The 135527-nt window shown below is 50.4% G+C and overlaps 2 protein-coding genes and 5 long non-coding RNA genes across 11 annotated transcripts; 2 read left to right on the forward strand and 5 right to left on the reverse strand.

Moving 5' to 3' along the window:
• Nucleotides 1-6276: 6276 nt before the first annotated feature.
• Nucleotides 6277-32317, reverse strand: LOC136019785 (uncharacterized). Of its 4 annotated transcripts, none has more exons than XR_010615051.1 (12): nt 31990-32317; nt 31700-31798; nt 29260-29434; nt 25625-25776; nt 23579-23759; nt 20086-20301; nt 16779-16976; nt 12721-12831; nt 10562-10658; nt 7982-10454; nt 6519-6698; nt 6277-6356 (listed from the first exon to the last, which is right to left on the reverse strand). It is a non-coding gene; the product is annotated as an uncharacterized LOC136019785 (long non-coding RNA). The 4 variants fall into 4 exon arrangements; XR_010615049.1 differs by having other exon boundaries at nt 31631-31798; XR_010615050.1 differs by lacking the exon at nt 31700-31798.
• Nucleotides 32318-37466: 5149 nt separating this feature from the next.
• Nucleotides 37467-74253, reverse strand: LOC136019786 (uncharacterized). Of its 2 annotated transcripts, XR_010615054.1 has the most exons (5): nt 74154-74253; nt 43561-43699; nt 42249-42343; nt 41520-41615; nt 37467-37780 (listed from the first exon to the last, which is right to left on the reverse strand). It is a non-coding gene; the product is annotated as an uncharacterized LOC136019786 (long non-coding RNA). The 2 variants fall into 2 exon arrangements; XR_010615053.1 differs by lacking the exons at nt 42249-42343; nt 43561-43699.
• On the forward strand, nt 63600-71770 carry LOC136019787 (uncharacterized). Its single transcript, XR_010615055.1, has 3 exons — nt 63600-63688; nt 71151-71232; nt 71458-71770. It is a non-coding gene; the product is annotated as an uncharacterized LOC136019787 (long non-coding RNA).
• An 18102-nt stretch (nt 74254-92355) lies between the features above and the next one.
• GRXCR2 (glutaredoxin and cysteine rich domain containing 2) lies at nt 92356-96682 on the reverse strand. Its single transcript, XM_065690796.1, has 3 exons — nt 96347-96682; nt 94228-94443; nt 92356-92535 (listed from the first exon to the last, which is right to left on the reverse strand). Exons 1-3 carry the CDS (start codon nt 96680-96682, stop codon nt 92356-92358), a joined length of 732 nt encoding a protein of 243 aa, XP_065546868.1.
• Nucleotides 96683-107579: 10897 nt separating this feature from the next.
• SH3RF2 (SH3 domain containing ring finger 2) lies at nt 107580-133791 on the forward strand. Its single transcript, XM_065690374.1, has 8 exons — nt 107580-107951; nt 119602-119871; nt 123378-123698; nt 127853-127947; nt 129914-130084; nt 131709-131929; nt 132470-132822; nt 133507-133791. The coding sequence occupies exons 1-8, from the start codon at nt 107580-107582 to the stop codon at nt 133789-133791; spliced, it is 2088 nt and encodes a 695-aa protein (XP_065546446.1).
• LOC136020113 (uncharacterized) lies at nt 115862-120948 on the reverse strand. The gene is made up of 4 exons (XR_010615194.1): nt 120620-120948; nt 118257-119712; nt 117906-118056; nt 115862-116157 (listed from the first exon to the last, which is right to left on the reverse strand). It is a non-coding gene; the product is annotated as an uncharacterized LOC136020113 (long non-coding RNA).
• LOC136020114 (uncharacterized) lies at nt 121092-125132 on the reverse strand. The gene is made up of 4 exons (XR_010615195.1): nt 125015-125132; nt 124665-124881; nt 124248-124329; nt 121092-121189 (listed from the first exon to the last, which is right to left on the reverse strand). It is a non-coding gene; the product is annotated as an uncharacterized LOC136020114 (long non-coding RNA).
• Nucleotides 133792-135527: the final 1736 nt, after the last annotated feature.

Below are 135527 nucleotides of genomic sequence, written 5' to 3' on the forward strand. Positions count from 1 at the left end.
GTCTGGGTACAAGGGGTCCAAACCAGCATAACAGAGAATCCTGCTCGTGCTGCCTGTAGCTGCAGAAATCCACCTGGATAGAAATTTTCCTGCATGTATCCACGGATAAATCTTTATCCCTTTGTCACAGAAAAAGCCATGTCTCGAGCTCCGATCATATCTACCATCAAGAAGGGAAAGAAGGGGTTGAAATAAGGCTGCTGGCACCTGGCCAGCATAGGCCCACTTTGCAGAGATATAAATCTTTCAAGATAACAGTTTTGATTTGGCACAGCATCATAGGACTAAAACACCTCCTTTGAAGCCCACAGCAATCATCGTGACTCACCCGCTGCCTTGGTTTTACACTGACATTTGTGACTCAAGCCCTCCCTGTGAAAAGCAGGGGTTTGCACATACTACGAGAGGTGTTGTACAGCACTTCTGTACAACAGTTTCATCTGGCAGCGTAGGGAAGAAGAGGCGGATTTTACACACAACCTTGGGAAAAAAGAAAGAAGGAGGAGGTTGGAGTCAGCTAAAATGTTAACATGACAGCTCTCCTTCTGTTCCCTGTTTGGAGAAAGCCTGAGCCATGGACTGCCAGAGGATAATGTCACATTCCAAAGTGTTTTGTTACTATGACCATACTGCATGAAGCGGAGTGACAGGGCAGAGCAGGCACCGGGGGACCTGAGGAGGGGATGGATGCTCAGTGCCCAGGACAGCAGCACAGCATCTCCAACTGAGAGCAGGTCCAGCCTGCCCCGGCACACACCAGCAGCTTCCGTAGAAGAAACTGGGGTCTTGCAGCAGTTTTGAGTCCCCCCTTGCTGTCACCCCCATGGGGCTGTACAGAATCACCAGCAAACGCCATAATCATGGCCTCTGTAGGAGCACCCAAACCCAAGTGAAGCCAAGGTCTGCTCTCCAAGCTAGGTGAAGAAACAAATATAATGGCTACTTCCCTATCGGCTACTAAAGCTGGATGTTACACAGATGTTTTCTTGTCCCAGGGATGGTATTTTTCTCTCTCCAGCGTGTGCTGTGTGGGGCTCTAATGCCCTGATAAAATGTTTCCTGGTTGGAAAGCTGCATGAGCATTGCCAAGGAAATAGCAAGGCATTCCAGATAATTATGCTTTAGTAGAGTTTAATCAAAGAAGCTGTGGACTGTGCTAGCACCAGAGGCACCCTGCAGATGTATTGATTTCCACTATGAAAGCCACATCTGTGTGCTGTAGCATGTAGAGAAACAAAAAGAGGATTGTGAATCCTGCCTGGAAGATTGTTGGAATAAGCTTGATAAATCAATGTACAAATGGGCTGTTAAAGACTGAGGGTCCTCTGCCTCAACCTTTAATAGCAAGACCAGTTGTTCTTGGGATACCCAGCCCCTGAGATGGAAGACAGGGTCAGGGAGCAGGATGAAGCCCCCATAATCCAATGGCAATGGTCAGTGACCTGCTGCAGCTCTGAGACCCACACGAGTCTCTGGGGCTGGAAATCAGGAAGCTCCTGCAAACTGCTCTGGCTTTATGTTCCTATTCTCTTTTTCAGACAAAAGGAAGGAATCTCTTTCCCTCTCCTCCCACCCAAGCGCTTTCCCTTCAGAACACAGTTTCCTTTGAAGCGTGTGTCTCTGGTTGGTAACTGGAGATACCCTCTGTGGGCCTGGGGAGGTTCAGCCGGTCTCTCCTCTGAAGTTCAAGTCTTTCAGCGACCCAATAATGTTCTTCCCAGCGGTAGCTCGGGGGGTAACCGGGACTGCTGAGGTGAATCAGTGCGTTTCCACATGTCACATTTCACACAAGCTGTAATTCAGGGGTAAGATTGTCCAGACCCTACGACAAATCCCTCTTCTTCTGACAAATCGCATTTACTCCAGGACATAGAAAATTGTCTGCATTTACAGTGCATTCGATGGGGTGTTTATGTGCACTTAGCATACCCTTAACACACTAATCCTGAAACCAGCTCTGCGTGTGGGAAAAGGGTTGATCAGAGTGCTGCATCTGAAGTCTAATGTATTTTATTAGTGCCACGTGTGGCCCCTCTAAGAGGCTGCTATGATATGTGGTGTGCATGCACAGTTTGCTGCATAAATTCATAGCAGCAGCTCCCATATGGAGCTGTACTTTGTGTAGAGCTATGCTAGGAACCAGTGAAGCTTCGGCACACTCCACTCCTCTTTCTGCTGTCTCCAAACGTGCACTCAAAGCTGCGATGGAACAAAAGCTCCCCTGAATGGAGAGCCCTGATTATCCAGGCACATTTTCACTTCATTAAAATACTGTGGTTGGTAGGCAGAAATAGTGCTTGAAAGACTGTGAGTAGGACATCACTGGCTACAAAAGGCAGGAAACTCCTCAGAAGGAGGAGCAGGGAGCCTTCCCGCAGCAGGATGCTTTCCAGCTGATCCCAGCACTTCTGGCTCAGAGACCCCTGGAAAAGGACAGCAATAACAGGTATCTGGTTTTTTGCCATGGGCTTTCCTACTTCACACATTGAGCACATTTCCAGTTTTATTGATGGTTCTGGATCCATGCAAGTAGATACAACTGCCGTATGACAGCTGACCTGTCGGGTTATCCCAGCAGCCTTCGCAGGACCTCAAGAGCCTGGCCCCACAGCACCACGCTTGTCTAATGCTGCTTCTCCATTCCAACACTGGGATGCTTGCATTTCCAGTGGGCTGAAAAACCTGTTTCTCTCACCAGATGTAATTCAGGAGCAACCAGCTCCCCTTGCATGGGAGACAGGACAAAATGCTCGGAACCTGGGCATTTTGAGGGCATTTTTTCTTATTTCCATTGCACTTAAACCCCACTAACTCCCAATGGGAATGCTATTCATCACCTGCACTGCGTGTAGCTGGCTGGAGCTTACGAGGTCATGGTTATTTAAAAAATAATAGGAAAAGTACAGATCCATCCCATTTAAATACCTTCTCTACTGGTTTATTACTGTGCCCAGCAGCAGCTCCAGGCAGAAACCTCTGCAGTGGCTGCAGGACCAGAGCCCATCTCCATCTGCGCTGTATCTGTGCTAAGGAGCCACTGCTCTGAGGAACTTACAGTAGCGCCAGCAAAGACATTGCAATATAATTTATTCCTCCCTCAAAAGGCTGATTTATTATAGTGGAAACACTTATGAGAACAAAGCTGTTTCAACTACATGTTCAGCTGGAATGTTTTCCTCAGCCACAAGATGAAAGTATCGATCAAAAGCAGGGAGACTTCCAGGGGAACTGAGCGAACCGGTCTGCTGTGCCCAGCTCACACAAGGGATGAGAGCCAGGCTGCCCAGCACAGACCTGGACGTCCTCCCTGCCAGGCAGCAAACCCTTCTGAGGCTGTCTCTCCTCCTCCCCTCTTCCCAAATATTCAAAAAGTCTTTGGTTTCGTATTGTAGAGCAGGGAAACAAATAGAGCTAAAACTCTTCTGCAGGCAGCTGAGCAGTTTCCCACCTGTCCAAGGTTAATCTGAACGGCCAACACACGCTCAGGTTTCCAGAACCTGAATTTTCAGATAGAACATTTTCATTGGATCCCTTTCTCCAGCTCCCGCGCACTACAGCATCGCACGCGTGTGCCCAGATGTGCTCTTCATGGGCACACCCTTGAAAACAGCTGGCAGCCTCTGGTGGCTGCCTGGAAAACAGGCTGAACAATCGTCTTCCCATAAGGCAAGCCAGACCAGAAACGGTGTTTTATTAAAAGGAGTGATTGGTATTTAGGTATTTGGCATATCCATTAAGCAGCCTGAAAGGTCACCTTGTCAAACATTTGTGACCAAAATGCAGGAAAGAAATCTCGCTGCGCTCTCCCCCACATACCAATAAGAAGAAATTTAAACAAGAGTAGTCTTTCAGTTGAAAAGAACAAACAGAAAGACTTGCGCTTCTCTTATCTCCAAGCCTTACCTCTCTCCCCAGAGATTTGCTCCAGTTAGTTATTTCATATTAATAGTGGCTTGTCCTGCTCATTTCTTCCTATAGCAGCTTTCCACAGCCTGTGTGTGTGCCCAAGGCACTGAACCACACGTATCACTAACTCCGAACTCCAGGCAGGAGACAATTCCCCACAGTTTGCTGCTCGACCCCTGCATGGCTGTTTCAAGACAGGCAGATAAAGCTGAGCTGAAGGTGTTCAGTGCCCTTCCCCGCTCTGACAATCCGTTTCTTTATCAAAAAGCTTTGACACATCTACACATCTGTCAGGTGGAGACGCGCAGGTAAGGAGCTCTGCTCCAGAAAGATCTCGTAATTACTGTTCTTCTCCTATCCCGAAAGTGTCACACAAACACCACTTTTCAGTATATTGGTTTCTTCCATCTAGGGATGGGATCACCTCTGTTCTTCAAGGCGAGTACAATAATGTTGCATACCCTCTCTGTTGAGATTGTACTGGTGGCACTGAGTAAGAACATCTGTAAAGAAATCAGTGTTGAGTCTTTTGTCTCGCCTAGATCACATTTTCAATACATTTGAGTTCTCTGGAGATGAATTGATAGGCATATCCCCTGAGAGGGCTGTACTGTCTTACATCTCCATTATGTCCTTCAGAAAGCACGCTTGATGAAGGCATCCTGTTCTTGCTGGGTACCACAACCACGGTGCCACCTGATCTCCTATTGATCGCAGTGTTTAGAGAATGCTGTATCCTGTCATTGTGCAGTACATGGTTAAAATACGAAGTGAGACAGTGCTCCCTGTCAAACCACACTTGGTTATATCGACTTTGTCTTACAAGAGAACAACAGACCTAATTTGAGGAGACTCGAAAAGACACCACTGTACTCTGAAAAAGCCATAATCTGTCCAGCATTCAGCTTTTCTAACAAACTCATTAAATACATGGATCAACAGCCAGTTCCTTGCTGCCAGGTATGTTTGAGGTACTCGTTGCAGTGGTGTTATGAAGGTAAAGCCTTTTCAAAGAACCCAGAAATCTGACCTGAGCCTGCATCCCCACCATTCGGTACTTCACAGTTACTTGACATTTATCTTTTCTCCGGTACTTAAAGTGATATTTCAATTCTTTCCACTGAGAGGTTGTCATGAGGATCAAATAAAAGCCATCTTCACGAGAAGTCTTTATACGTGCTGCTCTATGGTTTGTTTACAAGCCTGCAGCTACTTCAGGCAACAAGCAAAGGTGAAGTACAATTTACAGCATCTCCCGGAAGTCTGAATTATTATCCCACCTTTTAAAATGAGAGGTTAAAGGACAAATCCAGACTCCACAGCCAGTCTGAGCATGACCAAGAAAAGACTAGGGACCAAGGACGTTTCTTCTTAGCATAGAATCATCTTTCCTCTGTAGCACAGCAACACTTCACAGAGTTGAAGGCTTAACTATGAACAATATATGAGGCAGAGTAAAAGTCTACAATGGCATCATATGCCAAGGGATGCAATTCCAAGTAACTCCTGCCCTTACGATTTCTGCCTGATGGAGCAGTTTGGGAATGCAAACATGGGAGCTGTGCCCTCTCAGCATGAAGACAACATGTTTTACTACTTTTGGAGATATTCAGACCACAGCAGGGTCGTCACATTGCTCCTAGCTCCCAGCAATGGGCACGCTTCCATGCTACAAGGACAGAGCCCTCCCTGGGACAGTGGAGCAGCGCTCACCCCAGAGCAATTCAGGGAGCTTCAAAGGAGTTGAAGCCAGGTCACTAACAGGAGGTTTATTTGCTTTTCCAGAAACTGATGGCCTCATTTTTAACCATATGTAAAGGAAGAGCCCATTTGCTCCATAATCAGCTCCAAGGGGATTTTTATGTGAAGCAAATCTAGTGTGGGAGAGCACAGTGTGAAAAACAATATGTAGTCACCAGTTTAGAAGCAGGCATTGATCAGAGTAAATGCTGAGATGATTCTAGTAACAAGTGGGGTTTGTTTTTTCCTGATTTGAAGTTGCAAATACTTGTTTTAAATACCTTTAGTAGAGCCTGGGCATCCAGACAAACTGGTAACAGAAGGCACAGGGACCTTTGCTGGGTATCCAACTGAAGTGGGTAAAAATAAACCACGGCTGCTGGATTCGATTTCCATATGGAAATGCCTCACAAGTCAGCCCACGGCGAGGAGTGGCACTTAACATTCCAGCTAAGAGCTTTGTTGGCCACGTGCACAAAGATCTCCACCTCATGGAACGCTGCTCATCACTGGGAAATGAGGTGTCAAAAAGACAAAACTGCCAGGGCTGGAATTCCCACCCCTCCGTGCCGGGGGCTGTCTCCCACCCTTCTCCCTCTCCCCCGCCGTCTTAGACCTTCTCCACACTCACCCACATCAACCGCCTGAACTCAGTGTCTGAATGATTACTTGAGCTCCAGGTTCTGAATCCCGCAATGCACGTCAAACCTCTGTGAAGAGAGAGAAATGTGCTTTGTATTACAATGCGATGAACCTTCAAGTGTCTCACCAATCAGTACCTGCAACATGCTCATGAGTTCAATCCCAAAAGTAGCCAACATGCCCCAGATCATCCCATTTCACCTTTCCCGATGTGTTATTCTCATAATTACCTTCATTAAATAACTGTACTTGAGCTCCATGGCTGCAACAAAGTAAAATGAAGAACGCAGCAAGGCATGTCTGAGTGCGGAGTCCTGCGGCGCAGGAGCCTTCCCCGGAACGCATGGACCAGATCTCCATCCCATCCTCGGCCTGTTGCCTTGGCAACATGGACACCTTCGAGAAACCTCCTGCGCAGTAAAGCTGGCTTAAATTTTTCAGTAGAAACATCACAAACGGCCTTTTCAGTAAACCCAGAGATGTTCTGCTTGTGGCTGAACTGTCGGGGAAAAGTAATCAAACAACTGGAACCTGTTTCCCTGTTTTGATCTTCGTTGACCCTAAAAGGTTGACAGGTTCAGCACTTTGCCAGTCTGGGACAGATTAGGCTGCTGTGCTTCACCCAGCCTGCCCGGAGAGGCAGCACTGCAGGAGAGCAGCTCACGGCTGAGTGACGTGTTTCTGCAAACACCTTGCCTGCAGCCCTCTGCAGTGCATGCCCGTGCCGTGACAAGCCCTTCTCCCGGGAAACGGTCCCGTGTTCATTTTACTCCTCCAAGTGAAAATGTAAACGTCTTTTTCCCCTACATTCTCTGCCTTTGCTTCTCTGTATTTTGCAGAGCATCTCGTCCCCGTGCTGTGGCATCGGGGCAGCACTAACCTGCAAGTGTAACCCTGCTGCACACAGGGTGCCAGCCTCCGAAACCACCGGATAACTTGGGAGAGAAGCAGGCATCAGAGCGAGTGCTCTGGAAGAACTGAGCTCCCACATGGCAGAGTAAGAAGGGTTCTGGTTTGGAAAGCAAGCGCCTGGGCACTGCCAGTCCCTCCTCCTCCTCCTCGGCAGCAATTTCAGCTGCAAATGCAGGACTGGAAGCCCAGAGAGGGGTGATGTGGGGAGAAGCTGGGCTGGTTGGAAACTCATGACAAACACCAACCACCCACTTTTTGTCGTCACTCCTCCTTTTCTGCATTCCCTTTGCCCTGCTTCTGAAGAAAAGTGCCTTTCCCTTAAAACTCGCAGTCAGTTTACAGGCTTTACTGATAGGAGAATACATCACTGCAGCTCATCTCCTCTGCTGCCACCCCTGGGCTTATCTCCAGCCCTTCTTTGGACCAGACCCCTTCCTGGAAATGCAGGGAGCAGCGGGCTCGTGGTGACACCAGCCCCTGAGCACCCACCATTCCTGCAGCTCAGAAATAAGGGCTCTTTGAAGTGATTTATTTCCACGGATTTAGTGCCAGCTCTGAAAAGATACAGTTTAAATTACTGCAGGTCCCCAAAGCATCACCCTGACTGAGCACCTCGGAGACCTGCTTAGATAAACCTTCCTGCTCAAGCAGAGGCTGGATGGAGACTTGCTACTCCACATCCCCTGGGAACAAGAAGAATATCACATGTGCATCCCAAACCAGTGCAACGGGGAGCTGGAAACACCGTGCGTGGGGAGTGACAACGCTGTTCTACACTTACCCAAACTCTGCTCTGAGTGCCTGCTCCTTGTTTCACCTCTCTGGAGGAAGAAGCACCGTCCTGAAGCTCATGCAAGAGAGCAGAGAGGGAAGCCAGACTGGGCTTGACCGGCAGCCATCCAGCTAGCTGGGAAATAACAAACTCATTAACTGGAAAACGTGTCCAAAACTGTCATGTGTAAGGGTCACAAGTGCTTTCAATCACAATCACTTTCCCTCTAAGCAGGAGAAGTGCACAAAGAGCCCTGCTTATCACCGAGGACAGCAGGAATAAATCAATAAGCGTCTTTATTATCTCTGGGCTGGAGCCCTTTGGCATCACCCGTGCAGCCACCAGCTGCAGACCACAGCGAGCCAAAGCATCCTGTGCGCTCCGTGAGCTGAGTCCCCGCAGCCAATTCTGCCTGCCTCCAGCACACAGCGGGAAGATTAAAGTGCCAGATCCAGACCAGACCTCCCGCATTTGGTCCCCAGTGTCATGCAAGGCCTCAGATCCAGGCGGGCTGCTGCTAAACCAGAAAGAATCAATTTACAGAGGCGTGTTTTCATGACCTCACATCGAGTGTCTCTGGCTCTACACCGAACACCTTTTCTGGCTCGTTTTTCCAAGAAACTCCTCCGAAGCTCATGCTTTCAGTCCAGTCCGAGCAAGACGACTTTCTGAAACCTCAAGGCTGTGTGAGGAATGGGAAAACTACAACCCACGGCTCTTAAGCCAGTGCCGCTTTTCACTTCCTTGAGGCGCGACAAGAAACAGCTTCTAGTTTATGGGGCTGAGGAAAAAAAGGATGTTCAACTTTGCGGCTTTCTGTGTGCCTGAGCTGAAGAACTCCTGACACAACCCTGTGCAGCTACTGTGTGAAAATGATGGACGGGAGCCTAACGGAAGGAGCATCGGAAGTTATTTTAGTTATTTTCCCATGGCCATGAAAAGCAATGGGAGCTGAACTGAAAACTGCACGAGACAGATCTCAGACCATGCCACAAACCTCGCCCCGGTCTGCACAGGCCAAAAGAAGGCTCCCAGTGTTAACGGCTGGACTGGATGATCCCACCTGAGTGATTCTACAACTCTATGCTCTTTTCTTTAAAGTTAAAAGCCGTGCATAAAGTGGGTGCTTTTTTAAAGAGGATGAGGCTGCTTTTAAACCGCAGGCATGTGTTAAATGAGAAGGAAGTTAACTCCAGGAATCTTAGAGCAGGATGAAACAGTTGCCAGCAAGAGGGAATGATTTATTCATGCTCAGCACCGAGCTTACACAAGGAGGAAAGTTGCTCTTCTCTCTCTGCACTGCGCAATCTGCCTTGACACTTGACCAGTCCAAAGTCCATTAAGAGGTGCTTCATTATTGATATTGTAAATTGATTTAAGATTAAATTAATTATGCATGCTCAGCCAAAAACTATCACAGCATCCCATAAGCATCTCTCCTGGACGGTCTTCCTGCAGCTGCCTCCTCTGCACAACCAACCACAGTCAACAAGTACATACGTGTAAATAAGCAGTTGCTACTTACTGCAAATACCCGATTTTAACGCTCTGGTGTGTTGTGTTATTTCTAATACAGAGACGTAAGCGCACACAGAGCTTTGCCTGGCAGTACTGTGGGCCGTCAGACACAAACCCTCCAGTAACAGCTGCCATTATTCTGCCTTTATGCTCAAGACGTTTTTACAGCTGGTTGGGGTTTATTTGTATGGACTTTTTTTCCCACTCCGGAGCCATGATTTGCCCCCAGCTGAGGTTACTCACAGCAGTTTATCACACCACACGCAGTCACCAGCCTGGGGGAACACTCCCTGATTTGTTGTTTTTTCTCTCTGCTCCCATAAAATGCTTCATCAGTTCTGTTGATGGAAAGAGTATAGCAGAAGCTGAAACTGCAGTTAACGCATTATCACACTTCCTATTCTCCAAGATGAAGCCTAACTATTGATTCCAGCTATTTTTGTGATGGAAGATTTGCTTCAACTCCTGTGCAAGTCAAATGCAGGACCCCAGAGGATTCAGCTGGCCCAGGACTTAGTGAACAACTTCCAGCAAACTTCTTAACAGGACTAATTAAATTTTTAAGGTTTTTCAATGACAAATGGGCTGTCACCAGTTTTCCACAGAGTTTCTCAGGAAAAGGCTTTCTTCTCTATTGGAGGGTGAAAACTGAACTGTTCAGACCAGAAACGCTGCTGAAACACTGTGCGGCTGCAGCGCCTGGAGCTCAGCCGCATCCCCAGGAGGGAGGCTCCTGTCCCACCGCAGGCAGAGTCACAGCTCGGGCCGCAGGAGCAGTTCCAGCTCGCAGCCCTTTTGTTCCACATGCAGATTTTCCTTAGATGTGTCTCTGCTTTCTGGGTCAGCCCCTTGCCTCCAGCTGCAGGGAATGGCCGCGGGCTGGGCACAGGAACACACTCGGGGCTGAAGCATCTTCTTGCAGGTAGGTCAAAGTGGGCATGATCAGGGCACATCTGGCAAGTACCTGTGCAAATGGCAATCCATTTTGAGATATAACCATGCATTTATGAGGGTGCTGTTCATTAGATGCTGTGCTTCTACAAGAGGAGCACGTGCAGTTCCTTTGCATACCTTTTCCTTTCCTGCACGAAAGCACATTCACCAGTTCCAGTCAAATCTTCCACATGGGTCCGACTGAATTTGTTACTGCCTTGTAACACCAGTAATCCTGAAACCGGTAAGAAGGGGAAACAGAAAGAGTGAGGCAATAACTGGGAGCAAACCAGCCCTCAGTAGTGATACACCGCATGGGCTGTGGGCAAAGCCACCAGCCGGCTGGAAAGTGAGTTTGGTAAAACCCAGGCACAGTAAGCAGTCCATATGATGTATAATTTATGAAGTGTAGCAGCACTCTTGAAAAGGCTTTTAATTTTAGAAAACCCACTCGAGAAGGAAAAAGCACACTATTTAGAGGATAGAGTGGCTCCATAGGCAGAAAAGCCCTTAGATAGGAGGAATGGCTGTCTGGGACATTTGCATTTTGTAACTGCATGCACACGGGGCTAATAAGAGCAGTGCAGGCAGAAAACAGCAGGAGAATCTATATTCCATATGGTAAAGGATAAGCTGTGCAAGAGAAAAGAACTAGGAAGAAGTTAACATAAAAAGGACAAGCGCAGGAGCCTGCCTGAGCCCGTGGCGAAAGCTGCAGTTAACCTTGGCCACCGGACCTGCCTCGCCTCCGCATCCCCTTTATTGAAAATCTGGCTCTGTTCTAGCTCATTACTTTGTTAGAGAGGGACTTTTCTGGGAAATAACGGTAGCAATGACCTGTACATAAACCGGCTCGGTTGGTATTTCTAGCAGAATTACTGTAATGATTACTTGTGACAACCAGGTTGCTGAACAACTCTACCCGGCACATTTCCATATCAATCTGTGGCAGGAGCAATGTTTTCCCTCAGCAGCGAGTGACCCTTGTGTCCACACGAGGTTCTGCCAGCGTGTGTCTGTATGGTTTGTACTCCCAGGCCTGGCTTGGGTCACTGTTATACACAACCCACTACATCCTTGCTTGCAAAAGCAGATTTCTTCAGTGCTCCCTCCTGTAGATCATTAATCAAGAACTTCAATTTCAGCAGACACTCCAGTAAAATGAATGGACAAATAAATTCCTTCTATCAATGAAAAGTGATTCATATCCACTTTTTGTACGTATCCACAGTAATGGAAGAAGATTAAATGCAGTTTTCTCCAGGTATTTTTTTGCTAACATTATGAGGCAAGTGTATTGATGGCTGCTTTCTACATTGAGAGTACAAATACAGAACAACAGCAACAAAAAAGTCTGTTTCCAGAGTTCTTATTGGGATTCTAGTAAATGTTTTAAATCCCTGTCTTTGAACTGATAAAATCACGTTTCCTGGTTTTCAATTTGGGATGTTTCCAAGGCATCAGTTTCATCTTGCTGTCTTTTCCACAGTCCATGAAAGAAATGTCACAGAGCAAAGTTTTGTTCAGGATTTCAGAGGCTGACTTTTAATCTCCATCTGAGATCATCACTGATCTATACCTCAGCAATTCCATTCATTTCCTTGTGTTTTCAGTCCTTTGTCTACCTTGATGACTTAGTATTAAAGTTTTCCAGAGCAGGGAATATCACTGATCAAATTTCCGCATCCCCCAAGACATCAGGCCCCTGATCTACACGTTAAGACAGTGGCGGTGGCTTCCTCCCAAATATTTCTTTTGTACATTACAATGAAAACAAGTTTTCAATAATGTAAAGACAACAGAGCTGATTAAAGACTAACTCCTGGAGAAGGACAAACACTGCTTATACCTTAAGGGACGCATTTAGAAATTACAGTTCCCTTTGGCAGCTGGGAAGATGCTGGAATCTATTATTCATCAATCGAGTTGTCATCACCTAGAAGATTAGCTGGTGGCCCAAGAGACATCGCCAGTATACCTTTATAAATTTCCCAAGAAGAAATAATCAACATAAAATCAAAGTTAAGGAGGATTTGGTGAGGGAAGAGCAGAGGGGGCATGTGGGGAGGAAAGGCACAGGAGGGGCAAACGAGAACGTCCCTGAGGCAGGATGAGATGAGGCCTGGAAGTAAACCCCCGGTGTGTTGTCTCCCAGATGGGGTACCCTCATGACAGGAAATGCTGTGTCAGTGCCCAGTGCTGACTGTGCGCAAAACCACGTCTCCCCTGCTCAATGCTGTTTTACAAGAGAGGGGCTGAGGAACCAGCAGTGTGGGATTGCTTGAACCAAACCGTACCCTGGGAACTAGAGGCTCCCATGCACCCTCCTCGTGGCTGTCCCTTGGGTGAGCCAAAGTGGCTGTCCTTGTGATGCCTCCTTGTCATAGAGCAACCCCAGGTGCCCTCATCTAACAGCGAAAAAGATGAAAAAAAACAGGAAAAAAAGGCCATTAAAAAGGTGTCTCTTCAGCAAATACATAACAAAAGCGTTTCACACACTGTGAGTGTCCCATTATCAAAATATGTATAGCCATCTCTCAACACTTTGTATGGTTGAAATTATCTCACCTGTCTTCTCCATTATTCTCGGTGACACGTGAGCAGTATAAATACCCCACAGCTCTAGGATAAATGTTCTTCCCGTACAGATTAGGTATCATGATATAGTGCTAACAAACATATCCACAGTAGGCAAACAGACATGCTAATCTATAAAGACATAGATGAAGGAAGAAGCCGTCAATCTGTCACGAGTTATCAGTTTGTTTCTCTCCCTGCGTAACTACAGAGATCTCTTTTTACACTATCTCCCATGCTGCTCAGGAGATTAAGCATGAATTGCAGCTGGAACACCATTTTCCTGGAGTTTAACCAAAAAGGCCTCCGTCTCCCAAGTGTGGGAGAATGCCCCAGCAAGGAAACAGTCTTCTCTGAAACTTCTAGTTCTGTAAATAGGAATGCTCTTACTGTGTATTTGGCAGTAGGAACAAACAGGAGAAACGGATGAAAACAGCATTCCAGCACTGATATCAAAACAAATAGAAGCGTGGCTTCAGAGAAGCTGTGCCATAGGTATTTACAACACTCCTGTGTGGGTTTTGTTGCTGTTTGAGTGCTTCATCGCTTTCTTTCCTCTTTATCTTACAAGACATTTGTGGCTTCCCCAACCCACTCAACATTAATTCAGCTGGTGCCAGCACCAAGTATTGCTCCTTACGGGCTGGGCAACCCATTGCACCGGAGGAAATGAGAAACCCAAAACACCCTCTCAGCTCTTCCTCATCTCACCTCAGCTCCAAAACCATCAGCCACTCAGTCAGGGTCACTGTCCCCAGGCTCAGCCCTCCTCACATACCTGTGGTCCCAGGACAATGAGGGAAGTGCTTTCCCTGTCACTTCACTGTGTTGGACCAGTGGGAATTCCAGGCAGCCAAATCAGCAGAAAACTATAAAAATTATTTAAAGCTATACAAAAAACTCCCAAATTTTAGATTCAACCTGAGTTTAGAAGTTAAATGAGAGAAAAACATGGGAAATATTCACTGAGAATTTCACGTTGCCACCAGTGGGAAAAGATTCATTCTTTTCATTGCATTATGCTGCTTTAGAATCTGCTTTTTTCTGCATATATTAAAGGATAATTCACATCATGTTTTCTTTAATGAATGGGACAGAAATGCCTTCCATTCTACATAAATTAGAAGCATTTATACCCTAAACAACTGAATCATAATGATGCAGCTCTGGTCCAACTGATGTCAATAGGATTATTCATGTGAGTGATTACTTGTCGATGTGATTAAGAGGTCACTTGCTAATGGCAATGAGACACCATTTGCAGAACACTGCTGTCAGAGTCCCACAGTGCTTTGGAAATGATGGTCAGCTTCCCATAATTGTGTTCTACCTCAGTGCAGGACGTCTCCAGGTGCAGAAGGTGCTCCCCCAACACCTGCATGCACACACCTGGGTCTGTCTCCTGGGCAGCTCATGGATCCAGCCCTGAGGTGCATCATGTTCCTCTTGGGGAGGAAGGAATCTGTGGGACGTGCTCTGTACAAAACAGCCATTTAGAGGTTTCTAAATGGCCAAGCATCTCTGTGGTTGTCTGTTTGGTACCTGCACACTACACCACATGCACACAAGTCACTGTCAGCATCTCACAACTATCTCTGCCCACAGACACTATCTCCTCCTACATCCTTCTCTGAGATGCTGCAGCCATGCAAAGAAAATCTTCAGGAACAGGTTAAGAGAGCGTGCAAAGGAATAATACATTCTCTGCAAGGTGTGAATGCAGGATTAAATACATACATCTGATTTTGGCAAGGACATCCATTCTCCACATCATCAGATTGTACGGCCACCTTTTACACATCCCCTGCAGATGGGGCTTGTGGTGTTCCAGCACCCTGGTTCCGTGCTGGGGTGTTTGTTCAGCATTAACTCATAGCAGAAAGTGCCATCTTCAGTCACAAACAATTCCTTACAGCACCATGAAATTCCTATGAAATCTCACATCCAAGTACTGGCCAACCTCCAACCCGCTTAGTTTGCAAGATCTGATAGGATCAAAGGCTGAAGTGGAATAGCCCCAGGCAACAAAAAGTACAAAAATATATGTACGTCAATGCAGTGAATGCTAATTCTGCCCAAAATAAGTTTGAAAAATAGGAACGTAACACCTGCCTCTCTCTGCGAATACTCTGAGGTAACCCATAAGCGATACAGCTACCCCAGAACACACACGGGCATTAATCTATAGGGTTTTTCCATGCAAACCCAATAAAAAGTACTACCAAGTCCGTAAGAGGCAGTGAGTGAAGCTGTGAGGAGGTCACTCCATGAACCAACACACGGGCAAGGCTGAGGAGCGCTGCTCTCAGGACACAGGCAGAGGCAGTTCTTCATCCACAGCCAGTGCCAAGCGGTGGGCTCTTGGGTGAGCTCTTTCCTCTCTATGTGACAATGTAAATGGCACCGTGAGAGCTTCAAGGATAAGTCTGGACCTGCAGCAAGCCCTGGATGACGTGGGGCAGCCGGGGAGCCAGGACACAAACCTTTACCTGGCTCCACCTGAATCCGTTGCTTATTAGAAGAGCTGTTACAAACAGCACAAATTACTTCGCACCATTTAAAGTACTACTGGGATTAGATACTCCACTGATGATAACCTGTTGATAATTGGGCCCTAAAATCTTTCTATTACCGCACTGCACAGAAAACTTGGCCAACAGCAGCATTTGTTGGGGTCCCACTTGGGAAACACACAGTCCTGGGCTGGTAAACAGGCAAAAAGGGCTATTCACCTGCAGAAGAGCAGGATTCGTTCATTACTATCACTGGACACTATTGACGTTAGCACAAGTGACCAGACTGATGGCTTAGAGGCTCCATTTGGCTATTGGACTTAAATTCACTTTATAACACAACCTAATTCCTGCTGCGGCTACTGGCGTGGCTAGCACAGTTCCCAGCTCAGCTGCTCCTGAACATAAATGGTGTTTCACTTGGTTCTTTACTCTTTATTTGCTAAGAAAAAATAAATATTGCTTTTAACTTGAAGTAACTTCATAAAGGGCAGAGAATGGACAAATCTTCCCACGTGTATGGACCCATTTGACAAAACAAAGACCCATTAGATCTGCCGATTCCCTCTGCAACTCTGTCTTTGGGGAGCCAGCAGTGAGGGAACTTGATGAAATGGCTTCCCTGCTGAAGACAAGCTCTTGTGGGAGCGATGCACAGCTGATGCAGAGAGGGACTTTCAAAGAGGACAAAGGGAGTTACTGCAAAAATACAGAGAAAGGTGGCAAATTCTTACTCAGGGAAACCCGAAGTGTATTGTGTCATGCTGAGGGAGCTCGTCTGAGAAGAAAACTATAGAGGAGCAGGGAAAGCAATAGTTAATTTCTGACACATTTCAGCAGTGACACCTGTGACTCTAGAAACGCTCTTCCACCCTTATGGCACTTACAGACAGTCCCAGTCACCTCCAGAATTCTGTTTACCGAAGTTATTAGGATGTTTGTGTATCATTAAGGACCACTTGACTGCGGATCCATCCTATCAGAGGGTAGGCTGGATGGAGCAGCAAGCAGGCCACTCAAAAGTTCGTGGCAAGGTGGATCAATAAGGAGCATAATGCAGCAATGGGTGATTCCCCCATGGTTCTAGAGAGCCATGAATACCCCACATTAGTGAGCAGATGGACCCGCTGCTCCAGCACATCCCTTTCATCCCCTCATTCAGCAGGTCCCTTGCAGCGGGGATGGTTTGATGCGCTCCACCTCCCACCTATGGAGGCAGTGGATGTGTTTCTCCACTTTGCTTTCAACTCCTGCTCTGTGCTCACCTCCAGATGAAAAGGCTGTCCCTGGGAACCTTGCATCAGTGGTAAAGTCATTCCAACTCTTTGCTGGAGCAGCTCTGACTTCAGGACAGCAGTACATGCATTTGAAGTCTACCACAGCCTTTTTGTCAACAGCATTCTCATCACCACCAAGTCAACTTAATAAGCACAGTTCATCAGTCCTGTCCCTTTGCTTCTTTCCTGAAGGGAGATATAATGCATTTAACATGTCAGATACTTAAAGGGTTCTTTCATGCACAGCCTCAGTTCATTGCTAATAAAATACATTTCACTCTGCTGTTTTGTTCCCCATGAGCTGCATGCTGAGCACACAGGTACTGAGCTCAAGACACAGCGTCTCAACACATTTTTTTTAGCAGGAGATAGTTATCTGAAGACTCATTAAAGCCTTCCCGACCTCCAGTTGCCCTGTGTCAGATGCTATTAAACAAGTGCTGTAACAAAGAACAGCAGCAAGTGCAGGCAGGCGACACTGACGAGGCCCCGGCGATGATGCTCCTCTGCCCCTCTGCCCTCTTCAAACCCATCCACAGAAGGAGCTCTTCTGACTGCCTCCATCCTGCAAGGCAGAGAGCGAGTGATTCAACCTCCATGGGGAAGATGTCTCTGCAGTGCTGAGCTGCTGGCTTCAGAGACCAAGCCAGGATCCCAAATATCCTGCTTTTCCAAGAGGAATTACTTCCTGAGATGAAGGCATTGCTCACAGGCTCTGAATCTTTGCCTCAAACAATTTTATTTAGAAAGACACAACTTTGGGCTGTTTGTCCTGAGCAGGGTGGACGTCATTCATCTCCTTTCACCCGTCACTAGAGCTTAATGCCTCCCAAAGCTTCTTGACTGCAAATTCCTTCCTAATACAAAGTTAAAAACAACCTCTGAAATGCAAATAGCCCAGCAACCTACACAAGATGATTTATGCCATGCCACCTTTTTCATGCAAATAAATTAGAAGAAGAAAATGTAATTTAGGGTGAGCTGCATTGTATAATAAAATAAAAGAGTGGCATTATGTCTGCAGAGCTCCGGGTGCAGTGTGCTGCTGCCACTGCTGCTGCAGGTTTCACCTTCCCAAACAGAGTAACAGAAAAAGATGCGGATTTGTTCAGTTTGATTTTGTATACAAATCACTTCATGGCTTCAGGCACGTCCAGAAAAGACACTTGTCTGAATTTCTCTGTACTGGTGTCACTTCAAGGGAAGGCAGAAAGTTTGATTCTCAGTTAATGTTTGCAATAGCAAAGGAGAACTAAGAGCCTTGTGTAACAGCAAACCAAGACCAGCCCCAAACCCCGCAGTGGTCCAAGGATATGCTCCTCATGCTGGCTGGTTCAGAGAGTGCTGAGGATATCAGCAGGGTGAGATGGTCCCGTATCAGAAACCATTAGAAAAGCAGCCTCAGAACAGGAACCCTGTTTTGAACAAACAAGAACTGTGAGATGCAGCAAAAGGTGAATGCTGAAGAGGTCAACAGCAGCAAAACTGATGTGTATTCAGGTCAGCATTTTGTGACTCTGTTCCAGGAGTACAACAGAGAAAACAGCTTCTGTAGGGCCTGCTGGAGACCAGACACTGTAACTGGGGGGACTGGGAGTTGGGTGCTAGTGCAGACCCCCCCTCGCTGCTCTGGGGTGCATCTGGTGAGCTCCCCAGGGCTGAGGTACCTGCAGCTCCCTTTGTTCCACCTCATGGTTGATGTTAACGTTTGGATTTTTGTTCTGCTCTATTAAACTTTATCAAATGGAGGGGAAAAATCCATCCTGGTAAACTGAGTGGATATGATGAAGCCAGATGTAACTGTGCTCTGTTCAACAACCCCCCGCAGGAGCCGGCCCTTAGCTCTGCTGGCTGCTGTGCTCTACAGCACACTTTGAACAGGGAGCTAAATGGAAAAGGACTTATGGATTGGTTTCCTATGGCTCTGCGGTGAGTCAGGCGGGTGTAAAAGCGCCCAAGGAGGAACACTGACGCGTTCTCAAAGGGATGACTTGCACAGTGCATAAATCTGAGCCAAGCGATGCTGCTCTGAGCCCCATTAATAGCTCAGAGCTTGTCCTAAGCCGCCGGCTGTCACCAGACACTTCCAGCTCAAGGATGCCCTGCTCAGGCACCCAGCCACACTCCAGTCAGAAGAGAAGAGGCTGCCAGAAGCTAAGACATGACAGACAGCTCAAGCACAGAGCCTGGGAGGATTCAGTGGTCCCACAGCCACATAAATTGCAGCTAGCAGCTTATAAAATCCAAGGATTGATCTATGAGGCTCTCCAAGTTCCAGTTTAAATCACAAATTTCATCTAAGTAAAGACATGGCCCTTAGTTTTATTTTTATTAGTATTAAGAGCAGTGAGAAAAAACGGCACTATTAAAAAGCAACAGCTACTTGTAAATGAACAGATTCTTTTCTATAGCAGGGTCATTTCTCCTGGTAACGAGAAGATCCTGTCAGGTAATCATAATCCTTACAGAAAAATGCTTTGCCTTCGCTGCTGTCCTCCAAGATAGTAAATCTGAGACAATCTGTCTAGTTCTTAAAACGTAATTCCTCTTTACTAGAACTGATCTTCTAAACAGGCTGGTGGACGTCTTCTCGGGCCTTCCTTTTCTCTGCCTTTTCATTGACAAAGCCTCAAATCTGCTTAGGATTGTTTTGTTCATCTCCCAGTATATGTGGTTTTGCAGGAAGGCCAAATCTTCAAACAGAAAAATATCGTAAGCACCAGCCAGGGACTGCAAAATCCCAAGCTCCAACTTGAATTCTGCCAAAGAGACAATGTGTGGCCTTGGGAAAAACCAGCTTTCCTCCCTGCAGGCTCTCCATCTGCTTCTCACTAATAAAATGGGATTATAAAACTGCCCCATCCCAAAGGGCAAGTAAAACTTTGAAGGTGAAAATTGTGTTACAAGCATGATGCATTATTATAACACAGCAAAACCCCTTTCAGGCCTCTTCTCCCTCCTATTCAGTGAAAAGCAGCCACATTTCAAAATGAAAGCTGTGGACCTGCTTTTCCATTTGCACAGACTTCTTTCAGCAGGCGGCAGATTAAAGCTGAGAGAATAATCCATTGCAATTAATTTATTCAATGAATTTAGCCTCATTTTCTGCTCACAAAATGTCTGCAAGCCATTTACTGTTTTTCTCCCCCTGGTTTACTCATTATTCACAATTATAGCAATGTAACTCTTGGTCTGTAAATTACTCTTTAACAATTAGCTGAGTGTATTTCAGAAGCTATTTGGGTTAGTTTCAATTTAATACACAGGGCATATTGTCTCTTCTTTCTCTACTCACCATCAAGAATAAGAAGAAAGGGACCAGATGTGGCTGGGATTCAAACAACCGCGTCCTCCACTGCACCCAAACCCATCCTGGTCGCTCTCGAAGGCTGGTTGGCCTCTGCAATAGAGAAAACAGAGCCCACCGGAGAGTTCGCCCCTGCACTTTTCCCCACACAGGGCGACTGCTGCCCCTTGATGGGTCCAGACTTGCTCTTTCAAAACATTCCTCCTGAAAAAAAAGAGAAATAGAGCATTAGTTGTGCCTCTGGGTATTTTCTGACGCTGTTTTAGGTGTGCTTTCACAATCGTCTCCATCAGCAGGAAGAGTTACTGCAACATTAACAAATTTCCTTCAGTGTTAACCAAAAAAGGTGGAATCCTTCAATGCACATTGAAGGCAGAACGCTGAGAAGTGGCATTTCCATAGAAAATGGATGGGGTTCCTGGTGGGTAGCGGGGATGCTGCCAAAGTCCGTGCAAGTTACCACCAGAGCAGCTTCGCTTTGGTTCAGAGACATTTGAGCGTTTTTATGCGCTCTTGGCTTCACAAATAAATAAATCGCAAAATGCAAAAAGAGCTTCTGGAAAATGCATTAAGGCAATTTGCAAATAATTGCAGTGAGCTGGGCTATTATGACTTTGACTTCTGAAGTATAAAATCTCCCGGAGATAATGATTATAATCATATTGAAAATAGTTGCCACCCTTTAATCTTCTAAGACAAAACAGAGATCTTGGGGAATTTGGGACCCCGTCACTCTAATTGAGCATCTGACAGGAAAGTAATTAGAGTGGAAAGCAAAGGGGTCGCCTGACTGCCCGTGCAGAATCCATCAGCTTCCACTTGCCATCACACGGGGCGGCCAGTTCAGCTCCTGCACAGGTTTCTCATTTAAATAGCTTCCTTGCCAATAAAGGGGCTGTCAGACAGCCTATTTCCAGAACAGATTTGGATCTCAGCAACTCGCACTGGGCATGTAAAGATTCACCATTCATTTTGAAGACAGCTCGGGAAAAATGGCACCAAAACACTGGAACAAAAGTCATTGCCTGACGGCTCTGTTAAGATGCAAGATCGCTGCCTGGAGCTTCATTTTTCTAAAGCCAACTGAAACACATCAAAAATGGGCTGTGCAGAGGAAAAAACACCATTTCCAGCAGAAACATTGTCCTGGTTCGCCCCAGCCCCATTTCCAATGCACAGCCTGCTGTTATCGGCCGTGTTTCCTGGGGTCAGGTGGGCAGGATGCTGCATCCTCAGTGCCTGTGCCATGTCCTTCAGGACACCAGGCACTGCTGGAGGGACAGCATCACACAGAGAATGGCCTCTGACCACCAACAGCCTGGAGGTATGGGAAGGGTCCATGGCAAACTGCAGCCAGGCTCCTCCGCAGACAGAAAAGAGATTTAGGAAGAGGAGGGAAAACTGCAAACTGCTGCTCTTGCGTTAAGGGAGACTCAAAGTAGATTTAATACAAGAGCCTTGGAATTCAATGCAAAAATCCCACTGGCTTCAAAACGGGAAAAAATTCAGCTTAAATCCACTGCAAGCTTCTGAGCTCGATGGGTGTCTGTCAGTGTAATGCATGACATGGATGTGCAAAGAAATCAAAAGATCATCCATTCAGTTGATTCAGCAGCTGCTCTCAGATGGTTGAAGAGAAAAGTAAATACCAACTGACAGTCGCAGCATATTTCACAGACTTTAATTAAGGTGAAGTATGGAGGCAATTCCATCAGTGATGCCTGTCTTTGGGAAATAATTTGATTTTTCTTTTTAGTTGAAATGCCTGTATCCCATTATGTGTTCTTAGCACATAATTTTAACCTCAACGCATATTTTAACCTGGCTGTTTCGTAAGGATATTTCCTCTGCTTTCCACACATCCCGGCTGTGTCCATCCTGCTGCAACTCGCCCTCACAGCCCTCAGAAAGCACTTGTTTTCCAGCCAACTCATAGACATTCAGCTGATGCTGTTTAACTCAGGGTCACTGCTCAGGGCTAACTATAAACAAGCCTCCCTGCATTTTCAGAGCTCTGGATGAGGTATAAAATCAAATTACCCAGAAAAAGCAGCACTTTGAGAAAGTGAACTAAGGTAATTGAAAAATAAGTTTGGTGCTCAGCCAGTATAACATTTGGATTTTGAAATACAAATAGTTCCTAAGATGAGAGTTAAGCTCATATCAAGGAGCTGTTTTCCTCCTTCAAATAATCTTAAAGGAGTGAAAAAAAAACAAAACCCAAGCCACAGAGTGTGGGGAAACGCAATGCAATGCGGATTATCATCTCCCAAGTCTGTTTTCCGGAATTGATTTAATGCTATACTTGGATACAGGTCTCAATTAACAAAACAAGAAGGTTTTCTATCTTTACTCATGATGAGAATTTTTGCAGTCAAGTACTCTAAACACCTCTCCAAGATGCAACCACTGTGTAGGACTACACTTTCCTTAGTGCAGGCAATAAAACTCCTGTGATTATAGTATGAAATACATAAATATGAAGGCAGTGACAACAACATCCACTTGAACACACAGGTACTTCCATGGATACCCCCTAGAGCCTTCCACTCTGCCCTCCTACAGTATGGCTGCAGTTAATTCCTAGTGTTAATTCCTTTTATTTCTGCCCTGGTTAATCTGGCAAATCCATCAACCTCACCTTGTCCCCAGCCCAGAGACCTGCCGCAGTCTGTGACTCGGATCCAAGCACAGCCCGGTTCTTCCATCCTGCCCATCTTCCACCCAGTGACTACAGCTTCCACGTGCAGTGAAAATGCCCACTTTCCACCCTAGGAATAGATCCTTAACAGTGTCTCAAGACCAGTGAGGAACACGGTACCCCACAAGTTATTCTCTCGATGAGGCACCGGGACTATGAGAGGCACAAAGTTCAGCCTTGTCACCTTTTGCTAAAGCTCTTGAGGAAGTGGCTCTGACATGGACATCCCTTGCTGGCAGGGAGGTGCAGGGACTCGATGGCAAGACTCTGAGAACCATAAAACTGAAGAGGTCTGCACAGATCTAAGTCATACCCATCACCTCCATGCAGTCAGACTTTGTTTTTCTCTTGTACTCAAACCTGATCAGATGGTGCTGCCAGCATCTGAAAATTTACTTTTTCTTAGTATCATCTCATTACTCTTGGCAGTCCTGCTGGTGACTTGCTAAATGGTTCCTCCAGTCCTTGATATTTGTATCCTTGAAACGCTCATGAAGAGTTACACTTCCCCTTAAGTCATCGTTTAGCCAGGCTATACATATTTAATTCTTCAATCTTTCCTCATAAATCCTATCCCGGCTTTAACCATTTTAGCTGCTCTTTGAATCATTTCCATCTTCTCAGAACTGGCACAATGAGCAGAGCCACCAGTAGAGGCTGACAGGAGATGTACATTGAGAGACAAGTGCAATTGCTCTGCTCGGCAACTTATTACCTGTAATCAGTAATTATGTTGTACTTTCATTCAACGATCAGTCTTAAAAGTAGAATTTAACCTACCATTAAAGTCTCTTTTGAAGTGTATGTTTCCCATGTGATGCTCCTCCAGTACAAGGATTTGATTTACGTCCTCAATACTTCAGGTCTAGGAAACAACAGTGAGGCAGCTCTCCCCCTCTTTGCATCTTCCAGGACAAATAGCAGATCGGAAAGCTTGTCCATAGGGATGGAAAACGCTTCCCTGCAAAAGTCAGGTCAAGATGATTAATTTGAATTCACTTTTATTAAATACCTTCAGGTTATATCCCCCAAAAGTGGGCTGACATACTTCATCTTCTCCTGTTCTTTGGCAGTAAAGTCACGGTATCAAAGTTGTTGTCCCTTTCTTAACACCCACCAGCTTATGATTGCAAGGGACCAGCCAAGGGTTTTGAAATGTTGGCGTGGAAAGCACTCATGAGCCTCATGCTGTTCTAGAGGAAGGGAAGGATGCAGGCTTTGACAGACAGATAGATAGATGGGGAGAGACGGATGCAGCCATAAATATGTTTAATTATGCAATGTCACATTTCTGAGTTATTCATTTCTTCTCCTCCCTTTCTGGAATAACAAAGACAAATGTGAAAACTTGAGTTAAATTACAATACAGGACCAAACCTATTCATTTGGACTATGCAGATGGATGATTCATTCTTCAGCAGATGTGGCCTCAACGATGCAGTACACAGTGTGTTGAAAATTAGCCAGCAGAGAGCCGATAGCTGCACTGTATTATTACTTAATGTATATGATTAATACAGCAGCTCAATTTTAGCTGTGATCAAGCACAATACCTAATACAAGTATTTAGGAGTTTGCTTTTAAGCTCTATTGCTACGAGGACTTTTCCACTGAACAAGTCAGACGTTACGCTGGGTCATCAGGAAAGCCATTACACTTTGCATCCGAAACTAAAATAGAACTGATGAATGTTCCTCTCAAAGCCAGCTTATCTTACAAGACCCAAGGCACAAACCTTGAAAACGCGAAGAGCTGATAAGCCACAAGAAACACTAAGTCGAGGAATGGCTTTTGCCTGAAAGAACACATGATCAGAACAGAAAGGTTTTAATCATTTACTACTATTTGTTTTTATAATCAAGAAATTAGGCAGGATAGTTTTTCTCAGTCAAGGACCCAAGGACCCACAGTCAGTGCGTTAGACTCACCAAACATACGTTGGGACTTACAATACTTACAACTATACTCGTGCTAAGGTAACCGTACCCATGACAGCCACTGCTGGTTTCACAGCATAAGCAAAACTCTGCAGATTAATAACCCTGCCAAGAAGGGCACCAGGCTGAGCGGGTGGGAAGCTGGTCCTGCCTGGAGGCAGCACGCACAAGGAACTGCTGTGGGACGCAGATGCATTTCAGAAGAGTGTGGAGAACTTTCCACAAGGCAGTGAGCAGGTCAAAGCGATGCTGAAGCTGTGTGCAGTGATCTGTTTGCCATTATTAGACTTGTGAACGACTCACTGTTGCTATTTACAACATATTAATATTCATTAAGATGCTTTTCTTTTAATCTTATATTTGCCAGGATGGTTTTGCCTATAGCCATAAACTACACCAGAACATTTGTAAGGTGAGGAAGGGTGATCTACCACCCATTGCTCAAACCAGACAAGTAGTTACTACTGCAGCAGAATCAGAAGGAGCAAAAGGCTCCATCTAAATAATTCAACACAGTTAAAAATCACTGGTACCTCTAAGGGAGTTTTAAAAGCATTCGCACTCCCTGTCCTGCTGCAGGTCAGGGGCTCTGAGGGCAGCAGACAATTGTTAAGTGTTTTTAAACCTTCACAGGATTGTTGCATGCATCTGCCAACGTCTGAGCACCCCATCCGCCGCCCCACGTAGTGCCCTGCACACAGAGTCACCCCTGCTAACCCAGGTCCTGCTCTTACCCTGGCATTCAGCAGCACTGGGTTCATCCCACCGCTGGCAGATGCTCCTTGGACCCACGAGTTCAACCCCACCACCCGTCGTCTGCCTCAGGAGATGAGGAGCACCGAGGGGTCAGTGAGGGCTGCGCCGAAGGGTCCAGGCCGGGTCCACTCACCTGTGACCTGCTCAAAAGTGCAGTGGGACTGAGCTCTCTGCCAGCCGTGCCGGGAACTGACGGGCCTTTGCTGGGCTTAACCACCAGGAGCAAGAGGAACAAGAGCCGGCACCCTCACCTTGCACTGGGATTTCTTTTCCCTTTTACTTCACCTTAAAAAAACCAACAAAGATGTTATTAGGCAGAGTTAAAGACTCACCTCGTGTTTCTCCACGTATCTCATCAATCTTTGGTACCAAGGCTGCTGTAAAATGAACAAGGGTTTTTAATAGGAAGGTGGCAAGATCTTGGAAAGCAAGAGCTCTTACGAATTGCTGCTGTTGTCTCTAGCACAGAACTTTGACACCAGCAAGGCAGAGCACCACACACAGTGAAGAACATTGATTTTACAAACATGCAATTTATCAAATGACACAAATCAGCTAAATGACATGAAAATATATCTGGAGACTTCATAATGTCACCCTACATTCCTGATAGGATTTGACAGACACCAGCTGAAGAGAGCTGCTTTAAGCTGCTCAGAATACCATTACAGGGTAAGATTAATCTATCACTTTGATACCAGCTATTTTCTCATCTCTTAGGGGTTTTCTTTCCTTCTAATTTTACAAGTGTTAAACTATTGACATGCTTCCTAGTATTCTAGTTAAAATAGCTTCTTATTTTCAAATCAAAGTACCTCTTTATACCTCAGTTATATGCTGAGCAAGCAGATGGAAGAATTCCTTTTCAATCACACTCGGTGGAAGGATGGGAAGGAAAACCAGGTGAAGCAACCCTTCAGTCATTGGCTGCCTTTGACTAGGAGATAGTGAGCATGAAGCTTGCCTTCATCGGTTTCTGTTGCAAGAATGTTCTGATGCTGCAGCTGAAAACCACTCTAAGTGAGGCTCCAAGCAGTAACATTCAAGAATGTTCTTGGGGGATTCCACGTTTTCCTGGTTTTCTTTTTCCTCTCCTTTGCATTATCTATTTATTACTATTTTGCTAGCCAGCAGCAGCTTCGCCATGATTCTTGGTGTTATAACATCCACAAGCTACATTCCCACACTTCAGCCCAATGCAGTAATTGCATCTAATTTACTAATTTGGATACTGCAACTGCTATTAGGCAGATACATAAGTACTGCAGAATCAGAATAGTTAATTGCACCTGCTTTTTCACCTACCTTGTCTCTATCACATTACAAGGCACAATCCAGGTCGTATGTCCTTCTATAATACACATAAACCATGCACTTGAAAGGGGCTGAGACTGGCTGTACCCCAGCAGAAGTGGTATCATACGAGAACACAGACTAAATGAGCATCCTGCAACACAATGTCATCTGAGCTCAGCCTGAAGCAGTGGAATACAAACAGTTAGGGACAAATACTCCCAGATATTATCAGTTACGTTGGACTGAGCTCAGCCGCTTGTTTTCCCACTCTCCTGAAGCAGCAGAGGAGGAAGCTCTGCCTGTCGTGGGCTAAAATCCCAGTTTTTCTCTTGCTGCTTTTGTTCAGTTTCTCCACACAGAAAGACCTCGATGTTTTTAAGAGGTGACCTATTTTTTATCATTAATACCAAACTTGACCTGTAGCAGATGAAGCCAAGTGAGAGAAATGAACACTAATCTCTGATCTGCTCTGGAGCACATTCGGCTCGCCCCAAACACAGCAGCGCCAGTTTCCTGATGCTGCTTTTTTCTGCAATCACTTTAAAATAATGAGGAGCAGAAATAAAATCTTTCCTATGAAGAGAAAAACCGGTGTAAATAGAGATGTAATTGTGTGAATGGCTTGTAGCAGAGCCCTTCATGGAAATACCTGTTAGTTACTGCAATCTGAAATTGTGGAAAGGGAGTCAGCAAAACCAAATGTCCTGCAAAGCTCAAGGAACGTTATAAAGCTGATTCTCATCACTCCAAACAAAGCTAAACCAGACTAAAGGGGGAAAAGCTGGGGCTGGAGTTGCCTGTGTTCCACTGCAGTTCTCCTCACTTAAGTTGCTTTGGGAGAAAGTGAAACTTAATTTAATACAGTTCTAAACGGTAACTGCTGAGATGATTAAATGAAGTCTCCAAAAAGCTGCTGTAGCCTGGAACAGCTCAAGAACATCAGAGAAGCTGTGCTTCTTACACACCTGATACCCAGCACCCAAAGAGCCCCCTTTCAAAGGGCTAGCTGTACGAGCTGCACACCTGAGGGCTTCAAATCACATCACAATAAATCACAGAATCATAGAACTGTTTGGGTTTGAAGGGGCCTTAAAGATCATGTAGCTGAATATATAGGAAGGACAAGGGGTGGATGGCACTGTGCCTCTGGCTATCGCTACTCCTGATACAGCGCTGGTCATAATCTCTGGGGTAGGTTTTCATCCTCCAGCCTCAGTGCCCACAGGGTTCAAAGGAAGATGTTGATGAGCAGTGAATAACGTGTCCCTGTCCATAGAGACAGCATTGGCCGTGCTAAGCACACACAGGTCCCTGGGGGCTGCTGGCCAGGCAGCAACCCCAGCCCAGCCACAGCTTGGTTTTCTGTCTGCAAGGTTCTGTCCACGTCTTCGGTGGCCCTTTGCTGTGCTTGCTACCCCAGCTATGAGCACACTGGATGACAAATGCTGCTTGAGACTTGACAAATAGCTTGCCTTCCAGCTACTCCCTTATACCACCTACTATGTGGTGCAGAAGAGATGGCTTTGGCATGTTTTGAAGCACATGAAAAACTAACATGGATTGTATTTGTATCTTCTAAGTTTAATACAACTTGATGTAAGGCTGAACTGGGTTAACACAAAACTAAAAATAGCTGCTCCTGTTATCAGGATTGTTCACTAATTTTGACACAAGCCAACATCTGTTTTTATAAGGAACTCACAGGAGTAATTTATCTAAATGAAATTGTAACACAGAATTAGCATTATGCACCTGGGCCTGCTGGTTTTGCTGCTTTGAATTTTTACACAGCTTTCAAGGCCAAGACAAGACATCCCAAATGCGTCCTGAACTGCCCTGCTGTCACTTGCTGAATGTGTCAGACATCATCAGAGGAACAGAGCCTGCCTTTGGCATCCAGGCAGAGGAGGAAGGACCAGCAGCACCCTGGCTGTCTTTATCCCTGGGTATCTGGATTGCACCACATCAGGCATGCCCTGACTGGCGAAACCCACTAAAAAAGACAGGGCATCTTCCCAAAGCCACTGTCCAACACCTGAGTCTTGATCTTTGGTTGCAAAAAACCCAGTAACTAGAGAACAGACACAAAAACCCTGATGAGAAGGCATTTCTCCCACACATGGGTTTTCAGAACCAGGTAAGTCCCCATGGAAATGTGTCTGTTGGTCAATGACAGCAGCAATTGCACCAGGTTTGTCCTGTGAGGTGGGGATCTGAGATTCCAGCTGAATGGTTCCATGCCCCTGGGGCAGACACTGGGTGATGCTAACTCCAGCTGTGCAGGACAGGAGAACCCCATGCTCAGTTCTGCTGCGGGTTCCTGCATATCTGCTCCTAAATGAGAGCCCTCTGGGGAATGCTGATGGGGAAAAGGGGATCACCCCCCCCACGACCCCCATCATATCATGGAGGGGAGGCTTGGAGAGTTTTCACACAGGTGAACACTGGAAAATGAACAGAAACATTCCATACCTCGGCATTCGAGTTCCCAGGCATCCCTAGCAGTGACACTGCCAAAATACGTAGTCTACCTCCTTCTATTTCCAGGGTCCAGCTCTTCCCATCTCTTGCTGGAAGCAGTGAAGTCACTCACCGCTTTCTGCTTCACACTCAAGTGATTGCTTGATCAGAAACAGATGTGCAGCTGCTGGATAGAACAAAACGCAAAGAGAGGTTGCAGGGGAAAACATGTTTATTCAGCCATAAATATCCCCAGCAGCACCCTGGGGAAAGCAACAACAACTGAAAATCACTTTGCTTCTCTGGGAAAAATAGAAGGCAACTGAAGCAGCGCAGCATTGTGGGACTGAGGGGCTGCCCCCCTGTTTTCCTTGCACAAGTTCTGTCTTTCCAGTTGCATTGTGCCTGTCGTTCGGGTTTCCTGCGCTATCAATCACGGCTGCAGTCTGTCCTTTTGAGATAGCAGCTCCGGGTCACCCGGCTGCGCCGGATCCATCAGCCTGGCAGCGATGTCTCCTCTTGCGAGGAGCAAGCTGCTCGCTCTGGACCTGTGGTCCTGCGGCTCTGACCAAGCACAGTGCTGTGGAGGGGCTGCACCTCGGGTGGATGCTGAGAGCTAAGGCTGTGGTGCTCACGCTCACCTGGCCTGCAGAGGGGACCAGCTCTGAACTCGGGGAGCCCCCACTCCGTTTGTCCCTTGGCAATACAGCCATCACCCACAGAGCTGCTGTTCGGTGGGGAAAAAACCAGACCCTTCTAGCTCTGATGTGCAACTTGGAGACAGCACTAACACAGCAATGGAGACAGGCTAGGGCTGCACAGCCCCAGAGCTGCTGCTCTCAGAGGCCCCAGAGCTGGGGGCACCAGTTCGTACTGCAGAGGTGACCACAAAGCCCAAGCTCATGCCTGGGTCCGAAGCTTAACACAAACCAGAGCACACAAAAAAGGCACTGCTGTCTGGGAGCACTTACATATAAATTATATCTCCTTTTAGTCAAGAACTGAAGCATTGCTCGTGTTTTACATACACGCTGAATTCCCAGGGGAGGAAGAGCCTTATGCTCACCTTTAACTGAAGCATGACCTGATGTGTGTGCTTTCCAGAGGAAGGCTAGAACTGGGTCAGGTTTAGGAGCTCTGCCTAACTAAAGGCTGGAACAGTCCCTCAGCCCTAGAGGACCCAGGCCTCATCCCAGCTCATTCCCTGCACTCCCCAGAGCTGACTGCCATGCAGGCAGCAGGACCCCCCCTAAGAACCAGGGTCTCTGGGGGCTGCAGCAGCCCCAGATGCCTGGCCCAAGGCCCAGCCTGCAGGAGATGCATATCCCAAACATCTGGAGCTGAGGGCTGGCATCTACAGCATCTCCTTCATCTGCTGAGGGAGTGGCTGCGGCTCACTTCCAGAGGACAGGAAAAAGAACGAGCGCTTTATCTGCAGCAGCTACAGACACCGGGGCTTTGCCTTGCCTCTGTCCCAGAGCAGTACAGAAACTCAATCGTCACTTGATTAAATTAACCCATCCGAAATATTCACCTTGCAACAATTAGGTAAAACAACCTACAAAACCTCCTCCAAACAAGGTAATTCACTGTTTCAAGTCTGAATCACACTGGCCTGAGAATACAGCTGCTACAACAGGTACACGAGAGACACATGAAGGGATTTTAATTGCCTGAAACCTCCAGCACTGTCGAACTGTGGGACAGGGAGGGAGAAGCCTTTTTAGTTGTCTCACTGTTATAGATGAGTAAAGTGTTTGAGCTTGAAATGCTTCCACATTATAGGAGCTTAAAATAGTAATCAACTTCTCTTATTCAAATAGATATCTGTTTTTCACTCCCATGGCTTTCTGCATGTACCGAGTCAGTAACTAGGTCACGGAGAGAGGAGAAGCTGTGGGAGGAAAACAACTTGTGTTATATGGAGATAATTCATGCAGCCAGTTCCTCTGCTGCGAGGCCGTACGGGGCTGGGGAGCACAAAGGTTCCTCTGGCTGCAGGAGGTGCTGACAGCAGCGGCCTTGGCTGGTGCGCACCATGGACAACCGCTCCCACCCAACCCCTCCGTGCACCTCCAGCCCTTGCACATCACACCCCTTCTGCCCTTGGTGACCACGGGGTCAGACCAGGTGAGTAAGGGCTGCACCCACTGGGATGCGGTCAGTGCCAGGGGAGCACCCACCGCCCGCTCCCACAGGATGCGCCACTCGTGTCAGGCTTCCCAGGGCAGATGATGGGGAGGAGCTGTGGGGCAAGGATGCTCTATAGCTGAAATGTAAGTATTGCTCTGCTACCCAGTGGAGAACAGAGTAACTGAGCACTGAAGGCAAGTTGCTTTCATAGACTCAGAGTGGCTGGGGATGAAGGGACCTTAAAGCTCACCCAGTTCCAGCCCCCTGCCATGAGCAGGGACACCTTCCACTAGAGCAGCTTGCTCCCAGCTCAGCTCACCCAGCTGGGGGGAAGCTCCTTGCATCCTCCAGAGAAACCTCCACATCCCAGGGCTGAAACCAGAGGCTGAATCCCTCCAAGCCAGAATTCACACTGCACCTTTAGAAGGCAACAAAATGAAGATGTTAATTATGAAGAGAGAAGCTGCCAGGATTATTAGAGGTGTGTTGAGCAAATTAGAAACTGTTATTCATGTGGAGAATAGTTTAGCATATGCTTGCAGTTCTTTTCATCTACTGAAACCCAAGCCTCTAACATATTGAGCTGCTTCTTGTCCCCATGTTACCTACCTGTGGCAGGCAGATCACAAACAATCCCCACGCTTCCAATTTATTTCCATCTTCCAAAGGCACCTTTTTGGCACGGTAATGCACTGAAGCGCTGCCAACGGTGCCCTCCAGTGTATGGTGACAACTGGGCTGCAGCTCCGACAGAGAAAGTTCTGCAGATGGGTCCTTCAGATCAAGTTAGCATCTCCTCGCCACCAGCCGACTGTGCCATATTGCAGCTTAATTAATAATAGGCTTCTCTGGAATTTATTCATTAGAACAACAACAACAAAGGCTGCCTAACGCGACGTGGCAGGTCCTCAGCCGCTCACACCGGCCTCACGCGGCAGCAGCTGCATCCCTGCTGAAGCAACAGAGGATTTCCGTTATGCAGACGGTGAGAGTGTTGGTTTAGAACCGAAAACACAACCGAGAGGTATTTGTCTTAGCAAACCTCGCAGAGCTGATGAGGGGGCTCCTGTGTGCGCCTGTGTAAGAGAAAGCACACAAGGGCTCCTTGATGGCTTAAAGCATTGAGCTCCTGCGGGTTTTCGGGTATTTGCATCCTCTCTCAAGCATTGAATTTCCAGTTCTTCTTTCCCGAAACAGGCACGTTGTAGCTGTCACAAACTTGAACGCACACAGAATCATACAACCAACTTGTATGTACAGACATGCAACTGAGCACGTACAACTTGCGTATGAGCAAGTGGTTGTATAACAACGATACCTTTGCATTAGTTATATTAATGCCCATTTATTTCTAGGTATGACGTTCTGAATAATTTGCAGTAAAACTGCAAAATAATATGATTTTATTCTTTATGGTGCCCACAGTTGGTGAAGTATGATGATATGCAGATATGCTGAATTGTGAATGTACATATCAGATGCAGAGACTGCTCTGATGTATTGGAGACAGAGGCACCATGAGAAGGGGATCAAGGACCCATCAGGCAGCAGAAGCTCACGGGTCAGAGAAGCTGGGACTCTCTGAGCCCCCCGAGGACCGGGCTGGTTCCTGCCTGCCAGAACACAACAGGAAATTACAGACCAAGACCTTCAAAAAGTGCTGCTGAAGCGAAGCTTTTGAAGACGGGAGATCAGCTCCGAGGCACGGAGCACCCGCAAGGCTGGCAGCGCGTCGAACAGTTCTTATGTGACGTTACCTCAACCACCCAGCTGCAAGCCAGTGCATGTATGTTGAACACTAAAATGATGCCATCGTTGTACAGAGGCACAAAAATTTGCTTCCCCAAACCCAAGTGAAGCTTGAAGCCCATGAACCAGAAATGTCAGAGCCGCGAGCAAAATTAGGGGAAAAAACCAAGATTATCTTGAGGTAATTGTAGGCTTTTCATGAAGGGAGTCGCACTGGACTCAAAGGCATGTCGCATCACACAGACATGTAGGTAATACTGACAGACTAATGCTGGATCCATACGAGAAGCAGAGCCGCTCATTCAGAAGCTTTTAGCACACAGTTGTGGATGAACATTTGGCACCTCACCTCTGGACCAGAGCACAGCTGGATGGCAGCGAGCTGCGGGACTGAGCGTGCAGACAGGGCTGACCTTCAGGGCACTTCACAGCAAAGAACCGTGCTGGTGGCCAGCAGGAGCTTCCCATAACTACAGGTGACCCCAGGATGAGCCCCACACGCAGACGTGGTCATCGGCAGCAGAAGTACACGGCTCCTGATAGAGAGGCAGCAAGAAGTCTTAATCCTTGCCTGGAGTTAATCCTGGATGGTTAATACAAAGGAAAACGGGTACTTGCTGGTTTTCTCTATGCCTGCGTTTCTTAAACAAATACTAGGTCACGACCAGCCACACTGAAAGTGCGAATGTGTTCCCACATCAGAACAGCCATCCTGGTGCACAGAGAAACCTCTGGAGCAGATGGACAGAGCGAATAATTACATCTGACAGCTGACAACAAGACTAAGGCGGCGCCAGTCCCATGAAATATCTTGTACTTTGAAAGAGCATGAGCTTAAAAATCCACACACAACTCGAGCCCCAACTGCTTGAACTGTGTTTGTTTTGCTGCTCCTCCATCTTCCTGATACTCTGTCCTGCTGGTTTCTAATGAGAAACTGTCCAACGCTGAGCTATGAATGCAGAGCACACAACCTTAGGGCTGCAGGAAAACCAGCGGTCTCTAATCAGGTGCCTCTCTCACTTGGCAGCCCAAATATGAAAATAAAACATTTATTTTCGCATCTAGAACTGCATATTCTTCCTTTCTACTACCTATTTGTCTGCATTAATTCAGCATTAATTCAGGTTCTCAGAGCAGCACTCTGCCCTCCAGCCCTGGTGGTGGCTTTCCATCTATCCCAGCAACACACATCAACATCTTATAAAAAGCCATAACATATACTCCAGTCTGGTTTTATCTTCTCCCTTTGGACATGCAAATAATTTGACTCCATCTTTCCCAGAAGCTCAACCAGCGATAGGAAAGAACAGGATCATTTACTAGCTGGTGCTGGCAGAGGGAAGTGGAGAAGGGGCAGGGCAAGAGGGAAGATGCTGTGCAGCCTCCCCTCTCCTCAGCCTTTTATCACCACATTCCCCCGATCTTTTCCATTTCCAAGTGAAAGGAAAACCTGAACACGAGCTCCCACTTGCCACTGTGCTGCGGTTCCCAGTCACCTGCTCTCAGCATCAGGGATCCTCTCCCTTTCTCCGTTCTCATTAAACAGCCTCTCCTCCCAGTTCAAACCCCATCTCAGTCTCACTACCCACAACGGCAATAATCAATTAGTGAATCAAATTGATTTGGCACTGGAAAAGGGCTGTAAGAAGGAATGGGGCTGGCTGCAGCCTGCAGTTTGCTGGCTGTTACAGGGCAGTGCTTTGGTGAGCAGAGCCTCTGTGCTCCCTGTGAGCTCCCAGCCCAGCACCCTCCCTGCTGTGCTCCACAGCCTGTGTCCATGGGCAAGCCCACAGCCACCAAGGACCCCAGACTTCATCTGCACACAGAGAGGCACCCAAGAGTTAGCTCAGCTTTGGTTCTTTGTCCTCTCTGAGGATCAGGGAGGGAATCAGAGGGAAGAACGTGGCAAAAGGCAGCAAGCGCAGCAGCCAGGATACAAGGAGACAACCCAGGCACTCCATGGATGCTTTCATTGACTTTAATGAAGCTCCTCCCAGACTCACCAGCTCAGAGAGATTAAAGTACAAGCAATCACATCAAGCAGCTCAGGTGGCACGAAGCTCTCCTGCCAGCCCTCCCAGCGAATGCACACACCAACCCATTGCAGTTCGCTTTGCGGGAAGCCACACTGACCTACTTTAAGCCCATTTATATGTACTCCACGGATGCTTTCACTCACTTTATAAACAGAATATTTTCGCCTTGGTTAGACAAACGTAACCTTTATAGAAATCCTTCTTGTCCTGCAAAAGGGATGTTCTATTGTGAAATACTGCGTGAGGTTTGCTCACAGGAAATCATCTTGCATTTCCATGTGATCTTAATCATTTGCTGTTACTATACACACAAAAACACACCCCTAACCAGCCTTCAGCTCTAAATCACCAGAGCTGAGAGCGCTCTTCTGGAAATACTCAGTGCTTTCTTGTCAGTCCTAAGTACTGGAGCTTTGGAATCACACCTGAATCTCAGCTTCTTTTCCTCAGCGAGGGGTGCAGCCTCGTTAGCTGGAGGAGCAGACAGCCCTTTTCTGCCTCCTGCTAAATGCATTCTTTTCAAAACACCCATGAAGAGTACATACGTGAATGTCCCAGATTTGAAAGCCTGATGCACACACTGAATAATTTCCCTGGTGATGCTGCATCTCCTCATGGCTGTGGAGCAGGGTGTTAGCAGGCTGCTGGAAAGACACAGCCCCTGCGAGCAGGCAGAGCTTGTGCATGGGGTGGGATGCCCTAAAGAGAGCCAGGAGCCAAGCCATACCTCTCATATTTAGGTGTCCAAGAGCCGCACTGGAACAGAAGTGGACACAAACCAGGACACAGGAGAGGAACGCAGGAGCAGGGCCAGGGACTGCAGAGCTGCACAGGGGGGTTGGAACAAGCAACAGGAACCTTTTGCAGCACCCACAGTTCTCTGCCCACATTGTCAATACGCGTTAGGAGCTTCCTTTTATGCTTAAGCTTGAAAACCTGCCTACAGCAGCTGGAGCTCTTTGATAGCAATTAGATAAGATGGGTTCAATAGCAAGTTAAATTCACCCACAGTCACCCCTCCCTCTCCTTCCCACCCATTTCAGTGTTAACAGGTGAGCTCTGTTACGACATCTAAAACGTTACAGCCTGCTGGTGTTTCACCTTCTGCCCTAGGTAAGCCGAAGCAATCATGAATCTGTTACCAAATACATCAGACGCTGAGAGATTAAATGGTTTAGAAGAACCCCAGGAGCAGGCTCTGCAAACAGCTCATACAGAGCAGAAGTGCAGGCCCCCCAGCTCCTAGAGGCCAAACTTGTGAACTCATTACTATGTGTAGATACCCGTTTTGGAGGCTTTTGTTAGAGGCAGGCTTGTGCCCTTCCAGAGCCACATGAGAGCTAAGCCAGGCGCAGAGGACTCCTGCCATCCAGTCCTCAGTGGCTCTCATTTTTTGCTCCACTTCACAAGCAATAACTGTGGGATGATAAGGATTTGCAAAACAAACAGAAAGCTGCACAGTGCTTGTGTTTGGAAGCTTGGAGCATGAAAATCCATTTCAGGGCCTATCTCCCCCCCTCGCTGCGATAAAACCCTCCTGAGTGTGCTGCATAAACCAGAGAATCACAGAATCTCCTACCAGAAACATAAACAATCCCAAACCTTGTTATTTTCTTGGCACAGTCAGGGCTCGGAGCACAGGACCTGAGCCCCCATCCATCTGCAGTTTGCATGTGCACAAGTTCTCCTCGCAGCTGAAACGAGGCGGGAAAGGATGCTGCCTTCCACAAGGCACAAAACCAAGCGGGTGGCATGGACCAGCCTTGATCCGGCGCCTCAGGGCAGCGGGGAGCACCCGAGTTCCCAGAGCCCGGTGCAGTTTCCCTCTGCTCCATCCAAGCCCAAACTGCAGCATCCATCGGACCCCCGGGAGCGCTGGAGCAGCCTCTGCTGCTCCCAGCCCCCGTGCTGACGGCCTCGCTCAGCAAAGCCCTTGGGCTTGCTCACGGATGAGCTCAGACGTGACTGATGGAGCCCTGGCCAGCGGAGCGCCTCCGTGTACACCGCAGTGCTTTGCTGCGTGTTGGCTCTGCCATCCCAGAGCACGGGGGCACAGCTCCTGCAGGGAAAGGCTCCCCCCTCCAGCAGGCACTGCGGGGCAGGCAGGCTGCGGGGCTGGGAGCAGCCTCCCCCAGGAGCCCCGCAGGGCCGGGGCTGCACTCGAGGGTTGGAGCGCATTTAACAAGTGTCTAAAATCTCCGTGCCATCAACAGGACCTCGTAACTCACGCACCCGGGGAACGATGCTGCTCCTGCCCGGAGGAGGGACCACATTCACCGGGACGCTCAGCTTGTCATCTGACGTTACAATGAACTGCTTTATTTCAACGCTAAAAGCACAGATTTGATAGCAATAAAACATAGAGTGGACAAATACAATGGAGGGAAATCCATTAAGAGACAGTAAAGGCAAAAGATTTGTTTTGCTCCGCAGGTTTCAGGAGCTGAAACCAGTCTGAGATGGGTGAGTGTTTGAGGGAAGGTCAGAGATCTGCCTTGCTCTCTCTGCCTCTGCTCAGGCCACTGCTGGAGATGGGTCCTGGCAGTAGCTGGAGCACATCCCAGGGTCAGTAGGGCACGCACAACTCGCATCTCCATGTACACACACCCTGTCTGGGAGGAGAATAGAATAAAGCTGTTTGCCTCACAAAACTTCAACACACCACTTTATTTTCAGAACAAAAGCCCCAAAGAGGAAAGAAGCAATTTTTTTAACATAAAATTACCCCTTTCGCTCAGAGCCTTCACAATCTGTTAAAAAGCCTGTTGCTGTCTCTGCCCTGCCAGTCTCCAGCTCTCCCTCTATATTTCTAATAGGTCTAAACTAATTAATTTCCCAGAATAATAACCTCCCAGGGACATAGAGCTAGATAATCCTTAACTCCTCATGAAGTTAGCTTCCTGTAGGGTTGGGTAGCAATTACAACTCATCCGTCATCTGTCCTACGAGGAGACAACAGGGGTTAACACTGTTTTCAGGAGGGCTGTGAGAGCAAGCAGGAGAGTGGGGGTGTCCCTGTCAACAGGAACTTTACAGGGAGAGAGCATCCAGTGATGTGCAAGAGCACACACAGCTCTTCCATCGGAGCTCGCACAAGGCAAACCCTCCCTATGGAGCAGCAGTGGGCTGACTCCTGTGGATCTCAAGGCTTGCTTTCCACAGAGCAGGGTGGAACCTTCTAAATAAACTCCCAATTAGGCAGCAATTAGCCTATTCTGGGCATCCACACAATGACAAGAACAGCTGAGGCTAAACTGTTTCCACCTGAATGACAGATATTGACTGCACTTCCTGAAGAGGGGGTTTGAAATATTGATCCAGATACCTGGAAAACTGAGCGTGTACCCATGAAGCTTTAAACAGTAGGACAGATGGAGCCTAGTTCTCCAAACAATGGTACTACTGCTCTTAAAATATAGCATTAATTCAAATTGGGCTGCTGGTGCTAGGTGGTGAATGCAGAACCGTATGAAACCATTCCTTAGCCCATCAATAGCAATAACCTGTGAGATGTTAGGCTGGTGATCAGCAGCTCCCTGCTGCCCCAAGCCTGGTTAACAGCCAGGTTTCCAGCTGAAAAACATCTGGAAACCACTTGCTTAAGGAGGAGTGGGAGGCTCTGGGGCTGCATGCTTGGGGTGCATGGCAACGTTCAGGGGCACCAAGCACAGCTGAAGTAAAGAATTCATTTGCAGAGGTAATTTATTTTCCTCTCTGATGTCCACCTACCTCAAAATTTACACCTGCGGAATTGATTGGAGCCTTTCATGGTCTATTTTTGACCTATACATTGCATATATTACAGTGCAATAAATCTGACATTTCAAATGCCAACAAATGGCTACAAAATTGGCCTCTGGTGAATAACAGCCCAGCAGCATTTACATGTAATTATTTTGCCCCAGAATTTAATTTGCTAGACATAAAAGTTATACAGTGCTCTTTCATTCAGCATAATGCTCGTTAAGCACAGGGGAGAGACAGCGTTACTATAGGCACTGCAGCACGTGCCACTTCCCCAGCCATAAAGCGAATTCCCCGCGGAGCGGAGCTTTTCTGCCTCAGATGTAGATCACACTTCATGACGAACGGCTCTGCTTGTTTTGCAAAGGCTGGAAGTGTGTAACTCATCAGTCACCACACTGCAGGTGTACCTGGTTATCTGAGTTACCCCGTCTGAGCACAAACCAGTATCCTCCACAGCCAAGGAGGAGGAAGAGGAAGGTGCTGTGGCCAGAGGCTAGCAGTGCTTGTTGGACCTGAGATCCACACTGACACCACAAACAGCTACAACACTGAAAGGAAGATTTTAGTCCATACTAATGGAACTTGATGTCTGATGTGGCACTTAATTCCATGAAGGTGATGGAATCTCTGGCTGCTCCTGGTGAGGGTGAGAAGAGTACATTGCTGCTGGCCACATGTTTGCTTTTAAAAGTCATCCTTTGTGGAGCAGACAAGCACTGGGTTGTGACTGACCTCTTTAAGAGTAGTGTGCTATGAGTACTTCTGCACACATAGCCTCAGATTCAAGCAACTCCAAGCAGTTTCTGGCGGCTGTACTAGTTGAAATAGAACTACTGTTAAATATAAGCATTGTTAGGAAACAAGAGATCATCCTATCATCTAAATATTGGCTGTGCATGGCCACACACACAAGAGCCAGGCAGGAACAGGCACACTGCTAAGGAGGATGCAGCAAAACTTGCCTACAGCATCTTGTCCTGGTTTTGACAAAACACTGATGTGAAACAAGATTTGGTTAACAACTTCCAAAACGTAAGGGTTAAATAACTCATTTGTACATCATATGGGTGCTTAAGGCTGCTGCTCCACATGGTATTGTGCTGACTTGTACAGGGTGAGCAGGGACTAAAGGATTTATTGAACTCCAGCCCATCCCTTCCAGACTGATACCTGGCTCTATGTGATAATAAAGCAGCATTTTTTGCGTGCCTGGGCTGCCCAGAATTATTAGTGCTGGATGACAGCAAGCACTGAGTGAATGTGAAGCAGATGGCATTTGAGAAATTTCATATTGGTTCCATCTTGATTTACTCCAGATAAAGTTCTTACATAACTTTGACATTTAGTGGTTTAATCTGGGGAGATATTTCCCATTCCTTACCTACACTCTATCTCTTTTCTTATTATTTCTTGAGATTTAAAGTTAAATGTTGATCATGTCACTGTTGAAATAGATTAACTCTTCCAGTCGCCAGGGAAAAGCAATCAATGGAGCATGATGTGAGCTGTCTGATCACCGTATTTCAGACCCAGCTCTCTGCTTTTCTGGCTGGATGCGTGTTTGTTAGCACAGAGCCAAGGACGAGCCTGGAGCAGCTGGGGACTGGCAGGAAAAGCTCTTTCAGCAACACGAACCAAGCCGTTAGCCCCCTCCGAGACGCCTTGCAGCCCTGGGAAAGCCGGGATCTGGACACACTGCCCACCCTCCGCACGGGGTCTTGGTGTTCGGATCGATCGTGGGCACGGCCTGCTCAGTTCTGACTTTCACAGTTGCCCACGTAAGGGAGTTTGAGCCTGGAGGCACAGCCAGGGCAATGACTCCAGAGCCCAGCCGCAGCTCTTTGCGCTTACTCCAGTCCGGAAACCCTGCCCAGCCCACCGGCTGCCAGCACAACTCCTGCCATTTCACACGACGTGGAAGCCTACTGGGAGTCAGAGCACGAGGCCGGATGCAGCCTCTGGATCAGAGCTTACCAGGTACAGCCACCTGCTTCACCTCATCACCTTCCTACCACGGACTCCTCCGAGCCGTGCAATCTCTGCTTTGGCTCCCCAGTCTCTAAAGAAATGATCACAGAATCAGAGACTGGTTTGGGTTGAGGGATCTGAGAGCTCCTCCAGCTCCAACCCCTGCCCTGGGCAGGGACCCCTTCCACTGGAGCAGCTTGCTCCAAGCCCCTGTGTCCAACCTGGCCTTGAGCACTGCCAGGGATGGGGCAGCCACAGCTTCTCTGGGCACCCTGTGCCAGCGCCTCAGCACCCTCACAGGGAAGAGCTTCTGCCTAAGAGCTCAGCTCAGTCTCCCCTCGGGCAGGTTCAAGCCCTTCCCCTTGGCCTGTCCCTGCAGGCCCTTGTGAAAAGTCCTTCTCCAGCTTTCTGCATGCCCATGAGATATCAAAGCTACAGACATCAATCACATTACAGAAGATATGAAACCTTGAGTTGTTTGCAAGCACAGTATGGTGTATGTTGGCAGATACGTGGCAATACCTGCCTGCTGGAGAGGGGACTCGGTCACAGACAAGGCCTCTGAGCAAATCATCCCAAACCATTTACTTGTTTTTTCAAGTAATACTATTTGTTTAACAGAGCACATGTACTTACTCTGCTCTTCCTCTTTGCTCTCCTTGGCAGAGCCGCTGCCATCACTCAGCCGCAGTCCAGGAGTCTGGAACCCGGGAGCCCTCCAAGGAGCACCAGCTTACAGCGATGGACAGGAAAGGAAACACAGCAGGAAATATCCCATTTATTTCAGCCTTTAGGGGTGGGTTATTTATATTCACTGTATTAACTCAAACAGTTTCTTAGGTTCCAGCCCCTCCTGACCCATGGAAGTGCACAATCCCACCTTTTCTCTTCCTAAACCTGGCACACAGGACAAATGCGTGGCTGCCCTGTTTTACACCACAGAAGGAACACAGCTGGGCTTTTCAAATCACTCAGCATCAGTCTATTTCTCAAAGTAATGCCTGGCATTCTGCTGAACCAACAGAACATTAACTAAAATCAACATGGGTCTGCAGATCCAGCCCATGTAACTTTTCTGCAGTGATAAGGATTATGGCAACCAAATCCTTTCTCACAGCCAAAACATCTTCAAAACAAAACACCGTAAAACTACTTAAATGTAGTTATCCTCATTTACACCAGAACATAGCTGATTATCCCAGGATATTAAAGCTTCAAACTAAATCAATTAATTCAGGATATTAATTCCATTCTAATTCCTAGACTAGCAAATTAACATCCCTTACAGCATCCAGAGATTATCAGTGTGAAATACGAAAGATATTATAGATTGAACACGTATATACGCATTCAAACTGCTGTTACCTCATCTCCTGGTTACTCTTTCTCCAGATGCAGAAGCCTCTCACACAACCGCCCATTGGTTACACACAGCCCCAGCTCTGCTGCCTCTCGCCTGCCTGGGGGCCCACAAAGCACAAGGGAAGTGGTACAACGGGTATTTTAATCCCTATCCAACCATCTTCTTATTTCTAATGTATTATCCCATGAATGTGCGCAGTACATTACAAGAGATTACCGAGGCAATTAGGTCTTATGCAAATTATTCAGCGAACCACTTATTCAACCAATTTTAACCCCTTTCCCTTTTCTAATTACCCACTAATAGATTTTGACTGCTATGGGTGCATGTGGCTAATGCTTTTTAGAGAACATCTCATGAGATCTCCCCAGGTGAGCTGTTCACAGCCAATGCACCTTAGCTGTGAACTATCTGCGGCATGTGGCCGCTCAGAATATCACCTCGGAGTATTTTTATTGTGGGACTGGAGGAGTGGAGCTTTTACAAGCAAAAGGAGTAAAATAGCAGTGATGCAAAGGTGTGAGAGCTGTGCTCCAGAGCGTTCAAGAGGAAACGCAATTCACATGGGAAAAAAACACCCAGAAAAGCTCATAAAACAAATTTATGTTTTCAATTTCATCAAATACCTGCGAGTACATTTTGAACAACATTCGTCCATCTCTACTGCTAAATGCTTCGCCCTCAAATCGTACATTGTATAGAATTAAAGTACATTCTCTCACAACCAATTTCCTGCCCATTTGCAGCATCAATCCCGTGGCTGTAGGGGCAGCCGTGGCACACATCGTCTCGCACAAACCTGCACACATGGATTGGCGGCAAGTGTAACATTGGCCAGCGAGCCCTGGGCTCCTAAAACCCAAGGCTCTGTCCAAACACTTCTGTGGCGGGTTGTTACAACCTTCCCAAGGGGGGCTAGCTGCTGCACTAACAGTTTGCCACTAGAATGTGCTTTACAGGCAGATGCAAGCTAACTAGGAGGGAAAACAGACTGATACTGAGGCAACAGAAGGCTCTTGTTATCCCAAGAAATACAGAGCCGCTGAATGAAACACATTCTGTCCTGCCACTGCTTGTGCTTCACCAGGAACTGCCAGTGTGCTCCTGGGGCTGAGCTCTGGAGGGGCACAGGGCAGCGAGTTTGCTCCAGATGACTGGGTAATAAATGATTTGTCATTCCAGACTTGGTACAAGAGCAACTGCTGCTGGGCAAAGCTGGGCTGGCAGCTCCCGTCCCCCTCCTCAGCCCATGAAGCCCCCGCATCCCTGCCCTTCCATTCTCCGAGGGGATCTCTGGGAGCAGGACACCCTCACCTGCATGGGAAAGGTGCATGGGGCATCGCCGCAGAAGTCCACGTGCGCGCTGGCACAAGCACACTCTAGTGCTTATACTAAAGTATTTCACTTGTTTCATTGTAAGAAACAGCGTGGTTCTCACCAGAATGAGTTTAGGCTGAAAAGAAGGAAAAAAATCCCTAGTGTCTGTGTTGAAAAGATCTCTCCCTCGAGACCCCCCAGCAGCCATGCTTTGGGGCAGAAAACTGCAATACTGGTCTCCATGAAACTAGTCATGGGCGATTAGTTACTGGTTAATGGGCTGAATTAGTCACCATGAAAAATTACCCCTCTTTGACTTTAGCATACGCCTTTGGCCGTGCAAGCATGCTTAGAAGAGATAGAGATCCATTAATTAATACTTGTTATTGTTGCCTCTGGTGGAGCTAATGTTGCCTGAGCTCAGGCAGTTGGATTCCCAATGTAATTATTCCCCATGGAATTCATCGCGCTGGGTCAGCCCCTGCCTCCTTGGGAATCTTATCATCTCCTTCACACAGCACTGGATAACTTCTCCAGGATGGGGACTACTGTGCCAACCGCCCGAGGACACCTCAATCCACCACCAAAGTCACCTGCAACGCCCTGGTGCTTGGGTGGGCAACACACACCAAATATGAGGTGACCATAACTGCTGCTGGGAGGGGAGTGAATCCTGAAGCTTGGCAATGGAAAGCATCTTTAAAAGTTCACGGATATTTTCAGGGGAAAAATATGAATATTAATACCAAGCATTGAGATAAACAGCTCCGCTACGTTTAAAAGGATGCTCTATTTATTTTAGGGTTTTTTAATTATATAACCAGTGAAGTGTTAATGACTCCCAGCATTACTTCAGCTCACTGGGAGTTCCAAAGCAACTTTTTCCAGTCTATGGCATAAATTCCTAAGTCGCTCAGTTTGACCAATTTGTCAAGACCATTTCCATTAGTAAACATGAATATTTAATGAAAGGGAAAACTGGCATGAGCAACTTCACTTAAGCGACTAATGACTTACTGGAAACAAGTAAGATACATTAATACGGCACTTCAAGTATTTGCAGAGCACAACATTCCAACTATTTCAGTAAAACCTTATTTTCCTCTGTCTTCATTTCTCCGGGTATCTGCCATTATATATAGATGTCAGCAAATCGGCTCAAAAATGAATACATTTAATCACTACTGCTTGTTTATCATGGCTTTCACAAAAAGACCTCAAAGCATCTTCACCTCTTTCATTGCTAAATTAGCTAATTTGTTTCTTTGGTTGGTTGCTTAAAGATAAATACAAAGGCCTTGTGACTATAAAGCACTTGTTAATGTACATGGAAAAGGAGAAAAATACTGGAAGGCACTGAAAATCCAGCTGAAGAGCCAGAAGTTATTGCGGAAGATCTTAAACCACAACAGGCATCTGAAAACAGCCAGTGAATACCAGGCTCTCTGCTCCCCAGCCACGCTATGGTGCAATATTCCCCTATGAAACCAACATCAAAATCAGCTTTACTAAATACACCCCAGGGCATCTGGAGAAACGTACCAGCAGAAGCAGAAATGCAGGCACTGAAGCAAGACAAAGGATGGAGCCCTTTATCCTGGGAACGAGGAGAGGAGCAGGGAATGGTGTCCAACTGCCAGCACATGTTTCTGGTCACTGTCAGCCATGAACTTAACCAAGACCAACCCTAAAGATGAGTTCTCGCACAGAGCATAAGAGCTGGCACCAAACCCTGTGGCTCTGTGTGCCCTGCTGACACTGCCTTCAGCAGGGGCTGTGGGTTTGGTTTCGGGGGGTTTTGGTCTCAGAGCAGAGCACGTGCCCTGGGAGCACCAAGCCCACCCATACGTGTGGCATCTGTAAAACATCATCACTCTGACGAACACAGTTACATCCATTCGAGAAGGAAGCTGGCGTTTCTCCAGCAGCAGCTCTCTCTTCCCAACTGACCTCCCCTTGCCACAAATCCCTTTTGACAGGCGCTCACAATCACTACCGTGAAAAGCTGTTTCCTTTAGTCGCTATCCCCGTAAAATAAACGGACTCTTAATTACATGCTCAGTTTTTTCCAAAGGCTCTACCCATGCGTGTAGGCAATAACCCAAGCTCAGAGGCAAGGGACCATGTAATAGAGCCAGAGCAGCAGAGTCGGGTGGACAGCCACCCACCCCAGAGCCCCAGGGACACCATGTCCAGTGGCAGACGTTATATATTCAATAGGGACACATAAAGGCTCACAAAATGAAGGGATTCCCGGTCCCACGCATGCCCTCACTGGACTCCTCCCCAGTGTTATCAGCAGCAAAGTCAGAGGGACCAGGAGCCAGTGGAGCAGGAGGCCTGCAGTCCCCATCACACACCAGAGAAGTTACCAAAACACGACACTGAAGGGAGAACTGAAACAAAATACAGAAGAAGAAAACCAACCCCATCAACAGTGATGAGCAGAAGGGTCGGAATGGGAATACCTGCGAGGTGCCTCCCCCCGCCCCACAGGGGATCAGCTCCAGCAGCATCCCCCTGTGTCTGCTGGGAAGCAGAACATTAATTCAGTGACTTTCACTGCCCCATCTGCTGAGCGTGCGAGCCCTGGGCTCCAGGGAGGTAAAAGCCAAGCCACTTTCCCCAGCGATGTTTGGGAACACCTGAGGACACCGGAAAGCTGAAGGTGATCTGCGTGCTTGGACAAGAAAGATCCAATCGATCATTTCGTTTGAAAAGGAAGAGAGCACCGCTGTCAGCCGGGGCTCGCTGGACATGAAACGTTTCAGTTTGCTTAAAGAAGCGCCTGACTGGCCCCGAAATCTGAACAGACAATCTCTGGTGAGCGTTTTGCATGCAGTCATTCAAGAGCACCAGACGCATGCCCAGCCAGCCCAATTTTACATGGATTTGATATGGATTTGCTCCTGGCAGAGTTTGTCCAAAGTCTGCAACAACACACCTTTGTGTTCTTTCACCTCACACACCCCAGGCACCCTCCTTCCAGAGTGAGCAAAATGAACCCAAACCAAGTAAGAAACCCCGAGGAGCATAAAAAAAAAGGAGATGCCTTTGAAAAGCATTAAGTAAGATTTCCAAATGCTGCCAAGCCGTTTGCAAATTTTGTTGTAAAACTTAATTACGATTTTTATCAGGAAACAGAAAACACAGAACACATTTCAGTCTCTGTAGGAGCTGAAACACTGTCTTTGGAGCAAAGCGTTTGCTGGGGCTGCCTCTGATGCCAAACCAAAGAGCAAAGGACAGGGCAACCTGTGAAATACAGAGCTATAAACTTTGATGGCCTTTCTGAAGAGCTGCTGGGAGACGGCAGAGCCAGTTTGGTGCTTTCCCAGCCTTCAGAGAGCACTTGGAGGCAGCGGCTTTCCCACCAGTGGCTCTCGGGGAGGTTTTTAGTGAACACTTTGAAAAGCAACTTGCTAAAAACCTTTCTGCTTCCAAACACTCAGCCTTGAATCTCCTTTTCCTGCAGTTTCAGTGCTGTTAATTCTCTATTCGAGACAAGCCGCCCATTTGCTAAGGGAGCGGCACCTCCCCATCATCTGCCTCGTCCTGCTGGGGACTGCGCCAAACCCGGGGGAATGGGCACGCAGGTAACGTTCCTCACTGACCTGCAGAAGATGAAAGAGAAAAACTCTTTTTCCCCTGTTATTTCCTAAGACCCATGCCCGTAGAACCGAGAGATCCAGTGACCTCCCGTAATATTTTCTTCCTTATCGCTCCACACTCAGCATGGAGAGGGTTTCTATCTACATACATGGCACTAATGGGATCAACTTAAACCTTCCACCCTCCAGAAGGCACAGCCGGGAGCAGAAAGAAAGCCCATGCAGACATCGCCATGTTTACAGAGAAAACCAAAACCCAAAGCTTCCCCCGGCCAGGCGGTGCCCCTCGGCCAGCAGAGCCCTCTACCCCACAGTGCCCCCAAGCCCCAGCCCTGCAGGCCAATGTCCCACTTCTGACAGCAGCTTTTGCTCTCACAGCATTTCAGCAAAGGGCTGCAAAGCATCAGTCAACCAAAATGAACTTTATCTTTGCTCCTCTGAGAATTCAGAAACCAGCCTGTTTCATCAGGCTAGAAATAAAGACACATTTCATGGCTCTCCCAGGACCACTTCACAGCACATCCGAGGAGCTGGTGCAGAACCACCAGCCCTCACCCACTGCCCTCCAAACTTCTACAGTTAACACGTATGTGTTTGAGGCTTGGGTCAAAAGGGAAGGACAAGACTTCTCTGAACCATAAAAAAAGGTCTTGATTAATAAACCTGGCTGCAGAGTATCTTTAATACCAGTTCTCAGTCCCTTCACAGCAAGTGGTCATGAGAGAGATGGGCAAAAGGAGAGCAGAAAAAATCATCATCCTCAGAACTGCACTCAGCAGACCAAGGCTGCATCCCCACTCTGACCTCACAGCAGAGCATCTTCCTTGTCATATAGCACACAGCATTCAGAAACTCGGGTCATTGATTTCTTAAGAGAAAGCTATTCTGGTAAAGAAAACAAAGGCTGCAGCATGATGTGGCCAGCACACTACAGTCATGAGTGGTGCGGAGCCAGCACAGGCAGGAAGGAAAGCAGGGCCCTGCTTAGCAGCCAGCTGAGGGGAAGATGGGCAGAGCAATCACAAAACCTCTCATGTAAGACATACGAACTGCATTTATAGTTTCAGAGGACAGAGAGCAGGGACTAGAGCATGTGTGGCCACATAATCCACTGCTGAAATCAGCCTGTTCTGCAGATGAGTGATGGAGCTGCTACTACCCTTTCTTTTTTATTAAGAAGATGCTTGTTCCCTTGGGAATCATGCAGGGAAAGACATTTTAGGCTGGAGAGCTGATAAATCATCCTGGTTTTCTGCAGGTCATGGACAGCCTCACTGCAGCGAAGGAGCATGCCCCCAGCACAGGGTGGCACAGCCCCCTCCTGCCCTGGCTCCCCCAGCTACCACCTGGGCAGCTGCAGTATCAGAAAGGTCTTTCCTGGACCTGCTGAGCACAGATGCCCTGGGGACAGCCCAAGGAGCAGAAAGGCGGCTGCTGTCATTCCCTACGGAGCTCTGGATGGAGCTGCCTGCCTGTGCTTCCCCAGCGAGCTCTTTCCACCTCCCCGAGCCGACGGATTCAGTCAGGCTTCAGTGGGATGAGCTCAGATTCCCTGATCTCAGGTAGACAGAAAGAGTGTGTGAATCAGTCCACCAAACTGCAGTGATCCATCAGGAAACACCATCCCTGACAGTGAAGACCAAGTGGGCCCGGCTCTGCTTGCTCAAACTGGTTTTAAAGAGGCACCCTGTTACAGATCCGGATTTATGAGCAATTGCTGGGTGCTGAGCGCAGCAGTTACTGTGAAACCAAAGAAGCTGGAAGCAATCAGAAGGAAGTAAGGATGCAGGGATGCAGCTGGAGAAGGACTGAGGCATCTGGGAAGGAGAAGGAAGAAAGAACAAAGATCAGAGGAAGCAGACGGGATCAATGGGTTTAGAAATCTGGACGCAGCTCTGCCCGAAGCTGGGGGCTGCTCTGGGGTTCATGGGGTTCTGGAGTTACTCATCTGACCCTACCACTGTGTGCTCCTCCAAGTCCATTCTCCATAAACCCAACAGAAACAGCTTCATCCTCACAACTTTCCACAGAGCTCCCTGCAGTTCTGAGTCACAGCCAGAATCCTGTCTGGAGCAGCGATTCTGGGTCTAACTCTGTCACCAGGGAACGGCAGCACTAAGCAGTAGCCGTGTTTCTGTTTATTGCTGTTTCTCTACTATTTCACGCGGAATTCCATCTTTGCAGTGCATTCTTTCTCTGGAGCAATCACTGTACAAGGAGGGTGCTTGGACAACAGCTTTCTGGGGCACGGACTTTATTTGGGAGGGCATAAAACCCCCTGAGAACTAATAAAATACTCTGGTGTCCGTCAGGCAGAGCCCGTGCGTGGTGACCAGGGTCACCCCCTGCGGGGATTGTAAAACCACAGCAAGTTTCTCCAAATTCGCTTCCCCCACCCACTTTTTAACGCAAAATAAGGTAAACCAGAAAGACAGCTTTGAGCGCACAGCAAGATTTAACTTAGTGGTGGAGCAGCTGAAGAGCAGGGGGAAGATGCTGGCACATGCGTTATCCCAGTGAAGCAAGGCTAGAGCAGGAGCTGGAGGAGCAGGGGGAGACGTGAATGATGTGGAGCCCTGTGGGATGCAAAGGGCAGCAATAACCATGTCACCAGAAGAGCAGTGCTGGGAATTCCAGTGCCATTTCAAGACAGCAACAAGCAGATCCAAACCCACCAGGACGGGGAGGATCTGTACTTGCACTGAAGGGCAGGCATGGAAAGACACTGGGACTCGTTGCACATATATACCCACACGAACACTTCGATTTAATGTGCACAAGTAAAGCTTTCCTTTCCATTAATTTGCACGATAAACATCATCACTAATTATATGCTGCGCTTACACTAATCACCTGCCTGAGGCCATCAGATTTTATGCAGGGCTCCTGCCAGATCTCATAAACCACACAGGGCTGGATCAGATGCTTGCATGAAAAGCCTCCTTATGATACACCCTGGTGCTAATATAATGTAATTGGTTGCAATTCTTCCTGCTAAATGGGCAGAACAGCAGCTAGCTCTCAGCTGAGCCTGCCTCTGACACTGCTCACTCCTCATCCTCACTGTCCCCACAGTAAGGCTATGGGGTTTTCATCTTCCCAGACTAGCATGGCCAGGAATCCAGCCTATCTACAAGCTCCTGTACAAGCTTCTCTATTCTACAGAATAGAGAAAGGAAACCAAAGACAGGGAAAGAAGGCAACCACCAAACTTGACAGAATGCAGACTTGGTGCCCCTACTTTGTTTTGGTACACTCAGAGAAAGCATCCTCCAGTCTCACACAAGGAGCATCACCACATCCCCAGCACAGCACTCACACACGGGACACCAGGAGCTAACGTGAAGGCAGGCTCCTAAAGCCCAGGCACCCTCCTCCTCCTCCTGCCTCCCTCCCCAGTGCCTCTGGAGCAATCCCTTATTCTGAGCTGAATAACTCTGCCGCGGTAGCAGCCCCACACGGTTCCGAATGCTCTGTGCAAATGTTTCTTTATTAATGAAATTAAGCATCAGAGACACAGACTGTCAGGATAAATTGATACTCTAAGCTCTTCCTTAGCCCAGGCCTGATAAATCACGTGCAACACTAAGAACAAGATTTGTAAGGGTTTATTAAAAAGCTCGGCTACTTTTCAATTCCCAGGCTCTGATCCAATGAGGTTGAAACTAGTATCCCATTAAAATTAATTGGAAGTGCTGAACCATTTCATGATGAATTCATTTCATACTTAAATATACATAAAAACAACCAGACTGGAATGACCTCCAGCCATACATATAAAAAATAAATCAAAATTACTCTGAAAACATATGGCATAAAATTGCTTTTATCATTGGCAATCACCTCTAGTGACGGCTCCAGCAACCTCACACCCCAAACATTTAACACTGAACAGTTTTGAAATGATGCAGACAGCACCAATTAAGTGCCAGTTTTACTGGTGTGGAGGAGCTTGGTCTGCTGTGTAACAGCAGTCTGATAACAGCAGCCCCTCTGTCCTCTGCTGTGGCCTCTTCTTAGGAAGAGCACAAAAAAATCTTCTATTTTTGCCATTATGTTTTAAACCATTTTCCTCCCGATTCAAACAGCTCCTCCCTGAGCATTTTCATTTTTGGGGAATAACTTTATTTTATTCACTTCTCATGAAAATAAATCAAAGCAGAGAAGCAGAACACATTTGTTCGAGGGTTTCTAAAATGGACTTTAACAAATGGACTGTGAAACTTTGATTCTGCTGCAGAACCAGCACTGAGAGGGGGGATTGGATTTGCAGCGCTTGCCACCTGTGAGCATCAGCCAAAGCCCTTATCTCTGCTCTCAGAGCAAGTCACTTGTCACCAGGCCACGGAAAACAGGCACTGACATCCAGGCAAGAAATTCTCCTTCTTAGTTCATTACGAGCCTTTGCCTGATCGGAAACCTTCAGCTGAGGACCCATCTCACAGGAACGGGAGTGCTCTTCCCTGGACTCGGGGAGCTCGTGTGTTTTAAACACCGCCAAAGGCGGCATTACAGGGGTACCCGTGGCGCTGATGCAGCTCAGCATCACAGAGACTCAGCCCTCTGCTCAAATCCTGTCCTCGAGAGCTCTCCCCGTCCACTGCTGCGCTCAGGAGCTGCCCTTCGGAACGTGCAGGTTCATTAAGGGCGCAGCTCCCCAGGAGCGCTCATTAGAGCGGAGGAGGTTGGAGGTCAGAGCTGGCGCTCGCCGGAGCTCGGCAGCGGCTCCGCATTCCAAACCAGCCCTGGGAGGAGCGGAGGCGCTGACCTCCGGCCCTGCTGCCGCTCCCTTACAGCGAGCCTCAGCCACCAACCACGCACAGAACCGGGGCGGGCGGGAGGGGAATGCTGCTGAGGAGCAGGAGCAGGTCCCGGGGAGGGAGGAAAGGGCCGACAACCAGAGGGGCAGGACACGCGCCTCCGGTGCTATTACCTGGGTAGAACCAAGTGTGGGAACGGGCCCTTTGCCCCTTCTGGGTCTGTCTGGGGCAGCCGGTGCTGCCCTGGGGAGGCACCGGTGGCTTCCTCCACCCTCGAGACGTTCCCTGCAGCCGTCCGGGGAGTCCCAGCCCTGGCCCATGATGGGAAACCCCAGCACAGGCAAGCCCTGGAACCTGCACTGGGGGGGAGATGCCCGGGGACACGGAGCTGCTCCCTGACCCACGTGGGAACTGTCCTAAACGGAGGAATCTTGGACCCAGCAGCTCTGCTGCCGACACTTCCTGCGCCCAAACACCTCAAATACAGCCAGGAAAGCAGAAGGCAGTGTTTGAAAATGGTTTGACAGCCTTACAGCAGAGGGTGGATTTGACAGGACAAAGATCCTCAAAGTCACACAAACAGCATTTTCTCTAGTGCAAAATCCAACAGGAAAACAGCATCTCTTTAGAAAACCTCCAAGGAACCCAACATGATGCACCCCACGTAGAACCAAATGCACTTTCGCCCCCAGACAGCAGGCAAGGTGGCATTCACACTCTGCAAAGGATGAGCAGACAGAGAAGTGGCACAGGCAACGTTAATGGTTTGTGCAGACCCCAGTTTCTCCCCAAACAAAAGAGATGGCAAAGCAAACCCAGCACATGCCAGTGCAACAGCTCCACTGGGGTACCCAGGGGTAGTGACTGGGAGTTACTTCTGCAGGGAGCAAACAAGTTCATGGCAGTGAGAGCCTGGACACCAGTGGCCACAATTCATTCTGCCCCACTGCACCTGCAATAGTCGGACTGACACCCAGAGCTGCATTGCTGTAGGGGCTGGGAAGAGGGTAAATTCCACTTTTTTCCCCATTGAAAGTGACATTCCCCTCCTCCCCTGCTCAAAAACAAAGATTAATTTGAGCAGCATTGATTTTCCATTCCCTGTGTTGGCTCCTATTTGGTTGGAAAAGCTTAATAAACTCTTTCTGGCATACAATGAAATATTGAGAGTTAAATTCAGATAGCAGTTTGCAAGCAGTGTCTTTCTTAATTATAATCAAAATGCTTACACAGGAAGATCCTGGCATCAGCACATAATCTCGGTACTAGCAAAGAGTCCGTGGAAATGAAAGCAAGAGAGGTGATCCTGACTGCAACCCATGGGGGTTCATGTGCTAGTGTGGAAATGCCACCCCTACACGGAGCCCATGGAAAAGGTGATGCCAGGCATTTAACCAGCTGCCTCCCAAGACAAGTTTTCTGTCTCATTGTAGCGCTCAGATTCAGCCATATCCAGCTTCTAACCTGAAAGCAACTCATGAAGGAAGAAATCCCCATCAGGAAAGCATCAGGAGCACAGCAGATGCCCAAGTGCGGGCTGCAGCTAAAGAAACATCAAAACCCAGAAAATTCAAACTTGGGACATTTCTAGTCATTTTTCAGTGGGGAAAAGGTCACAATACTTCAATCTGTAGTTAAGCCCTAAATGTTTCTGGAAAGCAAGCACAAAAGAACCAGGAATAGAGCAACGCTGGCGCCTGATTCTTATTTGAGAGTACTTCAGGGAACCAGTTTCCTGCTGTCCGCTGCAGCTTTGGGACTCTCTTCTGTTATTAGCCCAGGAACTCTCCCTTCACTCATGTGAGGGTTCAGCACATCCCAGTATTTTCAGCTGTCGCCCGGAGCCGCCCCTCTGCTGCTTTCTGCTAAGCTGAATCCAGAACTCCTTTCACACACCACAGAGACGCATTCCGGAGCCACCCTATGGCACAAGCGAGAGCACACCAGCACATCACAGACACACAAGCGACTTGTTACAAGGCCCACAGGACCCCTAAGAACAGGCTCCATTGGTGCAGAAGGGTGCAGGCCCCATGGCTGGAGCCCTGTTGCTGCTGCCACACACAGGATGATGTGTCCCCACTCGAGCAGTCACGTTTCCCTTCATCAGTGTCCTATTGCCCTCATTTGTCCCTGCCTCTCAAGCCTTTGCTGCTTGCCACGCTGCACTGTCTCCTCATCACAGAAGTTTCTGAAGCTCGGTGGAGGATGTGCAAGATGAATATTCCGATCTCACCTTCTTATACTTGCTGAATATTTAAGGGTTTTTAGCTCCTTTAAAATAAATCTTTTCCAATTGGGAGGACAGAGGGCTACTGTTGCCATAGCAACCACTCCTCAGAAAATGTTCTTTTGGTAAATACAGCAGAATTAACTGCATGGCTTTAATGTTTAATCGTATTCTGTTAGAGAGGTATGAGAAAAGGCAAACTTCAGTTCACCTTGCCTCTCCACCATCTGTCTCAGCGGCCAAAACACAGCTCCTTCTTTCAGACAGCCAAAAGACAGTCACAGAAAAGCCTCCGTGAACTCATTCATTATGCTGCTAAGTGAGCGGGTAGGCACCGCTGGAAACGGAGCAAGACTAGAAAATTGCTGATGCATCTTCCATCACTGCACTTTCGCAAGGTTAAAAAGAGTCACATTGGATAAAATCTTGGGAGTACTGAGGCAATGGTCTGGGTAGTAAAGGCAAAAAAGGTATCCTCTGGTTTGTATTCGGTGCAGAGACACCAGGACTGAGCGCCCCTGGCAGAAACAGAAATCCAAGGTCAGAATTCCCCAATTCGGGTATGAGAGGAGCAAGGCAGCTCAAGGGGCCTTGCACCCTGTACAACCCATCCAGCGGGAGTGAAACCGTCGGTACCCTTCTCAACCCATTTGTAGCCTTCTCCTTGGATAAACAAAATCCTTTCACCCTCCCAAGTTCTGGCACAGGGAAGCTCGCTCAACATCCGCAGGAACAGAGCTGAGCTCTGGGCACTGCTGCACCCACGGCGTTTGGAAAGGGGCGATTTCACTCGGGTACCGCTGGAGCCTGGCACTTTCCCAGCACACAGTTTGGCAATGTTCCTTTTAAATCAGCCCAGGCCACTGCCAGGATGTTTCTGTGCCTTCGCACGCCCGCTCCCATGGCGCTGCCTCCAACGGATCATTGCAGCAGTGCTGGTAAGGAGAACACTGGCTGAGGTTACCTGGGAGCGCTCACACACATCGGAGCCCAGCGCAGGGATCTCCGCTTCTGCACCCAGGACAGGGAGAGCACCCGACCTGCCAGGGAGACCAAAGCCGCTCAGCTCTCAGGTCAGGTTCCCACGTACAGGTGAACTATGGAACTGGAATTTGCAGGGGCGAGGTTTTCACACAAAGCTCAATAAACAGCTTCCACCAAGTGTAGCTGAAAACACACCTGTAAATTGATGTCAAGCCGCTTCTTGCCATCCTTTAAACCATCCAGCACATTAGACTGCATACATTTCTGCCCATTTTTAATGAGAACAGCTTAATAATACAGCAGAAACTGTAACAGATGAAGCAGGTGGAATACATTTACCGTGGGTAAATACATCCCTAACAAAGTTCACTGCAATACTATAGACAAAAAGAGTCTTTAGCTTTAGCCTCAGAGAGGATAAAAAAGCATCTCTCTCCTTCCCAGGTAGAGAGGGTACTGCAGAATGACCTGAGAGGGAAGAACATTCCAGCTCATCTGGTTTTCAGCCTCTCAGAGCAATAAATTTGAAGATCTGACTTGCAACCTCAACTGAAAAGCTTCTTTGAGGCTCTCGATAAAGAAAACATTTCATAAAGGACACTTCTTCCTCAAGATGGCTCAGCACCACTTACGCAACTTAAGACACAATTCAGGTTGTGCCAGATCATCTCTTGACATTACCCTGTGCTGCTTCCCGAGTGGAGCCAGGTATGGAAACCTCTGCACAGATGCCCAATTGCTGCATTAGCACATGGAAAAGGGAGCACAGAAAGGGAAATCAAGTGGCACTGGCAGAAACGTGATAAAGCAATGAGGCTCTCTGATGGTAAAAGCTATGGAAATACTCTTACAGCAAACACTGATAAAGAAAAGCTCCCTCATTGCCCTTTCCCATTCCAGACCACAACAGCGTGGCAAAGCCCCCTAAAGCCTAAACCACCATCCAAGTTCAACTGACAGAAACCTGTGCTAGTAGCAGCTCAGGAGTGCAAAGGGCCAGAAACACCCCCACCATCGGCTGCCTGAGGCCCTCCCACTGTGTCCTGGGTTCACAGCACATGAAGAGCATCTGTTCTGGAAGCAGGCGAAAACAAACAGCTCTTCTTTTCTCTCTGCAGCATCTTTTTGCTGCAGCTTCTCCTTCCAAGCATTTAAGTGCACTTCCCATATCAAAACCAGGAGGCTGATGTGGCTGCATTTGACACCAGAAGGGCTTTCTTCTTTTACCAGGCTGTGACAGAGGGTTCCAAGGGTCATGGAATGCCGGCGCAGGAAATAACAGCAGAAACAATCCAGTGGCTTTTAGATGCCCCAAAACTACCTGTAGAATTCAGCCCATGCTTTGAGGAAGCCCATACCCAGTGTGCTGCTGAAAAAGTTAGACAGGGACAGGGAAGTTGGAAGGAAAGGAACCAGAGCCTGTCTCCTGGCTGGGAAGAGGGAAACTGTGAAGCAGGAACTATCAGAACCGTTAAGGAGCTACAAGAAGAAGCATTTTTTGGAAGGTGTCAGTGTAAAAACTCGCTGCACCACCTGAGTGGCCCCAGGACTGCTCACAGGTGATGAGAGGGGATACAGAAGGAAAGGATTAGTGCTAGGAATGGTAGCCTGAATTCTGCAAAAGAGGCAAAACAATCTCTTGGGAAGTGCTGCCATCCCATGAGGAACAGAATTCCTCCCACTTTTCATAATGCAATGCAAATTAAAGACAACTAAATGAGTGTAAAGAGCTTGATTTATCAAGGGGTCAGGCAGTGGGGAATTGCAGTGAATCAGAGACTTTGCAAATCAGTCGACACAAACTTGGCTCAAACCAGCTATGAGAAATTCAGTCCCGGTTTGCTAATGCCGTTATTAAGTAGTTTGGCAACATGATGTTACCGGGATCAAAAAGGCATTGTGTAAGTGGTGATTTTACACTGACAGTGCATCACAGCAGTGGGGCTGGGGGAGGCTTCCCAGCAGGTTCAGGCCTCACTGTGCTGTAAGGCAGCTCCTGGCAACTGCTCCATCAAAAGAAAGTGGTACAACTTCCATACAAATGCAAATGCAGCTAATAAGAAACCAAAAGCACATCCACCAACCTGATGGCTTCATCCAGCTGACAGGTTGTGTATCTGTTCCCTACTGATACAGCTTTGCATATGGAAGGCTTACATTTTACTGGTGTTCCATCATGTACATCCCATTACAGGCTGCCTTTTGTGTCTGCTGAATTCCACACCTACCTGAAAGGCAAGGGCTCAGGATTGTCTAACTCTATTTTGAGAAAGGATCCAGGTGTAGAGCTTTGCATCTCCATTTTGTACTTTCTGTCACACATGAATTGTTTCCTGGGAATGCCATCACTTTCAGCAATAACCATGGACAAAGTGACACCAAGGTAATAATCTGGGATAGCAAATGCCCTTTGAGTGCCCCAGTGACTGGGACATGTTTTGAGCTGCACAGGATGCATTATCCCAGCATACCCAGCAAGGTGAATGATATCATTTCAATATCAAACACTCTGTCAGCAAGGAAAGGAAGGGTTTGGGTCTCCATGAAAACTACCTTGTACTCTCAGCATCTCTGAACTCCAGTAAAAGTAAAGCCCTTCTGTACCCGGGGTGGGGACTGGTGTATTTTTTCTTTCTCTTCAAAATCTTTCCTGCCTGTGCAGCACGATGAGGACTCGCCGAAGGATTTTTCACACATGGACAGAGGGTCAGTTATTCCCTGGGGATGGGCCCATGTCTCGGACACACTTCTAACAGGGTCATCACGATGGGCACCAGCCCCCTCTGCTACCAGTGATGAAACAGAACCGACTTCCAATGCAACAACGCAAATGGTGCTGTTGACAAAGGCACGGTCTGAGCTGCTTCCTGCCCAGCCACAGGACGGTGGGATCCTGCCCATGGGAGAGCCCCACTCCCTGTGGAGCAACACCAGGGACCAACCTGAGCAGCTCCACTCACCAGCTGGAGGCTCCGCTCTGCCAACTGCTGCCTGGGCTCTCTGCAGCTGCACATCTCCAGTTTGAAAGATGAGCAAGGGCTGGGCTGTGAGGCCTGCCTGAAGGGCTTTTTCCCTGTGACTCGCTCATTCCAGTTCCTGATAAGATCACGGAACACTGGGATATGTCGGATCTGAAGGATTCAACACAATATTGGAGATTGCTCAAAGCTGGGGGAAGGGGAATTGTGAGTATGGGCAGGAATCCTGCAATTTCAGCATGCTGCTATTTAACTAAAATCATTCACAGACAAATTTAGAAGCCAGAATGTTATCCTGGCACCGCGACTCCACGTTCCCATTCTCTACCAAATACACAGAAAGCAAAAATGCACATCATGGAGGAAAGTTTTCCAGCACAAACCACCCACTGGTTCTTTAGACAGCCCATTAACATTGAGTCTTCCTGAACAGCATCAGCAGCTCAGGCATAATGTTACTATCTACATGAAAAACCAGGCTGGCAGTTGCATGTTCTACACTCAAACTGCTGGCCCATAATAAGAGTTTGGGAATCTAAACGCCCATATAGATTTAATGGCACATTGTAAAGTTACTTGCAATGTTTTCTGTTAAACAAGTATGTGCTTTCAAAATCCTTATTTGAACTGTTCCAAGCGTTTCTATACATAACTTCAAGAGATTTCTGTCATAATATTCATTGCAAATGATTTGACTTAATTTTCTCTACGCTGCAGTCCTTAAAGGATGCAACATCTTTGGTTTAGAAAATCATTAAATGCTTTCATGCACAATTGCAGGCTAACCGGCACAGTGACCAGCTGCCTGTGAATAACTTCACAACACACAAACAGGAAAATGCTTAAATTAAACTCAAAATGACTATTACATTATTATGACACAGAAATAATGCAGATTATATCATGCTGCATTAAGCAGTTACAGTCATACTAATAGCAACAGTTTTGTTCACAGGAGTCATGGAATACTTTACACAGAGCTGAATGATTCAGTGAGAGGAGAAACTGTGCATTATGGATGTGGAAAACTGCATGCTCCACCTATTCTTTTCTTTATTTGTTCTCCTTTATGGGAGGATTTTGTAGACTGCTGTTGCTTGACTGACAAGTCTACATGCACAGTTAACCTTCTTAGTAGTTAAACATCTCCTTGGGGAAGTCTAAACCCCTTCAATAATGACCAGTATGTACACTTTCTGATGCAGCTGATGGGTTTTGCCTTAAGGAAGGCTCAGGGCTAAAATGAGTAGCATATTACTTAAAAATCCTCTTTTGCTTTACAAGCACATGCTTAAAAAAGGGTTTAGTGAGCTCCCTTAACCTTCCCACTGCTGCCAATGGGCACAGTCACTGGGATGGTCTCAGAGGCAAGCAGGTGAAGACTGCACATTAAAGATACCAATACATGGTATTTACGTAGGTGTCTTCGTCTGTCCTCTGAGCTAATTTGGCTTGCTAAGTCACAAATGTACCACTACGTGAAAGCTGTTTGATAACATCTACTCCAAATATGTCCAGGATACAATCTGCAGATCTCCTTTCTTAAAGGATTGAAGAAAACACAAAGCAGCGAGGTCAGAAGACTTCACACATCTTAAATTGCACTGGGGAAACGTGGTCATTATTTTAGAAAGCTGAAAGATGCCACTCATGGAGACTTCAAAATGCACAATTATGGTCAAGCATGAAGGAAGGTATTTTGATATTGCTATCTCTTAATCAAGAGATTAAATCTCTGATACCAATACAAGCTCCAAGATACACTAGGAAGATAACACTACCAACCATAGTGCCTCATAGAATCAAAAGAACTTTATGTCCATCTTTCTAAGAGGCCATAAGAATTGGATTCCTTCACAATTAATGAACAGCCCTGGCCTGTGCTCATACTTACAGCCCATTTGGGAGGAAAAATGTTAAAAAGAGTGAAGGTGCCTTTGACCTTCATCTTCTCAGAAGGATGGAGATGGCACAGCTGCTTCCTGTTCCATCCTAATTTCCATGGCATTGCACTGCTCATTTGGGAAACATGAAAAATATGGTTGAGTCAACTCCTCTGAATTATTCTGGAGGAGTCAGGCTCTTGGTAAGATGGGAGGTGATTGAAATTCTACGGCTCCACTTTTTAAGTTATTGAAAACAGAACCGTCAGCTGCACAGCCCTGAAAACAGTGCAGTGTCTGTGCAGAATGTATTAGAGCCCATTATCTGGCTGCATTATTTACTGTGCATTTTTAACTCTTTGCACTCGCTCAGGAGGTGGCTCCACACTCAGAGCTCACAGCAGCACACACACACGAAGCCATCCCACCCTCCACCAGCACCAACCTCAACTCTTCACATCCCCTGGCATTCCTCAAAACCGGACTACAGAGGGAGGCGAGGGAAGTCGGGAGCGTTCAGCCCCTGCAGATGTTCTCAAACACCAAGCTGCCGCCGCAGCCCTCACAGAAAGAGTCAGCACCTTTCAGCTTATTACATGTCCCGGGGGGGGATGAAGGCGGCAGGAGGGGGGTTCAGTGCTCTGTGTTTGGGGAAGTTTCAAAGCACCAGAGTCCCAGAGGGCAGTAAGACGGCAGAAGACAGAGGTCCAGGCTGTCCATAGAGGACTGGGATGGCTGCACCGAGCAGAGCAGGCACTGGGTGATGCTGTTGCACCCAAACATCACCTTGCGCAAGAGCACTCAGGACCTGGCTTCACCCTCCCGCTCCAGCTCACCATCACTGCACCAGGTGATGTGCCTCAGCTTGTAGAGATGTTCAAGCCTAACACAGCAGGGATCAAACCTTCTGGCCATACAACACCCAGGAAAAGCCTCCCCAGCACCAGCAACATGGAGCTCAGGCTCACGTGTGCACACGTGTTTTACCAGCAACGCAGGGAGACCACCAGCACCCAGGAGGTTTCCTGCACCTCTGGTGCAGTGCCCCATCCTCATGAGTATTTGTTCACTTTCAGGCTCCAGAATATCACCCTGGTTATTTCCAGAGCTCTGAGTCATCTGGGGCTGGCTCATTTGTTATACATGATGGCTGCAAGATGCTGACGGGTGTCATCATTCATCGCTAGTCACTGCCCCCCTTATTACCCTCCAAGCTCCATTCCCTGCCCGCTCCAAGCCATATATCATTGACAACAAAGAGCCAACACTTTAAAACCTTAAAGCAGTTGGTTTGCCTATGAACTTTTTCTGTTCTTACAGCCAAGATGTCAAACCTCCACATGTAGTTCTGCATGCAGCTGAGAATGCCCCATTGTTTGTTAACCTCACTTAAGTGTACTTTCAGCATGAGCTTTGCCTTGTTGCTGACGAGTAATCAGAGTTAAGCAGCTACAGCTGAAAGTATGCAAGTGAAAGCAGTTTAAATTACAGCTTCAGCATGGATTTGTGTTCTCCCAACTGATTTCAGTCAGCAAACCAGCAGTCATGATGTAGTAAAACCCAACCCCAAACCAATCTTTTACACCACAAAGTCCAAAAGAGACCATGTGAAGGCACCAACCTAGGCTCTGGGGAAGCTGTGGTCAAGTTTTAGCTCTCCCACAGTCTTTCGTAAGCCTGCGCAAGTCACTTTGCCTCTCCATGCCTCAGTTTTCCGTCCATAAGATGGAGATAACAGATGCACCCCTCTTGGACACATTCTTGGATATCCTGTGGGAGGCTCCAGGAAGGCCAAAGCCATGAGCTACAGAAACAGCAAATTAAACACAGAAAGCTAGAGCTTTCGTTTGTTCTGTTATGTAGATTAAAAGTGGTTTTACAAGTTTTCATCCAAGAGATGCAAAGTCAATCAGCAGCAAGTTAACTCCTGTATTGAATTTAATCTCATATTCCATTTCTGTGGCAATTTTTCCTCTCCCAAGACTGGCAGCATGCTCAAACTATGAATCCATGCTATATGGAGTCTTTACAGCTATCCAGTCAACTCTAACAGAACAGAATTATCTACGGAAAAGTAGAGGTGGCAGGAACATATTTTGCCAAGTTTCCAAGTTATCTGAGGTCCACAGAGATGTACAACATGTGCTATTTGTTCTCCTTAAATGAACAGGAAGGCCTGATCCTGCCTCTGATCACACGTCTCTCACTGAGTCATGTCAGCACTGGGGCTCGCTGCTCCTCAAGGCAAAGAGCAGCTCTGGTGATGGGGACCTTGCTTCATAGGGGAAGATGTTTTGTAAGCTCCTGACACAGAGAAAGCAAGATTTCACTACTGGAAATAACTCAAGTGCCATTTATCACACTCCTTCTCTAGGCTGACGGGTGGGAGACAGACTCGCTGTCCTCTTCCCCCGAGCTAGGCAGTCAATCAGCTTCCAGTGAGCTGGCCAAGTAGCCGTACAGCTGGAAAAATAAAGTGATGTTGTCAGGTCTGTGAACTCCCATCACCTTCTAAATACCCACTGCTTATTATGCCTAACGGGAACACCTCTTCCCAGCACCGGCAGAGCAGTCTCAGGGCTCTGCAGGACAAGGGTTCACCACCAAGACCTCTCTGGTGCAGGAGGAGACCAAGAGAGCCAAGGCTCCTACTATGCACATATTTACGGGCACATCTTGCTGTGACTGAGTATTTTTAGGGATACATCCACACTTGATTTGCTGCCTGCGCTAGGCCCAGTTTACCAGCCCAGCTTCCCAAGACAGTTTTCAGCCCTGTTCCAGTTTCTAAGCCAGGACCAAAACTGCTCATTTTGTCCTTCCTGTCTCTTAAGTCTGGTGTAGAGTCCAGTGCCACCATGGCTGGAAAGCACCTAGAAATGGCTCTGAATAACTTGTCCTTCTCTTGCTTTGACTTCTGGGAAGACCCTGCATAGGAGGCAGAGGGACAGGACCACTGAGTCTGGAGTGAGAACTTGTAGAATACTGGTGTAGCTCTGATGTCCAAAGCCTTGAGTACCACAGCAGCTTTCCAACATTGCAGGAATTAGCTGGAAAACAGGGACAGGTTGGATCCATCCCAAAGCTCAGCAAAGTCTCAGGTAGAACCCATGGAAGATGACTTGGTGCTGATATAGTCAAACCCACCTCAGTTTACCAACTAAATGCTAAGGCAGATAGCCCACAGCAGAGGTTCCATTCGTTTCCCTCTGTTTAAACTAAACTGTCGTGCCCATGGTGCCAGTTAGCAGATAAAGCAGTCAGAGACACACTCATGTAAAGCATCACACTGACCAAAAGAGACAAATCATCAGATTACACCTTGGACTCCAGAGAAGCTTCCGGATGTATTTGTCGTCAGCAAACCCCAGCTCTGCAGCAATCCTCCCAAGCTATGCAAGGCAGGCAACTACCGCAACCCATTCCAGCGGCCAGCTTTGAGCTATTCCCCCTCCATCGCACGCATGCCGTCTGCAGCGCTCCCGTTCCCCACGCGGGCACTCGCTGTTTGCTCAACTAAAACCTAGCTCTGACCTTGAAAACTGCCAGCGAAAGTGAAACGTTGTGTAACCCATGACAGCTAAAATTAAACCAATATTACAGGAGCAGAAGACATGCATCACAGAGAGAAGGGAAAGGTCCCCGCTCCACATGGGTTGGACACAGCAGCACTCCCCAGGTGAGCTCCGCCGTTGACTGTACATGTTTGCAGTTACAAATACCAGTGATATTAACAGCAACGGGATTAAAAAAATCCCTGTTTGCTCCATTATTGAGCTGCCCAAGTCTCCTCAGACAAACACAAGTTAATGTTAAAGCACCAGGAACAGAACTTGGGCAGACGGGATAATTAAAATTGCTAGATTGTTTGAATGTGCTTTTGCAAGGGCAGAACTGTGCCGTGATTTATTACCCATGACCATATGAAGACAACAATGCGAAAACAAACGTATTAGTGCTGCTTTTTGGGGGAGGTGGAGGTGCTGCTTTTTGTCAGTCAGCAGTTTCCTCAGCGCTGTAAGATCCTGTTTACTACCACTCTGCTTCGGAGCACTCGCCTCGCTGCTCTGACTCATAAATAATTATGAAGCCTTGGGAATACCAACTTTGGTTGCAGCCAGCTGGTTTTATTTATGAGCAGCCCAGGCACCAGTCGCTGTGTGAAAGCTGAAGCGAGCTCAGCGCTGCGAGGAGCAGCAGGGTCCCTGGGGAGCAGAGGGGCTGTGTCTGGACCAGCTCACCCGGCACGTGTTGTATCCTCACCACTGGAAAGCTACGCGGCATCCGCATCCCGGTGGCATCCTGTGGTGACATCCCTTAGCACTCCTGTGTGCAGACACACCATGCCTGGCACTGGTGGGGAAGCAGGGAGCCCTCTTCAGCGGAGCCAAGCTGCGCTGCTGGGCTGGCATCAGCTCCCCAGCACATCCCACGCTGTGAATCACAGCACGTGTGAACAGCAGAGACAGGAGGGGAGATCAACGGCAAGAAAAGCAGCTGGTGCTCAGCAGCCCCTGTTCAACACACAGAGCTACAAACAAGGCTGACTTCATCTACCAGTCTGTCCTATGGCAGAGTTGGTTAATAAAGGAAATGAGGTTTTATGTTTTCATGAGGTTTGGGCTTGGTTTTTTGTCTGTGGGTTTTTAAACACTCCAGGTTCCTGTTCTGTGAGGACAAGCAGGTCTGAGCTGCAGAGCCTCATCCATTCACATCCAAACACCCTCAGACCCGAGCTGAGATCCAGTTCACATACCTGCACACACCTACATTAAGTCCTGACGTGGAGGTTTAAGTGACCCACAAATCATATCCTCAGACTCCTCATCTGACAAAGCATTTACAAGGCAAGAGACAAAGCCACCCACCGTAACCTGTGCCAGTCTCCGGCCATGAAGCCAGCCCCAGGCTGAAATCTCAAGACCACAACCAGTCACAGCGATGGGATGGTGCCACCCAAGAGGGACAGGGGACCGGGCCCCCCCCCACACACTCCTCCAGCATCAGTGCCACCTCCCCAGGCCAGGGGTCTGGCAGAAGCACAGCAGAGAGGTCCCTCCCGCTCCAGTTCACCTCAACTCAGCAATGGCAGCAACCATCTGCAGTTACAGCTGTACAAATGAAAGGTGCACACGATCCTTCATCAGTAGTTTGCCTTTGTTTAAGCTTGTAACTCTGCTGAGCCGGTGCCTGCAACCATCCTGTTCAGCCAGAGGAGAAACACACAGCACTTACACACTCCGAACGTAAGTTGCCAAACCTGAACACTACAGCCAAAAGCATCCTGCTTTACTGTTACAAGTCTCAAATGCGTCTGGGCTTCACCTTCTCTCTAATAACCAACATTCGATACTCACAGAGCTTTCACTATGTCTCTGAAATGTGATTACAGATGACAAAGTGCATTGAGATTCTTGTTTAAATTGGCTAATTCACCGATTCAGACCTTACAGGGGAGGCTGCACAGAGACAGCCAGCCAATAGCCACCAGGAAGGAACTAATTACACCAGAAAGACAAAGCATCGCCCTGGGAAGCTCTGCCAGCCATTAGGGGAAACAGCCATGCAGGTGAATGGGCTCCCTTTTTCGCACCCGGAAGAGACGCACACATCACACTAAGGTGTTTTCCAGGTACAATACCGCAGTGAAACGTTGGGCAGTTCTCTGTCACAGCCTTTGCGCTGTTGTCTCTACAACAGCTCTTTCCCTTCCCAGTGGTACTGTGCTCCCGCTGCACACACCCCAGCTCTTCAAGTGCTAAGGTGTATTTTTAGTACTTTCATGGTAGATGCAACAGACTCAGAAGCGGTTTCATACCCCTGGTTTGTGAATGATGGCATAAATATTCATGGAGCATTCAATGAGCTGCACAATGTACCCCGAACATCAGAACTAATCGTGTCAGTAATTAAAGCTGTGCTTTATTGCACCTACATCAGCAAAGCCTCATGTGCTGACAGGACACCGCTGCCCACAGGAGATGTGGCAATAACACTGCAACCAGAAGCACCACAGATTTCTATGTTCATCATCATTGCTGCACATTAAAGCTGTCAGACCCAATACTATTAAAATTAGCAAAGCTCTACAAGATACTCTTGGAATTTCCAGGCTGCCACATTCATTTGAAAGTCACCTAAATTGGATATTGCATTTCAGAACATAAAACAGAGCTGAAATCCTCCAAGTACCTTTCCAGCTATCCAGGGTCTGTCCAGCAAGAAAGGCCAACCGGAGTGAAGCATTATTTTACACCTACTCAGACATGTAATTTACTTATCAGAGGACAGGTAAGCCTTATACCAGGATCTGCCTTAATGATAATAGTGTTCAAGCTCCCAAGAGAATGGCTTCCAAGCAATTCTTGGAAGAGAAACGCCTCCAAGACAAACACTGATGGTGGTTTGTGACCCATCAGCTACGCAAAACCCAAAAGATTCTGTAAGTGCAACTACTTGAAAAGTATTTCTTAGAGAAAATCATTTCTCTTAAGCCCTTTACATTCTTTCACTCAAGAGCAAACTCCTTTCACCGCTTGTTTAAATACTGCGAGTGCTTTTGTGCCAGAACTGCGCTGGGTCATGTTTAGCAGTAGAAGGTAGAGTTGCTCATACTCAAGATGCAGTATTTCCATAACGAAACCTGGCCCCTTGACTTCCCATTGCTTGCACACAGGAGAGACCTGAGGAAACTCATGCCTGCACTGAAGGCATGAAGAACTGCACATCTAAACAGCAAGCGACAAAAGGAACCAAGCCTGGCTTCCAAACAGGAAACAAGCCCCATTCCTACTGGGAAAGTGTATGGGAGGTTTCCACGTGGTATTTCAACAGGTATTATTTACATCTGTACACCAAGTCCCATCATTTGAAGAGCAGATGCCCCCGGTGCCCAGCATCCACTCATGAAGACTGAGTCAATAAAAGCCTGTGCATAAGAAAGTCAGAATCATTCGACTGTCATTTGCATGCTACAGGATAAAGCAGCCAGCCCATGCCCCACTTCTAGAATGTCAGGTATGGACCACAGGGAAAAATAAATATTAAAGAAATAGAAATAAAGCCACAGCAGAGCCCCCATGTTCCTCTATGTAAGCTAGGAGTTAAAAATGCAGTAATTCAGACTGTAAACAGCAGGGCTCAGTGGTTTGGGGTTTTTGGCTGTTGCTTCTAAACAGAGTTCTAGGGGGATCTGAAGAGATGCAGACAGAGATGACAAGCATGAGCACAGCAGCAGCAGAGCTCCAGCAAGAGCTTAATGAAGCCCAGGATCCCCTGGATTACAGGGAACGGCAGGAGGATGGATACAAGGCAGCTACATCACATCACAAGTGTCAGAGGAAGTAAGTAGGGAATTCATTGATTGCTGTTTATTATAACACAGGAATAAGGAGGCATGAAATGAAGTGACAAGTAGGAAGTTAAACTAACAGATGGAGATCCCTTTAACACTGCTCATGGATAAACTGCACGTAAGTGATGAAATACATTTATGGAAACAGTGGCCATCAAAGGCCATTTTTCTTACCAACAGGGAAAGCAGGCAGAGGAGAAAAGGACACACCAGATCATAGCAGCAGGCAGCCAGAAAAGAAGGAAACCCGATTTCATTTGTATAGGCATAGTGTAATTCATACTGTGTTCGCTTAATGGGCATAAAAAGTCACCAACTGGTCTTGTTTCATCCCCATGGGAAATAAGCACTCCCTCTTTGCACAGGCAGAGCCAGTGCGGACACAGCAGCCGGGATCTGCAGCATCCCAACATCCCAGGGCCTGTACAGGAAAAGATGCTCCACACACCAGCCTGGCCAAGGGAAAACAGTCACTGAAGTTCACACCAAACTGGTTTCCCATTGAAAACATTACTGCATTGAAACTGCTTTGAGAGACCCAAGTGACAACGTTGCACCAAGCCCTGCCAGGAGAGCCAAAACAGGGAACTCGAGTCTCCGCTCCCAACTCCCATGCTTGTTTTCAGTAACACACGGACTCGGCACAGGGAACGTTCGGACTGAGCTCAGGTTTTTTAAACCTCACTTGTTCATCATTCAAATTGAATGCCAAAACCGGGTTTCCAACCCTGCCTGAGACCCTTTCGGAAGCGGACGTGAACCAGAAGTAACCAGAAGCAGGATTTTTGGTGATACCCCGCTCTCATGGTACCGTCTGTCCCTGCCATGACCCCACAGCACAGCCTCACCTCGTGCAAAGCCCAGCCCATTACACAGCAGCGACACCCACGGCAGGGATTGCCCCATTAAACACAACGCTGGCCCTGTGGGTAGATCCTGAACAGACAAAGCCAAGAATGAAACCAAATTAAACCCAAACCAGCACTGTCCTGCCACCAGCTGTCCCAGCCCTGCTCCCCCAGCTGCGCAGGGCAACTGCTTTGATCACAGACAGCCCATGCAGATTTAGTTCAAGCTTATTCTGTAATGAAGATGAATGGCTTCTGCAGTTAGAGCTCCGTATTGAAATGAAAACATGCGGAAGGAATCCAAGTCACACTGTGTGAATGACCTCAGGAAGCGGCTCCTCCAGCCTGCCCCAAGTTAAAGGGTCATCTTCAAGAGACTGCCTGCACAAATTATAAGATCATTTGAAATATAAACCTTTCTTCACACCACAAAAGCAGGCAGAAAGAAACCATATCTTGGTCTTTCCAGGTAATTGCACAAGGGCTCGATATTAACCTGGTCAATGAAATTCAATCAGCTGGTCATCACAGGTAGCGCTGAGCAGGCCAGGCTGCTCTTTCCCGGGGACATTCTGCAGTGAAACAGAGGAGCATTTATCCCATGTGCATCCCCTGCTCAGCAAGGGGAGCTCTTTGGAATTGCATGGCTAATGGGATTGTGAACGATCACCCACCACTGCTGGCAATCCCCCCGCTCACAGCCCTGCTCTCACCCAGCCTGCTCTGACAGGGTGAGCTGTGATCATGGTCATTAACAGGGGGGTTTATGGAAGGAAAATGGAAAAATCGAAGACAGGAGAACTGCCATTTGATCCATGACGTTCCAGGCCCTGGGTTACAGTGATATTAAAAAGCAGAATAATAAATCAATGATAGAATCATTTAGGTTGGAAAATACCTTTAAGATCATGAAGTCCAGCTGTTAACCCAGCACTGGCAAGTCCATCATTGAACCACACCAATAAGTGCCACATCTACAAGTCTTTGAGATACCTCCAGGCACAGTGACTCCACCACTGCCCTGGGCAGCCTGTTCCAATGCTTGACAGCCCTTCTGATGAAGAAATTGTTCCTCAGCTCCACCTAAACTTCCCCTGGTGCAGTTTAAGGCCGTTTCCTCTTGTCCCATCCCTTGCTCCTTGGGAGCAGAGCCCAGCCCCTCCTGGCTCCATCCTCCTGTCAGGCACTTGTAGGGAGTGACAAGGTCTCCCCGAGCCTTCTCTTCTCCATCTGAACCCCCCAGGTCCCTCAGCCGTTCCCATCACACTTGGGCTCCAGGCCCTGCTCCAGCTCCATTGCCCTTCTCTGCCCCACTCCAGCCCCTCAATGTCTCTCTTGTAGTGAGGGGCCAGAACTGACCACAGGATTTGAGGTGCAGCCTCACCAGCGCTCCATGTCCATTTACATGGAGGTCTGGCTCCTTCTCAATGCAGCTCATGCTGCAGGTAGCACCACACCAGCAGGGACAAGGGTAGCAGACAATCCCCACCACAGGGACCAGGGACAGCTATTCCAGTTATACAGCTGAGGAGCCAAGAGCTAAGGAGATGGTTTTCACCAGGGTCTTGATTTATCTTTCATTGCTCACATATGCAAAGAGCAGAAAAGGTGCTCTGGGCTGCAAACCCTGCACAGTGACACACTGGGATGCTCTACACAAAGCTGGGGCCAGAGAGGGGTGGGGGAAAACCCAAAAGATGTCGACACAAAACTCATTGACACAGTACACAGCAAATGGGTTAGAAATTATAAATCAGAAGCTACCAATTATTTCTGTTGAAGCAAACGAACAAAAACCAAGAGAGGTGCTTTGCATTAGCTCTGGTTTGCAGGGTCTCACAGTTATGTGAGACTCACAGAGACTCAGCCTCCTCTTGCAGAGCAAGGCCTGAAAACACGTGCACAACCATCACACAGCTCAGAGCAGGTTTAGGGAGCTTTGAGCAGTGCCAGCAGAGCACCTCCTCGGATGCCCTGCGAGAGGCAGGAGCATGGCAGCACCACCTGGACCACAAAACATAGACAGAGATGGTCCTCACTGCACGGCACGAGGCACAGCTCGTGTCCTCCTGGGTGCTGTTTGAATTGCATCCTGATCAGAAAGCACAGCAGCAAACAGCTTGTCAAGAAATGGTTTGGTTTTAACCACAGGAAGGAATCCACTTGCTAAGGGAAGAGCTGCACTTCCCTCCTCCTCGCCACTGGTACAAAACACCAGTTTGTGTTCTTGTGAGTGCTGGGCAGAAAAGGGAGGGATGTGCTCACACCGCAGGAGAGGGGCTGCTGCTTGTTCTCAGGCTGGCGGGGAGGGTGCCGGCAGGAATAAGCTATTCTGTCCTGGCTCTCTTCAAAGGTGCAATTCACCAAGTAACCCGCTTAGAGACCTGCTCACAGAAAGATAATTACAGCTGTAGGTTTCACACGTACTGGTTTGCAGGTGGGTGTCAGACACCATGCTGGGAGGTAACAAAAGGTAAAGCTGGGTTGTCCTTTTTCACATCCTCCCTTTGTTCCCCTTCAGCTCATCTGCAGCTCCAGCCAAACCGAAATCCCAAACAGCAGCAAAAGTGACCGTTTGGTGATATCTGAAGACGCATTTCAAACCACCCAGCAGACCCCGCGCAGCTGGGGACCTGCCATCAGTGCCAGACTGACCCCTGCCCATGTCGCTGGAGCTTAGCCTCGTCTCGTTAAGCAAGAAGTGCTGCTTCTTACTGTCAATGCGATCGGAAGAGGAGGATATTGAACCTGATTTGTGTCAATAGAAGCACTAAAGAGCAAGCGCTGCATCACACGTGCTGTCATGAGGTTACAAATCACTGCTCACAGGCAGCCGGGTGGGGGGTGCAATCACGTACTGCACAACTGATGCTCAGCACAGGCCGCGGAGCCGCTGCGGAGCCCCTGTAAACACATCATTGATTTTCTGCTTCCTCCAGATGGTGCAATTCAGAGGAATTGGTTTTAAACGATGCCTCGCAGACACCCGGAGCAGCGCAGCCAATAACGGGCATATTTCAGGTGAGCGCTGACCTCCTTTCCTCCCGCATCAGGCTAAGGCACCCAAAGCACTGCAAGCACTTTGTATCAATTACCTGCAGCCTGGGAGCGCGAGCAGGAGGCACTCTAATTGGGACTGCAGCCTCTTACCTACGGCTCAGCTGCTTCGAGCAGGAGCCAGAGACGGCCACACAAAACAGCGCGGATTAATCGCGATGTTCTGCACAATTCTTCTTCTTTTTAAAGGCAAGCAACGAAGCGCACCCAGGGAAGATTAACTTGAGGGATGAGCCCAGCTTGCTTCTGCTTCAGAATGGTCAGAGAGAGTTCAGCAAACAACAAGGAAAAGCAGCCAGGAGCTGACGGGCAGAGCCCTGCGGCAGCTCCCTCACACCCAGAGGTGCCAGAGGGCAGCAGTGGGAAGCGCTGAGTTCTGTTACCAGAATTGGGTTCAAAACCAATCAGTGGGAAACCTGGGAAGGCTCCGGGGAGCCCAGGATGGGGGCGCTGGGGATGGAGGGGCTCAACCAGCACAGGAAATTGCATTGAAATAACACCGATTATACCAGCATTGCCGTGCTGCGCTGCACCGCCCAGCTCCGTGCAGACTCACTCTCTCACAGCCCCCGTAATGTGACCCAAGCCCCTGTGTCCAGCCTGGCCTTGAGCACTGCCAGGGATGGGGCAGCCACAGCTTCTCTGGGCACCCTGTGCCAGTGCCTCAGCACCCTCACAGGGAAGAGCTTCTGCCCAAGAGCTCATCTCAGTCTCCCCTCGGGCAGGTTCAAGCCATTCCCCTTGGCCTGTCCCTACAGGCCCTTGCCCAAAGCCCCTCTCCAGGTTTCCCGTGTCCTGTAAATCGCCTCCTCCCAGAAGAGCTGACCACATAACTGCTGTGCCCAGCTCTCAGTGCATCCCTCTGGACCGGTGCAGAAGGAGGGATGCACTGTAAAGCTGCAGCTCCTCAACCAGAACATCCCCAGGAGCCCGCTGCTGCCTGCAGAGACGGGCACAGGCTCCTGGGGCAGCCTCAGGGAAATGAAGCCTTCACTTTCTGGCAGTTTTCCCGGTACTGAAAGACCCATCTGTAAAGTAGGTCACTGCACAGCATGGAATTTCCCAGATATTTGCACCTTCAAGTGCAAAGCTGAACACTGGAGGGGAGGGATTGAAACTGTGGGTGAAAAATAGGCTCGGGGCCATCTTAAACCATAAGAACTTGCCACCAAACACCCCCAACCCTCTCCTCTTAATGCCCAGATTTATGATCCTGCTTCCTTCATTTTATGAACTAAATGAAACTGCTGGCAGGGGTTTCTGTAACACAACAAAGGCGAAAATACAACAGGAGGTCAAAGCCTAAAGGAACAGTTACATAAAATCCACAGTTTGCTGGTTAACAGTGACAGTCAGCAGCGTGCTGCTCTGCTTTGGGTACAGTCACAGAACTCTCTCCCAGTGGCTCAAACCGAGTTGATGCAGTAGGAAGAGCTTGTATTCAAATGCACTTTTCTGCCCGGTAGAAGAGCTTCGGTCGTGCTGGGCTGCTCCTAATCTCTGCCCTGGTTTACTTCACATTTTCTCATGGGGGGAGGCAACTTGTGGGCCTCTGCATTGCCCCAGACACAGCTGCAGCCTTGCTCCAGACAGGGAGAGGGGGGTTCGTGGGGCTTTCAGACGCAAACCTGTTACCTTTGCTTGTTAGCAAGATTTCCTGTAGTGCCTTGGGTTATCTCCCATGCTCTGACGCAGCGCCCGGACAGCGCTCACAGAACAGGTCCTTTCTGACCAGTTTTAAGTATTTTAAAACTCTTTTTGAAACTGTTAAGGTGGCAAAAACTAAAGGGGGGTGGGGGGGAGAAAAAGTAAAGTTTCCTTGTGAACCTCATACAGAAAGTTCATTTAAGTCAGCTTCATTTCAAGCAGAAATTAGGCTACTCAGGGCTCCTCTCATCTCCAGAGCAACACTTCCCTTTATAATACGCACTAGTGAGCACATGCTGGGGGTGTACATATATATATATTTGTGCTCAAGTCAGTCATGACGTGATTTGCAGCAGCTATAAATTGTCCCCCCTAAATAAAAGGCTTTAAAAGCTCAGGCCCAACTAACTCCTGGAGCAGAGAGCTGACAGCTCACAGGGTAGTGGGTGTCGTGGTTTAAACCGATCCACACAGCTCATCTGCTCACCCCCCCCCCCCCGCTTCCGCAGGGATGGGGAGGAGAATCGAGAGAATGTAACTCCCTCGGGATGAGATAAGAACAGCCCAGTAACTAAGGTACAACACAAATCACTGCTGCTGCCGCCAATGATATTGATAAGAGAAAATAACAAGAGAATACAATACCACCGCTGAACGAGTTCGACCCCTCCGAAAAGGGCCCATGCCCTTCCAGGTAACTCCCAGTTACCTCCCTGGCCATGACGTGCTGTGGTATGGAATACCTCTTTGGCTAGCTTAGGTGAGGTGCCCTGTCCCTGCTTCCTCCCGGCCTCCCCTCATCCCCAGCAGAGCACGAGGCTCACAGAGTCCTTGGCCAGAATAAACATTACTGAGCAACAATTAAAACCAATGGGTGTTACCAGCTCTCTGCCCAGGCTGGGAGTCAAAACACAGAGCTTGCACCAGTTACTAAGAAGGAGCAAAACGGCTCCAGGTAAACCCAGGACAGAGGGAAACTCCAGCTCGCATGGATTATAACATACTTACACTGCAGCCAGAGCTGTAACAACACTTAGAACCCTAGCATGGTTTGTGAGGAGCCTTAAAGACCACCTTGCTTCCTCCATTCCTTCCCATGCCCAGGCCAGGAGAGGCACAGCCTTCCTTCCCCCAGGTACCCAGCCTCCACACTCACCCAGGGGCTGGCAGGGAGCACCCCCAAGCACAGTGTGCCACAGAACTCACCCATCCCCTTCACCACAGGGGCAGGGTCCTACCTGCGATGGCTGCCAGGGGCCCCAGGAGAATGGGTGAGCAGAGACTGACCAGCACCTTCTGACCCAAGCAGGATCAGACACCTCCTCTCCTTTAAGGGGCAACCACGCTTAATGCAGAGGCTTAAATAGACGGGTGGGTGGGTACCTGGTGATGCTCTCAGGTGTCTCCATTGCAGCCATCAGCATCACCCTGACCGCGCACAGCTGCCCCACTCCAAGAGCTCCCGGCAGCACCAGGGCTGCATCCTGGGGGCACAGCACGGGATCCTCTTCTCTTTGCCCTTGCTGCTGCCTCTGGGCAAGTGTGTCAGTGGGTAACCCCTAAACCAACTCTATCTGCCCCTTCTTGGATCAGCTGCCAAGGATACAACCACACAAACAAGTTGAAAATGAGCTTATCATTTGATCAGCCTGACGTGCATACATCTTTGCATGGATGGAACATGGCAGGAGCCCCTGAAGAAGGTACCAAGCTGATGACCACACACTCTCCTCCCTCAGGCTGCGGACAATGAAACGCATCCTTTGGGGCTTGAAATGAGATCTTTGGCTTTTCATTTTAACGTATGAGTCATGCTCCTGGCAATGACAGAATCATGGAATCCCAGGCTGCGTTGGGTTGGAAGGGACCCTAAAGCTCATTCAGTTCCAACCCCCTGCCATGGGTAGGGACATCTTCCACTAGAGCAGGTTGCTCCAAGCCCCATCCAACTGCTCTGCCTGTCCTACCTTCACATACACCAGTCTGGTTTTTCTCCTGCTAATGAAGCCGATGCTCATAGGAGCCCATCAGTGAAGCCAGGACACGCAGGTGAAGCAGGGGAACAGATTTGTCCTTCCTGTTGTTGAAGCAAACGGTTCATCCCCACGGCTGTGCCCGTCACCTTGGGCTGCCCGTTACATCTCCCCGCACCCTGGAGGAGGCCATGGGTGTTCCGCAGCATCGGTCAGCCCCACGTGTCACCCAAGGGACAAGGGTCACCCTCTGCCTCGGGAGGTTAAAAGCTTTTCCATTAGCAACTTCGTCAGAGGCATTTTGTCAGAAAGACGAAGCACTGTGAGAAAATAAAGCCTTGTAATTTACCTCTGCAAATAATTCCGGTCTGATAATGAGAGCGAATCAGTCAAGGCAGAGCCATTGGATTGCGAGGTCCCTCCAAGCGGCATCAATGGGAAAAGCAGATAAAACCCTGGCACTTTAACAGCCTCTGCACTGCCGCAGGAGCCCAGTCACTCCCCTGGCTGGAGGCTCGCTGGTGCTTAAAGCAAGAGAACCAAAGCAAAGCAAGTGAAGAGAGGCGTGAAGGGACCACCCCCGACAGACAGAGCTTGTGCTCCGAGACAGAGCCCTGCGGGCACGGGGAGAGCTCAGCTCCGAGCGCAGGGCCCTGGGCAGGACCTGAGCACAGGGGCAATGCAGAGCCTGAGAAAGCTGCTGTGGGACGGGAGCTGGAGGTGAGGGGCCGCCCATGGCCACGTGTGCTCCAGTCCCAGCAGCCGGCTGAACCCTCCGCTCCCGGGCTCGGCCCCAGAACTGAACCTCTGCAGCTCCAGGGATGCTCTTGAGCATCTGCTTCCCAACCAAGGAACTGCCATCCCAGGGAGGAGGAGGAGGAGGAGGAATTGCACGCAAGAGCCGGCCGCACTGCGCCTGGGAACGTGCCTGAGGAGCAGAACATCCGATTCCCGCACAAAGCGGAGCCAGATCCTGGCATTTGGAACAATCTGTGGGGTTTGTAACTGTGTCTGGCAGTTAAAATAAACCCCAGTGGAAATGTACTGCCTCTTCCCCCAAAGACAGCGTTAGTGACCCGAGATTGCAGTGACGGCCCTTCAAATGTCACAGACATTTAACATGCCTCCTGCTTACAAGGCAACAGCGAAGGTGGCAGGTTCGCAGTGCTCTGAGCGCATCCTGCCTCCCAATGGCAACATCCCTTTTCGTGAGCGTTTCCTCATTGATCTTGGGAGCAAATGACTCTTTGAGAGGACTGGACCATGGGCATCCTTTATTTCCGTTGAAAATACAATGTGACTTGGTTTTTCAGAAGGTAAATACTGTCCACAGCGCATTCAGCGCGTTTAAAACTCCATTTCTAAAGAGTACAAAAGCTGAGCCCCAGTCCCCAGGCCTGTTTATCCGGATGTTTTGTTTCCCCAGCTAATGCAAACCGGAGCATAATGGCATCAGTGGATTTAGAGTGTTCCGTGCTTAATTGGCCTCTTGTCTCCCAGCTCCCGCCTGCCGGTGCTGCTGCGCTGGGCTCCGACCAATCCCTGTTTCCCAGCAGAGGCTGAGGTGAGCGGTTTGTTCACTGGGAATAAGCAGAACACAAAACAAAGCTCCAGTGAGACTCGGCAAAGGGATGTTGGCAGCAGAAACAAGCATGAGCACAATGCTGAGACTCTATTGATGAGACAATCTCCTGCAATAGCACAATAGTGCTATCACATAGGATAGTGACAGGCCAAGGGGAATGGCTTGAACCTGCCCGAGGGGAGGCTGAGCCGAGCTCTTAGGCAGAAGCTCTTCCCTGTGAGGGTGCTGAGGCGCTGGCACAGGGTGCCCAGAGAAGCTGTGGCTGCCCCATCCCTGGCAGTGCTCAAGGCCAGGTTGGACACAGGGGCTTGGAGCAAGCTGCTCCAGTGGAAGGGGTCCCTGCCCGGGGCAGGGGTTGGAGCTGGAGGAGCTTTGAGGTCCCTTCCAGCCGCAGCGAGCTCTCACCCTGCCCCACGCTCCCCCCACCAAATCCACTCATCACTTTCCTCACATTTTGCCTTTCCTCCTAAGCAGGATTCCCATAAAACCCTTTCATGACCTGCTGCCTTCCCAGGGTTTAGGGCACTGCTCTGCAGCAGGACAGGGCTCAGTCTTCCACTGGAACCAAGACTTTTCCTGGGAAAACATCCCTTGTACCGGCTCAGCGCCTGGGCTGCAGCAGGATCTGCCCCTGAGGAAAGGGACCAAAGGACCATGCAGTGCAAACCATGGCCTGGGCTCTGTCATCCCTGCACCAGTGTCCCAGCTGCGTCCCACATGTCACAGACCGGAGGACACGAGTTGTGCCCTGGATTCCTACAAACGTGCTTTTCCCCAAGGCCTTGTTACCGCTCCCAGAGAGGCAACTGATTTATATTAAAGCAGATAAGTGCTCTACATCTCGCCACTCTCATGGCAACGTTTGTGCCATCAGCGAGACAAACATGAAACAGAATTCACCAAATGAGAAATAAACACAGCAAAAACCAAGGCGGGCCTGAGAGCCAGAACAAAGGGTTTGAAATGATGGGTTAGATCACGGCAAAACTATCCTGAACGTCATTAATCCTTGTATTCCGAGCTGTCAGGAGGAGAATGAGCATCACGGTGTAAAGCTTCCCTGTGACAAGTCTCACAGCTGTTGCTCTGCACCCACCACACGATACCTGTGCTTTTTGGCCAAATCCTGGGAGGGTTTTGCCCAGGAATTGTATTTTTTGATCTGGGGGAGGGAACCAAAGTCCCCTCTATCAAGAAATGCCACTTTGCAGGCGCACGTGGGCAAACGTGCTTGATGCCGCCAGCACACAGCACCGAGCTCTTCCCCAGACACAGCACGGCCGCTTCCCCAGCACGGAGCTGCCTCGGGTTTTGAGCAGCTGAAGGGACTCTGCTCATGCCTGGAGGCCAGTGCAATGGGACACAGCATCCTACAGGTGGCCTGAGAGGAGACATCGGGATGCTCAGTTTACTTTCTGCATCTGTAAATGTTTGCCTCCAGCTCAGCATGAAAACACATCAGGGAGAAGCAGACACAAGGGGCTCTTTCTGAATGAAATCAGACGGGTGAAGGTAACTGCCCACTGGCATTGACCATGGGCTCGGTATCACGACACTGCTCACTGGGGAATGCGCCCATCACATCCCTGTGTCCCCATCACCCCGTGACAAGAGCTCCTCAGACCTCCCCTGAGCGGCGTCTTCCACTCCTCACAGACCCCTTCTGCCCTGGGGGTGGCAGGATGCAAATCCTTTCTACCCCAATCCCAATCTACCACGATGTGAGAATGAAAGTGCTGGTGCTAAATCTGTGCACAGCAGTTCAAACAGGTGCAATGGGATCATTTCCTCAGGCCCACAGAGCAGCCACTCAATAACAATAAACATGCTAATGAACGTGTCCAGTCTTGGCCATTGCATTTCACAAATATTGACTGCTCAGCATTCAGTCCAAACTCACAGGCATCAGTTAACAACCGGAACAGGAAGGATGAAGGGAAGCGTTCTGTTCTGCTGTGCCAATACAAAATAGGGTCATTTCCCGAGGACCGTGTGGCGGCTCTTCCATCACAGGATGGCACTTCCCATGGCAAATCTGCGCAAAGAACAGACATGGAGCGTAACGGGGCTACTTGTCAAGTGTGGTATTACCCAGAGCCGGTGATGGGTGTCAAACACAGCTTGTGCTCATCTGAATTTTAAATGAAAAGTTTAAAATGAAACTGTCCTGATGCGGAGTGTGCAGCAGGAGGAGGAGAAGCAGGAGATGGGCACACTCTGCCCGGATCTTCACTTGCACTCCATCAGCTCCCCTCCAGGTTTCTTCTGCTGCTGCTCAGAAGCAACATGAGAGAAATGCTTTCTGAAAGACCTCGAATATACACAAGGCTTGTCTTGAGACATGTCCTTACAGCTGAAAATAGCCCTGCAGGCAGGGGTTCAGCAACCAGAGGTCTGCACAGAGCCAGGAGAACCGAAGGAAAGGGGGCTCACGGGAGCAGTGACCCTGCCCCACTGCTGCAGCTGAGCCTCGGTTCTGCAGGACAAAGCCTCTGCCCCACAGGATGATGACATGAACAGTGCTGGGGGTGCTGGCACCTCCTCGGTGCCAACAGGCAGGAGGGACGTCAGAGCAATGAGGGCTATTTCTGCTTTGCTGCTCCAGGTTCCCCCACCAGTTCTGAGTCCCTGGGGATCACGGCAGCAGTTCACAGGCAGATGCTGTTCCCAAGCCTACACTCGTTCCTCCGTGATGCTCATGAGCAGCATTCCCTCAAGCAATACAATTCCTGAATCCTTTGTGAAAGGTCTGCAGTGCGTGGTCTTCTTTCCTCTCAGCTGTGCATATTAAACTCTCTTCCTTCAATAAAATGGTACCAGCTAAGTGTAGACAACAGCCATAGAATTCCAATGGCAATGACAATCTGTGATTCCAAGGAAGCTTCACAGCTACATTTTCTCCTGCAGAAACAGAGAAAATAGGTTTTAGAAGAAATTTATTAGGAGGTAATCAATAGCCATTTGCTCTTGTTCTGAAGCTAATTTAAGAGTTGACCAGATCTTCCCTCACAGATAAACCCTGACGATACTACTGCCCAGGAAAAGCCCTTAGAACCAACGTCTTATTGCCTGGACTATCACACTCATGAGGTGAGGATGAAACACAAGGTGCAGAACTCATCTTCACCAGCACACTGCTGAGCAGCTCTGGAGCAGTCGGGCCTAATGCTGCTGTAGGTCACTGTTTTTCTTGATAATTCCTCAAAAGTTGCACACTATTTCTAACGGACAAACGCCCACATTTATCTGTAGGGCCACAAGGAGCAAACGTGCAGTGGTATCCCAGACTCCAAACAACATTTCCCACCTGTAAAGGGATGCTGCGCTTCCAGCTGCTGTCCCCATCTCTACAGAAAAAGCAAAGGACAAGATTCGTTACAGCTGGGAAAAGCAGCTCCTCTTCCAAGCCTACTCTGCGGAGAAGGCAACAGCCCGAGTTCATCAGCCTGAATTGGACATGCCACTGTTTACAGACCACGGCACTAATTGACACGAGGGGAGAGTCGAGGTTTGCCGAGGGAATTTAAGTGTTACTTACTCATCGATTACGCTCACAGTGTGACAACCGCTTTTTCTTTCCTTTTCCTCGTAGCACGCGGACTTTTAGACAAAATGGTGTGGAGGAGAAGGGGAGTGAGAGAGGACTCCATTAAACGAATAAAATACAAAAGGGCAGGTACGAGTCACTGCCCAGTATCTCTTCAGCAAGGAACAACTAAATCAAAGGCTAATCAATATATTCCCTTCAACTAAAGTTCAAACACATAAATCTCAGCCCCAGGAGATCAGGCTTGAAGGAGCTAAATTTACACTGTTAGAGTGCGATGATGCACTAGGAATGCAGAGCAAACATCGCCTGCCCATTCCACTCTGCACCTCGTACCTGCAGCTGAAAACCTTCTCTGACGGACCAGCCGTACAACAGCTTCGCTTTTCAAAGGTGGAGGCACTGCTCCAGGAACAAGCATCCCCCAGGCTTTGCTGGAAGACTATGGAGCATCTTGGCCCCTCTCCGAAGGAAGAGCTGGTGAGCAGACCCAGCCCAGGCTGTGCTGGGAGATGGGATTTACCCACACATCTGCTCGACTGCTGAGTTATTCCACAGGGAGTGCTGTGGGCAATAATGTGGGTGCACCTCATTCAGTAATAGCTTTTCTGAACAGGTAAGAAAAAGATAGTCATAAATGCTGCAGTCTCCATCCAAACACACTGACTGCTACAAACAAAAGGGCAGGAGAACCTTACCTCCATTTTTACGCAGAGTTGGAATAAAGTAAGATAAACACGACAAGTATGAGAAGCCATAAAATGTCACTGTTGTTCTGTTAGGCATTAAAGACACCCTACCCACAGATCAGGCTCATACCTCAGTTACAAAAATATTGATTAAAAAGATCAGTGCCTCTGGTGTCCATGAATGGTTTCATGAATAGTCACTTTTCCCCCTCATTCTATAAAAGATATTTAATATCGCCTGTGTGGATACAGGAGCTTTATTGTTGTCATTCGCCAAATTTCATATTCATAGAGTATTTTCTCCTGCTCTTCATGTAACTCATCCCCTACCGCGTTTCCTCTGCCCCCTCACATCGCTGCTTCCCATGGTTTCCCTACCCCTTTATCTCCTCTGAGCCTCTCCCAAGGGATGGATGGAGAAGTGCACTGCTGTCAGTGTCGAGGAGATACAGCAGGAATAAGTAACATCCTTCCATATTCTAACCAGTTACTCCAGGTGCAAGAAAAGCAGTGCCTTGCTGGTCAGGCCAGTAGGAAGGATGCAGACCAGGCACTGGAAGGTAAGAAGGAAATGGAAGCCTGGAGGCACTGTCCTTCATCCAACATATGTTTGAAAACTTTAAATACCACCTTTGTACTGCTGTTTACTGCACTTGGGTAAAACGTGCCTCAGACTACTCCATGGCCAAGCCACAGCAGGAACTCATCTAACAGCTTAGAAGACACAAAAGGCATCGCTAGGGCTGCTGCCCTGTGGAGATGGGTTCGGAGGCAGGGGGAGAAACCAGGCAAGACTGTGTGGTTGTATCAGACCTGGTGTGCTTGTATTTCCTTTTCCCAGCTCTGCAGACACAGCCAGAATCACTAAGGGATTTCTAATGCAGCTTTGTAGAGATACTGTGAGCCGGTTTGTTCTATCTGCTAGCTCTGCACTGTCATGAGCTGCAAGACGCACTTCCCTCTCACGGTCACTGCTCACAGTGGCAGAGCTGTCTGCTGCTGTCTGCTTTGTTCTTTTAAAGCCACAACAAAAAGGCATCAAGAATAAGCAAATGAATAAACCACGGTGCTGCTCAGAACACATCTCCGCCTGCAGCTCCTGGGCACGGCTTCCCAAATGAGTGCCTGAAGCAGGGGCTGTCGGCCCTATGCCAGTGGAGAGAAGAGTGTCCAAAGGGACTGTGTGCCCAGGCACCGCAGAGGGAGAAGAGACAGGGCACTGCTAATGCCACTGAGAAACCAAACCAACTTCACCTGTATTCACCACCCGTGAATAACTGAAACTGGCACAAGGCATGATCTGAACTGTGGGCATCCAAGTTCATCTGAAAAATGAATCTCTCCATCAGACAACTAAAAAACGACCTGGCAGCATCGACACCCTCAGCAGGCCATGGCCATTTGTTATCTGCCAATGCAACTGGGTAACAACACGGACATGTGGAGATCAGGTGCAGGAGCTGGAGAACATGAGCAGCTCTCCCAGTCACAGGATGGATCTCAAACGCCCACCGCTGGCCTCAGCTGGGGGTAGTTCTTCATTTTGCAGATCCACCATTGTAGGGGACAGAAAAAGGGAGGCTCAAGGAAAGCATTGATCTCTGATTGATTTCTGTAGCACGCAGCTGGCAGTGCAGCATCACTACAACAGTCACAGGGAGAAGTCTATTAATGAGAGCCAACTACTAAATTATTGGCCAGTTAAGTACAGCAAATTTGCTCTAATTGTCTTCATGATGGGAGTTTAATTAAACTGTCTTCCATATAAAAAGTCCAGCAACTCTCTTGTTCAGATAGTGTCAGGGAGAGTACCCAGAGCCTGCACGGCTTTCAAAGCTAAATTAAAAGTTACATCCAGTGCAAGGCTCTTCCAAAGAGGGAGCTTTTGTAGGGGAGACCCTTTCCATTCCCACCTCCAGCCCCTGGCACGGCTCATGCATCCTGCGCGTGTCTCCACATCAGCAGACATCTTCTCCCCCTGCACCCACTGCTGCTGGGTCCAATTCCAGTGTTTTTAGTGGCTGCTGAGCGCCCCGAGCCTGGGCTGTCACAGAAACCACCCACCACACAAAGCCGGTCAGCCTCGGCAGCAAGAACGTTGCTGCCCTGGGTGGGGAATGGCCGCACTCCCACTATGGCCCAGGTAACGCCTCAAAACAGCTTTACTTTCTCCAGGTGCAAGTTGAAAGCCCATCGCTGTGTGTAACCACCACCGGTCACATTCCAGCGTGCTCCAGGCTGCAATCTCGGCCATTCAAGTGTAAAATCAGCGCCTTGAGAATTTTTTTCTCTTTAAAAGTCACTTTTACAAGCGTTAAGAGAAGTCTTTAGGAAACGCGATCCTCGCAAACGAGATCCGCCGCGGTGAGGCGCTGGGGTTTCACAGCCTCGGTAGACTCTCTGGGCAGTTCCTTTCCTAAAAACCTCGGGAATCCCATTCTGGCACGCTGCGGTTCTCATCCCCGCAGACAAACCTGATGATCAAAGCAAACCAGAAGGAAGAGTTACAGCAGCAAGTATCGCCATTTCTTACATAAAACCGAAGTAGTGGTAAGGCTTCAGAGCAAAGGCACAGGCAGAAATGGTGGCACCTTAACAGAGCACTGGGGGAGAGGTTTTCTTTTGGGGGGTATAAAATGTAACCCAGTTCTGCTGCTGCTTTGCCAGTCCGAGGGCCGTAAGGCTGCTATGGGCACTGTGCCCTCTGCCTCAGGAGGGCATCTGCATCCATCACTGCAACCCAAGAGCCCCTTCTCCAGCCTGTGGTACAAACACCTCACTGGCTGTTGCAGGGGTGCTCTGGGTGGCAAAGCACCGCAGGCAGTGCCAGAGCCAGAGCCAGGCTACACGCGAGTGCAGGGCTCCCTCCTGCAGCACGGGTGGCACCGGTGCACCATGGCGGGGGGAGAGAAACCGTGAGGATCGGAGCTCCCAGACCAGCACGCGGGCTGCAGCTTTAGTTTCCTTCTGTCCTCACCCCAATTTATATTCTCAGGCTCACCCTCGGGGCAAACCCGCTGCGTACGGGCTTTACAGAACAGTCCTGGCTCCTCGCACGTTTATTTTTGTATGGAGCTGGGCCCAGTGACGAGGACAAAACTATCCATTAGGAAACAAATTACAGTTATTGAGTATCTCTGGAAAAAAAGGTCGTCTTTTAGAACCACTTTGCCTTTTAATATTTAATGACCCAGATCAAGAACAGGACGCTACCGAACGCAAAGCCAACTGGCAGGCAGCCCAGGTTAAAGACTTCTCCGGGATAAAAGAGCACCTTCTCGAACAGCGGTGGGATCTCTGAAGTGAAAACTTCAGGAAGCTTGGTTTTCAGAACTCTGGCAGACACATCGCATCAATAATGCGAAGCATCTCCAGGAAAGGGAGCAGAAAAGCACTCTCTGGGAAGAGTGGCTTACTGCACTTGGAGAAAACAGCAACAGCCACACTAGTGCTTCCTTGGATCTCAGGGCAGCCTCACTAACAGCTAAAGAGAGCATAAGCGTGGAATTAAGAGCCACCATTAAACCTCAGCTGCAAGACAGAAGACCTGTTTAAAAGTATGATAAAGAGTTTATGGACTAAAACATTAGGGATTAAAACATTTGGGTCTAAACATTTAAAGCCTCTAAGTTTTCCTTTCACCCCAAATGAGTAATTTGATGACAGTTCCCATGTTAGGAAGAAAGGTGGCTGTTTCAACACAAATCCTCTGGTACCCAATTCCCACATGGTGGCATAACTCTTTAATACATCCTCTGCACAGGCACGTTATAAGTGCCTAATTGCAATCACCTCCTGCAAGCTCAGCACTGGAAAACAAAACCCCGTGTGGTGACAGCAGACCTGATCTGACCCGAGCAGATTCATCATCATTATGACTGGTACTTCGGGCATCTTTAATGATAAAGCAAGAGCCTGAGGATCTGTGACCACTTTCTGACTGTCAGCATCCTGCAAGGGCACTCTGCAAGTTGCTCACTCCTGGAACTACAGAACTACCTCCTCATCTGGAAGTGAAACAGCAAGTGATCCCTCCAAAGGCAGGGACCATGAAAGCCAAGTAGTGCAACGCCTGTGGAGTGCCCGAGGCTCGACCCACACAGCTCACTGTGCTTCCTTCCAGGGGCTTTACATCTGATCCAGAGAGCACTGCAGATGGAAATGATCACAGAAACAGCAAGAACCATACAACAAAAGAATGTACTACAGAGAAACCAGGAGCAACACAGCTAACAGCCTCGGAATGAGCTGAAAATTCAAATGCTTAATGCAGTTAAAATACTTCAAGTAGATTTCCTTGGTATTGCCTATACAAAGTCCAGCAGGCAGGAATCCCAGGCATGTCTGCAGTGCCCAGCTTCTACTGAGATATAACTATTACATAGCTAATTTTAAATGTTATGAAATGTTTTACTCAGTTCTGCAAGAAAAAACAGGCAGTTACCTGTTTTATCTGTTTTCTCTTCCATTGTTTCCACAGCCATGACGTATTTCTCATGGGACTGGGATACTGGGATAAAAATGCATAGGGTAAAGGTTATCACTGCTCACATGGGTGAAAGAGAATTGCTGTCACTTGTCAAGTCAGAAGCATTTTCATAGCTTCTCTCAACAGGTATGAGCTCCAGATGTTAACACTTTGCATTCTCCATTCAAGTCAGCAGAAAGGAAGAATTTAGTAAGATTAGCTTAGTAGGATTAGAAAACAAAGGGGAAACCCTGCATAATGAACTCCAAATTGTAAAGCACAAGGTAATTCATTGAACTCAAATCATATTCCAAAGTTGCTGTAACCTCCATGCTGACACAAACGCCAGACTGAAGAAATAGTGACGACCACCAGACTGATGATAAATAATACATGAAGTTTTAGAGAAGGTGGGGAAATTCATTTTAAGGCTCAGAACAGGCTGTTCTATAATCCAGCTCTACTATTCTTTCTGGATGCAGAATACAAGTTGATTTTAAAAGCACAAGGTTTTCAAGTCCTGTTCTACACAGAAATTGGAGGCTTCTCCACCACGCGCTGCTTTGAAATGGCAGTAGTGGCATAATTACATTATCGATGTAACTTACACTCTCTAAGGCCCAATCGTGTGAAACAAAGAGCCATTTACATAAATCTTTCACTAAATAGTAGGCTCTATTACCCCAGTATTTAAACAGAAATAGACTCAATTTCCTAAACAGCACAGCAAAAGAAATAACATTACAAGTCAAGCAGATGTAATGACCATGAGAATCTAACACCACAAAAACAGCGTTTCCAGCCCGACACAGCCTCCCTGCAAGGTTTCTGCTCCCTGGGGATGCCAAAGCTTAACAGCGGCAGAGAACAAAGAGATCTCAGCCTGGCTGGTCCTTCCGCCCGCAGCAGCTCAGCCCCAGAGCCCTCCTCCGCAGCACCAGGGGCACAGCAGTCCCGTCCCTGTCCCAGGGGCTTCAGCCCTGCGGTCCCGTGACCGGCGCACTCGCGGATAACGCGCGGTCCCGCGGGGCGGGCGCACACGGGCGCTGGCTCCAGCGCCCTCATCCCCGCCCCTTGCGCTGGGCACAGGACCGAGCGCAGGGCTTCCAGCCCGGAGCCGCCCCAGGAGCGGGGGCTGCATCCGCGCCTCCGCCTGCAGCGGGCGGCCCTGGCCCGGAGCGAAGCCCCGGTGCCGGCAGCGCTGGGGCTGCCCCCGGAGCCTCGAGGCACCGCTCCGCGCCCTGCGCACCAGCCCCGGAGGAGGCGCGGGGCGCCGCGCAGACAGCGCGCACCCCTGCGGACGGGCGAGGACGCGACGCCACCTCGTGGCCAGAGCCGCGGTCGGGCCCGGCCCGGCCCGGCCCGCAGGGGCTGCGCGGCCCCTGCACGGGCGCCGGCCTCACCCCGCTGCGCTGCGGAGCGATCGGAGCTGCTCCGCACGCCCCGAGCGCTGGGGCCGTGCGGAAGGAGACAGCTCTCAGCGAGCGCGTGCTTGTCCTTATCGGCCAGAGCGTCCCGATGAGCTCCTGCAGGAGGGTCCTCTCCAGATTTGCTTCTTTTAAAGGCATTTCTCCTCCATCACGCGAAGAGGACTCCAGACAAACCAGTGACAGCGGCAGGCACGAAGCTGACCTTGCCTTTGAGCTATCCATCATTTCAGATGACTGTTTTCTACCCCGGCTGCCAGTCACGAGTGTGCCCGGAAGATGCCAGAGCCCCTTGCACAGGTACAAGCAAACAGCAGTTTGGAAGCACCCAGGCCCCCTTGCCACAGGGGTACCCAGGTGGTTACACAGTCCCCGCTCCTTTCACTCCTGGTAGAACTGAAGCACTCCATTCTCCGCTTGCAAAAAACAATTAAAATGAGATAAAAGAATTCCTGTGCTCCCATTCGGTCTCCTGCAGGTGTATTGATTGTTTTCTGCAAACAACAACGAGCAGAATTGATTGCATCACTCATTATTCTGAATCCAGGGAATTAAGACCCCCACATACCTTTCCTAACCGGAAAGTGTGCGATCATTTATCAAAAGCAGCAGTTCCTAGCCACGGTGATGTTTCTTAGAAGTTATTTGAGGGAAACAGCAGGTCTCTAAAAGCAGCACCGTGTGCAGCAGCACAGAGAAATCACTGCAGGTTACAGATAATGATTTGTATAGAAATGGGTTATTCCAAAGCAATGAAGGGCTGGGTTTACATGCAAGATCAAATGGAGCCAACATAAATCAAAATGACAGCCTCAAAGACTTGCAAAAATAACACTATTTCAATTCATAAATATTGCCCCTTTGCTTGGGTTTGACTGCAAGGAAATGAAGCAGTGATGCTGCAGCATCAGTGGGACCTTTCCAGAGCCCCGTGCTTGGTCCCTGGCTCAGAAGGGTGGCGGCTGTCAATAAACAGAAACAAATGAATCTGCCCTTGCACAGATCACCCCTGCGCTGAAGAGCGATGAATACAAACCCTTTCCCGTGCAGACGCACTGATTTCAAACACAAACCGGTTTGTCACACCTGAACCACGCGTTTGACGCACGGTTCACAGGCTCACTTTGAGGCAACACCTGCACTCAGCCTGGGGACGGTGCTGTGCCAGTGCGTGCGCTCCACAGCCACCATGAGAGGCTGTGTTCACCAGAAACATGTGGCAAAGGCAGGATGTTTTCAGCGTATTTCTGAACTGACGCACAAAGATACACACCCCAGCACCTGACGTGCAGGCTGCCCATCAGGGTACCACCCAGCTCCTACCCACCCCACGTAACAAAAGCAGAGCACACATCTCTGCGGTGAAGAGGATGTTTCTAGAGAAGCTGGGTGTAATTCTGCTGCAGTGCGTGGATTCTTTAAACCAAACCTGAGACGTGCGCCAGGGGAGAGGGGTCCAAACCAATATACAGAAATAAGAAAGCCCCCGCTAACGCTTCCCACAGTCCGAGTGCCTTCCATGCTCCATCGTCAGAGATCATAAACTGCAGCCCACATGCAAAACGCCCCAATCGAGGCAATACATGGAGGTGTCCTGGTACTAACATGCCCTTGAAGCACCCCAACTGCTTTGGTCTGGTGTCACCTTCCCATCCTGTTTTGCAACATAACAACATTCAAAGGCTCAACCTGCAAAGTGGCAACAGAAAGAACAAGAGCAGGAGCCCTGAAGTCAGCTTTAACTGTGGCATTTATGAGTAACTAGGGCAATTATTTCTTCAATCATATCAAATTCCTGGTTAAAAGCATGCAATGCACTTTGCTGCCACATACAAATGAGGATTATTTTAACCTTCCTGCTCTGTGCCGCTGGCTGTCGGAATTAGCTTCACTGTTCACCTCCAGCTGCCCTTCTCAAGTCATATGGACTCGTATATAGTACAGAATACAGGCTCCATTTGCATTTGTGCCCTGGTTCAGATCTTTCACGATCAAAAGCACTGACTCCACTCCTCATCTCACCTCTAACACTCAGGGAAATCAGCCAAAGGTGCCCTGCTTCCTCTGCTCAGTCTCTCCAGAGCTTCCAAACGAGTCTCTCAGCGCACATCCGCGGGTTTGCCATCGCGTGGCAGTCTAAGCCTCACGGTCAGCAGAGCTGGCTGCCCGAGCCTGGCAGACGCAGCTCGGGATTCCTGCCGCAGGGACACAGGGAAGAGCTTGCTTTTTCACCTTTCTTTTCGTTCAGAAAACTGAAACGGGTCTTTCACAGCCCTGTTCTAAGGCAAAAGAGAAAAAGAGTAGCTGTAGACGGCTGACAGAAACAGAAGAGAACCGGAAAGACTCCAGAGTAAGCATCTTTGCCTGCATTTACTGTTCAAAGTTCTGGCACTTCAGCTTATTTGGGGTTCTTCCTTCGGAAGTGAATTTCACAGGCCTGCCAGTTTGGGTTCCATCACAAGGCAGGACACCAGTGCAGGGATCCAATTCTGCTCTGTACTGAGCCATCAACCACCAGGAGAAAAAGAGGCAGCCAATTAAAACAAACCCACACCAGCACATCTTGTAGCGATTCGGGTGTCTCATCAGTCATCCCCTCACATGATGGACACTGAGGACCAGGAGCTGACCAACCGAGATCGCAGGCAGGAGCCTGGTGACTCCAGCAAGCCCAGTGTTGCCTTGACAGGCTTCCAGCAAACAGGAAAAACTTGTTATTTCTTGGTAGAAGTGCAACATACCATCTTCCACTCCTGCCCTAACCCATAGAACCAAGCCAGGTTTAGGACCTGACCATTCTTAATAAAAGGTTATTTATCAGGGGCACTCTCTGCCTCCCAGCACCCGGATGGTATCACTGGGAGCTGCACACCACAGGTCACCATAGCACTGCCCGTGAACTGGAGCTCTGCTCTGCAGCAGTCACCCAGCACTCGGGTGGCAGAGCCGGCTGCTTGCCTTCCTCCGGGTTCCTCTGGGCACTGCCTCTGTCAAAGCCAGACCTCTGCTAACAGCAGGCCGAGAACTGGCAGTGGCTGAGGCAAAAATCCTTCCTTGTGTTTCAAGCCGGCTGCATCAAGGCTGGACTGGCTCAAAGTCAACTGGTTTAAACATCTTGTCCTGTGGAGAACATTCACAAACCCGGGGATTCATCCCAGGGAAATGCCCTGCTCTATGCAGCTGCTCCCTTCTATCCTTAGTGTTTAAACACACGTGGCCAAAACAAATACATTGGAGCCCATACTGCTCTTCACCTTGGTATTCACAAACACCAGTCACAGCTAGAGGGCAAAAGCCCAGCACCAGCTTTAATAAAGATTAGAATTCATCCCTGTTTGTGTGCTGCTGTTCAAAGGGAAACACCAGCAGGAAGGACAGTGTTGATGCAGCTTGGAGCTCAGGTCTGAAAGAGAGCTGTGCTCAGAAGGAGAATTCAGCAGGATGCTGTTTTCCAGGAGCAGATGCCACACGGAAAAGCTGTTTACCTGCCATTAACACAGTCCACTGCCACTGCGAAACGTTTTCAATTTAGAGCGCGCTGAACAGTCTAACAACTGCTGCACTACCAGGCCAAAAGCCGCACTGCACCGAGCAGCGACACAGGGCTCCGCAGCCCGCGGGGGCAGGAAAGCAGGAGTCATTCTTTTACCAAGCTTGAAGCAAGAGCTCTGAGCAACGGGAGCCCAGGCTCTGAGCCGCAGGAAGGGCCCGGCACCCGCGCGGCCCCGGAGCGGCACCCGCCGGGGAGCTCGGCAGCCCCGCGGCCCGCGCCGCTTTCCCCTCCCTGCTCTGCAGAGCCGCCGGCAGCGCCGCCCTGAGCCGCGCCGGCCCGGCTGGGCCCCGCGCTCCTGCGGAGGCGGCCGCGCACCGCCCCGGGGCGGGTGCCGGTACCCGCGCTGCCCGCCCCGCTCCGCCGCCGCCCTCCTGCGCGCGGCCGCGGGGAGCCGCGGAACGGGGGCTGCTCCTCGCCCCGCGCCGAGCTCCCCGGGGCGCGCCGCCGGCGGCAGCGGGACCGAGCCCAGCAGCGCTCCCGCCCGTGGGCTCAACGCCCGCCGCCCCTGGTGCCCAGAGCTCCGCTCCCTGTGAAATAAGAGCGTTTGTTGGGTAAACGGAGTCCGGCGTCAAACCGAGCGTGCAGGACGTGCCGGGAGCGCCGCTCTGACCGGGCCGCTGCAGCCCGGCCCCGGCGCTGGGCACGGACGAGCCCTGCGGTCCCCGGTGCTCTGAGGGATCCGGGATGGATAAGGGAAAAGCTCGGCTGCGAGCGTCGCCCCGGTGACGCGTGGGGATGAACGGGAATAGCTGACACAGCCAGGAGGAGTTACAGTGGTTGAGAAACATCGTGATTGCCGAAGAACAATAAATACTGATTTTGTAAATGCTTATTTGCATCTGGGTCGTTGTAAACAGTAAAACTGCCGGGCAACCATCTCACCTGGTTGCTTTCCTCGTGTCCTGCTCGCAAGCTCTTAGGCCCAGCAAACTGAGATCAAACAGGTCAAATAGGAGGGAGGAGATCCACTGGACAACCATTTGCGAGGTATCCTCTGCCCCCCGTGAATACCCCAAGGACCACGTGTGTTTGTATCGCAGATCCTGCTATGATTAATGAAGCCGATCAAGTACCTGCTGCAGATTTATGCACTTTTCTGGAAATTAAACCCTTGGTACTCAGTGAACAGCTGCAGGAGGAGACACGTGGAAGTCCAGGAGCTAAACCAGCATAATTCCTAATCCCTGAAGTATTGCGGAGAAATCTTATAACCTACCATAGGAAAATAGAAACTTGGCCATAAATTTCCCTGTCTAGGCTTGCAACCTCAGCACGAAGTACATGTGAGCAGGCTCTTAACTCATCAGTCTCAGAGGCAGTACACAAGTTAAGGCTGCATTAACATTGCTTGTAAATATATAACATAATAAGTCAATGCTTTGGGGAAAAAATACCATTTCCCCTGTTTGCCTCAGCCTGGTGAAGCCCCTGTGCTCTGTGCCACCAGTGGCAGCCTGCAGAGAGCCCCACATCGTTGCTTCACCTCACCTAATTAGAGTTTACCTTCTGCAGATTACAACATGGGATTAATATTAAGCAACAGAAGTGCTGCTCACCACCAGCCTGATCCTGAAAAGTGCTGAGCATCATGCAGGGGAATTCTGGTTCAGCACTTCCACATAAGTAGGCTAAAAACTTAATAACTCCATTTTGTACTAGTAGAGTATGGTACATTTTTATAGCTCCAGGTTTGGGAAGGGCTTTCAATTCCTTCCCACAAATCAGACCCCAAAGGAACCACTGTGCCCACTAAAGCAGATGTAAGGAAAAAAAGTCTTCGGGAAATGCTTGTGACAGTGCAGGCAGGGACAGAGTTAACTACAAAAGCCAGTGTAATTCTAAATCATTCAGCAACTTAAACCCAGGGGAGGCACCGTGCTGCTGTGCTACAGACACACTTCACACCCTGACACGTACCCTGCCCAAGCTGCACCTACTCCTGCTGCATTCAGTGATGCTACGGATGGGTCAGGACCTGACCTGGTGTGCATCCACCCTGCTGCCCCTGGGGTCTGGGCTGACTCAGAGGGCAGGCAGGAGCAGACAGGAGGGACAGTTGGTAGCAGAGGTGCAGGATTCACATCCACAGTGAGATGTGTGCAATGTGCCTTTCCCACCTCCTAAACCCTGCGTTACAGAGGGGCTGCCCGCAGGTGGAACAGCTCAGTCTCCGCAGCAGGTCGCAGCGGCCGTGCTGGTCAGGCAGCACAGATGTGGCAGGGCTGCACGCCGCTTTCCTTGCACGCCGGGCAGCGCAGGGCCCGGTAGGACTCTCTGAACCTGTTTGCCAGCATTGAAAACTTGCTTCCATGGCACAGGGAGCAAGGGGCAGAGCCTGACCCCTTACACTGGGAGCAACCATGTTCGTCATCTCCTTCCTGAAAGAGACAGATCACAAGAAAGATCTGTTACTGGGTATCAGACAGCAAAGTCAGTTAACACGCTTGAAAGAGAGAACTGCTGTCTTGTGGTCTTGTAAGTAGTTGTTGCTCCTGACATGCCACTCTGTCAATAATACTCAGTTCTCAACAGCAAGATCTTCAAGTAAAAGGGGACAATTTGTGGATGCTTCTAGAAGATGAGAAGTTAACGTGACAGGGCTTACAACAATACGTTCAAACTCATGTTTCTCCTCCTGCCAGGCTCTGCACAGCACCTGGCTTCCTGTCATTTAACACATCCCTCCCCCAGGCTCCGCATCCTCAGTTTGGAGCTCCATTTTCTGAGCATTTCTCCTCACCCTCTCCCTCCACATCCCTGACCACAGACAGGCCCAGCTGCTTTCAGGCTGTCCCTTGTGCCTGCACCTCTCCCTGCACAAAATTCAGTGCTCCCAGAGAGGCCAGAGACATCGAATGTCTGCATCAGGAAGAGTATAGCACAGTGCAGGTTCACTCTTTTCAGAGTCCTGCATTGTTCCTGCGCAGCCATTCTACTTTACATGGCACTATAGAATGAGGCTTTAACTAAGACATGGGGAATTGATGCCTGATATGCTTCATATTGGTGCCTGCTTATGAAATTGATCATCCAAATTAGTTCAGTAACCTTGCTGTGGTTTGGTCATCTTTAAATGAAAGTTCATAACACTGATACAGAGTAAGTCCAAAATTATTCTTAAAAAATCGTAGTTTTAGGACCATCAAGTTTTACTTTTTGTTCCCAAACATTAAGGGGAATGTAAGTTCTTCCAAGGTTAACAAGTTTCTCCAGAACAATGCTTTACAGGAGCTGCTGTCCTCCAAAGCGTGCTCCTCAGTGAGGGTGACTGCAGGAAGGCAATCAGTTACCTTATGGAGGTCCCTCTCCACATGTATTCTCTCAAACGCCAGAGGTGATTTTTGATGGCTCAGATAGGTCCTCAGTAGATGAACCTTGGCTCTTATGTTAAAGCCCTTGTTCTGAACATGAGGTTTCCTTCAAAGCTGGCAAAGGCCAACATCGCTCCTCGGTTTCTCAGGGCTGTTGCGGGGTCTTTATGCATGAAGCCACAGGCAAGGCCCAGGGGTGCGGGAGGACCAGGGTGACCTGCACCAGATCTGTGAAACTGGAATGCTTCATGTTTGCCCTGCACGACAACACGATGTTTTGTGGGATCAAATTATGGTCGGACTAATTGGGATTCTGACCAACAAAGACTAACCCATGAGAAACGAGAGGAAGGCACAACCTTATTTCAGCTGATATTAAAATGTTAGCCTCCGGCAGTCTCAGCCACAGAGCAGCTGTGTTTAGCCTGGTCAGGCTGGAGAAACCCTGGCCTGCTCTTATTCCAGTGGAAGAGGGTGACAAAGGATGGACCTAAGCCAAGCTACATCAACGTCAACAGTCTCCAGGGGAGGAATCAAGTAGGAGACTTGAGCATCTGGAAAGAGGACAGTGGCCCCCAGAGCACATGCTGCAGTGCAGCATTGGTCAGTTATCTCCCGAGTGGAAACAGGAACAAAGCCATGCTTTCCATCCAAATTTAGTCAAGTGCCAGATGCAGGAATAGATGGAGCTTGGCTAGAAATACTCAACTGTAAAACCCAACAGCCTTAGGAGAAAAATAACACTTGCTATTCTCTTACCTGCACAAACTGGTTGCAGGCAACCTTTTTTTCCACATCTTTTCTATGTCCACCACCAAATTTTTCTTTCTTTTCCCGGTATATGAAGGCCCAGTCGTTTATTCCCTCAGTCTGGATGATTCTTCTCATGAGCTCTTTCTGGTCCATCGGTGCACGGATGATTCTCAGGTTGTTTGTGTAGATGATGATCTTGCCAAAGTCTAGAACTGGGGAAGGCTGGAGAAGGATCTTATCAGTGTCTCACCTGTACAAATACACTCTACAACCACTGGTGGTCCCAAGGCTTCCAGGCCATCCCCTTCGCCTGGTCATGGGCTCGGCTGGCACTGTGGCATGATCCCGTCCCCAGCACCCAGAGCAGGGAGCAGGACAGGGCCCAGAGAGATGGGCTGCAGATCAGACCAGGACTTCAGTCAGGCCTTAGGAACCTCACTTGAATGTCCCATTCTGGGAGGGAGAAGGCTCTTGGGATGTAAGTTCTCATTCCAACCCATACACAAGAGAAAACACAGGCACAATTCTAAGAGCAGTGGTGTTGGCACCTATGGAAAAGCAAACCCGGCACTGAGGGCTGACCTATGTTGCTTTGAAGGTTGAGTAGTTGGAGGGTGGGGGAGCCAGAGGGGGTTTTCATGGGTGTTGCCAGAAGTAGAAATTCCCCATGAAAGTGATGTATTCTGCAGCCTTTGATTGGGGGCTTTCAGATTTTAAATAAAGCTTTTCTGTGTAATTTATTAATGCTGGAAAAAGGGTCAGATCATAAACCCCCCTCATTATCTACTGCTGAACTGTTCCTAACACCGAGGAGCCAGCCTAAACAGCCATCTCTGGGCTCACTTGGGTTTGTATTCTAGTGATTTGAAAGCAAAGCGTGGTACGGGTGAGCGCTCCTCTGAGCACAGCGCTTGCTACCTGCCCCTCTGCCCTCTGCACGGGGGATCGGGTGGCAGCTCCCGCAGCCTATTGCTTTACACACTCTTCCTATTTCCCTCTCTTTAAGTATGTGTGTCAAGCAGCTATTCAGGAGACATTCCCATAGGGAATCACCCTGCCAGGGTCGCATGGGCCAGTGGCTCTCTTGGGAACCAGGCACCCACTGCATCTTGGGAATGGGGCCAGCAAGGCCAGATCCTGCCCCTTTAAGGAAGGCTTTAAAGCCTCACTGCTGTTACACAGACTTGGTGTCTCCACAGACCGAATGTGTGTTGATACTAAACAACACTGATACTGGGCACTGTGATTACTCAAGGTATTTATGGTTATGGAAACCAGGGAATAGAGATGAGCGTTCCCCAGGAATGCAGGACAAATTCATGTGTGGATAAGATCACTTTGGTGCTCTGGCTGCTGGCAGGAGTCATGGCGGTGTGGTGTTTTCAGTTAAAGCAGATGTCCAGCGTATCAATTAAATGTAGTTCAAATACACGGGTTTCCTACCTGTGTAAGAAAATGGGCGTAACCCCTGTGTATTAACCAATTTAGCATATATTATGCATGTACTGGGTTTTTAGTGGGAATAAAGAGACAGTTCTGTATCAATGGCATTAATTATATGTTAACAAAGCATTCAGTGAAACTAAGCTGGGATTTCCAAAGCAGCCAAAGGGGAATTCTGACCTGCCAGGGGATGCAGATGCCTGGCTCAGTCTCACTGGTACATGCTGTTGACACTAACTTTTTCACCAGCTGAAGACATGCACCTTCAATGTCTTAAATACAGCAAATTAAGATAATATCCACCTCACATGTGCTTGGGTTAGATGCATCGGGATTACTGTGTATAGAATCATAGGGGTTGGGAAGGACCTTCAGATCATCTAGTTCCATAGATACTGATATATATGGGAATACTGGTCTGCAAAATGGAAAGATGCAAATGGGCCCCCTGAGAAGCTGGAGCCCAGCAGATGCTGTTCCCTTGCTGTTGGCTGCTGCGGAGCACGCAGCCGCTGCCATTTGCGGTGAGCAGAGCGCAGTGTGTGTGCGGTAAGGAGCTACAGACCCCTTTTAAACCCTGGCCTGACCAAACGCGCTTTACCCGAGCGAGGCTCAGCCTGAGGCTGCGGTCCCCAGGGCCGAGGTGGGCTCTGCCGCCGGTCCCAGCGGGGGCAGCACTTACCTGGCAGGCGCTGTGTCCGGGCGGGCGGTCGAGCAGAGGCGAGGCGCTGCCCAGGCCCAGGGTCTGCCCCTCTTTGAACACGCTGACCCGCTGCGCGCTCAGCTTGGCCGGCGGCAGCAGCCTGCGCTCGGGCAGCTCCCCCGCGCAGCGGTCGCCCGGCTCGAAGCAGTGCCGCACAAAGCGCCGGGAGTGCTCCTTGGCCGGGAGCTCCAGCTCCTGCCCGTCCTCAAAGACCTGTTTCAGCACTCGGCCGCTGTAGGCTGATGATATTTTGAACCTCACTTTGCGGGGCCTCCCCTCGTGCCGAGCACTGAGCTTCTTCTGGGGCTCTTCCATTACCGGGATTTCTCGCTGCGGCTCCGGGAGATCAACTCCAAGAGCTCTGGGTCCAAAAGAAAACTCTGCCCAGCTTCCCCCAGCCACACAATGCATAATTCAAGGTTTCTGGTAGTTCCTCTCATCTTACAGCAACACTGACACCACCCTATTAAATATTGATAGATATTCACAAAGAGAAAATATCAGCGTAGTGAACGATGAGGCAGGGGGGTGAAGGGTGGACAGACCAGCTTGCCACAAGAGGAAAGGAGTTAACGTGGGGAGGATCGGATTAAATAGGGAACTCTGCCCATATTCTGAAACCATGGAAATGGTTCTGCTATGTGCTGCGATAAGAACTACCCCAAATACACCATCCCAGCAGCTTTTCACAGCTTTCTGACAAGGTGAGAAGTTAAAAAGACAAGTTCACAGAAAAAGCAATCCAGCTTCACAAATAGCAAATGTGAATAATTCTTCCATTCTTGCACTGAATCCGGAGAGTACAAAGCTCCATTTCATTTTAATCCAAATGTGTTCCTCTACAGGTTGTGGAGATCCAATTAAGATTTTCTCTCTTTAGCTTTCAGTCCCTATTTGTAACTCCCACTTCCTTCCAGGCCCTTTTGACCAATCTGGGTTTGCTTTTCATGTTTAACAGACAGTGCCCTACCGAGAGCTGCCAGTGGCCCCATCCGCGGCTCGTTTGCCATCCCTCGCCTGCGCTCAGGGAGCTCAGTGCAGCGATGCCTCCATCAGGCAGAGCAGAGGTTTGCTGGGGTTCAGAGCAGAAGGGGCCAGGCCCCAGCCCTGGTCAAGGGGCTCTGTTCCGCACCTCACGGCTCTGCAGAACATGGGTTCCAGCTGCTGCATTCAGCTTCAATTCGGGGCTGCATACCCTCAGCACTCACACAAACCTGCACCCGAGGTACCTCCTCATGACAGCCTGTCCCCGTTGATCCCCACCAGTGACCCCAGACTGGTACCTCACTGGAGAGTGCCTTGTTCGTCCACGGAGCCCAGCCCCAGCTGAGCACCTGGGACTCATCTTTGCTTCCAAGGGAAAAAAACAGAGTAGCTTTAGTGCAAAATGCATCAGCAGGGTGACTGCATCTCCTGATACCTCTTTGTATTAAGCACACAGGAGTTACAATCTCTCTTCTTTCACCTTCCATGATATCAGTACATTTTCACTATTAAATGCAGTTTCATTGAGTGGGACTTAATCTGAGCTTTCTGCCTCCATTCTGCCAAGGCTACCTATCTGCTTGTAATCCACAGCCAGTGCTTCTAAAGCTTAACATTCTCAACAGACTAACTTATCGTGCTTATTAAAATTTGCTCTCCAAATACCAGGACAGCAGCTCAGAAGGCTGGAGGCTAAGAACACACAGCACGGACCCTCAACAAACCGAGCAGCCTTCATGTGCCAAGAGCCGTTTCTGTCACGACAGACGCCGCTCGTGCAGCTTCCTGGGGCTCACTGTAAGCATACGTAGGAGATGCGAGTTCCTCCATGCGAGCATGCATGAACACGCCTGGGTAAACATTCCACCACGGAGACGCCCTTTCCATTTCCAAAGCGCTATGAAAAGGTCCGTGTCAGTCTCCCATCCTATCTCAAACAGGTGGAGCTCACATTACACAAAACCCCTGATTTGCATGAATCAAACTGGGCTCTTGCTGCATTCGGGAAGCTCGATCCACCCCTTTCTTTTGTCAGTCCCATGTGAATCAGGCCCCAGCATTGCTGCTTTTCCAAAGGCATGCAGCAGTCTCCATATGACACAAACACTGCTGTGCTGGATACCTTAATCGAGGTCATTTTCTTTTGATTAGGGGAACAATCAAAGAGGAAGTGAAGTTCAAAGCAGCAATGAGGGAACACAAGCGGGAGCACCACGGCTGCGAGACAAGCAAAGCGACTTCCCGTCCCTTACAGTTATTTACAGGTGCTGTCAAAACACAACAGGTCTGCCCTGGCCCTGTAATCTTCCCCTTGGAATGATCCCACCCTCCACTGTGCTCTCGGCTGGGTTTGCTGCTCACCAAACCCCTCAGGACTGCAGCGGGGGTGGAACTCATCCTTTCACCCCACAGTCCCGTGCAAAGCCATGGTCAGCATGCAGAGGCTGTGATTCAGGCTTGCTGCAGGGGGACCCCACACTCAGATGTGTATGGCCTTCTCTTTATGTCCCTCTGCAGATAAATCTCGCAAAGAAAAGACTTCCGAACAGCCTTTCTGCATTTCCTACCTGTTCTGAACAACTTGGGTCAACCTTCCCACACTAAACACCCCAAGCAGGGATGCTCCAGGTGGTGTTGACCTGTCTCTAAGCCATACCCATCTTGTCCCAGCACTGGGAGCAGGCAGCAGAGCTGTGAGCACTGGACAGCAGCAGGATGGATGGATGGATGGAGGTTGCTCACTGCTCCTGCTGCAGGCCTACCAGCACAGCAGCATTCATGCTGCACACGCATGTCAGTGTGGGCTTGTTTCCCACAGCTAGCACAAGTCTTGCTAAAAATACAATAATCATTTTGCATTCAACAGTGAAATCATTAAGTTTCATGATCTGGAGCATCACTGCACTATGCTTTGCTTCAGACTCTGTTCCAGTGTATTGTAATAGCATCTGTCTTTCAAGCACAGAGCCTTTCTTCACCCTCCTCCCCACATCAGGCAATACCAAGCAATTGTTGGAAGCTGCTGGAGGCTTTGCACAACAAAGAGACAGTCCTTGCCCTGAGGAGTGTAACGTTGGTTTAGACGTATTGCAACAAAGCAGGATATGTACAAAGAAGGACAGAAAAGTCATTAGGAAGTGGACTGTAAGGCTTTGAAGGCATGTTTCCACCTGCAAGTTTTACTGAAAAATGTTTGATTGTGTTTTGCTTCCTCCTCGAGCAAGCACTGCAGTCCTCCTCCCCATGAAAGCAGAGGGCAGGCACAGATCGGGATGGGGAAGATCTGCAGCAATGCCCAAACCCTCTTGTCCTTCCCCACTGTGTTGTATTCTGAGCACACACAGCATCTTAAGGCAAGGTCTGTGGGTCACTGCTGGAGAAGAGAATAAAGCGGCCTGAGCAGCATCAGGGGCCATGAAGAAGGGCTGGAGGTCAGGGATGAGAGGGCAAGACATATGAAGGAAGCAAAAGAGCAAGGTAGAAGCTTAAAAACAAGGACACAAGCATAAAGCTTGCTTCGGTGTGGGAGTAGCGAGCAGAAAGGTTCAGATCATCAGGTCAAGGTAATTTTAGCTGATAACTTAAAGGAGTTAGAGCAGGTGCTGTGTGTGCTGAAGAGGCCTGCAAGGCAGGAACAAAACTGTGCTGCATGGAGTCCCATACAGAGCTGCTTGCTTACAACCTAATGACAAGGTTTCATTTTGGAGCTACAGTAGGAAAATTTCACTCACATTTAGACACCTCTTGGATGCAGAGAGAAAGAAGGGAAGGAGTTACTAGTTGTAAGGCTTAATGGTGGAGAAGGTATTAGCATCACCCCAGTGAACGTGGTGGTGTAAGGAGTACTGTCCTTCAGCTTCTCAGTTGCTTTTTACCTTTGATGTATTCAGAGATGCTGATCACCACCAGCCCCTGGCGAGCAAACCCTGCCGTGGGGTTTCTTAAGCATCTCTCATCCTCCATCCAAACTTCTTGTTACAAAGAGGGCTGAAACCTGTTGTCAGTTCACCCCGTAGAGGCTCAGGGACTGGGACACAGCAGAAATGGAGCCGTTGGTATTGGGGCAAAAACCAGCAGACACGCACGCAGCAGCCAAGGAAAGCCTGATTTTGTGTGGGTTTAGCTCGTGGCTGGACTCTCTGATGTCTGTTAAGACACAAACATCCTGCCTTGTTTGAGGCGCATTTAACGCCTCCCATGGGGAGCTGTGAGCACCTGATCAGCTCAGATCTAAGACGTGAACTCGCGGTGCCCCATTCCCCCCGCGGAGGGGCCTTCGGGGCTCCGTGGTGCGGCGCCGGGAGGCGCGGGACAAGCCCGGGAGATCGCCCCCTCCCCGGGCCCGCACCCCCCGTTACCCGGTGCGCGGCTGCGGGCGCCCTCCCACCCCCGGGAGGGGCCCAGCCCTCGGGGGCAGCGGGGAAGGTCTCGTTGTGCCGCTCGGCGCGAGCGGGGCCGCATTGCTGCGGGCTGAGCTCCGCACCCCCGGCGCAGCGCAGGTCCCGGTGAAAGCAGCTTACCCAGCACCCACCTCAGCCCCGAGCCTCCGACCCGGGCAGGGAAGAGCCCTGAGTAAGCACAAAAGTCTTGAAGTCACAAAGAAACGAAAACCAGGAAAAAGCGCTTCAAAGAGGGGAATTCCCGAGGGCTGAGTTTTACCTGGGGAGGCAAAACTGCTCCGGCTCATCCCAAGCAGAGCAGCCCCAGAGCGGAGCTGGAACACGCGTGCCCTGGGCAGGGAGCAGAGCAGCAGCCGCAGCGCCACTGCCCAGGCACCACTGGACACACAGTGGGAAAGAAGCCATGTGAGGACAATGGACCGTTCTTAGAGAACAGCCACCAGCAGGGATGAGCCTTAAGGGACACTCACCTGGGCCATGGCTCCCGGATGCCTGCAGACATGGAATCTGGTCTGCCCACATGGAGTAGCTACCAAAGACTCCAGCGCCACTGTGCCTTTCCACAACATTGCTCTTCACTGGGCTCACCAGCAGCCTGGATCCTGCGCTCCAGACCCCCTTCCACAAGGAGCAGCGCTCCACAAGCAGGAGGTGGTGGGAAGCAAACTCAAACTGCCCCCCCAAAACCACACTATGACCAACCACAGCAGCACACAGCTGAGCCAACTCCTCCCCAGTAAATCAGAGACCTCTACAGTGACTTATTACAATCCCACACTCAGAGACCCCGAGCAGCAGTTTTATACCCAGGGTGCCTGTGCTGGCCAAGCTGTGGGCTCTGCTCTGGGCTGCAGCACTGCCAGAAGCATCTCAGAACACTAAAGGGTGATGTGTCCTCACAAGCAGTGTATTTGCATCTGTTTTAATGAGGTAACTGAAGCCTGATGCTTACCTGTGATCAGACCTGCATGAAGAACAGCTGAGAACCTCCAAAGGCCTGTTAGGTGGTGCTCAGGTGCAGTATTACTTGGGAACCCTTTATCTTCCTGTCCTAAAAAGTGAGAATGGCATCCCTGCAGCCAGCCCTTGTCAGGCAAACCCCTGTGAAGCAGGATTTGGTGCTCTGTTCTGTGGTTCTTCACTGCGCTATAGGGAAAAATGGATGAATGCAACAGAAAGCAGAGCCAGAGCAGTGGCAGGATGGTGGAGCAGAGCCTCCAGCAGCCACCGACCTGGCTTTTGTACCAGGGCACTGTCTGCTGGTGCAGAGACAGGGCAGCAGCAGCAGCAGTAGGAGGAGGTGAGGGTGACCTCCCTGGGCACAGGGAGGATGGTTTCCATCTACTCACTGCTGCCTGGCCCGGCTCCACTGCCAGCTGCTTCTAATGACACTTCAACAAACACATAACAATCTGTCTTAAGGAAAATCACTGAATAAATTCCATTTAAAAATACTTCTCTATTTCTGGGTAGGCGCCACTCTGCTCCAGCTACTTCAGAATAGCTGAAGCCTTCGAGTTACCCAGCAGAGAGACTGCACAAGGCTGTTTTGGGCAAAATACAGCACTCGGCTCCCCGTCAGACTAATAAACAGCTCCCTGAACCACTCCTCCTGCAGTGGTGTAGATGGGTTCCCAGTGTTTGGGTTTTGCCCACCAGCTGCTGCGCATCTCAGGAGGGGAGGGAGGTGAAGGACAGAAAGCAGCAGTGGGTCCATGGGGCTGTGGGTCCCTCCTGGCCACTCTGGGTCACTCCTCCCTGGGAGCCCCTGGTGGAGGGAGCAGGGAGGTGTCCACTGGCTGCTGCCCCTCGGACACAGCAGGGGATGGTTTGGGAGATGGGAGGTTTTAGGGAGGCTTTTGCTATGCTGGGGCAGGGCCCAGTGCTGGGCACATCCCTGTGGAGCTGTGCTGGCCCCATTACAACTTAGAATCATAGAGTGGTTTGTGCTGGAAGGGACCTTAAAACTGATCCAGTTCCAACCCCTGCACAGGCAGGGACCCCTTCCACTGGAGCAGCTTGCTCCAAGCCCCTGTGTCCAACCTGGCCTTGAGCACCTCCAGGGATGGGGCAGCCACAGCTTCTCTGGGCACCCTGTGCCAGCGCCTCAGCACCCTCACAGGGAAGAGCTTCTGCCTTAGATCTAACCTGAAATTCCCGTTTTAGTTTGAACCCATCACCCCTTGTCCTAGCGCTGCAGACCCTGATGAAGATTCCCTCTCCAGTATCCTTGTAGCCCTCTTCAGACACTGGAAGCTGCTCTGAGATCTCTGCAGAGCCTTCTCTTCTCCAGGCTGAACAGCTCCAATGTTCTCAGCCTGTTTCCATATGGGAGGTGCTCCAGGCCCTGATCATCCTCATGGCCTCCTCTGGGCTTGCTCCGACAGCTCCATGTCCTTCTTATGTTGAAAACACCAGAACAGCACACAGTGCTGCAGGTGGGGTCTCGTGAGAGCAGAACAGAGAGGCAGGAGCCCCTGCTTCAACCTGCAGGAGTGTTCCTGCCCCTGTCTTCAAGCAAACACAGTGACTGCCTCTGTCTGAGGATCAGCCTCACCCTGTGCACCAAGCCCAGTGCCACCCCTTGCCACAACCGGTGGCATGTGGTCTATGGGGAGCAGGGCAGTGGGTTCCTGACCTGGTGCTGGGGGTCCCCATTCCCCTCCTGACCCCCGGGGGCATGGCTGGGTCCTGCCATTCACCCCCCTGCAGCTGCAGCACTGGCGCTGTGCCTGGGGGTGGGTAGGACAAGCTGTTAGCTTCTGATCTATGATTTATAGCAGCTTGCAAGAGGCACCCCCTCTGCCTGCCCCCCAGGAGCTATAAACAGCCTGAAAGGTCCCTCTTCCCGGAGGAGGAGGCATGTGGCATCCACTTGTGAGATGCAGAGGCTTTTTATAACCCCGGGAAGCGCTGCCGGGCCGTGCCCTCTCCCCGCACACACGCGCCAGTGCTGCAGCATCCATTTAACCACAGCCCAGCTAAAATACGTGCGATTCAGAGCTCGGAAAAGGCAAAACCTTTTCCCTGGTGCTGTTGTGAGTACAAAAGGCTCAGCCCTGAGCTGGTGGCCCCACCGGAGGAGGAGCAGCACTCACCCAGGTGAACACAGAAATCCCTCTGACACTGGCCCAGAGGAACCAAGCGGGGGATGTTTGAGCGAGGTGGTGGGGCAGACGGAGGCTCCTGCAAGGCACTTGCCACGCCGGGCTGGAGAACACAGACCTCGTGCTCCTCACCGCAGCGCATCTCGCCAGGCCTGGGGAGGCAGCAGCAAGAAACACGGCCATCAGCCCTCCGTTCTCTCAGGGTCACAGGGCTCATCTCCACCACGCTCTGTGCTGTGGGCAGCAAGCCTTCCCCTCGAGGAGCACATGGATGTGTCCCTGCAAGGCTGGGCACACTCGGCCTGTCCCCGGGTCACGGACATGCTCATGGACAGCACGGCTCTGTGGGACAATGGAGACAAGGTGCATTTGCTGGCTGGTTTGAGATCCGTTTGAGCTCTTTTCTGACTCTACCTTGGAGGTGTGGAAGCAGCAGCTCCCTGGGCAGACGCTTATGCGCAGCGAGGACAGGCACATCAGAGCAGAACAACTTCTGCTCTTAGTGTCTCCCGGTTTCCAGCTTCATGATAAACCTCTTCAATGAAGAGACTCTGGCAGTGTGTATTTCAGCAGTTCCATCCCTTCGGTACAAGGCATCCCAGCACTGGTGAGGCCGGGAGGCCTCCTGCAGCCAAGTGGATGGGATGCAGCCGGTCACGCATGGCTGTGCCTGGGCAGGGGCCCTCTGCAGCATCCTCCAGAGCAGGCACCCTGCTGTGTCCAGCCGCAGTTAATTACAGCATCAGCAGCAGACGGAGACGTTCTAAATGAAAGGGAAGCACCTGCAGCTTCCCAGCTCTGCCTTTATCTTCTAACCCCAGCTATGAGATGCACTGCAAGGGAGAGGCGGTGGCAGATAATAAAGTTCAGTGGGATGGTCTGGGTGTTAAGTGGAGAACCAGGAAAGCCTCACATCCCGATCCCAAATGGGACATTGATATGCTCTCTGTGTGTCCCCTAGTTTTCTCCAGGTAAAGGGGGGGGGTGCTTAGCCCGAGGGGTGTTCCAAGGATGAATTAGCATTTGGAAAGTGCTTTGAAGATTTGAAGTGTTACATAAATGCTAAGTGTTAGCATCACCAGCCTTTCTATTGCAGCAGAACCCAGAGACTGCAATCAAGATCAGAGCCGTGCTTTGTTGTACCAGGCAATTTAGAAACTGCTGGTTGGAAAAAGGCCCTGTCCCACCCCCAGGCAGGCGGGAGAGGGGCTGGAAGCGCTGTCAGGGAGATGGAAGGTGGCATCCTCAGGAGAGGACAGCACAGCGCTGCAGCAGCCAGGGAGGGGATGGACCCGGCTCCCCATGGAGCCCAGAGAGTAACCACTGCCTGCACCAGGCAGTGTTCACCAGATGCCCCTGGACCCCTTGGATGCCCTCAGCACGTGGGATCCCTGGGATCCCCGGCCTGGGCCCTCCTGCGCTGCCCACAAGGTGACTTGGGAATTCTCGGGGAGCCGTGTGTTGCAAACGCAGGCGCTGCTTCTCACGGCAGAGCTACAGCAGCCTGGCCCTACTGGGTAGGAAAAAGTGAGCAAGTGCTCACAGGACAGATCTGACCAGAGATGAGCATTAAGCAGCGTGCACGAAACCAGCCATCCAACCTCATTTCCAGCCCCTGCCCACCGCAAGGTACTTCATTGTTCTGTTTCCTTTCTAACCAGATGAAAATACAACATGAGTGTTAATCACAGGGCACAAATAGGGAAGAATATGTAAAAAGGAAAAACAACCTTCCAACCCTTTGTTTTCTCTATAGTTTATGCCGTGCATTGCATTTAAAAACGCCAGCAGATGACATGATGCTATTTGCAACATCATTCATTAAAAAGTGTGCACTCAGCCAGCCAAGCACGAATCAACAGACTACAAAGAAATACCAAAGTCAAAGGAAACTTGAGATGCAATGCAGTGAGGTCACTGGTTTCTGCATTATCCTGAAGATGTTTGTCAACATTTTAATGTAGCCAAATGGTCACATTCAAAAACTAACTAAAGAAATAGACTGAAAGAAACCCCTTTATTCTGACAAAATGGTGATCTAGGGGGAAGAACCTAGAACTGTTTTGAACCATTTCCAGTCTGTAATTGTGAATGAGTCCTCCCGGGAAAAGGGAAGGGAAGTTTGTGCAGTCTGATGGCATTATCTGTGAGAGGCTCAGGTAGAAACCATTCCCTCAGGTTTACAGCCTTCTCCTCTAACATTTGTAGCAGTTGTAGGTTGTAAGCACACCAATGGGATGCGGCAGCGTTTGTAAGGAAAACTATCTCAGGCCTTCGAACATCTGCTGCTCTCCTTTGGCAATCCATCAGGAGGTGCAAGGCAGACTCCAGACAGCGATCCAGCTGAGAAAGTGCATGGGAATCACAGATCCCATGAAACACCCCTGGCCTGCTGGTGCCACGGCCAGAGCCTCACTGCGGTGAGAAGGAGCCTGTGTCAGACCCTGCACTGCTGCAGCTGGGGTCTCACTGCAGCTCATGGGGAGTGCTGGCGGGCGCTGGACACACTCAGCACCCAGCTGTGGCCGTCTGACCCCAGCACAGATCCATCACCAGGAGCAGGACAGCCGGGTGCTGCTGGAGCCCACGGTGATGGCACTGACACACACCTGAGGTTTTCTCCTCTTGTCCCTTGGAGCAGCTGCTGCTGAGGCGAGCATCCCTAGGAGCGAGCGTTGGAGCAGTCGCTCCCTGTTTGGAGCCCTGGGCACAGAAAGCCAAGGCTGGGTCAGGTCTGGCACTCGCTGCCCACCCCAGCAGCCACCCCAGCAGCTCCCCATGCAAAGGGTCCCCTTCAGCCCCACGGCACACAGCAGGCACGGGCTTCCCATCGGCACTGCGGGGCCACGCAGCCACCGCAGGCCCGGACTTGCATCCGCCGTGGTGTGTGCTTCAGCCCCAGCCAGCGCCGGGGGAGCTGAACAGGTTGAGTGACTTCAGGCTGTGGGAGGAATAATCGTCTTGGGTTGCTTCAGAGAGCTGAGGCAGCCAAACCGGGCGAGGATGGCACCACGGAGCGCCTCAGCCTCTGCCAGGTACCTCGCAGGGTTTGTGTTTGAAGGGTTTTTATAGCGCTGCTGTCAGAACGGGTGGAGAGCGAGCTGAAGTGGGACCAGTCTGGGAAGCGAGGCGGAGGGTGGGTGTGTGAGGGATGCGTGCAGCAAGCGGCTGCTTCCAGCCGGAGCCCAGCCTGAACGGGTCCTGTCTGATGCCTATCGGGGACTCCTGTCTCCTGAGCTGGTGAATTCCCCACTGCCGTGTCAGTTGTGGTCCGCAGACCAGGGAGCGTTAAAGACACCTTGAGAGCAGCCTGAGTAAGGCTGAGTGTGCCTGTCCAGCTCACCCTGCTGAGCCCAGCCAGCAGGACCCGTGCTCCTGCCCCCAGTGCCGGCCCTGCCGCTGCCCCCTCGCCATCCCCTCAAACGCCATCCATCCTCTCGCACGCACTGAGTCACAAGTGACTCACTTCAAACTTGGATGCGGGCGCAAAGTATACATTTGCAAATTGGCTGGTGAGGCAGCGCTTCGCAATGTAGGTGGGATGTATTACATACTCCAGCAGTCAAGTTGCGCTCTCTCCTCCCTCCTCCCTCTCCCTCCGTGCAGGATAGCTGCCTCAGCCCAGTGCTCCGGTGCGGTTCTCGCAGGCGCAGCAGGGTGCCTCAGCCTGCTCCGGTGGATGTGGCGTGCGGATGGCTCCGGCTCCGCGCTGCACTGAACATGGATGATTTAGCTCTCCTCGACCTGCTGGAGTGCCCTGTGTGCTTTGAGAAGCTCGACGCCACGGCCAAGGTGCTCCCCTGCCAGCACACGTTCTGCAAGCCCTGTCTGCAGAGGATCCTGAAATCCCAGAAGGAGCTCAGGTGCCCCGAGTGCAGGACCCTGGTGCTCTGCAGCATCGAGCAGCTGCCCTCCAACCTGCTCCTCATTCGCCTCCTGGATGGCGTCAGGTGTGGACAGAACGTGGCCAGGTTTGGCTCCATCCAGAGGACGGGGCTCCTGTCCTCCCCTGCCTCCGTCAGGAGAGTCCCCAGGGGGCTGCAACTCCATCAGCACCGGCTGGCGACCAATCCCAGGCTCCACATGGAAGGGGTAAGGAGAGTCCACATTCTTTACTGTGTCTGTGAGCATAGACAGCTTCCTTCCCGCGTGCCAAGAGCTGTGAAACTTCCCTGTTAGCAGCCCTGCAGAAATGTTTGAAGTGCGGGAGATCAGTTTGTTTGCAAATCTGGCGGCTGCGTCCTTTGATATTTGACTGTTTCAGGTGCAGCACAGCAGTGATTGCTTCGGCTCTCAGGCTGACACAAAGCCAGGCTGCCCTTCTGACAAAACCTTCACAGAGCTGTTTTCCCCGGGAGTTTTCAGGTGCTTCCTGACTTCCGGGGGGCATTTGAGCACCGTGACTTCAGGGCAATATACTGATTTGTGAGTGATGGCAATGAAATCAGTAACTGCAAAGCTGTAACTGTTAGAGGTGGAGAAAGGTATTTCCCGTCACTGCACCTCAGTTTCCCCAGCATTGAAAGGAAGGAGAGTGTCTAGTGATGCTTGTATCCCTGGCACAGTACTTTGAGGTTCACTAGTGAGAAGCATTAAACTTCACTTGCTAACTGTATCTAGGGAGGTTTTTAAGCTGTTTCTGTCATTTTCGTCAACAGTACAAAAGCTTTTCTCAACTAATGAGGACATGATATTCGAGCTGTTCGAGGAGGCTGGCTCAGACTGAATGTGGGGTAGGGACTGGGATGTGGCTTCACTTCTCCTGCTCTATATTCCTGGGTTTCCATTTCTGCCACCTGACCTATTCTTCTATGCAGCATCCCTACAAACCTTTCCATAACATTCAAAAGCCTGGCTCAAATGGCTGTTAAATCTCAGGGCACTTTCAGAATTGCAGAGCTGTAAATGTCAGTGCAGATGTAGGGCAGGTTTCCCCACCTGAGCGCTGTCGTGGTTCATGTGTGTGTGTGCTTGGCTATGGAGTGTGGAGAACCCCTATGTCCCGTGGGTGCAAACCGGTGTATTGTCCTAGGGAGTCCCTGTGGCGTTAGTAAGTCATCCCAGGGGGATCACACATCAAAACCAGACACAGAAGCATAGAATGGTTTGGGTTGGGAAGGAGCTTAAGAACATGCAGGTAGGTCCACCCCCTTCCACGGGCAGGGACACCTTCCACTGGACCAGGTTGCCCAAGCCCTGTCCAGCCCCTCTCTGGTTTTCCCACTGGAAAAGCAGCACTGGGACACAACAGAGAGACCCCTTGGCATGAACCAGCTCTGCAGGGAGTGTGGATTGCTGGTGTGTTCGTGTGAGGTCGAACCCTCAGACAGCAACAGCTCTCTCACCCGTTTCACCTTCCCTTTACCAGTTCTCAGGACAGGCAGGAACTTGTTGCTGATGCTGTGTAATGGCAGCATCCACCACTCTGAGCTCCCAAAAGCATTTTAAGACCAAACTTCTGGGAAGTTCTTCCCTGTGAGGGTGCTGAGGCGCTGGCACAGGGTGCCCAGAGAAGCTGTGGCTGCCCCATCCCTGGCAGTGCTCAAGGCCAGGCTGGACACAGGGGCTTGGAGCAAGCTGCTCCAGTGGAAGGGGTCCCTGCCCAGGGCAGGGGTTGGAGCTGGAAGAGCTTTAAGGTCCCTTCAACCCAAGCCACGCTGTGGTTCTATGAATCGGCCGACCTGCTGCGCGCTGGGTAAGGGCTGCGGCTGCAAGCGGCTCCTGCAGTACCAAGATAGCCTCCGATTTCAGGTGCTCTGTGGTGAAGCGATACAGAAACGTGTTACACTGAAACACTCTCAGCTTTAATTAGTTAATTAATTAGAAAACACACTGGAATCCTCGGCTGCAAGGTGGAGAATGCAACGCGTTAGTCACAGGTTGGTTTGGTGGTTTTAAATACCTGCAGATGGGAGCAGATGTTACTTGTGGTGCTCCAGCGGGATGCTGCTGCATGAGGACCCTCTTCAAAAGTGGTACCTGGTAACACCAAGAGCCGGGACTCCTTTGGACAGGGCAGTGCTGAGGGTGACTTGTGTCCTGCACCATGGAGTGCTGGAGCTGGGGTATTCATCTGAAGTGGTTGGGGTGAGCGGTGGCAGAGCAGGCCCTTTTGTCAGGAATCTCGGGAACAGCTATCGGGAGCCTCCTGCACCACAGCTGATCCCACAAAGCTGTTTTCCTGGCTGCTTTTAAGTGCAGCATTCATTTGCAACTACCGTGCAAGGTGCTCACCAAAGAGACTGCCCTCGTCTTGCAGCCTGCTAATTACTGCTAATGCTATACACCACTTCATGCTACAAAGCAAGTAAAATGAAGGTGCACCATGCTACACTGCAGCCAGATATGCCATCCAAAGCAGGATGCAGGACTTACTTTGTTTTTACCAAAGAAGCTGTTCTATAAATAAACTTCCTTTACTCCATGGAGCTGAGAAAATCTCAAGTTTGATCAAAGTTTCTCTGCTCAGCAGAGGTGTTTCCTTGCCAAGCTTTTTGCTCTTCATCCTCGTGAGCATCCATGAAGGCCAAAAACTGAAATAAATCCCCTCATCACCAAGCAAGCCAAGATCTCTTACCACTCAGAGAGGGAAGCGTGAGCCAGCTGCAGCAGAGCTGCTGAATTAGCAGCAATACAGTACCTGGGTTTCAGTCAGGAATTTCAGAGAGCCAGTCCTCAGAAAACAGGCAATATTATGGTTACAGCCTATCCCAAACTCTTTCTCATTTGCTAGCATTTAAATCACTTCTGAATCCACTTCCTACTTGTTGACCAGAGGTGGGCACAGCCTGGGTTTGTGCCCATGGGCCCGTGTGTATGTCTCTGTAGCCAGAATGTGCCTCTGTAGGGATCGACAGTGCTGCACTGAGACCGCTGGCACTGCCTGGTACCTGCTCCCGGGACACCTGCCCAGGCCTTAGGATCTCTAGCATCTATGAGGAGAAGCCAAGACTTTGGATTTTCAGGATCTCCTCATAATAAACTGTCTGGAATTTAAGAATAAAAGGATTTGCTAGGAGGTGAATGCGTAAATAATCTACGCTGAAGCCTTTGAACTCTTAGGAACCGCCCCTGGCGTGTGCCAGATGTGGTTACGTCTTGTGCTGAAGCATCCTTCTTATCTGGCTTCGGCCCCAGTGTCAGCTAAACACAGCTCTGCCGCCGGTGAGAGAGCAGAGGCTCCTGTGTGCTGAGTTGTACACGAAACTCCCGTAGTCCCCGAGGAGCAGCAGGCCTAAACTGTACCGTACACACAGCAAAAATCACCCAGGCCACTGAACTGCTATTTGGATGATGAACTTTGTCATGCAACAAATACAGGGCAGTGAGCCAGAGGAGAAAAACTGCGGGCATGACAGCTTGCCTTCGGAAAACACAGACCACACAAATCTAACTGTGACTTTGGCTATTTTCTCTCTGCATGAACTGAGTGCTGTAACACCCCCCTCCAGCATATCATGGGAGATAGACAGATAACACCTCTATTGAGATAAAAATACACCGCACTCCAACGTCGCCACCTTCACATGGAAGTCTATACATAGTGCTTGTGTCTTGGTATTTTCTTCTCCTCCAGAAACATCTCCAGCTCCTTTCTGAATTTGACAGACAGGACTTGGATTACTGGATCTTTTTGAAACCTTATTCAAAGCAACCTTCACATTAGCTTTGAAGGAGGCACTCACTGTGCAAACCACCCTCCACACCCCCAAAACACCCAGCAGTTCCTGTGCAGTCACAGTAATGACCTCATCACGCATGTCACACCATCTTGGGATGGACACACGTTAAACCGACGTCACAAACCCGGGACTCAGCACAGGAGCATTGGCACAGCATACCAGCATGTGCCTTTTTTGTCCCTTGCATGTAGTTTCAGCACTTTCATCTACTGCAGAGAGTGAAGTCAGCTCCATACAGACTGCCTGGTGATACACCCCAAAAGCTTGGGTGCAACAACAACAGGCTCACGAGCACAGAAGCAGGAGGCTTTGCGGTAGCTGTAAGCACCGCGGCAGCCATGGGGAAGGGTTGGTGTTACACACAGCAGGTCACACATCGGGACACTCGCTCGATGCCGTGGGGACCTCCAGGCCAGGCCCAGGAGCCAGTTCCCCTGGGTTCACAGCATCAGGTACCGAGCCGCAGACACAGGAAGTGTTTTAACTTGTTACCACGGCAGTGAGGCAGGCTCAGATGTGAGTAGGAACAGAAGAGCAGGGCTCCACAACGCGCTCACCTCCTGAGCATCCGCTTCAGCCGGCAGGATGCAAGCCAGAGGCATCCTCTCCCTGCAGGTTCCCAGCTGGCCCCAGGTCTGTGGACTTGGTCATTGGCCTAAGCTTGTAATCGTCCCCTCCGGAGGGAAGGGAGAGGAGCAGACACGTTCATGGGCAGCGCTGCCAGTGCACCAGGGCTGGAGCTAAGAGGTGTCCTGAGAGGGCCGAGGAGGGACCTTGGCAGGGAGAAGGCCCATTCACTGCTGCCGTCTAAACCTTGTCATGCTCCGCTTTACTGCACCCCGGGAACACTGCAGCACTTGCACTTGAACACTGCACTTTGTTCTGCTGTTACTGATCCCCAGGGATACAAACTCCATCCAGCACCAACGTGTGCAAGGCCCTGGGAAAATTAATAAAAATACACGAGCTTTGTTTTGAAGAAAACCTTTTCCCTAGGAGCTTGTAAGTGAACATTGGAGCTGACCCTGATTCCGGGAACCTCCATTTTGCTTTGTTGCCAGGATGGGAGACATGGCTCAGGATGCTGGCTCTGACAGGCAGGCTTGTGTCCTTTACCAATCCGACCTCTTTGAGAGGGTTCCCTTTGGGCCATCAACAACTGACGGGCCCAGAGCTTCTCACTGGCTTTGCAGTGTCCAGCCCCAGGTCTGGGCAAGACGAGGACGCTCAGGACCAGGCAGGCAGCGTCTGAGGCAGGGCCCAGCGGTGGCCATCGTTTGATGCTCATTTACCACGGGCATGGCGTGGACGGGAGCCAGCAGCTCACGGGAGATGCCTGCCCCTGACCGGGCACTTCCCTGGGACCATGCGAACGCTGAGCCCTGGGTTGCTGGGCAATCGGGAGGCGCAGGGCAGCTTTGAGCACAGGCCCCCTCCGCAGGCCTGCTGCCGGGGGATGGCCACCACCATCCCTCGTCCCCTCCTGCCACCAGCCCCGTCCCGGCTGGCAGGGCACCAGGACACGGCTGTGCCCATGGGCCAGGCCTGGCAGCATCGCCTTTACCGGCAAAGGGAGGGCACCCGCCAGCAGGGAGAGGGCTCGGAGCAGCAGGGGCAGGACTCAGGTTTCCTCCCTGTGCAGTAAACAGCCACTTCTGAGAACCGCGGTGCTGAGGCAGGGCATCATGACCGGGCACGCCGAGGGCTGACACAGTTTGTTTTCCGTGCGGCTTCAAACCATGACACACAACTTAACCACGGCCCGAGATTGCTGACTGCAGCAGAGACACACACATCTGATAGCAGCAGCAATGAGTGCAAGAGGCGTGAAGAGGTTTCGTGCAGACACGGCAGCTCCAGCACGCTGGTCCCCGGCAGCACCGGCTGTGCCAGCCTCCCTCCTGCCTCGCACAACAGCTCACCAGGTCCACCCCTGCTCTGCCCACTCCGGCACCAAGGAGCACGCGTCTGCCAGGCAAAGCCAGCTCCGGTCCTGCCCCTGCCTTGTGCGCACCTTGGCCCATCTCCTGCTCACGCAGATCTCTCTCGCGGTTTCACACAGGCAAAATAGAGCCTGATCCAGTGTTGTCCATCTCAGGCCACAGGGACGCTACGGACAGGCAATGGGGCTGGGCACCTGCAGCGCTGCCCCGGCCGTCGCTGGTGCAGCACCAGCTCGGCCTCGCCGTGGCAGAAGCTGCTCTGTATTCCCTTTGTTTTCCCCATTTTCCGGTTCGTCTCTGCAGTGCGAAGCCAGAACCGCAGCAGGCAAGGATGGGAGCACCCTGTGCCTCGGTGCGGTGGTGTTTCAGAGGGGTGCTGGGTAGCAGATGGGGTGAGAGCTCCGGTCACCGCTGCCACTGCCCCTCCAGCAGCCACAGCTGTGCAGAGGTGGCAGCACAGAAACCAGCCCCAGCAGTCCCAGTGACAGGCTCCAGTCCCCACCTCCACTGACCCCTTCGATTGCTTTCCATCTCCCCGGTGTGTAAATCACACCCGCTTACAGCAGCCACTAAAGTCTTTGCCCAGCCAAACCTGTAGAGTTTGCCTCTTCAGCTCCCCCCGTGTGCTGGCTGACAGTGCAGGGCAGCCACCAGCTGCAGCCAGGACAGCACTGGCCTTGGGTCCTGGTGACCCCCACCCGGAATTGGGTGAGCTCCAGTGCTGTCACGAGCAGGAGGGGCCTGATGCTGTTCTCCCCGGTGCACACAGTCTGCTTGTGCTTGGAAGATGGGAGCAAACCTTCTCAGGGGAGAAATAATGCAGAAACCACCCAACTGACTGAACCTTTTGAATATAATTATATGAAGAGCTTGAAATGACAAGCTCACTTTTGATGGTTTTGTTCTCTGTGACAAGGCTGAAGTTATCTCCTCTGCCGAAAAGCAGAAAAACAGAATTGTAATGGAAATTGATTTACATTCAAATAGCTCTTTTCATCCGACTGGATCCTAAAGAGCCCTGAAACTGTGCTACCGGAACACACAAAGAAGACCATGTGGGGCTCATTCATCCCACCGAAGTGTGGGCAGTCGGTGGCAGGATGCTGCAGGCAGTTTGTAGGAAGTTAGTAATCAAATCGGGCAGTTGTTATCGACTGAAAAGCCAGGGTGCCCTTTGGTGTTAGTGTGCAGATAACAACCAGCTCTCCATTCATGGTGTGTAAATCACTGCTCCTCGGGAGCGTGGCCTGGGCTGTGCTCTCAGATCTGTCTGGGGTCACTGTATGCCACCCTGGGACACCTCTAGTGCTCACTTGTGATCTTGGGCCAGGAAGCATGCCCTCACCTATCGCATACCACCTCTTAGAGCAGGGCGATGGAGTGCAGAGGCTCAACAGGATCCAATTCAATGTGTTTCCCTGAGGAGCAAGTCCTGGCGAATCCTGGCCCTGCACAGCCCTCCCCTGTGCCAGTCCCCTCCAACCAACACCAGCCCAGTTCCCGACAGCTCCAAAGTGAAAAGTAACCAAAACCCACTCGCAAACTGAACCCGCGGTACCTCCTAGGAGAAAAACAAACTGGAAGGCATCCAGGACCGGATTCCTCTTCTTCCTGGCACCCTCCTAGAAATAAACAGTTGCTCCCAGGGAGGCTGTTTTGTGCTGCAGGAGTCGTGCATGTACAGGAATATCGCTGCCTCTGCACAGCACGGGTTTTAGCTCCTGCACAAATAGCGCAGTGCCGGGGGTGGGAGGCGAGGGCAGAGCTCGTGCAGAGCACGGGGTGCACCAGCTCCCACCAGGGCCCTGCGCCTCTCACAGCCCCCCTGCCCTGTCCCGGCTCCGCTGCGGGGGGGCAGCCCCCGGGCGGCCGCGGCCCCGGCGCTCCGCAGCCGCCGCGCACCAGAGCTCAGGTCTCGGGCTGCCCCCCTGCGCGTGGGGCGACACCCACGAAACCCAGGTCAGGATCAGGCCCTCGGCACCCACTGCGGACGTTGAGCCGCTGGGGGAGGAGGCCACACGCTTGGGATGGCTCTGCCTTCGGGACACAGCGGGGAGCGGCTCCAGGGCATTCCCTGCGCGCAGTTACGAAAACGAGGGCTGGGAAACCACCGGGTGCAGGTTCAAACCCATCCAAGGCCATTCCCGCTCCTGTGCCGGCTGCCTCCTCAGCCCCATGGGTCTGCCTGCACCGCTGGAGTCAGCAGGGTGCTACTGAGGGTTGGGGGGCCCCGTCCACCACCGAGTTGGGCAGCGAGGCAAGAACAGGGATGCCCAGAGCAGGCAGCACTCCTGGAGCTTGCTCCTGCCCAAACAGCTCCTGCCACCCTCCCTTTGGCATACAGTACGTCAGAAGGAAGCACTCCTGGACATCAACAGCTGTTCCAAAGATTAATTTGTCACTCGTCCCATGCAATCATCAAGGTAGTCATGGACATGAGAGAAGTCAGAGCATCTGGGAAGCAGGAGGATCCCATCTGATGTCATCAGCTGTACCTGGCTGAAGCTGTTTGAGATGAGCCTTGCTCAGAAACGGGTGATGGACCCCATGTGCAGGGACACTGACGGCCTCGTGCTCAGCCCGGGGTATCGCAGGCAGCGTCTCAGTCTGGTCACACAGGCAGCATCACCACGGGGCTGTGCTGCTCCTCGGGATGGTGTCAGATGGAGTCCCCTGGAACAAGGGTGAGAGGCTCACAGCCTCCATCAGAGATAGTTCCGCTCCGCTGCACCCCCCGGCTTTGTTTTCCTCCTTCCTTGACAGCTCCCCATGTCTGTCCCTTATGCCCCCTCCCCAGCCAGCCTCACACGCGCCTTTCTCTTCTCTTTTCTTTTAAATACCAGCACTATGAGTGTGTGGTCTTACATTAATCCGCTGCCAATAATGAGGAAGTTATAACTAGCTCATTTAGGATAATTATAGTGTGTGTTTCTCCCAGCTTTGAGGGATGCTTTGAATCGCTTCCTCACACACATGTACGTATTTTTAATTTGCTTTGTTTTGTACGGAGGGAGACTCAGATGTCTTGGATGGCTGCCCTTGCACAGCTGATGCCAGACACCAAAAATAGCAAAGCATCAAATCCTGCTCCCTTATGGGCCTCGAAGCACTAGGAATGAGGACAAGGCAGTGAGGGGCATCTGCACGGCCAGCACTATTACTGCAGCTGCAGTCCTGCATGGCAAGACTGGGAAAAAAGCCCTCTCCATTCACCTTGATGGTTCATCTCTGTCTTGCTGCCTCTCTGCTACTGGGCAGCAAATACCTTACGCTGATTTTCAACAAGTTGGAAATCTGGTTGAGTTTTTCACAGAGCTTCCCGTAGTGTTTTCCCAATGGAACGTAATGACAGGCACTGGCCCCGCAGCTCGGGAGCGCGCCAGGATCTGCAATGTTCGGCTGAACATTCTGCTGCCACAACTCCCCACTACACCAAATGCTGCTTTTGGATTAACAAAAAGCAACTGGCGATGCTAACGGGAGGAAACTCCATCAAAACAAACCCGGTCCCTCCTCACCCCACGCGCGGGAGAGCCGCTCCCTCTGCCCGCAGGGAGCTACCTCCAGGCACACCTTGTCCTTATCGCAGGGCTTAATTAGCACCACAGTTTCTGCCGTTGCAATTAACCCACTTTACATAAAGCCAAGCAGATGCCTTGCAGAGGATCCTGCCCATCCACGAGTGGACAGAAACCAGCCCAGCCTGAGAAAGAATTCAGGTTTGAGCTGTGCCCGCGGCTGCCCGCGCTTTAGCACCAGCGATAAGGCGCGAGCTCAGGTGCCCATGAGGTGCCTGCTCAGCCCGGGCATTGCTGCTGGGACCCTGATGCTTTTCTGTGCCTTTCCTGCACCCTGTGCACACGTTACACAGCGGTGACCCCAGCGCACGTCTTTTGGAAGGCTTCATCTGGAAGATGCATTTTGTGCAGGGCTCATGAAGCAGGAAAGCACCCAGTGCAGTGCAAACCACACGGGTTGCTCCATGTGGGCAGATAAAGGATTGGGTTATGCCCTAAACAAAGCTGGGAATTTACTGGGATATTTTGGGCTCAGTATCTGAACATACAAAGAAAATCAGTACAAAAAGGCAACAGACCTTGGAAAAAACTGACTTGGGCCATGAAAAATCACCTGAATTGAATGGTTAGGGGGTTTATGAAGATCTTTAAAATGTTCATTTCAAGTGAATTTTAGCTGGTTCCAAACCAAAGTGCTTTGCCTTGCTGTGGCTTTTAAAAATCCTTCCTCTCTTGATTCAAATTACCCTGATTTTTGCTGTTGACAGGGTATTAAAACTGATGCTGAACCCATCCCTGCAGTAGAGGAGCTCTGGTGGGGAGGGAGCGGTGCCAGGCAAGGACCACCAACAGTACATGAGGGACCACACCAGTATTACTTACCTGGCGAGTGTTCAAACTTACCAGCAAGCCCTAAAAAACCCACATTCTGAAGGGGTTTTGGATGCTAAAGAAACGTGTAACATTAATATGAACTGTTCTTCACTGAGATCCAAAGTTTTGCACAAATTTGAATGAGTGAATCCAAGTGCCCTTGGTCAATGGTCACTGCAAGCTCCAGGAAACAGCAATGGGAAAGAAAAGCAGGCTTAGAGGGAAACCTGAAAACAGAAGGGGCTGAGATTTGAAAGGGCATGGAAGTGGGAGGAAAGGGTTAGAAATGAGGTGAAGGAGTGAGATTGTGACCAAGGTCAGAGGAAGACACACAGGGATGAGTTTTGGCCAGCCCTAATGTCACAAACTCCCCTATCCTACCTGGGTTTCCGCTCTCTATTCCAGCCTGCCCTCCTGTCTCATCTGTTTTCTTGCTGAAGAAAGAATATTCCAGACTCTCAGCACCCCCGTGGCTTGCTCACCTTTCCCAGTCAGTAACAGGCATGCATTTCATTTCAGAGTTTCTCTTATTTTTAATACATTTCCATAACTCGTTCTTGGTGTCTTTTATGTTCTGCCTGATTTTGCTGTGCAGCCGTTCTCTCACCATCCCATCTGTTTGTGCTTCTCCTTCACAAGCCCTGTGTTTGCTGTTTGCACAAGCCCGGTTTGTTTCCTGGTGGCTCCCGAGGCAATCAAAGCTCTCCCGTGCTCCTCGTCCTTGTTTAACACCGGGGACTCTGTCATTGCCTTTCCAAAGGAGAGCCGGTGCTCCCGTAATCCGCTGTTCCCACAGTCTGTTTTTCCGCTGGGAAGGTGTGTACGTCCAGGCAAGCGCTGGCAGTGGGAGTTCAGAGACTCACAGGATGGGTTGGGTTGGAAGGGACCTTAAAGCTTATCCAGCTCCGTTCCTTTTTTCCAGCAATGTGCTTTCCGTGTCACAAAGCCAAATGTTTGCTATGAGCAGAAACTAACAGGCAAAGGGAGTTAATTAGAACTAAGCATCAAACTAATTGCTTCCTGTTTCAGAAGCTTTGAAGTAAACACAGTACATCCAATCTATACCATTTTTCTCTTCTTGTTTCCTTTTCTGTACCAAGCATCAGTGTCTGGCAGTGCTGGAAAATGTTTCCTTCCCAAAAGCTAAATTTCCATGGAAAATTCAGTCTTTTCCACGCTTCAGGAAAACAAATGCCGGGTTTCTCTCTTCCCCCTTCCTGACCTCCCAGAAGTGGCTGATGGGAGGTGAACTCTGCAGAAATCCTGCCTCAGCCCTGGCCACTGATGCAGGTGGATTTGGGCAGAAAAAGGCAGGAAAAGCCAGAGTGTGTCACTGGTACAATGGTGCCATTCCCCTGAGGCTGGCAGGCTGTTGGTGGTGATGGGAAGACAGAGCAGGGTCCTACTCATAAGCCCCCAGCACTTGGCAGCACATACAAAACTCCGCGTTTTGCCCACGGGAAGACTGGTTTAAGGCTTTAACTGTTTCTTAATATTCTAAAACAAGTTCAGCCTGCTTTTCATCTTGATACAAATTTAGCATAAGTATTTTGCAGCTTGTCTTCATTAGAAAAAGACATCAAGAAAGGATGTGGGTAGTTAATCCCAAGAAATGCATGCTTTAGACTTAGACCTCTACATTTTCCCCAGTAATTAGGGATGCTTTTGGGGAGTTGTGTCTGTGTTCAGCATCGGATGAGCTCAAGGGCTGTTTCCCACCCCGCAGGTCCCACGAGCCAAGGCGCTGTACACGTACCGAGGGCACAACCCTGGAGAGCTGCGGTTCAACAAGGGGGACATCATCGTGCTGCTCCGGCAGCTGGACGAGAACTGGTACCTGGGGGAGGTGAACGGCGTCAGCGGCGTGTTCCCGGCCAGCTCCGTGCAGGTGATCAAGCACCTGCCCCTGCCCGTGCCCCTCAGCAGAGCGCTCGGCAGCTTCGACACCAGGGGCAGGGACAGGACCGAAAACAAGGAGAGCCTGACCCTGCACAAGGTAACAGCAGCACCCAGGGCTGGGCTGGGGCCTTGCGTCAGCTGTAGGGTGTCCTACCCACCCCGCCTCCATGGGAGCTCCCTGTTGGATATCGGGAGGTGTCGCAGGCCCCCTCAGACCCCGCTGCAGCAGTTAACCCCCCAGGGGCACAGGACCAGGACCAGGGATGCAGGTTCCCACACTGCTGCCAGTGATGTGGAGCAGCTGATGGGGGCAGTCCCCTGTCAGGGCCAAAACACTCCAAGCACTCCTCTAAAACACACCTACTGACATAGGTAAAACTGCCTCCATGTCTGGGGATACATCGTTTACGCAGCACACGTGCCCGGCCTCCTGTGGCACGCATTTACAGAGCAGTATCTGAGCTTGCGCTGTGTTCCCCTTTGTTCCCCAAAGGCTACAGAGCTGTTTACTCTGTTAAAGGACACGCTCTGAGTAATGCACCTCCCAAAGCCAGCTGTCCCTGCAGTGCCAGGTGAGGCGAGGCACAGCAGGACAGAAAGCACTGCCCAAAGGCATCAGCGTCCTCGCAGAGAAGTGACCTCTTTCTCCATCACACCGCTGCCATGTGCTCCTCGTTCTCATGGATGGGAAGAGGAGGCAGGAGAGGAAGGCTGTGGGCTGGGCCCCCCAGGGGGTCAGAGCTGGATGTGGAGTGGCTATAGCAGGAGCTGGGAGCCAGCTGTGGTTGCTGACTGAGGGGAGGAAAGAAGGGAAAAGCATCAGTTAGGAGCAGCATCACACTCACCAGCAGCTCTGTGAAATGTGGGTGCTCAGCCTCCTGGTGAGGAGCACGGAAGCCAGGCAGGCAGCAGCACTCCCTGCCATGAGGATTCACTGGCTGGCAGGAGGCACCTTCCTCCGTTTTCTGCCACCCGCACTGGTTTGGGTTTCACTCCATTTGCCTTTGTTGCACAGCTCACTCCTGGTTTTTGCATTAGGAGGTGTCGTGGTCTCTGCTCCCACAGCAGAGTTCACACATGGGGAGTTAACACACATTGAAAGCACACAGATGCTTCTGCAGAGAGGCAGGAGCATCCTCTGGTCCCCGAGCTCTGTGACAGCCGTTGGCTATTACCATCTGAAATGACAGAGGCTGGGGCAGTTACCAGTAACTCCCTTCCACAGTACCCTCAAGGCAGTGCCAGTGCCAGGTCCTCCTCTATTCAGACACACAAACGAAAGCAGAGTCCCTTACCTTACTGCGGCAGTAATACACAGTCTCCATGAGTTCAGATGGAGACACTGTGCACGCGTCCTGCACTGGGGTGGGTGGTTTGAAGCCTTCTCTGAGCCCTCAGCGTTGGAGTCAATGAAACTGGAGCAGAAAACTGCACATTAGTTCAAAAGGGAGAAAACCATAAATTCTCTTTACTTCCCCTCCCCAGGCAGGATCCTTCACAAGATGAAATTAAAACATCTTTAAAGTTAACAAGATTTAACTCTTCTGGGGTGCTCAGAAATGTCTTTCCAAAGAGATGTAGCTGTCAGTCAATACAAACCAGCCGCTTTCCTCTGGAATATTCCAGATACCTGCACCCCAGCACTGCCAGGTTAATTCAGCTCCTGAAACAGAGACCTGAGCTGCTCAGCATGGCAGCAATTGCCCCAGTGCTTACACAGGGGTTTTCTCTCAGTTTATAGCTAAAATGCCATTTGCATCATTAGTTCTGTGCGTGGCAATTACAGAGGCATTTCCACAGGATGGAAAACCTCCAGCGAGTCAAAGGCTTTTCATGTCCTCACCCTCAGACCCGTGCCCACGGCCCCGATCCAGCCACGCTCACGCCTTTAAATTAAAACCAAGCTTGAGCACTGTGCTGAGTAAGGCCAGAGGAGCTGGCGGGTCAGAGCGCACCTGCACGGGCTCTGAGCAAGCTGCTCCAGTGGAAGGTATCCCTGCCCATGGCCGGGGCTGGAGCTGGAGGAGCTTTAAGGTCCCTTCCAACCCAAACCACGCCATGATGCTGTGAAAGCCGCGCTGAGCAGAGGACGTGATGCGCTGTTTGATGCTGCTGATCTCTGGAAAGGCAGGACAAGCCCCCCGCTGCTGTGCTGGTGCCAGGCTCTGCTGGTCCCAATGCCCCAGCCTGCCCCAGCACCAGCTCAGCGCAGCACAGGCGGCATTCCTGGCTCTAATTGTATTCCTGCCATTTGGCGTGAGATGCAGGGTGTAAGTGGCACCAACAAGAATTCCTAGAAATAAAATTAATACTTGTAATCATCATAATTACAGCAAGCCCTTCTCGGTGCTGTTTTATAAAAGAACACAAGTAAAAGGTCTTATTTGAAGCTCTAATGTATTTTGTAAAATGTCTTTTCATTCACTGAAATCATTTTAGCTTCAGTAATTACTCATTTAAGCCTGGCGTTAACAGCAGTAAGTTAGTTAGGGTAAAGGCACCAAGGAATTAGAAATTAATTATGGAGAAGGCAAGGGCAGGTCTGTTTGGGGAGATGCAAGGCTTGTCTTGGCTTTGACACCTGGGTGTCATTTGGCTTGACACTTGGCTTAACATTTATTGCATCTCCTGGTGATTAGAGACAGCAGAAAAAAGTTTCCTGTTCAGGCTAAAGTTGAACTGCATATAGAGCTGACAGCATCGCCATCTCACACGTGTGCGCACGCACACGCTCAGGTTTAAAGCTTGCTTTAAGCAGTGAGGAGCAGGGAAATGCAACAACAAGCCCTGCTTTAAAACACAACCACTTGAAGCCTCCTGCACCTCTCCTGCTGAGAGCTGCTGATCCTGGGCACGCTGCCCCACACGAGTGGGTGAGAATCTCCATGTTTTGCAATTCGTTGGTGTCAGCAGTAAATCAGGATTAATCCCTCTGGCAGCCATCGTGGTACAAACACTGTCACCACATGCCCTCTGCTATTAATACTGCCTCGTCAGCAGTTTCCTACAAGTGCTGTTTGAACACTGCCCGTATGCAAACTCTTCCCTCATTAAGGCCAATCCTCAACAAGCCAGGCCTTTTTCAACAGCAGCAGGATCAAGCCACCAATGTTCAGGCCTACAGAGATGTCATTGGGTGGATCTAATGCTGCTGGGAAAGCCGTTGGTGCTCATAGGCTGCCAGGCTCCACGTCCTGCTGCCAGGCACAGGGAAGATGTTCCCAAACGTCCCTTCTAAGTTCGAGTTCAATGCATGGTAGCACTGCTGGAGAGCAGCCAGCTCTCCTTGCACGCCGGCAAGCCAAAGGCTGTCCGCAGTGTGCCAGCAGAGCACTCGGCCTCGTAATGTGTTGTCTAAGCAACAACTTTGTCAGACAATTTTCATTTGCTGCCAGCTTTGCAGCAGTGATTTTGCATCTGGGTTTTGTCACTGAAGACAATGAGGGAAAAGGCTGAGGCACGTGCTGGTAAAGAGCACCTGTAACATCATCTGAAATCTGCTGCTGCATAGGAAAAGGGAGGAAAATGGGAAAACTGAGAATCCAAGCTGTGCCAGGCGTGACTTCTGAAACGTGCCATCGTCTCTCGCTTTGTCTCTTCCAGCCAAACACCACTGCAAGGCAGCTCCTGCAGACCAGCAAAAGCCACTGGTCCCCCCAGTTTAAGTGCACGTCCCTGCGAACGGCGTCTCCCAAAGCCAAGGGCGCGGATTCTCCAGCGTTCCCCAAGGTGCCCGACTCCCGGCGGAAGAGCCTGCGGCAGTTCTCCATCACCACCGCCCTCAACACCCTCAACCGCATGGTCCACTCGCCCGAGCGGCAGGCGCTGGAGATCAGCTCTCCTGTGCTCATCAGCTCCAGCAACCCCACCGTGGCCACCCAGAGCAGCGAGAAAGCGGAGCTTCCCTACAGCACCCCCATCCAGGTAAGGAACCGGCGGCAAGAGTCCGAAGTGCAGATCCTGGGTAGAAACACGATGCACAGCTGATGACTGGAAAAGCTAAAGCACAAATGCTCAGACAAAGCACCATGCTGCCAGCGCCAGCAAGAGCTGTCATCCACGTCAGGCTGCTGGGATATTTTCCTCTCCTTTTGAATAGGAGAGGTCTGTGAGGGCTCAGGGGAATTCACCGAAAGAGAAATGAAGTTATCAGAGTAACTGAATGTGGATGAAGAGCATCCTCCGTCCTGATTCCTGCAATCCCGCAGTGAGCCCCAGGGGCAAGGGGGACAGAGCAGAGAGTTCCTCTTGTCAAATACAATAGCTTTCATTTCGGAAAGCGCTGCCAGCCTGCTCGGGAGCAGCCGGGAGCTGTGCCCTGAGCCAGGCCTCTGCCTGCAGCTGCACAGGAGCCGAGGAATAGCTTCTGCCAGGGGAGGACAATTACCAGAGCCCTTCCCAGGCTCCAGTTTGAACCTGGGACCGTGCTCAGAGAAGCCAGGTTTGGGTCAGAGACAATAAATGTAGACTGACCTTTACCTTAGGAGGCAAAAGAGTCTCAATTCCTTCTTCGCACTCCGACTAAAGATCTCAATAGAGAACCTTCACACATCATCTGAAAAGGGAGGAAAAAAGGGTTTGTTTAGATTTATATGACATCTTTCATATTCAAGGTTGCTCTAACATCTTATAAAGCAATAAGCCAGCCCCTGGCAGTTCAGTGTCTGTGCAATAAAACCCAGCAGGCGTTCTGTACTTAGCAATAGCCTGCAAAGAGCCTTGGATGTTAGATCCTGTTTTATGTGAGAGGAAATGAAGCCTTACAATAGAGCCATAATTCAATTGCAATGGTATCATGTCTCACAAACCCAATATAATTTTACCAGAAATGTCTCAGTGTGAACTATTGTCAACAGCAGAAGCAATAGAGGGAACGCGTTAACACTTTGCCTTCGAAGGCCTGGAATCTCCTTTCCTCTGAACAAGTTTTGCCCCTGGAGGGTCGCAGCAGGATCTGTGTTGTTCACGGGGCCACGCAGGGTGCAGCTTCCCCTTCTTCCACCTCTGGGTTTGGGTTGTGATGACTGACTGCAGAGCTGTGCTGATGCCTTCCTAGGGCCCGCTGAGCACTGCCAGGCTGGACTGCATTGGCCACTCGTCCCTTTTCCTAGTACAAATCAGACAGAAAAGCCGCAGGGATGAATCTGTTGATAAGGCAGCTGCGTGATCAGAACAAAGATGCAGGACTGATGAGTAGTGGGAGAGACGGGGACTGATGCTGATCCCAAGGGCTGGTTTACCCGGCTCAGCAGCTTCAGAGGAAGTTCAGCTTCAGTAACAAGTGCTGAGAGTCTGGAAAAACAGCAGCACATCTCCACAAGTGGGGCTGTTCCATGCAGTTAACCGTATATACACCACACCACCTGGAAGGAAAAGGTCTGTGCTTCCTGTAGTTTAAAATACTCCAGGTAAGACAGAAGACTGGAAGTAAAGAATGGTTGTGTGCCCGCTGCCAGCCCTGAAAACTCAGCCCAGAGTACAAGTATCAAGCTGTTATTAGAAACAGTAAAGAAGAGAGTGGGTTGAAACGCATCCTTAATCGATGTGTTTCCATGTGATTCCCTTGTAATTTAAAAACAAATCCACACACTTTGAGTGGATGTGCTTTGCTTTCCTTGGGGTGGGAGTCAAAAGAGAGGGAATTTTCCAGTACCTTGTAGTTACTACATGAGACTTGCCCTAAACTATGAGACTGCAGACATTTGAGAGAGACCAAGATCTTTTGTATCCCCCGAAGCACAGACAATGAAGCGTCCCCTTTGGTGCAGCCCTTCGCTGCTCACTGAAGGGGGCTGATAAACCTGGCACCTGCATCCAGTGCATTTGGCTTTTCTAAGTAAGAAATAAGCTGACCTTGCAGGACCCAGCTGTCGGGAGCACCAAGAGCACCGACAGCCCTGTGCTGGAATGCAGATCTCCCTCCCCGTGAGGCACCTCACAAACCTCCCGACAGGGAACTGTTGGTGTCAGCAGAGTACAGAGGAGCCGAGCTGGAAATCCCCTTGGTGACAGCCTAGATAGGGAGATGGAGCAAGAGAAGGATTTTAGGAGAGGCAGGAAATAAACTCCTTGTACTCATATGGGATTGCAAGGTACTCACGAGAGATCAGCACAAGTGAATGTTGAAATCAGTCACACGTGCCTGGAAAATCATGCAGTCTTTTTCCTCTCTGTTCGAAATACAAACCCAGCTTTGATGTAGGCTCTGGAAGTATCGCTGCTTCCGTGCAGAGGGGGTAATAGAGAGATGGAAAACATGAAGCTTTCCAGCCAGAAGTGGACATTTCTCCACAGTTCCATCAGAGAAAACAGCAATAGGTTGTTATTTTGCTCCAGTGCAAGGAAAAAACCCTCCAAAACCCCAAATTTCAAAGGTTTTCATTATGAAGATTATTAAAACAGAACTGTAATTTCCAATCAGCTTCATTTATGTGAGAGCCTGCTCTGCCCCTGCCTGGGCTAGAAAACGAGGCCCACAGAGCTGGTTTGAAGCTGAGCTGCCGCTCCAGGTCTGGAGACAGACTTACAGTTGCTGGGCTTTAATTAACGTAATTCGCTGGAGAGCAGCAGCGCCGGTGAGTCACTTACGCTCTGCCCCGGTCCGCGCGAAGCCAGCGCTCCGGCTCTGCGTTACAGACATGACCACTAGAAATTAGACTGGAAATGAACGAGAGATTAAAGCCCTGACAACCTCCTCATGAAAGGGGCTGTGGTCTTTGCTGGCAAGCAGGGCTGGCAGCCACATCCCAGCCCAGTGACTTTCCCTGGCCTGAGATTCCCCAGGGATGCCACTCTGCCTTGCTGGGAACTTTGCTTTCACATCCCAGCAGCAGCCACAGTGCAACAGGCTGATGCCTCCCAGCATTCCAACGGGGATGGGCAGCTGGCTCACAGCAGCTCACCCTGGGGTTCCTTTTTGTGCTTTAGAAGGGACAGATCAGCCCTGCAGAGGCTCCAAAGCAGGGCAAGGCGATGCAGACCCACAGGGCATTACAGCCACGGCTCCAGCCCCCCGGGGGAGGGACCACCTCTGGATGTGTCCTTGTTCCTGCTAACCCTCCGCCTCACTGCTGGGCATCCAGTGGCCAGCCAGGACAGGTCAAAGAGTTCTGTCTTCTCTTGCCATTTGAAAGGCAGCTGGGCTTTGATGGGAAAGGGAAGGGTCACTGCCTTCCCAAGAAAACTCCCAGTTTTCATGGAAAGACCTTGCACCCTGACTGCTATGCATGTTTGCAACCAGCAAGGGAAATACTTCCTTTCAAGCACACCAGCAGGATCCAGGCAGTGCCTCCCTTCTCTGAAACACAGATAACCCCCCCGGCACTGCGAGTCTCCTGGCCAAGGGGGAAGATACCAACACATGGTCCAGATGTGGCCCCAGCAGGGGCAGAGCACAGAGGAGACACTTCCGCCTCCACGTGTCGAGGTGATCGCCTCTGACAGCAGAAACAGAGCTGAGGCTCCCCCCCAGAGCACGAACCCCTACAGGCGGGCAGGGGGGGCATCATGGTGACCGGTACCTCCCTGCGGCTGCAGGGTGGTGGTGGGAAAGGGTCACCCCAAACCAAACAAACCCAAGCGAGGAGCCTCTGCCTGCGCTCTCACGCTGCTGCTCTTCCTGGCGCAGCCAGAGCTCCGTGCACGCACTGGGCTATGGAGCAACTCAGGGCGCCACAGACGTAGTAAAGAGCTTTAATAACAGTTATTAAAGGATCACTGGGCAAGGACCGTATTATTTGGGGTTTAGACAATGCCAGTACTCCCAGCTACAGCTACATAAATAACAAGTGAAACAGCAGCAATTATAGCAGTCCTCACCTGGCAGATGGGACACTCTCCTCCTAGTCAGCAAAGTCTGGGCTTGAAATGCTGTTTTCCCAAACTCCTTCCTGGAGCAAGCACCAGGATTTTGTCAAATGCTCCAAACTCTTCTTCCTCCTCAAACAGCTTTGGTTGTTGTAGGCTTTTCTGAAGGGTGGATGAAGCCTCTCAAACGCCTTTAGCTGCTCTCGCAGTGGCTAAAGTCAGCTCAGATTCAGATTAACACTTTGCTTTCCTTGCTTTCCTTCTCCCTGTAGGTCAGCACATCCTACTACCCTGCGCCAGGATCGCTGGGGCACTCAGCTGCCATCGTTACTCTTCCCCACCTGCAGCACCACTTATCAGCTTACATGTACGTACAGAAACCCGTACACCTTGGGGGGGTGTCATGTAATGTTCTGTCCCCTCACCTCAGGCTTATCCAGCCCCAGGCTCTTGGGAGCTGGGAGGTAAGGGCAGAGCAGGGCACAGCTCCTGTGCACTTGGATCCAATGCAGATCCATGTAGGAATGTGCTTGGCTGGTCTAGGCAGGGGCTCACAAAGACTTGGTATCAAGGTTGAATTGTTCTATTCCCAGCAGATGAACTGGCCCTGCACCTCACTGCCTCACTTCAGTATTTATAGACATATATGGTCCTGCCTATTAGTCAAGAGTACATTTTAGGTCTTTTAACTATAAAGAAACCAGTTACTGCCGAAGCGCCTCCAGGTATTTCTTTTGAAGCAGGTCAGTGGTGTTTTGAATGATCCAATCTTTTAAAACTTTCCCAGAGTTGAAATGTGCAGCTGATGTAGTGCAGTGATTTGGTTTCCCCTAGATAAGATTCATCAGCCTGGCACTGTAGTGAGCTGCCTAATGACAACAGCACAGCAACACGCTGCCTACATGGCAATTAGCACCTCCGCAGTATCGAGCTCGACCTCTGGAAGCACAAGTACATGAGTGATAGCTGCAATCTGTGCTACGCTCGTGATGTTTGCTCTGTCCATGCATTAGCATAGGGCACCCAAGACTACCACACACCCCTGATCCTGAGCACAAGCAAATTCCTCTTGAAAATAACTTGCAGAGTGAGGATACTGTTAAAGTGCCCAGCCAGCTGCCTCTTTGACACCGCTCCTTCTCCAGCCCTGCAATAGCAAACCAGCATCTGCACGTCCTGCCCCTCAGGATGACTCCTGTATGAAGTGATAAACCTGCACAATCAGAACTCCCTTAGCTGAACCTCGCCTGGCCTCTGCAAGTCCAATCACCATCCAGCGACAGGCGGCTCAAGGCAAACTTTCACGTGGGTGTTCTGAACAACACCCAGAGAAAAACCTTCCAAAAGTTACGGGGCAGCCCTTGCCTATCCAGACACTAGTCCGTGGTTTCTATTTTCTAGATGCTATCTGGTAATGGCTGCACTGGTCCGTAACTCATTAATGTTTGGGAGCAGATCACATTCCCCTTGAAAACAAAAAACAGCCCTACAGCAATGGAATGTGTCACACTGGAGACAACTTAAAGTTCCTTAAAGAACAATATTGGAGAGTTCTGAAAAATATGTCATTTTCTTGTGCTCGTGGTTTGCTGCAGAGAGCGAAGCTTCATCCCCTGCCCTAGCCTCAGAATCACAACAGAGAGCTCCAGAGGGGATCTCAAATGAATTTCCAGCCTAGTGTCCTTGCTAGCCCAAAGAGGAGCTATGTGCCTCGTCCTTTGCCCACTTTGCCCTCAAAGCCCTGATGGCAGCAGCTGAAGCCCCAGCATTGGTCTTTTGCTCCCAGGAGGAGGAGGAAAGGGAGGAAGATGGGGTTAACAGGCAGGTTGCTGCATGAGCAGTGCTCCTCCTGCACCTCACACCTCCAGATGATGCTCAAGGCAAGCAGATGCAAAGCCTCTGGCTCACCACCTGCTTCAAAGGCAGAGTGTATTCTCAATGCTGTCACTGGACACAGCATCCATCCTACCTGCACTCTTTCGTGCTGCTTTGCCTTAGGACAGGTACACATGAGCCCTTGATCAGTATTTTCACCATGTGAAGTGGAGAGCAGCAGCTCCCCCCTCGCTAGCACTTGTCGCCCATGGCTGGCTTGGCTGGCCCGGCTGGCCCCTGGGACACAAAGCACTGATGGGTTCTGCTTTGCTCTCCATTTCTGTTGGCTCTTCTCATATTCACATCCCCTTTGGCCTGAAGTCCAGGGCAGTTTCTTCCCTGTGAGTTCTCTCCACAACAACGGCAACACCCAGGCAGTTGATGGGGTCTGGCTGCAGAGGCTTCCATAGCACAGTTAAACCCAGAGCCTCAGGATGTGCTCCACCCTGTCTCCTCAGGTGCGTGGCTCTCCATTCCTATGCGGCTCATGGACCAGACGAGCTGGAGCTGCAGAAGGGAGAAGGGGTCCGTGTCTTTGGGAAGGACCATGATGGATGGCTGCGGGGCATGTCCCTGGTCACCGGGAGAGCGGGCGTCTTTCCCAGCAACTACGTCGCTCCCCTCTTCAGGTCTGGCTTTTCCTACATGATACAAGAACACGTGGAGGGGAGTGGGTAACACCCCGGATTTGGGGTTTTCTTGTTCCCCACAGAAATCCCTGCAGGGGATTCCCACAGCACCAATGGGAGCTGGGACTCCTCTCCGGGCGGGATGCCTCCCGGCAGCTCTCACCCCTTTAGTTTCTCTGTGTCCCAGCTCAGCTGCACCAGGTGGGAATCGCATCTCCCCCCAGCAGCCAGGGCCGTGGCAGGGAGAGGGGGTCCAGCAGCATTCTCTCGGGGGCCACACAGTCGGGATGAGTGAACAGAACAACATCAGCCTTCATCCACTTGTCTGTAACCTGGGATGTCGACAGAGGCAGCAGCAGCTTCTGCCATCACTGTGTAGTTCAGTCCAGGAGCTCTGGCAGAGGTGACACACCGGCACTGATGAGTTAGGGTGGGAGCCAGGACGGAGAGCAGCATGTCTGTGCCCAGACTCGCCTTTATTCCTTCTGGTTCATTCCAGTCTTTCTTTTTTCCTGCCAGAAGGGAAACCACATGTTGAAGGCTCTTTTAGAGTCAAAATACTGTGTTCAGAACTGGCATTTAAGGACTGGATGCCACTGATCTCACCAAACAAGCATGCACTATGAACAGCAATAATTAAAATACACTGTTTAGGAGAAGGGGAAAAACTTGCCTGTGCCCCCAGTTCCCCTGAGACAGGCTCAGGCCAGGCAGAGAAACAAGGAACAGTCAGTTCAGAGCAGAGGTCCCAGTGCTGCTCTAAACCCAGCTCTGCCCCCTGTACCCTCCCCACGCTCAGGAGCGCCAGGGATCAGTCTCCACCTCCCCAGCTCATTTTTTCACCATCAAGCTTCCAATAACACCACAGCCCCACCTCACCGAGCACAGCACCAACAAATAATGGAGAGCAGAGCCCCGTCACCCTAAATAGCCTCATAAAGTATCCCAACCACAGCACCGGGTTTGGAACTGCTATTCTACCCTTCTTAGGAAATGTCTTCATAATAGATTGATGCCTGAGTTATTTGATGAATCACTGCTCAGTTATCAAACCATAAATCATTCCTCCACCCCCAAAAAGGTGAAGAATCATCAGAGGGATGTCAGAGGGATGTTTTCTGCTTCCCTAAGGAGCTCAAAGGAGGATTTCACTGTGGCCCACTCACTCTCTCAAGGAATCCGGAGCAGTGTTTGGCCTTGTGCTGATGGGGAAGGCTGCAGGGTTTGGGTAGTTTAGTGGCTTCAGATGAAAACGTGATGGTGACTTCCCGCCTCTGATAGCCCTGCTGAAGATGCTGCCCAGCACATAGAGGGATGGAGATGGGGTAGGGGTAAGGGCAGGGGGTTTGGGCAAAGCACAAAGGCAGGGCTGGTGTCTGGAGGCCCCTTCTGAAATGCCATGGGGTTTGTGTAACGAGTCCAAACCCTGTATGGGAATAATTCCTTGTAAATCAGGCGCAGAAAGATGAAAGCCCTCATTCTAACAGAACCAGAAACCCGGTCCGCAGGGCTCCCCACCAGAGCCCTGGCCTGGGGCAGCGCAGGCACCCCAGAACCCCGGGGATCCCGGCTGGGCAAACCCCCAGGCGCTGCACGAGCCCATTGCCTGCTCCTTCTCGCGCAGGAAACCGAACCTCTCCGACTCGAAGATGCCTTCGCTCTACGCCACGTGGACGCTGTCGACCTCCTCGCTGTCCTCGCAGGGCAGCGCCCCTGAGCACGGCCCCCACCAGAGCCGGCCGCTGAAGCCGGCGCTGCTGCCCGTGCCCGTGCCCTTTCCCGGGCGGAGCGCAGCGGCCGTGGGACCGGCACCGCTGCGGCGCGGCCGCGGCAGCGCCAGGAAGAGTAAGTGCCGGGAGAGGGGGGTCTGGAGGGAGGAACCCGTGTCAGGGCCTTACCTGCTCCTTGCAGCGCTGCCCACACCGGGTCCTCAGCTCGGGACGGACAGGAACGTCCAAGCACGTCGTGCTGGGGCTCCGCAGCCTGTGTTCAGGGTTAACGCACTGCAGTGTGTGCACAGAGAGCGTCTGCAGGCCAGGAGAAGGCAGAGCAAGCTCTCAGAAACCAGATCGCGCCTATCTAGGAGAATTTGTGGCATCGGTTGTGCCAGTACAGGGGGATTGAGGGGTCTGGGTTACTGACCTTACCAGAGCCCAGCAGTGGCTGCGTCCCTAGGAGAGTCTGTGGGTGCAGACAGTGCTGCTGCACATGGGGTTACTGCGTGCACTGGGCACATGGTGGTCCCTGGGAGCTACAACCCCGCCACATCCCCATGGAGGGGGCTGTTGGTGCAGGGCTGTAACCACTGCTCACTTCTGCCTCCGTGCTTTGTCTGTGCCATGCTCAGTCCTGCTGACTCCTTTGCAACTGGTTCTTGCTCCCCAGATGGATCCCTGCAGAGGCCGGGGCAGGCAGGGACCCCTGTGCACGTTGCTGGCTCTCTCCGGCGTCCTCTCACCACAGTGCTGCGGCCTCAGCAGATTCAGCTCTACCCGCACCCCAGCCCCGCGCCTCACAGCACCTCCGCCGAGGCAGGAGCGAGGACAAACTTCTCCCACGACGCGTCCCCAGTGCTCGTGGTCAGAGGAGGGGAGAGCAGAACCCCCTCCGTGTGCAGCTCCCTGGTCCTGGATGCCAAAGACCCCTCGGCAAAGAGCGAGGCAGCCCCAAAGCCGCCCGCTTCGGCCCCGCCGTCCATCCTGGTGAAGCCTGAATCCTCCCGCAACAGCGCCGAGAAGGTAGGGCCAGTGGGCACTGCGGGTCCGGGGCCCCCAGCCCGGCGGGTGCTCGGTGCCAGCCCAGATCCCACCAGTGTTGCGCCATTCCCAGCAGGTTTTCTATTGATAGAAACCACTGGGGCTGGTACCTGCATTAAGAAATGGGGTATTTGTGTTGCTGATGCTGCTGGTCAGGTTAAGCCCTTTCGAAAGGCAAGATGCTGTAGAGCCTCTGCATGTAAACTCACATTCAGTCATGATCAAATCTTGAGACTATTCTGAGGTCTTAAATCAGGCAGGAATCCCACCTAGGTCCCTGACAGTTTGGGAGTGAATGAGCAAATGCCACAGACCTGCGTGCTAGGCCTCACATCAAGCTGGTCTCTACAGAGCTCCCCTCATCTTCCACATTGCTTTGGCTGAGCCATTTAGAAGGGAAAGTTCTTTCCCCTCTGGCAGCCAGAGGGCAATTTCACAAAGGTAAAAGTCATTCTGCAACCTGCCCTCGCCGCAGCTTTCCCTCCCTGCAGCGCGCAAAGGGCAAACTGCTCCTCAAGGCCCCGAAAGCCCAGCCAAGCCCCCAGGAGAGCATCACCAGATGGAGGCGGCCCCCGGGAAGGAGCCCCCCGGCTCCCCAGGGTGGGTAACAGCCCGGGGTTGCGCGGCTGCTTTCCCCACCGTGACTCGGGTCCCTTCTCGTTGCAGCAAGTGAAGACGGTGAGGTTCCAGAACCACAGCCCGCCGCCGCCCAAGCGGCACAGCCTGCAGCCGTCCCCGAGCCTGCTCCGCGCCAGGTCGGAGCCGCTGCCCGAGCCCGTGGCGCTGGAGGCCGGGCTGGCGGGCCCCGAGCTGGCCGTGCTCTACTCGCCCAGGCCCAGCGCCAGCCCCCTGCCGCAGCGCCGGGCGCTGCACCCCAAGGCGCTGTCGCTGGACCTCTCGGGGCAGCTCACGTTCCCCATCAGGAAGAGCTACAGCGTGTCCACCAACTGAGGGGACCCCGCTCCGCCTGCCCCACACGCCTGCGCCTGTCCCCGCGCTGCGAGGGGCGAGCAGCGCGGACCCGCAGCATCCTGCCGCCGCCGCAGGTATCCCCAGCGTCTCCCACCACCAGCGCCCTCGGCACCCACCGGTCTGGGGCTGCAGAGAACTGGGGCTGCTCCCGAGGGAGCGGACGGGACAGGACAAGGTCTGTCCCCGCACGGGAGAGCCCTGTCCTGGCCCTGCCGAGGCGGGTTTGTGGCATCCACAGGACTGATGTTCCCTGGCGCCCTGTGAGGCTACCGACAGCAGCAGAGGAGGAGCGGGAGGGGGAAGAGCACGTGTGGGAATCAGGAATAGTTAGCGCTTGTTTTGATCTCCTCCCTGCTGCAGGGAAGCCCACGGAGATCAAAACACTGCTTCATTACCCTCCTGCTTCTGCTGGGTAAAGAAACCATAAATCACAATCAGTCAGCTCCTGGCTAATGGCTCGTGGTGCCTTCGGAGGGGGAGTCACACAGATTATTATTTCTGTTGGGTGGTTGCTTTTCTGTTTGATTTTAGTCCAGGACTTCCAAGCAGAATACAGTTCCAAAGGTGATTTGGAGAGGAAAGGGACAATGAAAGGGACGTGGCATTACACAGGCAAGACTGCAGACAGGGGTATTGAATCTTGCTTCTCCTCATTGCCTGGTCCCCTCTAAGTACCCATCAGCTACCTCCCGGCAGTCCACAAGCTCCCTCCAACTGCTTCCCGTTTCGATACCGCTTTTGTAAATATCCTAAGGGGAATTCATGGGCTCAAGGCTACATTAAGATGCATGAAGCACCGTGTGACAGAGCAGCACCCGGCCCCGGCCACGCCGCAGCCCAGCCTCTGCCACCGCAGCACCAGCTCCAGTGTTCAGCTGACCCCAGTTCAAGCCTCCCTGTGTGAGCCCCAGGGACACAGGGCCCTGCCAGGGCCGCCCCCAGCAATCCCCACACAGCAGCTGCTGGGGTTCAGACTCGGGTTCATTGCCCATTTCCAGAGCAGGGATTCCAGCCCTTCCTGCGACCACCAGCAGCTCCATCCCCAAACCTGCGGCTGTGCTTCATCCCAACCTGCTGAGAGCCACCTCCGCGGAGGACAGCACACAGTTAACTCCACTGGTCAACAGGAACGCCCCAAGCCACTGGCACAGCCCTGGGACTGTCTTCTGTTTTCTTCCGGCACTGAGAAAAGGGAACACACAAAACCAGGTCCTGCTCTACAGCCCTTTTTCTGCCTGTGGAGCAGGACGCTGGCAGCCGCCGGCAGGGATTTTCAGTGGCACAGAAACCACCAGAGGCACAGATAAGCTCTTACCTTGTGCTCCCAACAAACTGAGAATGCGCAGCTTGCCCAGGTACAAAAGGTGGTGCCAGCTGCAAATCAGGGTGAGCATGGCTCTCGGCAACGCCACCTCAGGGACAGCTGAGCATCTCAGAGAAGACACCCATTCTCTGCTGAAGACACTTCTCATCTCTTTAAAACTAACCCAGAGCACCTCATCAGCTGCTTCTGTAACCAAGATCATCGGCTTCCCCCAAGCACACTCAGAAATAGAGAATTGCCTCAGGTGTGCCCAGGACCAGCTCAGGAGGTAATTTCTGGTGTGGGTTTGAAGGGGGCAGAGTTGCTGCCTGCCCACGCCTGCTCCAGAAGTGATCACTGCCTGCGTGCTAACGAGAGGCTGAACAGCTCCATGGCCCTGGAGAGCCAGAAA

The sequence above is a fragment of the Lathamus discolor genome, chromosome 10, assembly GCF_037157495.1.
Source record: "Lathamus discolor isolate bLatDis1 chromosome 10, bLatDis1.hap1, whole genome shotgun sequence".
Classification (NCBI taxonomy): Eukaryota; Metazoa; Chordata; class Aves; order Psittaciformes; family Psittacidae; genus Lathamus; species Lathamus discolor.

Bases quoted from the DNA above. Each gene is read 5' to 3' on its own strand.
- GRXCR2 (XM_065690796.1), bottom strand. From the start codon at position 96,682: ATGGAAGAGCCCCAGAAGAAGCTCAGTGCTCGGCACGAGGGGAGGCCC. The intron at 94,444-96,346 runs GTAAGTGCTGCC...ATCCTTCTCCAG, and splicing joins CCGGACACAGCGCCTGCCAG to CCTTCCCCAGTTCTAGACTT. The intron at 92,536-94,227 runs GTAAGAGAATAG...TGTCTCTTTCAG, and splicing joins CCTGCAACCAGTTTGTGCAG to GAAGGAGATGACGAACATGG.
- SH3RF2 (XM_065690374.1), top strand. From the start codon at position 107,580: ATGGATGATTTAGCTCTCCTCGACCTGCTGGAGTGCCCTGTGTGCTTT. The intron at 107,952-119,601 runs GTAAGGAGAGTC...CCCACCCCGCAG, and splicing joins CCAGGCTCCACATGGAAGGG to GTCCCACGAGCCAAGGCGCT. The intron at 119,872-123,377 runs GTAACAGCAGCA...TGTCTCTTCCAG, and splicing joins AGAGCCTGACCCTGCACAAG to CCAAACACCACTGCAAGGCA.